This window comes from Gobius niger (assembly GCF_951799975.1).
Source record: "Gobius niger genome assembly, chromosome: 2".
NCBI lineage: Eukaryota > Metazoa > Chordata > Actinopteri > Gobiiformes > Gobiidae > Gobius > Gobius niger.
In genome coordinates this window covers 28,428,532-28,571,697 of record NC_136853.1, presented here as the reverse complement: position 1 = coordinate 28,571,697, position 143,166 = coordinate 28,428,532, and the positions used below count along the sequence as shown (strand labels likewise).

The following is a 143,166-nucleotide window of genomic DNA, read 5'->3' as shown; positions in this document are numbered from 1 at the left end:
AAAGTCAATTTCAGTATAAAAAATTTACAAAGTTTTCAAAAGTAAAAAGCTTGTGCTTTTGTATGATATCACAATGATGCCATCTCAAAGGTTCCAGACCTAAACAGGTTGAGATCATCGCCTGTGGCCACAGAAACAGAGAAACAGAAGAGAAATTGTATCGGTCTCATTGCTGCTCTCTCTATACGTAAGATCAAACGAAATCTTGTGGTAATAATGGGCTCAGTACTGTTTTTTGACAGCCACGTTACATCATTAAGATCATTGTCAAAAGTGTCTAAACCAAACTTATAGAAACTAATCCTAACTTTTTGAAGGTGTGGGACAGGACATAACTCTGACAATATTCAAATCCAGGTTGAAAACAATTCTGTTTAGCTCTGAATGTGACAACTAAAGGTAATTTATCTGCAATATTTGCTTTCCAATGTCCTGTGTTGTGTTGATTTTATTGGCCTTTAGTAAATTGTATGTACCTGAACACTTCCTTATTCTAAAGCACTTTCAATTCCTTTGTCCATGAAATGTGCTCTGCAAATAAGTTTGCCTTGCCTAAAGTCTTTGTCATCTTGAGATTAAAAGTTTTACTGAACTCATAGTATATATGTGTTTTAGTCTTATGGGACTGTGTAAAGCACTTTATGTCTTTGAGCTGATCCTATAGGATATAACTTGACACAGACATATTACCATTAATACACCATTTTGAGTTGAAATACTAAATTGTTACTCGTGGTGTTAAGGTCCCGATAACGTCCCGCTCCGCTCTTACCGTGACAATACCTGAAACGATAGGCGGTGAGATGAGTTCTCAGTTTTGGTACGTTTATTGAATAAGACGTGTCAGCAAGTAATGCACCATGGTCACGGCCGTGCTGCTCAAAAGTGTGTCTTACAAAGAAGACTTGTTGCTATCTTATACAGAGTAGGAAGAGCTGTACTTCATAGAGGGAATATTTATCATTAGCACGTTATATGCTTAAAAAGGAGTGAATGAGAAGTGATGGGAGCACCGGGCTGGAGCACTGTGACCCTGAGTGTGATCTACAGGCACCTGCTCCCGGGTACAGCCGAGATGATTGTCCGTTTGTGTTTTTTCTTGAAGCAGACACTTCGCTTAGATACATATTAAACTACGTGAAAGTGTCCCTTCAACAGTGGAAAACATGAGACAAGCTCCAAAAAGTGGGCATAAATGTATGAAAAGGAAACATGAGGCAAAAAGGATGACGCATCAGCAACAGTGGAAAAGTCAAGCCACTTGGCATGAGTCAACTTACTGCTGTACGAGGCAAACATTTATACCGAAACACGTCTTAACCCCTTAACGCCGCGTGTCGCTAATTTACAACATGCCTCTTCCTGCAAGAATTTAGCATCAGCTTGAAAGCAAAAACGCATCCAACCTCTGAGTGAGAGGCGGGACATGGCCACAGTGCAGATCCTCCAGAATATCCAGTTCCTCTCCTCTGCACCTTCATGACTCAGACCTCCTCCATTGGAGACCGGCTCAGGCACCGAAGACCATATGCAGCCAAGAAGAGCAACACACATTAATTAATTACATTAAAATGTACACATTTCAGGTTGAACATGTTGTTCTTTCCTGCTATGTCAATGTTTAATGAACCTAAACTTAAAAACACTTATAATTAATTTTTCATATAATTGGAAATAAATTCAGGCGTCAAGGGGTTAAACTTAAAAACAGAGCAACGTTTTTAGCTGATATCATACTCAGTGAGTATTGAATACTACGCTGTTTTGTTTTGAAAGTTTCAAATAAAATGTAAATAGTGGGGAGATAAAGCCTTTTTTTCCTTTTTCTTTTTGGCCAAATTGTCCACTTTGTGATGTAATTGTCAAATTTGGCCTTAAAGGAGCAATACCTGTTTTTTTTTCTAGTTATGGAATGAAATGTGTTTTGTCTTCCTTTAGTATATTGTAAACTCAGACATTTGTTGGGAAAACACTGTAGCAGCATTTGCATCAATTTCATGAACTTGCAGGATAGTCTTCTAGCATTTTTGTGTAAGTGACCCTGAAAAGTGACCAAGTGAATGGTGAAAAGTGCAGATAAACATGTCCCTGTGAAGAACTGGGATGCTACAAATATGTTTGGAAGATTATGGATGAGTTTGTACCACAACCAACATTTCAATTTAGTTGTTTCCTGTTACATTGTTTGAAATGGAAAAATCAGGTATAGGGCCTTTAATGTTGCAAACGAGATGTTAATTAGCTGCACAAATCGGTCTGATACCTGTTCAGTAAAGGTGTCAGAGGACCATGATATTTATATTTTCATTTCCTTTTCAGCTATTTATTTTTATAAAGAGGTCACCACCCATTGAGATTGTGATCCTTTTGGACCTGCTTCATTCAAAGGACTATAATGGGGCCATAACACACACACATACTTTGTGACAGGATTATGGAATTACATATTTCCATGTTTTCAGAGATGATGAGGATAACAATTAAATAACATTGCTGGTGTATAAATGTTCAAACTTTGTGTCTTTTGGCACTTAAAACTTGTCATAGATTCTTGGCCTGTGGGCTTTTCATAAAGGACACCCCAGGGTGAAAGGGGGCGAATACCTGGAGCTTGTGACCCGCGCGCCCGAGGTCGGAACAGTGCTCCATATACCAGCAGCCCCAAGCCCTTAACCACCAGGTTGTCTGTGTGGAACAGGTAGACCTACAGCTGCCAACTAACTTTTGTGGCTTCACTGGAACAGGGTCACCCTCCTCCACTCTTAACACTAGTCCTTTGATTCTTAGAAGTATAATGTGTTTCTCCCGGCTGCCAATAAATCAGGCACACCACATCCTTTTGTGGTTCAATTCACATTTCACACATGCATACAAGAGTAAAGCTGCTTTTGGTCAAAACCTTTAAGATCACACAGTTATACTGGATGTTCACAGGCCCAGTGGGGGATATGTGGGGGAGTCGGACTGCTGGGATTAACTTTAGTGGGTCATTGTCTCTAATAACGTTTTTTCTACCTGTGTTTAAAAGAAGTGAAGTTTGTCGATGTCAATTAAATAGTGTATGATGAAAGTTGAGTTTCTGCTGCCGTTGTAAACGTACAGCCACACTTTTCTGCTATTTATGATTACGTTTACATCTTGCTGCATTGCCTCATGGATAATCTTCACTTTAAATGTCTCCGCTTTAGTGCCTCGGAAAGTATTCAGTAAATTTCCACTCCTGAGGGATCTTACCAAAAATAAAACTGAATCAATATGAGACTGCACTTTCCAGTTGTGATCATCATGCAAATGTGGGGCTGGGGCAACAACGCACATGTGGTTTTCTATGTTTGCAAAGGAGGTTTACTCTTGACACTTGTGACATGTCACTCAGCAACAGCCACATGTGTGTCTTTCATTCATAGTGTCACGGTTGTTTTCATTGTCTTCCAAGGGTTTGTCAGTCAAATACATTATAATAAGTGTAAAGATAGTGCTAAGAGTGATAGACACCACTGAGAAGAGTGCAGCAATTAAACGCCTGGTGAAAACCACTATGATAAGTCATGACCAGGAGCAGAGTCTCTGTGGAGATTAATCGTTTGAAGAAGAAAAAATAAAATACAACAGCACATTACTGTCCCCTGCTGGCGGATCGGCCATTGCTTTAAGCTTGAGTTGATTTCGCACAGTAATGAAGAATATTTTCAAGCACGTGATGATTTGTGGTTGTACAATGTGTTTCATTGTAATTTCTGTGACAGTCATGAAGTCTGTTTCATGTTAGCAGCAGTGTTGTGTTTATCGTAACAGTAAATATTACAATGCCGTCATAACTTTTTTACATTCATGTTGTTTCTATTCAGTAGCCTCTTGCCTGGCTCTGCCATACTCTTCCCTGTCCATTCCATGCAGGGAGTTAGTCTGGTCACGGAGCAATTGGAGCAGTTTGAACGGGCGGGCCTAACGCGCACAGATTGTCAGTGAAATAAACCAATTAGCGATTAGCGGACGTGACGACAGCTGTGTCCAATTAAACAAATATGAAGTGAATATAAACTCACGCGGAGAACGCGAGGCAAAATCCTTGACTAGTTCATCCAATGATTAGTTTTGGCTGATGTTAACGTTAATTGAACTAAAAACATAGAGGTGCAGCGAGTGACGTAACCTTCTCATTTCTCTGGGACGGTCGTGATTGGTTCGGCTCGGCCTTAGCCGCCAATCAACAACTTGTCTACCGTGCGTGGCCAGACCCACCTTCTTTCGTGCAGAAAGAAGGTGGGTGTGGTTTATCAGGCTAAGTAGCCTCTACACTTCAATATTGCTATTTTGCCAACAGAGGTCGACAACAATCACTTTATGTGTGTATGAAAAACCAGACACCTGTAACAAAAATGTTATTTATTTCCTAGTTTATAAATAAAATTAAATATAATGATAGGAATAGGTTATATTGTGTTTTTGCTCAACATATTAATTATTAGTAAAAATTAAATAAATATATAAAATAAGTTACTCCTTAAATAGACCGCAAAATATCTCAGCAATGTTACAAATGAATGTGAATAAGATCAAGACTATTACATAGCAGTGGTTCTCAAACCGATCACACTGAGCACCAGTCGACCTTCCAAAAACCACCAGGATTAGATCAAGATTGAATCAGGACTGAACCTGGTCTAAAAAGGTTGGCTATGTATATATGGGTGTAAAAAAAAAAGAGAGAAGGAAACCTGTTTAAACTAATGAAATGAAAAGTCTAAAATTGTCGATGACCCAAAGTAAATCTGAACAAGCCCAAGTACCACAGTTTGAGAACCACTGTTGTATGGCATGATCTAATGTAGCATTAGCAACTTCACTTCAAAGTATGCCTGCTGCAATAATACTGACAATGGCGATGTTCAACGTGATAAAGGAGCTTCTAAAAGGCTCGCTGGTGTGAAAGCTCTCCAGTCCATCCCAGCAGGAACATAAACTCTCTCACCGCCTTTAGAGCGCCGCCATGTCGTCTCTGAAAACACAATTATACATTACTTAACGTTTGTCGATCCACACAATGACATCACTCTTAAGAACATGCATAAAGATGTTCCTCTCTCTCACAGGTGAAAAGTGCCTGTGTTGTCATGTGAGTTGCAAATTGAACTTGTATTTGGGGTTTGGGGGGATTTTAGTCAGTAAAGCACTTTGGGCTCGGCTAAATGCACACACGCACGGATACAAGCAGCTGATCTGAGCGGCTGCATTTGTGAAAAGGCTGTATTTACAACGTGTGTAGGTACCACTGTGCTGCGTTTACCTCCTGATGAATGAAGAGCATCAGGTCGTCGTAAAAAGCCTTGTGTTTCCTTTTGCCTTGCTGCTCCTCGTAAACAGCTCAGTCCAAAATCCAAAGAGCGCATTTCACAAACAGGGCGTACAGCAAACTTTCATCAATTCAGCCCCTCCAAGAATCCTGCACCTGTTCCAATAAGCTACAACTTCCTTGTAACTACTGCATAACTCTGCAACTTCTCCGCACCCAATGTGACAATTTCGGATCCATTAAATACTTTTCATTTGGTAAATTTGCGTATTTGAGCGGTGTCCAACGCAGAGGGCTGCTGCCTCTCTTTCCCCGCCCGCCTCACACTCATCCCGGACCTGACTTTGCAGCGAGTGGCTGCACACAGCTGAGCGGAGGGACAGCTTTACTTCAGCTTTATCAAACATTGTGCGCTGCCACAACATTGCCATGCAAGTCTGTCCAGCCCTGTCCTGCACCAGGTGTGACTCTGAAGATACAGAGGTGTCTACTCAACAGGTCGCTCTAAGAACCACAAGATCCAGCCCTTTGTGCTACATTTTCAATGAAAAGCACTTTATAAGTAGATTGATTGATTGATTGATTGATTGATTGATTGATTGATTGATTGATTGATTCATTGATTGATTGATTGATTGATTGATTGATTGATTGATTGATTCATTGATTCATTGATTCATTGATTCATTGATTGATTGACATAATGCATTGCCAATGGCTCTGTGAGAAAGTAAACATGACTGACCTTGATTTTCTTTTGCATTTTCTTGATGTCTCTGGACCACTTTGATGGTTGATCTGTGGGAACCTGCAAATATAAAAAAGAATAGTATTTAATTACCTTTGTCAGTGAAGGTAATTCACAAACTGGGACTCACTTTCAGTGAAATTATAATAGAATATATAATAAAACTATGAGGGCGGCAGGAGTTTTGGAAAAATATTAAATATTAAATAACTAAATATCAAACTTTGAAAACACACAAAAACTGTCCAGTATTCGACTGGAGTACGAGTCATACAGGGCACTGCACCTGCTCTGAAGAGAAGATATATCTTGATCTATCAAGTGACAAATAGAGCTACATGCTCCTCCTCCTCTAGAGGACAGTGTAGCATTCCAAACTGCAAATCAGCATTCGCACAGCTGGCTTTCTCATATAAAGGAATTAAAGAGATCCAAAATAATATCCAAAATTGCTGAGCAGTCAGACCTGTCAGCACTGACGTTGGGATGTTCTCCTGTTTCTGCAAATATATGATCTACTAAAAAAATGTTTTTGATGAACATTTATGGCCTTTAAGGGGCAGTAATTTTAAGAGAATGTAATGTGTTTAAATATGTTGTAGGGATTATGTAAGGACTGATGCAAAGTGAAATGCAGTAATTGGGTAAGTGTTTGGTAAATGTATTTTGTATCCAGGGACTACGGATGCAAATGAGCTATTTAGCCGTAATCTGGTGCATCTCTGCCTCTGTGAGCTTCATTTCTCTGTACATTGTCCCTCAAATAAATAAACAAGTTTTATTTGGTTGGGACAGTGCATAGTAATGAACATACATGGGACTCATGCATGTAAACACGCCACGCTGGATTAGCCTTGAGCTAATTTGCATCCGTAGTCCCACATTCGCACTCTCAAACACACTCTCATTCATCCTGGCCTATTGTACATGTACATTGTACATGTTTTTAGTGGTAGAGGAAACCCAGGGAGAACATGCAAACTCCACGCAGAAAGCACGATGGGAATCAAACCTGGGACTAACCACAGTGTAACCGTGCCGCCTTATAAATCACAGTAAAATTAGCCAATCTATGAATATACAAAATATACAACGGCGAGAATGGTACAATAAGCAGCAGATGTGAGATGAACATTCAGAAACATACAGAGATCCACACAATGTAACTTTACACATTAAAAACTAAAACTAAATATATAATTAATATAAAATATTACTCATCATCTCATAAAATCATTGAGCATGTTTCGACTGGGTAAGCATGATCATCCTAATACTCACACAGTTGTGTAGTGTGTATTGAAGCCTGTAGAGCAGATCGGGGAAGTGCAAAGGGAGCAATGTCTTGATTTTGTCTTGACTGAACACACTCCACTGATAAATGTCAATCATCTCCCGAATCTCCAGCCAGCCAATGGCCTTCTGTGAAAATACACATCAATCAGAATCAATTTAACATGATCTACAGTGGTTCTTCAGACCACACCTTCCACCTTCTTATTATATTGTTAAAAAGCAGTTTGTAAAGTATCTTGAATATCAAAATATACAATATCCTTACAAGTTTAAAGCATTGATTAAAAAACACTTTGGGGCACTGATCTACAGGGTTAAGAATAACGAAATGGAATTGCTCACAACACAAAGATACTCCAGGGGTTTGCAAAATGACAAGTGGACGAAGGGATCCATGAGGCCCTGGTTTAAGGGGCAAGAGGTGCTTTTCAGAATATAATGATCTGTTTTGCTTTGAAACAAAGTGAAAGATTCAATTATATATTTATGGCATACGGCCTAAACCAGATTTTAAATGTCTAGACCAGGAGTGCGCGCACGGGCCAAGTTTGGCCTGCTGCAACAAGTTGGCCCGCCAGAGAGTGGCCTACTTTTGCGCCGCATCTGGTTAATACCAACTCTCTCGCATTCATTTTCAATGGTAAATATGGATGCAGTACACTTTTTGGCCACCAGCGTCAAATTGGGGGCGCTGTTTCACTCCTTTCGCAAAGTTAAGGAAACTCTGTTGTGGTGTCTTGATGTTTATCACAGAGCGTTCTAGCATCAACTTTCCCAACTTTCCAACTTTTATTGCAAAGGTTGTTGACATCAACATTAGAAATTGACTGATTAAATAACTTTTGCTGAACTGACACTTTCACAATGATCTAATGTGGCATTTACTTTGAGTTAACAAATGAATGAGGTAAAGTTAGGCTACTGTAAAACTGTTGTTTACATTTTACACGATATCGTTGCAATGGTTGATTTTATTACTGAAACTGTGATTTTGCCATAGTTAACACTTGTTTTAATGTAGCATGTTATTTTCATCGATAGAATCAAATGCAAATACATACCGAAAAATAAAATAAAGTAACTAAGTATTATTTGCAGCTATATGTAAATCTCGCTTGACATCGCCGTGTTTGGCCCGTGACCCACATGCACTTTTTCATTTTAGCCCCGGAGACAAAAAGTTTGGGCCCCCTGGTCTAGACTAATTTAATCTCTGGTTAGCCATTCATAGTTAAATATTTATTAGCTCTATTTCACTTTCGCTTTAGGTACTGTTAAGTTTGAATAAAGAAATAACCAATCAAGCGCAGTTTGTTGTTGGCCCAGTGGGGGGCAATGTTCTGGAATCTGAGCTGGAATTCCCAGTGGAAATCCACAGCTGTAATGTGAATGTTACTGCACTGATGCTGTTTTCAGAAGTCATAATGCAGACAAACTGTTTACAGAAGTCATAATGCAGACAAACTGTTTACAGAAGTCATAATGCAGACAAACTGTTTACAGAAGTCATAATGCAGAGAAACTGTTTACAGAAGTCATAATGCAGACAAACTGTTTACAGAAGTCATAATGCAGACAAACTGTTTACAGAAGTCATAATGCAGACAAACTGTTTTCAGAAGTCATAATGCAGACAAACTGTTTACAGAAGTCATAATGCAGACAAACTGTTTACAGAAGTCATAATGCAGACAAACTGTTTACAGAAGTCATAATGCAGACAAACTGTTTACAGAAGTCATACTGAAACTGTGTCTCCACGTTCATGCTCAAGACAGTGTCTTTCACTGCTCACGTCCAAGTCCGATTGAAAACCAAATTAAAACATTTGTACAATAAACGAATCGAAGTCAGTTTACCTCAGAGCATTTCGTGCAGAACTTGGGAAGGAGTCTTGCTTTTATGGTCGGCTTTTCTTCTTTCTGAAAGTACATTACAATGAACACATTAGAGTAAATCATTTAAAGTATATGTGAAACTACCGGTAAATACAAATAAAGTACCGTATTGACCCAAGTTCAAAGTATGTTTCAGCTTTTTAGTATTAATGATAATAAAATGATAATAATTAATCTTATTTATCAGTGGCTTATAAATCATAAAATCCATAAAAATATAAATGAGCAGATGTATGGACAACGAAATCAGACAAGGCCATTCTGAACCAGTGGTTTATGAGTCGAATGTGAGAGTCAGTATTGCAGGAGGGAGGGAGTTTCAGAGCTGAGTAGCAGAGCTGAAGGTCCTTCTCCCCAAACCCACACGGCGGGCAGGAGGGACAAAGAGCTGGAGAGAGGAAGAACTGATGAGGGAGGGCAGAGCGAGGTTGTGAATGGACTTGAATGTGCACAGGATTTTGAATTTACTTCTGAGACTGATAGGGAGCATCAGGAAGTACAGGTGTGACAAGAAGATCAAACTCAATCAAAAAACCAATCAATTAACAGGTAAAATAAGGCTTAAATGTAAAATAGAAAAAATTAAACAAAGGAATAAATAATTACATAACACTAAAATAAATAAATACAATTAAAACAAATAAATATTAGTCAAAAGCTAAACTAAAAAGGTGAGTCTTGAGCTCTTCAAAACAGGTCGGTGCGGGTAAGTGGGATTCTGGAGCAATTGGAGTTGTGAAAGGATGAAGGAACCGATAACGTAATAACTCTGTTGAGCCAATAATGTAATAAGGATTTACCGGACGATTATGTAATAATTATTACGTTATTGGCTGGTTATTACATTATTGGCTAGACAAGATGAAAATCGCTCACAAATGTAATAAACTCAGCCAATAATGCAAAAATGTATAATTTTGACTCATTAAACATTGCTTTTGTGCTGTTTTCTTTAAATTGTTAAATGACCTGTTATTTTGTGGGTTTTTCATCAGCTTTTCTATTTTACGGTTTTATTTTTTCACTTTCATAACTTGTTGCATCTCTCAGGCCTTTTCCTACGACAGTAGACCAGAGTGTAAAGCGGGTTCTTAAGACAGAAAGGTCGCCAGTTCGAGCCCCTCCTCAGACAAGTACATGATGTTGCCGTGTCCTTGAGCAAGAGGTGCTTGGTAGTGGTCGGAGATGCCAATGGCACAATTTGGCAGCTTACCCAGGGCAGCCATGGCTACAGTCTGTAGCAGAAAGGGAAAGATTTTGTAAAGAGAACTATTATCCTATTGTTTTTTTAAATTATTATCCTATAATCTTTGTACCAAGCTGTGTTTTAGTCAGCGGTGGAAGAAGTCTCAGATACAGGAGCGAGGTCTTGCTATTCGTCCTGTCAGCCACTTGGGCCACCACCAGCCACTCAGTCTCACATGCTCCACATTCACACAGGTGGGTGAAGTGCCTTGCCCGAGAACACAGCAACAGTGTGCACTTGTGGGAGCATGGTGTCGAACTGGCAACCTTTCAGTCGAAAGATGACCCGCTTTCCTTTCTGGGCTACCGTCATGATCAGATGCATTTGAGCTGTGACAAGTTACTTCAAGTGAAAAAACAGATTGTGATTAAAAACAAACAAACAAAAAGCAGTAATGGTCCCAACTTATATAATGCCACTCACTGTGTCCACTCACCCATTCATACACCAGTGTACACAGACACTGGAGGCAAGGAGGGTGAAGTGTCTTGCCCAAGGACACAATGACAGTGTGCACTAGATTGATGTATTATCACATTATTGATTGAATTTTTCACATTCCTGAATAATTTTCATCTTGCCAGTTATTACATTAGCATTTTCAACAAAGTTACTCTATCGAAGTCCATATTGTTTCCAATTAAACCCTTGCTTGATGGTTAAAGTTACTCGTTTGTTAAGATTGGGGTCAGAGATGTAAAATGTTTGTGATGATGCTGATTAAGCAAATCAAAAACTGACTCGCGGTCTACACATTCATATCAGATGGTAAAGCTACTAATAGAGGGGAGCTAAAATATACAACCTACACAAGTATGAGTAAAAATTAAAATCACACAGTAAATGTAACTGAGTCCCATCTCCAATAATGATGAAAGTAGTCTTTGCATGGCCTTGACCTTGTGTTCTGAGTTCCATAGTGTGAGATGACCTACCGGCAGTATCTCCAGCAGTTGCCTTGTTCGGATCCACAGTTCCCGGATGAGCTCGGGGTGCACCTGCTGACGACAGCTGACCTCTCGCTCCAGGGCCTTCACCGTGGTCACCGGCCCGGCGAGGAGGCTGAGCAGTAGGATGAGAGAGGACGTCCTGGACAGGAGGATTGCCATGTCAGAGTGCAGAGGGACATCTTACGGCTGGCTCCTTTATACCTCCACGCTCTGTGCTCCTCTCCTCCCACCTGTTCTGTCTATACTTTTGTATTCGCTGCTTTGTGTCTGTTAAGGTTTCCTCATGTTGTCCCTGACTCAGCACAGCAAATTTCCAAAGGCCGTGCAGTGCACACTCCTGCACTTCCTTCTCACGCTGTAACATTGTGCACTGTTGGCTGTGGCTGCTCTTCAGTCAAAGTAAAATTGACAGATGTTTTTAGCCTCTTACAGGGTCAGTGTCTTCAGTGTCTGATGATTTATTGAAAGCTATTTTCATCAAACCAACAATAGGTTTTGTTGCATTGGCATTAATCCCAGGTTTTCCCATTTTCCAAGCCATACATATTGCTCAGTATAATAATTACTATGTAAACTATGATATTGAATAAATAGTATTTTTAAAGTAAGAGACAACAAAAGAGAAACACGGATAATCCATTTATGTTTACACTGGGTTAAAGTGCAATAACACATGCATTTGATCTTCTGTCTGTGCAATACTTGCAATAAAATGATCAAATACAATCTGAGATCAAAGGATATATACTAGTATCGTTTGGATCTCTTCCTATTCTCCTCACCCTTCCCAGGTTTTGCCTATTTGTCATCTTGGCCCGAGGTGATGTCATCTTTGGCAAGATCAAGAGTTTTGGTGTTTAGATGTGTGGTGAGATTAAACTAGGTTGTGGTCGGGGTGACGCCGATGGAGGAAATGGTGACTTGGCAGATAGGTTTCTCGGGTGCAGGTTCCAGAAAGAGTCAAGAAGTTTTGTTTGACCCAGATTAAATTGGATCGTCAGCAGACTGCCCTAGTGCCACCTGAAGTCATGTCATGTTCCTGGAAGACTCTGCAACAATCAGGTCAGAGAAACTGCTTCGATCGGCTGTGTGTGTATGAATATTGAGGATGTTCATTCACCGATTGACACACAATGAAACAAAGTGTGAGAAAATGTGGCTAACGATTGAATCCAAACAAAACCAATGACCCTCTTTCATCCCTTGTCAAGTCAAATTATCCTTGCATACAAGGATTCACAAATGATTTGGTATTGATAAGAAATGAGGTGCTAATAAGGGACTTTTGGGTCTCACAATGGAGAAATTCACTTGTTACATCAGCTCTCAAGAATTGCAAATTGTCATGAAATGTGCAAACAACGAAGAACAGGATAATCAACAAACAGGTAATACTTGTGAGCTCAAAGTACAAATTAAAATAGATTTTTTTTTTTTATGTTTACTGGCAGGATCACTTTGTATGTCCTTCTTGTGTTGCCTTTTGTTGTAGTTTTGTGTCTTTGTGGTGCCGCCCACAGTTTTAAAGTGTGACCCACATCAGGCTCAACCGCAAGTGGAAGAAAGATATAGGCTTTGGGTCATTGCAAAATTATGAGTGAATTCTTTAAGTCAAAATACCTTTCGAGTGGCCCAGAATTTTTGACAAGCCAAGTGCGTTTTAAAACAATAGGGTCTGTGCTGAACCCTCCACAATCCATTATGGAATCTTCAAGTGCAGTTTCTGAGAGATTTGTGACAAAGTGGCCACTATCAGGGCTAACATTTCTGTACCTCTTCACAACCTTGTAATAGACAGTTTTTTCAGCAGTTTGCACCTGTTTCTTTGGTATTTCTCACTGATATTCTTAATAAGCTCAAACCATCCTGAAGGAGCAGCGACTCTAGTCCGAGCTCCTCCCGGGGTGCGCCCAGCCACCCTGCGAAGGAAGCTCATTTCAGCCGCTTGTATCCACGATCTTGTCCTTTCAGTCCTTTCATTACTTTGATCTCATGACCATAGGTGAGGGTGGGAACGTAGATCGATGGGTAAATAAAACAGAGCTTTGCCCCGACTCAGCTCCCTCTTCACCACGACAGACCGATACAGCGACTGCATCACTGCTGACGCCGCACCGATCCGTCTGTCGATCTCACGCTCCATCGAAAACACGATCCCGAGATACTTGAACTCCTCCACTTGAGGCAAGGACTCTCCACCGACCTGAAAAGGGGAAGCACCTTTTTCCAGTGGAGAACCATGGCCTCCACTGATATTCTTAATAAGCTCAAACCATCCTGGAGGTGCTGATTCTCATCCCGGCTGCTTCACACTCAGTTGCAAACCTCCCCAGAGCAGCTGAAGGTCCTGATTTGATGAGGCCAACAGAACAATCATCTGCAAACAGCAGAGATGAGATCCTGTGGTTTCCAAACCGGGCACCCTCCGGCCCATATGGACTCCTCAGTCCTTTCTTATTATTGTCCAGCTTCCATTCTTGTTAAAGATTTTGGGGAAAAGGTGTTTTCCTGCTGAGCTCAGGGAGGAGGTTCCAGGTGCCTCTGAATAAACATAACCCGTATAAATATTGTTTAGTCCCTGTTTCAGTGAGCGGGGTATCCAGCTAGTCCTGAAATCTGCAGCACAGCTTTTAACAGTGACCAAAATGGGCTATATGAACATATTTCACCAATCCTTGTGCCTTTGCACTGGCTTCCAGTTATTTTTTTTAATTGATTTTAAGATTTATTGTTTGCTTTTAAAGCTTTCAATGGACTGGCCTCTCATCACAGATCCATCCAGGGGTCCAGTCCCAGCTCGTGGTGAGATGAACCGTGAGAGCTTTCCTTTTGTTAGTGCCAGAAACAAAAGACACTGATCTAAAAGATAGACATTTTTAGCTTTGATTTGAACAGTTTTAGAGCTAACATCGACACTCGGGTTAGTTGTCACATGGACTAAGGGGTTATTTGTCACATGGAGTATAAATGGAGGGATATTATTTTTTTTTGGTCTAATATGTTTTTATGATCACTTTTTTTTTTACATTACCCATGTATTTAGATAATTTGATATAGGCTAATATCACGTCGCCGCCTTTTTGATCACACATTGATGTGCTAACTATTTATGGAAAGGTGGTCTAATTTCGGACCGGTCCAAGAGGCTATAGGTACATCTCCCCTATTCAAAGTATTAATCCACAGTTAGTTGAAAGTGTCATGAACACATCTGCCACTGCGACTGTTTTTAACGTATTATGTCCTTTTATCTCATGAAGCATAAAAGTTGCAAAGCTTTATCAAATTTCATGTTAACACCAAAAGCTCCACTAAAAACAACAACCAGACCCACGCATCGCACTATCGCACTATGATCGAAAAAAAGAAAGCGTCTACTTCAAGTCAGGGGTTAAAGCTTTCATTTAATGCAGGTCTGACTCGTGTGGGAACTTCTGCTGAGCAGTGAACTGTAGAGAAAAGTGTGACAAATATCCCTGGTCTCCCGCGTAAACTACCGCACACAGTGCGGCTAAATATAAGCCTGTTGCAAGAACACAGGTTGGAAGTTCTTTATTTCCTGGTCGGTGAATGTTTTACCTCACGGTTGGAAAATCCCAAGTATGACGACAGAGGAAAGACTACAGGTAACGCAAGAGTGGGATTATCCTTTAGCCTAATTTTGTAGGCTACATTTTCAAAGGAAATGTGCAGCTGGAGATAGGCTACTTATGCAGCAGAACATATAAAGTATAGGCTCCACTTTGAATGCGGAGACATGGGCTCATCACTAACTTCAATCAGAGATTATATTATTAATATCTTTATACTGATATAGCTTCCTAAATCTAAATTTGGACCTGCAGGCTCGATTGGAGTTTGCCTGTTCTCCCCGTGTCTGCTTAGATTTCCTCCTCTAACACTAAAAACATGTGGGCAACAGCAGGTGATTCTGACCATTAGTCTGGCTCCACAGAGACGGGCCCCCGGGCGCCTGTGCTGCTGCCCTTATTGAAGGGGTCAAATGCAGAGAACCAATTTCCCCACGGGGATCAATAGCCTACAATATAGGCCTACCTTACTTTTAAACAACGTTGTGCCCCGTGTGTGTCTGTTGTGCAGGGGAGTGAATATAAACGCCGCTGGCCTGTCACGCGCACTTATGGGCTCTGCTGCATGAATTCAATTTTAAGACACCCACAAGTTTTCTGGAACACATTTTCCCTTGAATGCTACTTTTAGATTGTAACCAAGTGAATCAGGCCTATGAGCTAATACATGTTGGATATTGCTGGGCTGCAGGTTCTAGGATATGATGATGTCATCGGACCCAGCGGGGGCAGGGGCCAGTTTTTTTAGTATAGACCTTTAGAATGCTGTGGTGTCACCTGCAACCCAGCAATAAACTGTATTCCTATTCCTCTGTGTAGAATATTATGCAGAGTTGGGCTCATCGAACCAAGTGTGGAAACAAAACTTACTCTTGTCAGCAGGGGGAGTTGTAGAGCAGGGTCAGGTGTTTCTCCAGTCAAAATGTTTCATATTCAACATAAGCCTTCATGGAGTATGGGAAATATCATTTGATCATTAATGTGGAAATAGTAAATGCTGTCAGATGTATAAAAACAGACGTGAGTGAACTGGGGTCAAATACTGTGTTTTCATGTAGCCTTCAGTTGGGCATAGTGGTGTCAATATTCATAATGTGATCTTGGCCTGTTGGCCTTTCAAGGGCAGGTCTTCATTACATGAGAACAAGGATAAACATTTGTGGATTTTCTATCTTGCGATTTGTTTTGAAAACGGTTTCTTGCATAGAGTTCTATTGGCCCTGCACTCTGTCTGAGCTAATTATTGAGATATTTTGGGGCCCGGGGACCCATCCCCAGATGTGGAGCAGGCTAATGGTCAGAAACACCTGACTGGGGGATTGACCTGTTGTCTTTGGTTTGTTTGGGGGAACAAGAGTACCCGGGGGACACCCGTCCAGACACACGGAGAGAAACATGCAAACTCCATGTGGAAAGGCCCACGTGGTCTGGGCATTGAACCCGGGACCTTCTACCTATGAGGCAAGAGCGCTAAGCACTCGGCTAACCACAGTCTTTTGTTCATAAGTGATAACTTATTCAATTGCTTGGTTTATGTCAGCTATTAGATATGCAAAGGTTAATATGACATTTTTGGCATAAAATTAATGAATGATCAAGTAGTCACAGAGAGTGCTCTATAGGACGACTCTTGGCCCACTCAGTGAAAGTGGGTCAATAGGTCCCGTCTACTTGTGGTTTTTGTGCAATGCTGCACCAGTTTTAAAGATCACTCATTTGCATAACTTTTCAATATTAATTTAACAGTACAATATACAGTGTGCACATAGCAAACGTATGCAGCATCCAGTTATAGTTGAGGTTTGGTCTAGAGCCTCACTTTTGCCTCATACTTTGTACTTTGCCCCTTTTAAACAAATTCAATTTGTGCTAACTTTTTCTATCTTTGGGCAGAAACTATACCCTCAACCGTCACAGTAAACAGCAGCACTAAATAAGGACTAGATGCTCTTCAGAAATAATAATGAATCAGTCGTTTAACATTCGTTACTCGAAAGCATTTTTTCCTTAATGTTTGACTTACCTTCATTCATTAACACCTCGAGAAATGGACAAAGAACAAGGTAATAATAATAGGCCTATGACAATTAATTCAGTATTTATTTTCTTTATTTAGTAACAACCATTCAGTAACAACTTTTGTGCAAAGCTAACATTTAACTTTTAAATACTGTCTTCATAAGCCATACCATGGCTACATGGTCAACACCCGAATGTTCGAGCATTGTTTCACACTTATCAATAAATACATCTGTTAATACACAACATAAATATCTTAAATAGGCCAATAAATAACAGTATAAAAGTGGTTCATGTGAACGCAGATAAATATATTAAATAAAAATAAAAAGTTGTAGTTCGGTCAGTGTTTAGAGACATTATTGAGCAGCGGTCTGGTTTTTGGGCTGGACACAAAAATCTTGCAGATACGAGAAGAGGATGTTGATCTCTCCCACGGCTTTGTTAATGCCCTGCTCCTCTCCCATCTGCAACACACACACACCAGTCAGAATCACATAGTATATCTTACATTGATATCACAAGATCATTTGTTACATTTAGAATACAGACATAAATATATTCATTTATAAAATGTATATACTAGGGCTGGGATAGACAATTTCGTCACAATCCGATATGTATCGGCCGATCTGTTTTGCGATACAGTAAGTAATTATGATAGGTAATGTTTTTACCTTAAAATTTGTAAAAAGAAAACAGTCACGTGTCCGAAGTTTATAAACCAAATGCCAGTGAGTGCGTGATAAAAATGCCTCCAAACACACTGTCTACTTACTAATTACTTACTACTTATAAAGTACTACTTGGTATTGTGATCCGATTTTTTGTCCCAGCCCTAGTCTATATGCACGTACACACACGTACACACATACGCACCTCCACAAGCTTCTTCCGAAACTGCACAGCATGTTGATGGTCCTGATAGTGAGTCACATTCTGCAGATAAAAGAAACACATGAGTACAACATTAGATTGTTTTCCTTTTTGTCTTGTGCACTGCAGCTGCACTTTCTCCAACCTTCACCGCGACAACTTATCAAATTCAGATCTACCGCAGCTCAACCACACGAGTCTCTGAGTTTCTATTGGAGCTAAATGCAGTCTTAGGAAGATACTCACACAGCCGTGAGTCGCAAGGTCCTCGCTGACACGCTGCAGGTCGTTCCTCACACGAGTCATGTGTCGATGCTTGTTGTCATGGCGAGGGAGGATGTTGCGAAGGTAAAAGTCCAGGATGTTGGCATGGAGGCAACAGATCTTCAGGTGATCCTGGAATGACCAAAATGACCATTTCACTCACTGTGCTAAAGCGAATTTGGGGTTTTAATGGAAGTAATTTTGTAAAAATGATTCCTACCTCATCAGTTTTCACCTTAGGGATAAGTCTGGAGCTGGTGTCATCAATGCTTTCATCTTGAGCCTATACAGAACAAGAAAAAGAGCTTTTAGACCAAAGAATGAAGCCTTAGTGAGGATTGGCATGCAGTCTAAGAACGTCTGGTATTAGGTTAAAGAAAAACACACATGCAAAGTATCAACGTAAATGTGTCAGAATTGAAATGTCCCTTGTAGAAAATGACCACTTACATGCTGTGACACGGTGTTGACCGCGATGTACGTCTCCGGGTTCCTCAGGGGCTGGCTCAGTGACAGCTGCTGCACCGGAGTCGTCACGGCGTGTCCGATCCAGCCAATCAGAAGAAGTGGCAAGAGCACTGATGCGGCGGGACGGAGGAACGATTCGAGACACGAGGAGAGGCCTTGCATGTTGAAGTCTGAAAGGTGATAATCCTATAGTTTGGATAATGTCTTGTTCTGCCAAAGAAAAAGAGAAAAAGTGTTTGAGATTAAGTTGAATAAAGAGCGATGGTTAAGAGGCTTTGGTCAGGCTGTAATAGTGTGGCAGGCTCACCTGGTTGCAGGATGCTGTGTGTTGTCGGCTCCCTGTCCGTGTCTTTATATGCATCAGCCCTCCGCCCCCCCTCCGCTGAATGTAGGCCAGGTAACCAACTAAAAAAAAACCCCTTATTCTTTCATGAACACACACACACACTAACCCACACCCACTTGAACAGAGGTCAGTGCTGTCTGTGCAACTCTGTTTACTGACACTTACCCAAAGAGGAAATTAATTGTTGCGTATTGTGTGACGATCCACTTTAATAATAATTTCCACACTAAAAACCTAGAGTGGCGGGGGGGGTTTTTATCTCTTTTTATTGTGCAGTAACAATACAGCTTCCTTGTGCGCCACGGCTCCTTCGGGGATCACAAACTGGAAGTCGACTTTGTTTAGCAAACTTCCCTTAGATGAAAGCGGAAGAAGGAGTAGGTTTACACATTTATTCATGGGACAATTAACCCTAACCATGACAATTAACCCTTCCATAGAAGGTTGCAAGCAAAGTGAAGGCTTAACAATGATAAATAGTCATTGCACATACAGGTGCTCGTCACATAATTAGAATATCATGAAAAAGTGCATTTACTTCTGTTATTCATCTTAAACTGTGACACTAATATATGATATAGACTCAGTACATGCAGAGTGACATATGTCAAGCCTTTGTTATAATTTTGATGATTATGGGTTACAGTCCATTTTTAAAATATTCCAATTTTATGAGATTTTTAATTTGGGGTTTTTACAAGCTGAGCCATAATAATCAAAATGATGACAAGTAAAGGCTACGTATCTCACTTTGCATGTATTGAATCAATCATATATTAGTTTCACAGTTTAAGTTGAATAACAGACGTGAATGCACTTTTTCATGATATTCTAATTATATGACGAGCACCTGTAAACCCAATGAAGTCGTTTACTAAAAACACATTTTATTTCTACCACACTTTACATTTTAAGCTTTATCTCAAAGTACAGGTAGATTCAAAGATTTAAAGATTTTTACAAAACATAACATCAGCACTTAAATCTGCCTGCGAGATGTTAATGTCCTTTGCTCGACAGATATTAAAGTACTGTTATAGATTTTTGTTCTTTTTTTAAGAAAGAACTCAAAAAATGTCCACAAAAAACTGTTTGTGGTGATGTGTGGTTTGAATATTACTTTACACAACTCATTCACAACAGTGGTTAAAACTAAATCTTGAACTGGTGCCTACGAGTTAATGTTTATGCCAATGTGACAATTGTTTATTTCTATGAATATTAACAATGACTAGTTATGAAGTTATTTATTAAGTAACACTATGCTCAAAAAGCAAATATCTTAATAAAAATATCTATGACAGGAAGCTGCTAACGAGTGATATTATGGTGCAAAGGACATGAACCCTCGGGAACTCACAAATACCCTGAGCATTAGGTTTGCTAACAAATGTCAAATCATTTGGCCAAAAAAATGTTCCTAAATATTATATATATAAAAAGATAAGGCCATGAAAGTAACAGAGGTTCAGAGTTCACTTTAGATTATGTAACGTTCGATGACACCTCCGCTGGGTTGTCTGCAGGTGACATGCCCCCGGGGGACTAAGGGTAAATCCCTGAGAAATCTTGCCTACTTATCCTTTCACTGGTGGATACTTAATCTGCTACACCCACAAATTTGAAGCTTTTCCTATCAGGAACCTCCCACTCATTTTCCATCAGCTCCAGAGTGAAGATCAGATGGCAGGGACATTGTTGTGAGGTGGAGTGTGGAATATAAAGCCCTTTGAGGATATTATTTTACACAAAATAATCGCTGCTGCCATCACTCTATTTGCAGTTTCTTTCAGTGGAAGCGTGTCTGTGCACATCATGTAATGTTATGAGTAACATACTGAACAGTGTCATTATTTTGAATTATTACTAACATTACATGGGATTAATGGCGTTTAATATCTTTAATCCTTTACTAATGATTACTGTTTACGATGTTAGTGCGTTGCAGAAAAAGGAAATTATTCATGTAATAGTAAAAACGAATATGTCTGTAATATGCTAACTAAAGACGTTTCCATTGGTGCAAGCTGCTTCAAAAATGACTACTTTTAGTAACACTGTTGGCCCTGGCAACCGCGCAATACAGCTAATGACTTAAAACAGCTTTAAAGGAGATATACCCCCCCAAACTTAAGCGTTTGTGGGGAAAACGATGTGCATCAAAGTATAAAACATTTGCATACATTTTATGAACTTTCAGGCTATTTTTCTCTAATTGTTGTAAAAAATGACCCCGAAAAGTGACTCTGCAAGTTGTGAAATGTGCCTATAAACTTGTCCCTGTAAATAATTTGAATGCTACAAATATATTAGGAACGTTACGAATGAGTTTGGACCACAGCTAACATTTTAATTTAGTGGCTTCCCCTTTAATTGTTTGCAATAAAAAAAAAAATCAGGTATAGGGCCTTTAACAAAAACAACAATCAAACTACTGATTTTTTTTACTTTTTTATTTATTTTACGTAATACAATGCCTGTATATGTTCACCAAGTCATGCTGTCACATACAATAATCGTCTGAACATATGGTCTTGATAGTTTTGTGATAACGAGTCTAGCTCAGTGTGATTGTAATCGGAGCTTCACTATGCGCTGTGGAGATACCCAGGATATTCTCTCTGTTGTATGTGCAGCCCACACACCCAGGTTTACATTGTGCGCTCTACCCTATGTCATAAATTGGGAATTTTGCTGCTCTATTTATACAGTCTTTGTTTGCAGACTGTCGTTTATGTGATTGTGACTGGTGTGATGTCACTCAGCGAGAAAAAGAAAGAGCATTATGATGGTGTTAGAAATATTTCTGAAATTACCATTTCAAACACAGCTTTGTATATCAATGCCTCATTTAATTACACAAGTATAATGTACTGTGTAACAATTAACTGCTAGAGTTTACAGTGGTGACTTCGGTCTTTGCCTGTGGATTTTAAACATTCAATTATACTAAGTTTTGAAAGCTATTGGGGGAATTTGGTAACATCAAAATTCAAGTTACACAAAGCTCATAATTAAAGCTTGTGAAGTGAATAAGACTGTTTGAAGGGTTGTTTAATGTCTGGAGGTGGAAACATGCCAAATGACCATTTATGTCACAACTATTTATGAATATATATATGCATTCAGACAGATGACAGCATTTAGGCGTTAATGTACATCCGAGCATGACTAAATTCAATGCGCATTGTCCACGAAAAGTCAGAAACTTGCATATACGTCAATATGTTTGAGAAAACCTTGAAACATGCGTAAATGACGTCAAACATTTCCAAAATGGTTACAAACCTTAGTGTGTTCATTTGCTCGTCATGTTTTCTGTATGTGGTTACCTACAATTCGTGAGAGGTTTGTGGCAGGCAATAATGAGGTCAGGTGACAGATACAACCCTAATGAAGGATTTTAATGCTTCCACAAATTACATTATTACTTTACAACTTACTATAAATTACTATACTATAAATATCTACAAAACAGTTTACCCTGATCCCTGACAAATATGTCAATCACATAGAAAACATTTAAGCAATATCATCTATAAACATGATTGTTCTTAGTCATTACTGTAACCATGATAAACTACACAAAAACAAGTCTTCGGGCGCAGTGCTGAGTGGTCTCACATCAAAGATCAGCTCTTCCCCCAGAATTTGTCTCGTCTTTTCTGAGCGCGCTCTAGAACAGCGGACGCCAGAGAGCAAGAGGCTGCAGATCTCGACGACATCACCGATAAACGATCATCTGGAAAATCAAAAATTGATTTGTTGACATATGAAGGGTAAGTGGCGGTTGAAGTGTCTTGCCAAAGGATATAATGGCAGCATGAACAGGCTGGAGCTGGGATCGAACAACAGCCTTACGATTGGTGTATAAATGTTCTGCCTAGTAGCCACTGCCAGTACAATGGTGTAATGGAATATTGAGTGTCACAAACCTTCATCAGTACCACAGCAGCCTCTTGTGCACTTCTGTTCTTTGAATCGCAGTCCTAATTCCCCTGTTGACACAGAGAACACAAATTCTGAGAAGTTTTTAGGTTTGAAGTGTGGGCGAAAGCAAATAACGGCTAACAATAGCATGGTAGCTAGACCTTCACCGACAGGCCAGCACAGAAGAGGCCTCACCATTGTGTTGGAAGTCAGCGTGTCGTAACGTTCCCTGGATACAGTGCAGTGGAGCAGTGAAGGGCAAGGCAGGAGCAACAAGGGGGCTACTCTGGGATGGAGCAGGTTTGGAGACTGGACTTGGAGCCCATTTGTGTTGAGTGGAGTCTTGAGACCAAGCTTCTCTGGGCTTTACTGGGATCTGCACTGGTGTGTCTGCATTTGCCAATACTGAGTGAGCTGTGCCAGACCTCTGAATATCAGATCCTTTATCAGTGCCCTTCAGCTGTCCCACTAATATAGCCCCTCCTGTTGGACAGAAAGATCAACTGTTTGTTACCCTTATTGTACATTTTTATGCTACAAATATTATCATAAAGTTGTTAAAGATTATGTTTTCTTGACTATGCCAAGGCATTTGTCTCAGTGAAGCATGGTGATCTATGGAGTATTTTAAATACTATCAGCAATGATATGGGTGGATTTGTTGAAATAAAAAAAAGGAGTACAGCAAGGATGTGTATTCTCGCCAGACCTTTTCAACCTATAGCCTATAGTGAGTGGATATTTAAGGAGCTGGAGGATTGAGCCGGGGTGTTGTACAAAAAAAAACCTTATGGCAGTACTAAGTAACTCATGCCCCTAGAGGCCATAAGCGCCACTGCAGGTGTCGTAGCATGTTGCGTTTTTTTAAGCATTGATTGTCCGTGAGAGTAAATATTGCTGTCAGAAAAGACAAAGGGAGAGAGGGATGTTGTACATCCAATAACACAATGGAGATCTTTTTTAAACTCAAACTTGGCTTGTAAATACTATTTAAGTGGTAGTAGCCCGCAGTTAGCTTTGCCGGTTAGCCTGTTAGCTTCTTCTTCGTGATTCCATTTGTGTGTATTGGTGGCTCCTACCCGGAGGCAGCAAAGTTGCAATTGTGGTTTTCTGGCCAGAGACACCAGGGGGAGATGAAAGATCCCCCAATCATCCCATTAACACTTGTATTACCCCCAGAGAGACTACGAAAAGGATTTATTAAGGTAAACAAGTTACTTAGTACTGTTTTAAGGTATGCAGACGACACTGTCCTCACTGCCACTTCTGGATACAATCCAGTGAGAAAAAGGGACTCTTTATCAACTGTAAAAAATAAATAAAAAAAATAATAAAAAAAATAACACAAATTGTGCCTTCGAGTTACAAAAATAGAGATATTCCTGACTGCAATATAGATATTAATGGGGACAAACAAGAAAGTACACAGTTTTAGCTATAGGAAATGATGAAGAGAAATTCAGTGGCAAAGGAAGAGCAACCTACTTCTCAAAATAGGTTGCATTCACGTGACATCACAACATTCTGATCATTTAAAATTGAGGTGGAGCAACTGGGAATTGCATGGCGGTAACTACGGTAACTGCCAAAATGCAGATTTCTAGTCTTAGTTCATTGCTAATTTTTCTGTAATTCTTGGGCCAATTCACATTGAACAAAAAGTTCAAAGTCATCTCTTATGAACTATGGTCTAATCATTTCCTCATAAAAGCGTCCAAAAGTGGTAATATTCAAAAACACAAGCGTGATGTCAGCCAGTAGAATATATAAAGATATAAGTAAGTAAGTAAGTAAGTAAGTAAGTAAGTAAGTAAGTAAGTAAGTAAGTAAGTAAGTAAGTAAGTAATTAAGTAAGTAAGCAATTGCTTTATTTGTCATTGTACAACGAAATAGAGGACAGGTATTTATCTCACAGAGCTGTTCTGTCATGGGTAGTGTTAGCCATGTGGAATGAACAAACAAAAAAAAGTGAACCAAAGTTTGGTCAAATCATTTCTTTTGAAAACAAATATTTAGTTGGTGTATTTTGAGTACATATAATGTTTAATGCAAATGTGTGTCCGTACTGGATAAGAAAAATATCTATTATATATTTATATATAGTAATATAGTCATATATTTTATTTTGATATTTTGTCAAAAATGTATCTTCAACTTTAGTCTACTTTTAGTCAACTGAAATTGCATGTCATTTTAGTCGACTAAATTTAAGATGAATTTAGTCAACTTTGCATTTATAATATTTATTATAATCATAATTAATCAAGGTTCTTTGCTTCATGGAGCTTCCTCCACATGAACAAAGCTCAGAGCTTTTCCTTTAAATCCATTTAAATGATATGAGGCTCTTTCAGATTGTCAGTGGAAATGTGGATGATTTTAGTCTCTCTTTTCATTTTTATTTAGTCTTATTTTAGTCGACGAAAATATCTGGACATTTTAGTCATAGTTTTAGTCTCATGAAAAACGTTTAGTTTTAGTCCAATTTTAATGAGGAAAAAATATTACTTTGACTAAAATTATGACTAAATATTTTAGTAGACGAAATTAACACTGTTCTGATGCTTTTATGGGGAGATTTGGGTCATTTGCCCTTTGTTGAAGAATAGTCTTACAATGAAGACAAGTGCTGAAGTACGGATGTAAGAGTTGATCTATCTCAAATCAATGTAAAACCAACTACAAGCAGCAGAAATGTGGTTCCTACAGCACATGATGAGAAACTACAGGACAAGGAATGGACATTGTAACCCAGAGGTCCATAAGACTATTCAAAACGCAATAATGTAATATTACGCATGCGCCTTAAACGCAGAAGAAATGGTTCTTTAATATAAGCAATATAAACAAGTTTAATAAACTAAGGCCCAGCTTTGTGTGCTGGTTAATCGGTTCTGTTAATGATCAGTTCAGTTTTTAGCGACAATGCAAAAACACAAGGTGCTGCTGCAGGCTATAAATACAAAATATGTAAACTAAATATTTAATTGATTTGGCGCTTTGTTGATTAGCTTCGTTTTAAAAATTGGTTGTGATTGGCTACCATGAGGTGTGCTTTAACCATCCGTCAGTCCTCCCAAAGTTTTAAACAGCTGCCTTTCCAGACCGATATTACTGTGCTAATGTTGCAACATCAATTTGGCTTTCGCAAGGTTAGTTCATATAGGTTACATTCTACAATAAATATGGAGAACAAACTTCAAATGGGCATCCACGTTTACCTGTGGCGGGTGTGGTGAGGTCAAGGTGAGTTCTCTGGATTGGTAACATCTTAAGTTTTGGAGTTTGTAATCTTCCTTCCTCACTATGAATTTAGGTATGACATACAAAGAAAGTTAGTGCTTGTAAAACTATTAGCAATGAGTAAGTTATGGCTGCATTAGCCAGGGAAAACGTATGGGTAGGCTGTGCCTAAATAATACAATATATTATATATATATATATATATATATATATATATATATATACATTTAATTATGTGAGTACTGCAAACAAAGAGGGTCAAACTCACTCTTCATCAAATTTGTCATCTTCTTCGAAGGGTAAATATTCCCCAACCTGAGGACTTTGACTGCTTTGAGGTGGTGTTGCATTTGTTTGAGTGCTTTTGTTTGTTTGATTCCTTCCTTCATTTTTTGAATCTAGTGCAGAACTCCTCTTGCTCGATCTACCTGAGTTACTACAGAAAAACACAAACAATGATCACAATAATTGTGCCATTTTTTACTGTGATGCCTTAGGAGCCAATGACTGCCTCACCTGACCAGGTCCAGAGCCTCCAGACACGAAGTCCTGCCACTGTCCGGCCGCGCCGACCTGACCTGGCACAGATCCAGACTGTGAGACTGTGGGCGGTCACTTGTGGTTTCAATGGTTTCTGTGGGCTCCCATAGTGCATTGTGTTCGGACAGGAGTTGGCTCAGATGATTTCTGGAGAAATTTGTTCCCCAAGCTCGGTGCCGGTATAACTGGGCCTGTTCCCTCAGCTCCTTAATCTGAACAAGAACAAGAGCATTCATTATTGAATTATCCAAAATAATCTAGAGAGAGGACTGTCTGTAGCATATTTAAATTTTAAAATTACAGCTGCCATTTTTGGTAATGTTGTTGAAAATGATTCTGATAAACTTTTCAGAAACCTGGTGCTGACCTCAAACAGAGCACTGGATCATACCAGAAGTGCCTTCAAAGTAACCTCTATCTGTTTAAACCAAAACCTCAAAACTAATGTGAACCGTAAACCTGACCATTCTCTGCAGACCTCAAGCAGTGTCGAGGCTTTTTTGCATTTTTTCAAAGAATATGAAAGATAACACAAAAGGTTTATAGTGGTTGTGTGGCATCAGCAAACCACCTCCATATTTCACAGTAGGTATGGTGCACTTATTTGTTGCCCTAAAGGGGGAAATACACAGTATTAGGAACTGAGGTAAACTTTCTTTTTTCATTATGATCTAAAAATAGCAAACTCAGTTGTTTCACCATAAATGGCTTCACACAACCACTAACTATGAGTGAAAAAAAAAATATCTTTCATATTCTTTGAAAAATAGTACATGTAAATGAGCATGTATATGTACAACTGTACATATACATGCTCAAAATTGACCTTTTTGAACAAGTAAGGCATAAAACAATCTGTACGTATTATTCAAAAAACAATCCTTTAACCACTAAACTAACAGATTTATGCAGTTATACAGATTGGTAAATGCACACACTTATAGAAAATAGAATTCATTAAAATAGTAAATGTAAATACACAATATACACAGAGTGGGTACAATAAGATATAACTCATGATAAAACGTTTGAGGTAAGGTCATATCATACTACATGTATAATTCTTCTCTAAATAACAGAAATTACCGATTCCTCAGTTTACATTACTAGGAAAGAGTTGCTACACCTTGAAACACAAGTTATATGACTCAAGCACCATGGTTTCTTTGAAATGAAGCTTTGTGGTTTTTCCGTTCAGGTTTGGACTGTTTCCATTACTAATGCACAGCAGTGAGATGAGAGCAAAACCCACCAACACTCCTACAGCATTCAGTTAGTATGTGCTTAAAAATCAACATAATGTGCGCTAAAAGTTTACCATTTACACAACTAGGTACTGACCTGTGGTGTGGTGCTGGCCATAGCATCATCTTCTTCTGGGATTTTGCTGAGTGGGATACAAAACCTGGATTGATATTCTGATAGTATTCTGAAAATAAACTTTTTTTTAGTTAAAATAAACAGTATAGCTCTTTGTTTCCAATGACACACCTGTGTCTTCTTAGATTTGACGGGGCAAGTGTATGGGACCCTTGTTTCGGAGAAGACTGTGATCTGGTGTTAGCCTTGAGTTCCAGGCCTGGTTTAGGATTATTCTTGAGTTGACCTTTGTTGTTTCTCTTCTACAGTTATATAATAATCAGAAGTTTAATGGATGTAAAATTGGGATAGAGGTTTCCATGTTTATACTTACCAGGAGTGTATAGAATAATGGTGTTTGTTCATACTCATGGTTTTTCCGAAGGCGGGGACTTGTGGGTGGGACAAGGGCCTGAAAATTACGCTGGTACTCAGTAGCCATAACGACAGGATTCTTCTTAAAGGGTGGAACAGTGCTGTGACTGAAGTTGAGAACCTGCTGAGGCAACATAGTCAGATATGTACAAATAAAGCATGTGCTAGTAACTACTAATGTTTTTTATGGGTGCTACATCTACAGCATCTAAGTGCTAGCAACAGCTACAGACACATTTCAGTGTCTACTTACTTGATGTGCTGTCAGGATGGGTGATTGAGCAGCTGGTGCTTTCTTTGGGTTAAACTGTCTGTTATACTCAGTTTTATGCAAAGTTGATTGTTGTCCTTCATGTCCAAGACCAGCTTTTCTACGCAGTGAATACTTCATTACAAAAATAAATGAAGGTCAGATTTCATCTTACCTTTAAAAAACAAAATGTGTGGGTAAGATTTAAAGTTTCTCACAACATTGGTAGGGGACTGCTGTTGATTTGGGAGTGCTGACAAGTGTTTGCGTGGTTTCTGTGACTTCAGAACAAACTGGTCCCTTAATGCTAACCCATAAGAAGTTTTCAAATGAACATGAAGATTAGATAAGGAAAAACTACACATCAACTGATGCAAACAAACTCATGGTACCAGGATTCCCATAGGTATTCAGGTTTTTTTCTGAAGATCCACCAGTATGCCGTGGTCCAGGTGCAGCTTCAGATTCAGTCAGAGGACGTACTGTTTAGTTTCAAAGTTGAGAAAACACACAAATAACTTGATTAGAAGTTGTGTGGATTGAAGTGTTGTTTCCCAACCGGGAGTACTCAGTATTCTCAATTATTTCAGATTAAGAAAAGAAGGTGAAACTGTTAATTTCAATACTGCTTTCAAATGAAAGTTAGTTTGAATTTGAAAGTGGTTCAGCTCTATTTTGAACAGAACACACGACTAAAGAGTGAATAATCTTACTTTAGTTGGTCACTTGTAATATTAGATGAAGGACCCTCCGTGTATATGGACAATAAATGACTCAAGGCGTTCACAAGACAAAATAGGTTAGGAACCACCGTGTTGGAGTACTGTCATTAGAAATAACGATGTATGGAATTATTTAGGCATTCAGAATGGGCTTTTACCAGTTGGGCTTGTGGATGGGTTTGCATCCAAGAGTGGTTCATTAAAGGTTTGATGAGGTGGCCCACAAGAGTGGGCTACATTGAACTTCTTGCGTCTTTGGAGACATGGTTCACTACTGACACCTGAGGCACAAAGCGTTAAGAAAGTCAGAAAGATGGTTTTACATGTGACCAAATATTGTATATTTCTGGTTTTAGTCAAATGTATTAATTAATATTTATATATTATAATAACATATTATTAAATAATATATATATATATATTTGTTTTATTAAGCAAGGTTTATACCCATATGGTCTGAGCGAAGGCCTGCAAATATTGTACTGCGCTGAGGTGACACACTTCTGGACCTGTAACTTCTCTGGTATTCAGTCTGACACTAGACAAAAAACAGACATCAAATGAGAAAATGCAGTATTTGTGAAATAAGCACACAACACAAACAAATAAATACATAAAATGGCATTCATAAATATTTTGCTATTACAGGTACTGAAATAAATGTTTTGGAGCATCGCTACTAGCAGATTAACTGTGATTAAAGCTCACCCATAAGCATTATCAACCTGACTCTGCAGTCCTGAAACTGGGAAATGTAATTCTATATAAAAAGAAATAGAAGCCATCGCCGGTCAGAATGCTCGAGCGAAGATGTTACCGAAGTAAACATACTTTATTACTAAATTGTTCACCAACTTGTGGCTGGTGTTTGAATATGGCTATCAATGCTAATGCTAACAATCAATACCTTGAAGCGAACTGTCATGCCTTCATCTCTCTCTCTTACTGAGAAAATGTCTTCACGTAAGCATCAAGCCCCCGTTACTTCTCGTAGGTTGAAGAATGTCTTATTATTGTAAGAAAATACTAAAATGATAAATCATCCACTTATGTTTTGCTTGCCCGTCCCCGTTCTTTTCCATTTCCGCACAAGCGGAGACGTTACCATAGCAGCACCCATTGCGCATGCGTGTTTGGCTCATCAGCTGACAGTTTACGCAGGAAAAAACACAATCATTTTACAAAGTCTAACTTACTTTATTAATTTAAGGCCGTTTCAGTTTGACAGTTATAGATTCATACCCATGCATGGAAGCCCGTTCCCACCAGACAAATCGAGACAAAATTCACCACTATTTTCAAATTAACATTTGGCTGAACATAATCACAAACTATTTTGACGATCACTTTCACTTTTTTTGTCATTTATTCCCGAATCCCGGGAAAAAGTTGGTCCTTATTTGAAGACAGAGACAATAGTCTGAAATAACACTCACAAATTACTTAAAGGTGCATTATGTAACTTTTCATGCGATAAGCAACTTTACATTAGTGTATATTTGACTTCTGTGAACCAACGGCTGCATGTGTGGCTAGCATGGTGGTGCCTTTACGTGACATCATAACATTCTAAAGAGCCTATAGTATAAAATTGAGGAGGTGGACAAATTAAAATGCCATGGTGGCATCTATGTTTTTTTTTTTTTCCAACTGTCTTTCTCCCCTTGAGTAGTATAGGCTCCTGCCCTCCATCTGACATCATGACATCTGAGATTCATCGCATGTTTCTGGTGGGTTTTCTGGATGGAGATGGTTCCAGGGCGGCACGGTGGCGCAGCGGTTCTTAGGTTTGATTCCCACCTGGACTGGACCTTTCTGTGTGGAGTTTGCATGTTCTCCCCGTGTCTGCAGAGGTTCCCTCCAGGTACTCCAGTTTCCCTACCACTAAATACATGTAGGCCTATAACGGGTCAATCCTCCAGCGAGGTGATTCTGACCAGCAGCCCGGGCATGGCACTGCCATGGCCCACTGCTCCTTACGGGGAGCCCCAGTGGCAACGAAAAGCAGAGGACAAATGTCACTACAGGAACAAGTATACCTTAATCTCAATCAGCAGAGGAAACCTACCAGAAACATTGAGTACAATTGATGTTATAGAGGCCCCCATGACGAAAAGTAAAGGCACCATGCTATAGCCACTAAGAGGTCGAACGCACTATACTCTTTCCGTTTCTTTTTTGCATAAAATGTTACATAGTGCACCTTTTAATGTCTTAAGGAAATGTGAACAACTAGATACAAATCGCAACATAAATAAAGACCTTTATTGGTGGCCTACCATATAATCATGTGTCTGTGAAAATGAACCTGTACCATTAAGAAAAATTAAGTGAATCGCTTTAAGACAATCGCCAGTCTTTCATGACATACACCCCAAAAGGCATATTTTAATCATTCTGAAATAATGCATCTATAATCCCAATGCAGTTTATATCAACAGACACTATAGCTGTGCAATTTGATGTTAGGCTGTTTTGCAGATGTTTAGTACGGGCCTATTAAAAAAAAAAAAAAATTGAAATAACGTGAAGCAATGCAGCATCGGCCTACTGTAGTTTTTCCTTCTGATTATCAACTATATAGCCCCCCCTTGCGGCCAAACTGAGTATGGTGAACCATTAACACTTAAGACACTGACAGATTTTGACACTGCACAGCAGTTCTTACAGAGGTCACTGTTCCACCACAACCACTTCTACAAACACAAAAGGATTTTAGGAATCAAACATGTGCACATGTGTTCCAAAGTGTAAAATACTGAATACAAAAGAAAAAAATAACAAATAACTAACAATTTATCATTTTGTTTTGAGTGACTCTTGCACTCTGGCATCAAAGTAGAGGTTTTACCACAGGTTTTCAATTTTCAAGCAAATTCTTAAAAAAAAAAATAGAAGTTTGTGATTTTTCTTTTAGATGGATGACACTTAAACTGTAGTTTTTGTGTGAATTAACTTTACACAAGTGTAATTTTGACTTATGTTGTAGGAAAAGTGCAATTTCTCAAAGGTAATAAACATTGTGTATGACTTTAAATGTCCTAAATTGCATAGATAAAATAAATACTAATACCATTAGCACAAACTTAATATATGATCCATAATATAACTAAAAATGTAGTTTATTAAGAAATTTACAAAACAGTCACATCAAATTTATATGATATTATGCTAATAATGATAATGCTATTTTTTTTTTTAAACAAAATAAAACAGAATGAGGTGCCTGTGCAGCACTTTGTCACAAGCTTAAGAATCACTATATAAAAATGCATTAACAGCTTCATTCTTACATAACAAATAAAGTGGACCAGTGAGAGATCGCTGTCCAAAGGCAACATTTCACCCCTAAAGCAGATCTGGGGCAGCTCACTGTGCAATGAATTCTTTCTCTCACAGTACTGAAGGATGATCTTAATAAATACTACTTTTGTGTTTTTGTATATTCCCTGTTGGCTTTCAAAAGGTTTTGTTTACACATTCACAAATTGGCTTCCACGCACTGATTATAAAAATACACTGAAGAATGACATTAATATGTTTCTCCCCTAATACTGGCAAGTATGCTGCTGAATAAAAAAAACTTGTTATGTGCCAGCATTGCCAGGATGATACTATTCTTAAACAGTATCTAATGCCTGGTATTGAAACTCTGACATTATCTTGAAATGCAACTGGAAAATTCAGTCAACTCAAAAATCTGGTGCACAATACTTCAAACATTAACCATAAATGGAGAAGGAAGCTGCGAGCGCTCGCTAGATCACCACTGTCGGCAGAAGAAACAGGTGCTCATCAAGATCTAAGGGCCATATGTGCCATGAATGCTTGCTTCTCTTTTGACCTAAAAATGATTGACTACCCAACAAAACAGAAATCAATAGTTACCAGCACAGTGAGCTGAACCCTATGATCTGCAGCAATCATATACATCCACCCTATAAAAAAATAGAATAAAGAATAAACAACTTAAAAATATCAACACATTGAAATTATAGCCACTAAAATGATTGATCATCACTACACTATCCACAGGTTGTATCATAACCACATACAGAAATTAAGCCACAGGGCATGTGGCTGGGAGTGGACAATGTGATAACGGTTCAGCAATGACAAAACAAAGTAAAACAAAAATGAAATTAAAAATAGAAAGAAACATTCAAGATAGAAGCAATAGGCCGCTACAGACTTAATATGGCCTATCCAAAGAGCATTGTGGCAAACGGTGTTTCCACTTCAGGCAGTTGTTTTAAACTGCCCAATTCATGCAACAGGTGGATCCCTCATCGTCATCAAAGCAGCCAGTCTTTTGAAGTTTGGTTTTCACAATGTTTCCAAGGCAGAGGTCTCTGTTAGTTGTAAGGTGAGGGAACTGGAGAAGCCACTGTTCACACACAGTTACATACAGAGGTGGCTTCTTTTGATGATGATGCATGTGTGTGTATGTGTGTGTGTGTGTGTGTGTGTGTGTGTGTGTGTGTGTGTGTGTGTGTGTGTGTGTGTGTGTGTGTGTGTACGTGTGTGTGTGTGTGTGCCGTGCGTGCATGTGTGTGTGTGTGTGTGTGGAGAGGCATGGCCAGTTGGAAGATATCCCGTGACTTCTTGGTCAGGGAAGTCAAAACTGCAGGAAGATATTTGTTAATCTATATATAGATGAAATACAACCTCTTTATTGTGTGGGCTTTGTAGAAATGCTAAAATCCTACTTACCATTAGAGAAGTTGACAGGTGGACTTTTTGCGAGTTTTGCCAGGAGCTGGACTTTTTCTGTTTATTTGTCTCACAAGATCATAGAAGATCTAGAAAAGCACAGAACCATATGAACTTCATTTTAACTTAAGATGAACATGTGACAAAAAACAAACACATATGGATTAATTGAATAGGTCATTTTGGTGAGCTGTTACGAAGCCCTCCTTGCATTAGATACATGGGAAGACAGTCTGGGACCCAGTGGGCTGAATGGATCAAATCTCTGGCCAAATATGTCTGGACCGATAACAGCACGGGAGGCGGGAGTTAGCGATGTGTCACTCAAGTTGCAGTCACGTGAAGGCTGATGTCCTGGTCAATGAGCGAGGAAAGCACTTCTCATTGCCCCTTATGCCAAAAAAAAAACGCTTAAAAGCCTGGCTTCAAAGACTTTTATTGTTTCTAAAAAGCAATGAGCAATGACAGTCTATTAAAGTTAAGTCTATGGTCCTGGCGTTCATTGGTCTGCTGCCACAAGTGCAAATAGAGCGCTTATGTTTGTGCTTATATTTGTGCAGTGAGGTTTTGCAGCTCCTTTATTCTTCTTTAAATGGATATTAAACATTGCAACAGAGGTGAAAAAGTTGGATCCTCTTTTTGTGGAGTTGTGGAGTTTTGTGTTTAGTCTATGGAGTCTATAGTGCAGACACTACAGGAGAGTGGCTTCACAACTTTGACTGTGGAATACTCACGGGAACGCACTAAGTGCCTTATTTAATCAGTTATACAGCGATTTAACTTTTACGCTGACATGTAAGCCTTTTGCATGTGATATTTGATGCTTAGGTGTGTTTTGTTGAGAGTTGTGTCGGACTCTCCTTGTCCAAACAGCTGCACAAACAGCTGACTGTTGCTGTGAGAGCGCTTGGTTGTGTGCCTCTTATCAAACTAAATGTAAATCTAAATGCAGCCCAAACCGTGGGGCCGTCCCATGTATCATGGAGGAAGACAGGCTGGCAGGCCAGGCTATCTAACACACCCAATGGAGAAGTACTGCTGATTTAACATTTGACAAATGTCAAGATAATTTCACTTTGGGAATGTAGTCATAAAATGTGTACCTCATTGACATTGATCTTGCTCTTGGCTGAGGTCTCAAGAAAAGCACACGAGTTCCACTGGCGAGCAAGACCCAGGCCAGACTCTTTGGCGACCACTCGCTCCTCCTCCAGATCACATTTATTTCCAACTAAGATCATGGGAACCTAAAGTAAAAGGAAATAAAATCCCCTCAGAACTTTGCTTATTTTCTTTCTTCGGTCTCAATAAAAAGTTACATTAGTTAATTACAGTCAGAAATGCGGATTACCACTAAGTAGAATAAAATGAAAGAGACAAAATATAGGTTGTGTGTCAGTGCTTACATCCTCTGTATCCTTCACTCTGAGGATTTGTTCGCGTAGGTCCTGGAGGTCATTAAAGGTCGACTGAGCTGTGATAGAATACACCAGTGCAAAGCCTTGGCCATTTTTCATGTACAAGTCTCTCATCGCAGTGAACTGCTCCTAAAATGAGCACAGATGTACAGCATTTTAACAATTGAGTCAATAACCACAAATAACTACACCTCAAATGAAGGCTCAATATTCTTACTGTTCCTGCCGTGTCAAGAATTTCCAACATGCATTGTTGTCCATCGACCTCAACTTGCTGAAAGGAAGTGAAATTAAGTTGAAAAAATAACAGTTGCCATAGTTTGTGACTGCATTCCTAATGTACAACATGTTATTTAGAGCAGTGCTGGAAATGCACAGGCCAGTTTGTGTGACCTCCTGTACTTGGATTCAACGCGAATAATTGACCTCCCAACAACTGCCTTAGTTATAATATAGTATTATAAACCCTTATGAGGCATTTTATCAGAAACTTTCTATACCAAGTCTTTTGCATGATAAAGAGGAGCCACGTTTAATCAAGTCTTTCACACAGAGCAAACCTTACCTTCCTGTATGAATCCTCTATCGTTGGGTCATATTTCTCCACAAAGATTCCCTGAACAAACTGGACAGTCTGGATGGACAGACAAGCAGAAAGACAGACAGTCAGTGAGAGAGAGGGAAATGGGGCAGTTGTGGTAATAGTGCTCTGCTCTGTTCTCTATTGAAAGTCATTAGATTGGAATTAACGTGACACGCTGACATCTCTCCATTATTTGGTCTGGAGAGTACTGCTTTGTTGCCGCTAACAATGATGTGCATGTGCATAACCTCTATACCAGGGGTGTGGAACCTCAGGCCTCAGCGCCGTATAAGGCCGGCAAGACCATTTGACCAGGAATTTTTCATAGCATTTAATATAGTATAAATCAGGGTCATGTGATTTTGACATATCGCATGGCAGTGACTGACTTGATTGACAAGTGCTGCATCATGGCGACCGTTTAGGAAAGGAAGGTGGAACTTGAATGCAACGTATTCCAGGAAAAATTGACTAGAATTTGTTCTTTGTCGAAGTGAAAGGCCAGTGTGCCCAGTATGTGGCGAGGGACTGGCAGTGATGAAGGAGGCAAATCTCGAGCGCCATTACACCTCGAAACATTCTCCAAAAGTTGACAGGACAAATGTTCTTCATCAGAGTTTGGGTGCCAAGCAAGCAGCTTTCACAAGACTGACCCAAACCTGGAAAACCAGCTTTGAGTAGCATCATCATCCGCTGACATCAGACACCTCAACAAAGATAAACAGTTCCAGTCCTCGCATTAGGCGAGTCTGACATGCACAGAAATTAAGATCCTCTATACGATCAGTCCTACCTCAGTGTTGTATGAACTCTAGAATGTACTGTATGTCTCTAAATGTTAAGGCCCTTGGGGTTCTTTATAAAATCTGATCTGGCCCTTGATGTGAAAAAGGTTCCCCACCCCTGCTCTACACCAATGGAGGTATTCGGGCTTCTTTAGGTGGTACTCATGGTCATCTGTATTTTGGGAGTTGGGTGGAGTTGCCTTGGAGAAGCACTGTGGGTGCAGGGTCACGTTTTCCTGACTATTTGCACCCCCTGTGTGTTCTTGAGAGCTGATGTAAGTGAATTTCTCCATTGTGAGATCAATACAATTCTATTCAAAAATATGCAAAATATTGGCTTTATTTTTTTCCTGTGGTAAATGGTGGTACAGTGGGACATGGTAATTTTGGGCTTGCACTCTGAAGTTTGTGAACCTCTGCTCTAGATCCCATCCTCGGCCTGTGCGCTGGGGTCCTACACGGGTCAGTCTCCTCCTGCCCCAGACAGTGAGATTTCCTCGGTTTACCAAACTGAACCAGCAGCCAACAAACTGGACTTACCTAACCACTCTTTCATTAGCTTTGCCTAAAAATGTGAGTGTGTGCTAGTGTGTGCAGTACCCGTCTGTTCAGCGATCCTGTCATGATATAATCCTGTTTAAAACATGTTTGTAATCCAATTTTATTGTTATTATTAAGTATTGAATATCATTGCATATCATTTCCCCGATCATAACGCCTGTGCTCTGCATGGCATTTTATTAAGTACAACCTGCACTGCCCCGTCACCAACTATTTTTTTTTTTATCTCATCCTCGTTTCAGACCTGGTGTTTTGGGGTAATCCGTTGGACTTTATTTTTTAATGTAGGACAGTTGTGACTGCTCCAGGTTCACACAGACAGATGATTGATGAGCTGGATGGAGGATCAGCTCTTCTTTGTTCTCTCGCTCCTCATCCAGCAGGTTGGCGTGCGGTGATGGCACTTGGAAGGTCCATTATTTGATAAGATGGTACCCTTGGTGTGAAAAATTTGATAAACCACTGTTCAGACACCATGCAGAGTGCATTTGGAAGCCTCTTTGAATAAGAACAGAACTCAACACAGTTCCCACAGTGACACACAAAGTCAGTCACTTGAAACAATATGGGTTAAAACATTTAAATCCGACAGTGGTGCGGCATAGTTAGCTTTGGTCCCCACTAACATGGCCGTAGCCACTATTGAGGTCCCTGATAGTTTTCAGACTTTTTTCCCCCCTCCCTCTACAGCAGGCAGCAGAATAAGACACCCACTTAATGAAGGCAGCTCAAGCTATTCATTATTTTTGCACAGCTGTCTCATTGAAGTAAATATAAGCGGTCTAATGTGCACATAACGCATGCTGGGGAGGGAAGCAGCAGGTTCGCCTCAACAACAGCACCTTCCTTTTAGTCATTTATTTTTAGTTTGACAACGGTTGGTATTTACGGTTTAATATCCAGATGGAGTTAGTGATTGCTGTAATGATGTGATGTTGATGAAATTGCAGAGTGAAAAGTAACAAAAAAAGTAACGGCACAGGGCGTGAACTTGCCGCGATGGGTCTTTTCACACAGTATTTCCCCTGAATCAGTCCAAAAGAAAAGTAACAAAAACAGAAAGTCATGAGTCCTTACGAAGATTTTTGTTAAGTGCTGTCTAGAGCAGAGGCACTGGGATCCCACTGCAGAGGGACCATATCTATTTATTTATAGTAAATACATGTATAAATATAGTAAAATCATAAAAGTTATTTTTCAAACACTACAAAAAGTAAGTATTTTAAGTGCAAAAATACCTTTTCCACAGGCAGATTATTATAATGAGCTGCACAGGAGGAAGAGGAAGGAGAAGGAGCTGACCAGTGCAGGACACCATGCTCTGAAACAGGGACAAACCCAGGAGGCGCTGCACCGTTTAAGAGGATCAGAGGAGACTAAAGGCACCCAGCCAGGTTTCCTCCGGGTGCTCTGGTTTCCCCGACCTCCAAAAACATGCTGGTCAGGTTAGCAGTCTTATTGTACACTTGACAATGGAAAATAAAGCACTTACGTATGTAGCTGGTTTTCTGATTTTTAATACTGTGAAATAACACTGATTAAAATGAAATATGGTCATCCATATTACACCAGCGTGCACCAAATTGCATCTGTTCAGTTAAAAAATTCCTGGGGAACGACTCCCCCCACACATGACCCCAGCTAAAAGATGAATATGGACCTCACCATTTCTAAAATCCTGGTTACAGCCGTGCGCAGTGCATGTATCTGCTGAGGGATTAAGTTTGCTCAACAGAGCTTCTTTCCGTCTGTTTCAAAAACTGCTCAGACAACTCTCATGAATAATGATGTCATTGTGAACTTCAGATAGTCGAGGTGCTGCTAACTGACATCATGTGAACATAAGCTTCTATGAACTTTTGCCCACCTGTCTGCCAATGCTTGCGGATTGCAGTCGCGACATTTAACTTTATTGTCTGCAATGTTTCTGTTGCAAGGAGTCTCCAGTTCAATAATGGCTGCCATTGTACAGCCCTGCTTGTACTCTATTGCCGTCTACGCAGAGATTCATGGAGTTTGAAATACCTTAAATTTGCTTGCACTGTATATAAAATACTCCATGGACATGCACCACCGGCATTAAGGGAATTCATAAAAGTTAAATCTTCTTCTGACAGTGCCACTCGGTCTACGGTTAGAGGAGACTGAAAGAACAGTCTGACCAAAGGTCTGTAGGGCACTTCAGTCAGAGGCTGTAACATCTGGAACAGCATTGCTCTCACTATAACAGAATGTCCCACCTTAAAGGCTCAATTCAAATACTGCTTAAAATCAAATCAACAATGTGCTCATTAGAACATACATATATCTGGTGCAGGATTGAGCCAAGTGTCAGGATCCTCCGAACAGGTGTTGCTTTTTTATAATAACTGTACATGATATGTGTCCTCTGTTTGAACTGTGACCTGCCCTTTCCTCTTGTGCAAGTCACACAGCGAATATTCAGGTGTTATTAATGTTTGATTTATATCAATAAACGCTATGTTATGTGTGTGTATGTAGCCTCAACTTTAAGCATTTTCTTTATGTTTTATAATTGTTATATATACACTTTGCCCAGGGACAAGGAATGTTCTTTAGTGTGTACTGTCCCTGTCAAATTAACAAATAAATAAAATACATAAATGTCTATGTCAGAATAAAAATAAATAAATGAGGAGGAATTTATTCAGATGTATTTCTACACTTTTATTTGTTTTTTGCAGATGGAATGAGAGGGGATGATTATTGATGATTATTTTAAGTAAGGCGTTTTCTTACATCAAGTCAGTACATCCTTTAGTCCAATTTATGTCTATTGTTAACCCTTCTCCAACCAGGTTTAGCTGTTTTATATTTTATGTTATTTCCTTTTTGGCAATAATAACCATAAAAGAAAAATGCGCACCACAAACAAAAATGACAATGCATAACTTCGGGATATGTTGGCAAGATTGGCAGACTTCCCTGCAACATACTTCTATCTTATCTTTCTTTATTCTTCTTTTGGAAGGTGAAATATTTTATGAGGTGGGGCATGGTGTGAAACATTTGAGAACCACTGCTGTAGGGCAAAAAGAGTGATGCTTTATCACTTACCAGAGCTGACTTCCCAACTCCTCCTGATCCCAAGACAACCAGCTTGTATTCACGCATCCTGTCTGTCTGTCTGTCTCCTGTAAAGACAGGAAAAGGAGAGGCAGAGGTGGCAAACCTTAGTCCCGGATTTCATTCATGACCATCCAATGATGAGGCAGAAGTTATGTCAGTTCTCATGTGGAGGAATAATTACGCATGGAGCAGCAGCTGAAAGTTAATAAACACAGTAGTCATGTGACCCTCCAGCTGGTGGTGATGTCACAATTGTCTTCCTGGTTACTGTTGCTATGCCCCCTTCACAGGTCTGTCTGTATGCCTGTCATGCCTAACTATAGTGTCTTTGCAGAAATGAGAGGTAGCACGACACATGCGCTCACACCATGTTTTTTAATGAGGGTCCGTCGGAGTTAACCAGGAGATGAGATAAATGTGCATGTGTGGGCAGAGTGAGGTCTAAACATTAACATCCCCGGCAATTAGGTTGTCACGATAATTACTATATTGACTTATCGTTCAATAAATAATAGATAAACAATACATTTTGGGGCTCGATATTTACCGTCTGTACATTTATTAGCACCGTTATGTGTCGTTTATTGTAGCTTGTGTGGTATTTAAGGATATGATGCACTTTTAGAACAAAGGTTTACTGTTGTTTTCATGCCTGAGAGTTGAGAGTATCCAGTAATGTTGTTTATCGCCATACTTTCCTGCCTCAATTAGGGCTGAACGATATGGAAAAAATGTCATATCTCGATATTCATGCCAGATATCTCGATATCGATGCCATACCAAGCATTTTTCAGAGCAATAAAAACATAAATAGTGCAGCTTTATTGATGAAAATCTATATTGTTTATTAGGGCTTGGACAAAATATAGGATCGGATTTGGATCGCAATACTTTGTGCTGCAATACCAAGTATCGATACTTTTTCAATATTTTCAATGCTTGTGTCTGGAGTCACTTTTATCCTGCACTCCTTTGTTTTGCAGCAACAGCTCTTTGCTACAAATTGTGTTAATGCACTTTCGATCTTAACACTTCAATAAATGTCAAATAGCAACTTTAGACACATGACTGTTTTCTTTCTACAAATTTTAAACATATTGCAAATCATAATTACTTATTGTATCGCAATACGTATCAGATCGGCCTCTGAGTATGGTGATCGTGACAAAAGTGGATCGTCCCAGGCCAATCGTTTATATCCTGCTTTTTCCAATTTTAATGTTTTGAATGTTCACATCTCGATATCGATACGATAATGATATATCTTTCAGCCCTAGCCTCAATATATCAAACTTCAAGTTTGTCATCGTGACAGATTTACCGCCACTGTATCCAAAACCTTTTTCTTTTTTTCCGTACTGTAGTAGAGCATGTATAAAGAGGGAATGAGTGCAGATCTTTGGCAAGTCTCGACAAGTTGAACAACGTGCAGAAAAATACCACCTGGAGAAAAAAAAAGTGACGCTCACTGCATGAATCATCTGCGCTGATGTGATCTCCCAAAGCTGTAAGCACTTCTTAAAACTCCATGCACTACTTTGAGGTCTTAACTGATGTTGCAAGAACATGATCAATTTCACTGTAATTTATTTCGCACAAGTCTCTTCTTGGCGACATGCAGCTCATAGGCCTGTGTGAAAATGCAATAGTTCTGTTAAATGAGCTATGACTTAACTGTTTAAAGAAAAAAAAAAAGGTCATAGGAAAGTCAGAACTCGAGAGCTCAATCAACAAACGCAGGTCATCGACTCAAAGTGTTCAAATTTAGCAAATCAAACAGCACAAAGTATTCAGGGTGTAACATGATATTAACACACGGCATTATAACAAGATTATTACTACATTACTCTGTCAAGATTCAGCAGTGGGAATACGCACAGTCATGCCCCATTAGGTTGTACTATTGAAAAGTGCCAAATGTGGAAAGATGTCAAAAATGTTGCCAGTATAAGGGCACTTAAACTTCCCTCATCCCAGTCCCATGCAGCCCTATATGTCTTCTATCAATGGCCTACAAGTAAGCCCAGCGTTACTGTCATCTACTTCAGTAAAGTTGGAAGAGGTGGACAATTGCAACATCCCTCTTGGTCAAACCAGATCTAGGTGGGGCCTGTCACTAGCCTGCTCAGTAAACGCGCTTGTTGCTGACAGTGGTCTAGAACAGTGACATGAAGCCCTACCTCGAGTTCTTTGCAGAGGGAGGGCTGGCCTGAAGGTGCCAGCCACAATGAGATGCAAAAAAATAACTCCAAAAGTCGTCCCCTCCCTGATAAGTTACAGCTCTCATCACTGTGTTCTGTCGAGCAGCTGGAGTTGTATCGCCCGCCCAATAAGACATTTTTTTTTTTTTGTCAGTCAACTATGCAGACCGCGCTGACCTGGACACTGAGACAAAGTGCAGACAGATCGTGCACATGCAAAAACACTCAGCCCTTTGGCAGCGGTAACAATACCAGTCGTTTTGCGCTGATATGGCTTTTTTTTTTAAGTAACGCGCAGTCAAACGCGGCCGACGTCCTGTCTGTTTCTTCGTTTGTCCGCCGTCGCTTCCGCAAACCCACCCCGACTCGCACCGGCCTCCCTCAGACTCTGGACTCAGTCTGCCCCGGTATCGAAGCCTGTTTTAGGCCCAGGCGAGCCGACCTCACCCGCGAAAGTGAGATCAGCGAGGGGGAAAAGGCTCAATGGAGGTGAGAGGAAGGAAGCGATACTTACAGACATCCACCCGTCCACTCCGCTACGCTCGCTCTGACAGCCTGCGTGAATGTCGCTCTATCAGAGCCGCTCCCTCCTGCCGCTCCTGCCGCTGCCGCTGCTCCAGAGTCAAGTCACACCGCACACGCGCACTTCCGACACGCATTCAAAATAAAAACCACGGAGGAATAATAGATTTTACGATTATCATGTTGCTGTCAAATAAAACGCTTAGATGTTCTCCTGTGGAACTGCTTCTTCATGCATAAGCAATATTTTCATTACAAGTGAGGGGATCCACGCACTCTTCCTCAGAGCCGTGGGAAGATTTTTTAGTTAGGGGGTGCTGAGGGACAAAATTTACCCCCAAAATACTTTTTCTGTCCATAAATCCTATTAATTAATCTCTTAACTCCCACCTGAACCGAGAGCATTTTCTCCAGTTCAGCTTTACCCAAATCCTGTAGGCCAGTGTAACGCCTCATTTGAAAGACCTACAAAACTAAAATTGATCTTTTTCCTCACATCAGATTTTTTTTCATCACTTTTTTTGTTGGGCAGTCGTCTCTGTTAAAGTGTGGGTTTTCATATAAAACAGGAGTTCATATTCTTTGCCTGGCCCAACGGGGTCGGCATTTATTGAACTGCTCAACGTCAGGTCATTGCCTTGCTCTGTGGCTCACTACCTAGAGTAGCCCTTGTTCGCCCCCTAGTGGCGGGTGTAACTTGCATCAACATACAATATTACATATTGTTACATCCTTTCTCTTTTAGAAAGTTCCTTTTCCTTTCTGTCTTTCAGCAACACATTTCTCTTAAACATTACCAAAATAAAACAATGGCTTCAACTTCTCAAAACACTTTTCTTTCTTTTTTTTTTTTTTCTTTTTTTTTTTTTTTAACAACCCCGAAACGCCCATTTAATTAGTAAAGTCCTTGTAGCGCTGCGGCTGACGAACAACTCTACCACATCTGGTTGTCTTTGGCATCTCGCTCTGAGTTTGAGGGTTCAGCTGGACTATTACAGTGTCTGTTTGGGTATCTGGGGTGTGAACAGTCTCTATGTCAACAGCCTCTGTTTGAGGAACAACATGAGCGCGTCTGAGGTGTCTACGGTTCCTCCTGAGAACTGCACCCGAATCCATTTCAATCTCATAGGATCTAGCGTCAACCGGAATTTTCACCTTGCCCAGCTTCCATTTGGTGTGAGGCTCAAACGGCTGTACCCTTACAGTGTCACCTGGTCGTAAGGCGTCTAGATCCCTGGCTGATCGGTTGTAGTATGCACATTGACGCTGTTGGTTGTCCCATAGTGCCTGTTCAGCTTGAACCACTTTAGGCTGGAGAAGGCTGCTTCTCGCAGGTAGCAGAGTCCTCGTACGACGGCTCAGCAGTCTTTGAGCTGGGCTGCTCTCCAGTCCTTGTGACGGTGTGTTGCGATGGTCCAAGAGTGCGAGATAGGGGTCTTGTCCAGAATCTTTGGCTTTGTGTAACAGTTTCTTTACAGTTTTAACGGCAGACTCTGCCTTGCCGTTACTCTGTGGGTAACCTGGCGATGAGGTTTTGTGGTCAAACTCCCACAGTTGGCTGAATCTTTGGAACTCTTGAGATGAATATTGAGGTCCGTTGTCTGAGACTACTGTGTTGGGAATGCCGTATCTGGCAAAATGTGACTTTAGCTTCTTTATCACTGTAGTAGATTTTGTGTCTGGTAAAAAATCTATTTCCCAAAAATTGGAATAGTAGTCAACTGTTACATGGTAGTTCTTGTTGTCGAAGTGAAATAGGTCAACGCCTACTTTGGCCCATGGCCTGCTTGGCACATCATGTGGGTTAAGCGTTTCTCTGTGCTGTTTGTCGTCCACTGTCCTGCAGATATCACAGTGAGCTATGTGTGTCTTTATGTGGTCGTTCATGCCAATCCAGTAGACGCATTCTCTGGCTCGTCGAAGACATCCTTCTGCACCGATATGTGAGGAGTGCAGGCGACGGGTGATGTCCTTCTGCAGTGATGATGGAATAACCGCACGTTCACCTCGAAACACGATGCCATCCTGATGACTCAATTCTTCCTGGAATGAGAAGTAGGGTTTGATTTCCAGTGGTATGGCCCTTTTGTCTGATGGCCATCCCTGCTTCATCAGTCTGATTAACGTTTGTAAAGTTTTGTCATCTTTTGTAGCTGTCCTGATTTGGCTTAGACTGTCGCCTGAAATGGGTAGGTGTTGCACCATATTAACAGTCTCTATTTCAGCTTCTACAGAGCTTAAAGATGGGCATTCTGGGAGATATGCTCTGCTTAAAGTGTCAGCTAGTAACATGTCTTTGCCAGGAACATACACTACAGTCAGGTCGTATTTCTGAATGCGTAGCATCATTCTTTGAAGTCTCTTGGGTGCACTCAAAAGAGGTTTCCTAACTATGGTCTCTAATGGCTTATGGTCAGACTGGACAGTAACTTTGCGACCATACGTGTACTGATGAAACTTCTCAACACTGAACACCATAGCTAGAAACTCTTTCTCAATCTGGGCATAGCCCCGCTCAGTTTGTGTGAGTGCTCTGCTTGCATAAGCGATGGGCTTACCCTTTTGCATGAGTGCAGCTCCCAAACCTGTGTCCGATGCATCACATTGTACTACCAGGTCCTCCTCTGGGCAGTAGTACTTCAGAACAGGAGCATCTGCAATAGTCATTTTTAGTTTCACAAAAGCATTCTCATGCTGCTCCGTCCAATCCCAGTCTGTGTCCTTATGTGTCAACTGTCGCAAAACTTCACATTGGTCTGAAAGGTGCGGGCAAAACTTAGCCAAGTAGTTTACCATACCCAACAGTCTCTGTATCGCCTTCACATCTGTGGGTCTCGGCATGTGTTCAATAGCACGAACCTTGTCCGGATCCACTTTTAGTCCGTTTGCTGTTAGTCGGTGCCCGATGTATGTACACTCACTCTTCCGCAGTTTGAACTTGTCTGGGTTCAGTTTAATGTTCTTTTGTCTGCACCGCTCCAGGAACAGTTTCAACTTCACATCATGGTCTCGTTCTGCCGCTTCCTGAGTCTCACCCTGACCTGTAATGAGCACATCATCCGCAATAATGTACAGACCAGGTAACCCGTCCAGTGCTTGGGTCAGTTTCCGCTGGAAAACTTCCGGTGCCGGACTTATTCCCATGGGCATCCTTAGCCATCTGAAGCGACCAAATGGAGTGGAGAACGTAGTCAGATAGCTGGAATTCTCTTCTAGCTTGACATGCCAAAACCCGCTTTTGACGTCACACACTGTGAACACTTTAGCTTTAGACATATCTGGGAGTACGTCCTCAATGGTTTGTAGTGGAAAGTGACTGCGCTTGAGTGCCTTGTTGAGGGGCTTTGGATCAATGCACACTCTTGGTTTACCGTTTTGCTTTTGCACAACCACCATGCTACTGATCCAGTCAGTGCTACAATCCACTGGCGTGATAATACCTCTGTGCTCAAGGTCCTGAAGCTCCTCTTTCAGTGGCTTCATCATGGCGACCGGAACACGTCGCTTTGGGAGTTGCACAGGTTTCACACTCTCATCCACCTCCATTTTGTATTCTCCTTCCAGACAACCGTCTCCTGTGAACACATCTGTAAAGTCTGTCTTTATTTGTTCCAGTGTCCATTGTCCTTTTGTGTCTCTCTCCGTTGTCACAATACTGTCAATAGCCATAATGTTTTCATAGTGTACTTTTATGAGTTTCATAGCCTCACTGGCTCTCTTACCAATCAGTGGTACCGTACAACCTTTGTCAACAACCTGAAACTCTAGCTGGTACAGTTTTTGGTTTCTAGGGTTTCTTAATTTCACTTTACATTTACCCAGTGGCTTCACTTTGCTGCCATTGTACATCACTAACACAGACTTTGTATCTTCAAGCTTAGCATCTGTGTTGAGCATGTTGATAGGCAAAACATTACATGTTGCTCCACAATCGATCTGAAATTTTACAACATCTTTCCCTAGGAGCATACCTGCAAACAACTGGGTGTCGTTACCTTTGTTAGAGTCAACAGCGTTTACACTTTCACTGTCTGCTACATCTCTAATACACAGTATGTCCTCATATTCACTTTCACATTCAGTAACATTGTGCACAGATTTCTTCTTCCTTGGGTCAATGCGGGCTCTACACTTAGCCGCAAAGTGGTTTTCCTTACCACACTTTTTGCATTTCTTTCCAAATGCTGGACATTTCTGTTTGCTTCTCTCATGCGTCTTGCCACAAAACTTGCAATCCACGGTGCTTTCCTTCTGCTGGAAGCGCGAAGCCCCTTGCACTGCGTGAACTTCTTCCACTGCGTGCCCCGCTATGGCCCTGCAGTTTTCCCGCGACAACTCAGCAGCTCTGCAAAGTTGAATGCAAGTGTCCAAAGACATGGCCTTCTCCCGTAGCAGTCTCTCTCGCATGTTACTGCTGTTAATCCCACATACGACCCTGTCACGAATGAGCGAGTCTCTCAACGTCCCAAAGTTGCATGTTTTTGCGAGCAACTTCAGTTCAGTAGCATAGCCATCTATGGATTCACTGGCACCCTGATTTCTGGTGAAGAATTTGTACCGCTCCACTGTCTCGTTCACAGTCGGACTGCAGTAGTTATCGAACTTTTCAAAAATGTCTTTTATCTTCCAGTCCGATTTCGCTGTGTCTCCCATTAACGTATCCAGTAGCTCTCTGCCGCTCTCACCGACCAGATAACTGAAGAGCCTGACCTTTTTCTTCTCGTCATCCTCGGCAACAGTTAATCCAATGTACAGTTCAAACTCGTCTCTCCAAGACTTCCACGTTTTCGACAGGTTACTGGAGTCCAGACACAACGTCTGTGGAGGTCTAAGTCCGTCCATGCCGTTAGCGTTAGCTTGTTCACTTCGATGCTAATCCACGCTACACGTAGCACTTTACCGTCTTCGGACTCCGGCGCCTCCGCAACGACTCACAAAACTTGGGCAAAAATCCGTTGCCGCTGCCACCATGTTAAAGTGTGGGTTTTCATATAAAACAGGAGTTCATATTCTTTGCCTGGCCCAACGGGGTCGGCATTTATTGAACTGCTCAACGTCAGGTCATTGCCTTGCTCTGTGGCTCACTACCTAGAGTAGCCCTTGTTCGCCCCCTAGTGGCGGGTGTAACTTGCATCAACATACAATATTACATATTGTTACAGTCTCAGTTTTGTCAAATTTTCGTGACTTTTTTGTCACTTTTTCGTCAAATTATTCTCATTTTTTTTTTGTCAAATTCTCATCACTTTTTCGTCCATTTTTGTCATTTTTTTGTAAATTTTTTGTCACTTTTTCGTCAGTGTTTTCTCACTTTTTTCCACATTTTCATCATTGTTTTCGTCTCAGTTTTGTTGCTATTTTCACACCTTTTTTCCAGAAGCTTTTGGACTGAAAATGTGCTCGGTTCAGGTGGGAGTTAAGGGGTTGATATTGCCTGCAGTTCACAAACTATCCACCAGGGGGTGCTGCAGCGCCCTCAGCGCCCTGGGTTCCCACGGCCTTGCTCTTCCTACATACTTTTTTTTTTTTATCAAAGTAAAATTGTACACCGCCAGAATAAAACAAACATAGCACATTAGTGAGTTTTTTCTGCAGTTGTACCAGTTGGCAATATACAGGTGCTCGTCACATAATCATGAAAACGTGCATTCACCTCTGTTATTCAATTTAAACTGTGAAACTAATATGTGATTGACTCATTACATGCAAAGTGACATATGTAGAATGTTTTGAGAATGAACTGTCAGCCATAAAAATCAAAATTATAACAAATAAAGGCTTGGCATCTCTCACTGTGCATGTAATGAGTCTATATCATATATTAGTTTCACATTTTAAGCAGTGTTAATTTTGACAACATATTTTAGTTTAGTTTTAGTCTTAGTCTTTTGACTAAAATGTAATGTAATTTTAGTTGAGAGGAAGTAAAAAAAAAAACAATTTTAGTCTAGTTTTAGTCGACTTTGCATTTAAAATATTCATTATAATCATATTTAGTCTTGTTCCTCTGCATCATGGAGCTGCTCCCACATGAACAAAGCTCAGAGCTGCTCCTTTAACAGAGGATTTCCGTGATCTGAGGCTCTTTCAGACGGTCAATAGAAGTTTGGATGATTTTAGTCTCTCCTTTTCATTTTTATTTAGTCTTATTTTAGTCGACTAAAATATCTGGACATTTTAGTCATAGTTTTATTCTCATGAAAAACTTCTAATTTAGTTTTAGTCCAATTTTAGTCGTCAAAAATATCACTTTGACTAAAATGAAGACTAAATATTTTAGTCGACGAAATTAACACTGATTTTAAGTTGAATTACAGAAATAAATTAACTTTTTCATGATATTCTAATTATATGACGAGAACCTGTACAACACAGCTACTGATTCTTTGCATGACATTAAAATCAATTTAGTCAATGTAGATACTAGTGAGTAGTTTATGCTGAAGACTCGGTGTGGATGGATGTCGTCTCAGACAAAGGTCACAGGGCCCCAAGAGAAGAGGGGACCTTGGGGTCCTCCGGGCTTAGATCAAATATTGTGTGGATTCGACATCTAACCTAAAATGGTAAATGATTTCTATTAATGCAGCACCTTTCCACATACATTTGGCACTCAAGGCGCTTTATATCAAGAAACAGCTTACCCACTCTCACTCTCGTTCATTCATACATCAGTGTACGCAGACACTGAAAGCAAGTGGGTGAAGTGTCTTGCCTAAGGTCACAACAGCGTTCACCTGCGAGAGCCCAGATTTGAACCACCGACCTCTCAGTTATAGGGTAACTCTAACACCTGAGCTACAGTCACTTTTCTACCAAAGAGCAACTGTTAAAATGTGTTGACAAAAAACATTATTTGGCCCTTTTATAAGTACTTCTTGGGAAACGTTGGTGTAACTGCTGTTGTACAAACCCAGTGGCATTAGGCAGCCTCGTTGGGGCCTCAGGCTGGTTTGCAGCCCCATTGTGGCGGCGCGCCACTAAGGTGAAGTTTCTGCTTTGCTCCCCTGCAGTTTGACAGCTGTAACACATGTTGGAGCTTGTGAGTGGACCTAGGCCTGGAGGTGCAAGTTTCTCTGGAGCCACACCCAAACAGGAAGGAGAAAAACTGACCCCCACCCACCCAGCTTCTCCTTAGACGCGTTTGCTCTTCTTCTTACACACTCTGAAAACATTTGGTAACGTATTACAGCATTCTTACAGTTGGGTTAGCGGACATGAACAGACACTTTGGAAAATTTGCATAACATCTTTATAAATGAATGATAGAAAATGGCTGTCAACTTTCCCCAGTGGAAAACCTTTGTTTAAAATCAGTTTAAGTGTTGGTCTGTTTGAGCAGCACTGAAACAATATCTGGTCGCTGCCTCTTGGCCAGGTGCTGCTGTAAATGAGGATTGATTCTCAATCGACACTGGTTAAATAAAGGTAAGATAAAATAAACACACCAAAATTATAATCGCAATATCCACATCAGAAGATTGATCTGAGAGTGTTGAAACACAATCTTAAGGGGAGACACTGCAGGCAAAACCTTTATTTTTTTGTTCAGGTTTTGAACCATTTTGGTCTCTTAACATGGAAACTTTCATCTGTAAAAAAACAACAAAAACAAAACACTAATCTTCACAGTAACATTATCCATCGATTTATTCCTCTAAATGCATTTTTCCCCCTCTGTGTAACTAATATATCAACAAAATAAAACTAAGTTTAAACCTGGCTCATTACATTAGATTTTGTCACTAAAAATATTGGCAATTAAAGGCATAAAATTCCTTATTTTCTTATGAAACCATAAAATTACTTACAATAAATGTTTTCTCACATTTACACCAGTAATCTACAGCTTTCAAAGTGATATCTTTAAATTTAAAAGGTTTCCCTATTGACCTGCAGCGCCTCGCCTTAAACTTGTTCAGTTTGTTATTTTCCTAATTACTTCCATTTTAACCCGTTTTGGTTTTGATTTAGTCTTTATTCAGCTTGTGTTTAAATGACCTTGTAAGATATGATTATTGCAATATTCACGACCTGTTATAGAATATCAAATTTTGTCTAATTTTGTAAAGCCCTAGTATACTGTACATGCGGATTTTTAGTTTTCTATTGATTTTTCTTTTATGCTTTTTTGTCTGAATGCTTAAGGAGATTTAAATATAATCCGTTCCCTGTCCACCCATTTGAGCCTAATGGTTTGGCCCTAAGTTGCCTTGTTCATCAGATCAACAGAACTATGGAGGTCCCAAAACGTTCCATCAACGCCAGCAAGCACCTCTGAACAAAGTGATGTCTTCGAAGACAAAAATCAGCATGTCAGTGTTTAGCCAAACCCAAGCGCTCAGTGCTCCTCAAACTAATCAAGAGAGCTGTTCCTAAGAGACAGATGAATAAGCCAAGTTTGTCTATTTGTAATTTCCCACCTGATTTGGCATCCCAAAAAAAGATAATTTGGTTTAATTGAACAGTATTAAGGGGCCACCAAGCAAATACAAGCATGCTCGGTCCAAGTTCTTTTCGTAACTGGTTTAAGTTGATGTGATTGCACAAAACACCAACTATCTTTAAAGGTTTCTCAGCTTATGAACAGTGCTGTTACTGTATTACCAAATAGCACACACAAAAACAGTCATGTTCTGAAGGCAGGCAGAAATGGACTTTATTTTTCTTGGGCAATTAACAGTAATGTCCTGATCAGACCATACTAAACCAGATTTCAGCTGATTTTTTTCTAAAACAACTAGTTCCAAAAATATTACACCCAAATTTGATCAGTTTAGTCCTCCTCTAGGACAGAAACAAACACTGCCCATATTGTTGTAAGTTCATGTTCAATACAAAATTATGTGGCAAATACCTGTATTACTATGACAACAGCAACACAGTATAAAAGAATGGTCCGGACAAATATGGTCTTAGGAGATCTCTTCTTTCCTTCTTAAAAGGACAAAAGGTAATGATGGACAATAAATTGACTCAAGAGGAATAAACAAACTGATTGGTCCACAAACAGTAAAACCTTACCACCAATGCAACCCCATCTTTCTTGCAGCTTACATCAACCACAACAAACCGCGATCCCCCATATTGGTCACCACAACCTGTGGGCCACAATCCCTGCCTCATTGGTCTGTTCGGATGTTACAGCAACCGTTAGTCACTTAACAGTAGCCAATCAAGCAACAGTTCGGTACCTGTTAATATTTTGGAAAAATAAAACAGTAAAATGAAGTTGTAATAAATTTGGCCATTCAGATGGCTTTGTCAAGAGAAAAAAGTGGAAGTTTCTAAGCCTTAGAATGAATGTGTTTCTGTAATCTTTAATTTTATTCCATAAAATCAGTACACCAGCCGTCTCCTTTCATTCATACCAGTGCAGTTCACTGAATTCATCATGGGACGATCACTAGGACAGTGTCACTCTAAGTATCTAATGTATGTGTGTTTTTATGTGCGTGTCTGGATCCTGTTGTTATGGAAAGGCGCTGCAGGTTTCAAGCTCCAGCAGCTTGATGGTGCCATCCTTGCATCATGAAAATATGTCCATCTTTAGCTGGTGTCCATGGACTCCATGTTGGCTGAGCTGGAGTCCCTCTGAATTGAGTCAAAGATGGCAGCCAGCTCTTGATTGGATGAGATCTGCGACTGGAACTCTGACATCAGAGGGGACTTTTCAGCCTCGGGGATTGTTAGTAGAGCAACCACAGCTCGCATTGCTGATCGTTTCAACTCATCCTGCTTCTCAAATTCCTGCTTCACAGAGTTTGCTTTCACCTGAGTAAGCAAATGGCACATGAAAATCAAGACTAGCAAAACATAACTGATGTTTGATACAGTAAACACTATTTTGTCTTATTCACCTTTGTGGTGCAGGTAGCTCGCAATGGTTCGACTAGCCTGTCCAATCTTTGAAGAACAGCACTGGGACAAAGGGAGGATAATCTGGCCAGCATCAGGAATGTCAGCATCTAAATAACCACATAATAATTTACATATATAATTTAGAGCAGAAACAAGTTTAACAAATTAACAAATGGCTATGGAAATAAGTATTAGGAAGGGATGGAGGCATTTTCTTTAATATATTGCCTTAATTATGTGTGCAGTAGATACTATTCTATATGAATTACAATATTTTATTATTCCACATGAATGGACAAGAAGTTCACCATAGAATTAAACAAAGAATCCAGTGCATCATTAAATTAGCGACAAAGACGATTCTTCTTCGTCTTTAACACCAGTTTGCCTCATGGCACTCACCGAGTTCACTCAATTAAAGCAATCTTTGTCAGAACGGTGCCACAGACTTGTTTTGTGTTTCCTTTGCACCAAACACCACGGCACTTCACTCAGGTGTGGCCCCCGTCCCTGTACACCCAGCCCCCTACGCCCCTGTCCCCCTACGAACCATACAACTTTTTATAGGTTCAAATTGTAGTAATAACTTCTGTAAGTTAGCCTCGCGATGCTAAGGATGTATCTGACCTGATGCGCCTCGTGCTGATTCGCACTGACCTGTCCTGCTTTTGAAGGTGCTTTCTTCTGATCTTCTGACAGAGACAGCTGCCTCCGAAAGTTAAACAGGATCAGATGGAGTAAAAATTGACGAACCGATGCTAATGTGGCTAACAGTGTTAGCTGCTCTGTAAACGTCTGGTTTATAATAAGGCGCGGGTCAGAGCCTGGCGCAGTCTTTTGAAACAACGCTTGCGTTAATATATAAATTAGAATAAATAACTTGTTGTAGACGAGCAGGTTTTAAAAACAAATGCTTCAAATTTAAGACCTAAACCCACATTTTCATCAAATTAAGACTTTTGAAAGTCTTATCAAAATGAAGACTTTTTAATACCAAGCAGGAACCCGGTAATAAGGCTTTGCAGTTTATATTGTCATACACATTATACACTATGGTAGTATGGACAAGTTGCAGCTAAAGCAGTGCAAACCTTGATGTCATAGTGGTCCTTCAAGCCGTCCTCCACATGGTTGAGGAAAGTGAAGATGTCTAGTCGATCCAAGCAGGAGTCCAAGAGGGTGTACATGCACTCAAATGCAGCCTTTCTCAGATCTAAACCATCGTCCACTGTGTGTTTAAATGGACCCATCTCCACCTAGAGACATAGTGTGTTGTTCAAGTAGAAACCTTGAATACTGTGTTATATTAAACAAATGTTACTTACCTCTCGTATTAACTCCTTTCTGACTTTGGTCTCATTATACAGTTGTGGTAAAACAGAGTCCAGCAGCTCTCTGATTAGACTAGGCTTATTATGTGCGGCAGAGTTGAAGGTTACCAAAGCAACACGACGTACGTTCAAATCTGGGTCTTCCAAAGTCTTTAGGAAATCACCTGGAAAAAGCAATGAAACACTGAAACACCCGTATTATTCTCCCCAGAATTTGATGCAAAATCTGGAAAATAGTATTTTAAGATGGAAAATAAAAACGGTCTTATTCATTTATTTTCATGATTAAAGTTAAATTAAAATGAAACATGATGGGACATAGTTACAGGTCAAACCTCATGACCTGTAAGGTCAATATCATGAGTAAATTAGTTACCGATGCAGTTTTTCAGCAGTGGGTCGATAGGCTGTGGCTGATCAGAGATGGTGAATTTTACAGCAGTTACCACAGAGCTCCTGGCATATGACGATCCTACACAAATAAGATCATCAATAAAAAGAAGAACTTATTCAAATATCTACTGATAAAATCCATCTTTTATTTGTTGGGCCCATAAGTCTGATTGGATTGGACAACACTGTATGAACGGGAGAGACACACAGAGTCAAAACGCTTAGGACAGATCAGTGTTCTGCCATGTGTGTAGTCGTGTTAACTGCTGGACTCTCAGCTGCAAGACTAAATCAATATTAACAGTAAAAAGATGAATTTTATTTCAGCATCAATTGGCTGCTTGACATCACTTCTAAAATACGAGCTTGGTTAATGTTGAGACAAGTTGCACATGCACAAACACAGGAGAGAGATGCCAGTTAGGACATAAACATTAATTATTTTTCAGCCTTTAAACTCTTTAAAACACAGCAGCAGCTGCAATATTAAAACCCTCAGAGTGACAGACGTATATCCTTTAAGTCCTATTGGCATCTAAAGGCCTTCCACATTTTATTGTTTTCCTTTGAAGAGTTGCTCCCTGAGCACATGGCGATTTAATATGCATGAACAAAAGGTCGTACTTGTTTAGTGCTCCCAATTACAGCTGTTGGACTCGATTTTTAAACAAAAGCCTACATGGAAGCACTGCAAAGGTTAGTTTTCCCCTGCAATAGTTATGTTTTCAAAGTGCAGAGCCTCCGCTGTGAGTGAGCTTATAAACTGCTGTAGATGTTAGCACTAGCCGTGTTAGCATTAGCGATTAACCTATTTATTTACTGTATTATGGAACCGAGGTAATGACTGTACTACAGAGCTAGTGCAGCGTGACTCAGTAAGATAAATAGCAATTAACTTAGTGATCAGGTAAGTGACCCTGACTGCTAACCAACAATCTGGCCTGCCAGAGCTTTTCCTCTTTCTCTGTGGGAGTGTTCCTCAGGCTTGGGCTCAACATTTCTCTCTCTTTGTTTACAATACTTTTAGACTGTGATTCCCCTGTCCAACAAATATCAGTTACACCGATGTTTGACTGACGTTATGCCCAACTTCCAGAATCTCCCGTGTGCTTACACATGCGCAGTTTGCTTCAACATTGGCCTGGCACATATTTTCGAAGTGAGGAATTGACCACTGTTCTCTTTTACCTGACAACAAGTATCCTTTAAGGCGTGGAAGGAGAGTTTCTGGATCAATTAACGTCAATTTGCCCAAACATTCAGCAACCACGTTCCTCGTTCCTTCCTCTTGACACTCGCAATGTTTAAGCAATAGAGACCAAACAGACTCAACATATGGCTTTAGACCAGTCACTGATGCTGAACCTATGAAAAATATAAAAAGAGTTCAAAGTCACTGCCACAAAAGACCAAACATTTTTATCGTCCTTACTGATGATTTCTTTGAGTGAATGAAGCAATAAATATTGTCTTTTGGAGGAAGAGATCTCTTGAAGTACAAATGGCAAATACTCTGGAAGGTTGCCCACTGCAATGCTGCCCAACGCGTAGGAGGCTGCAGATTTCACCTAGGCGACAAAGTGCTACTTACTGCTTTGAAACTTATTATGAATGTAGTATTCATCAGCCGTCAATCTCTTAGTAGCACAAATGCACAGAAGATGTGGTTACCTCTTCACTTGAAGATGAGAAAGCATCCAGAATTACGGTCTTGAGTTCTGGTTGGCTGCTGAGGTCGACATGGTGCCCCACTTCACCCAAAGACAAGAGAGCAAGCAATCTGATGGAATCAGTGGAGCGGCTGTTTTTTACGTCCTACGACCACAGAAGACATGACTTTAAGAATAACATGCAGGTTAACAACCACTAAATTATCATCAATGCAACAAAGGCTATTACCTGAATAAACTGGCCAACCACAGCAGGTCCTTCAGTGGGACAGGCCCGTGTCAGTGCAGCTACACATTTGGCAATAGAACAATATGCCTGCTTATGAGGGAGAGCTGCACTCTGGGAGTACACTGGTCCAGTCAACATCCGTAACAAGTCCATATAGCCTAGTCCGGGTGTGTCAGTTGACACAAGCGCCTTAACATAAAAGTACACAATTAAATACATAAAATAACACAAGGAGGAGAGGGAACCTTTAACTTATGAAAAATATACCTGATAAAAGTCCAGCATGGCTGCAAGCGCACCACCTTGCAGAAGCGGAGATCTAACTAGAGTAATGAGTTGTTGCATGATATTGCCCCCACTCAACTGCCCCAAAGAAGATGGGTGCGTCACTGCTAGTGTGGACAGGAAGCTAAGAGCCATCTGAGACACATGCATGTCACTTTCCGAGATCAGAGGAGGAAGCTCCGCCAGCACGGCATCCACCATGACAGGAGTGACAGCCGAACTGCACCAAACACAGGTGGGATCATAAGCATGTGGTAGAGGCAGTGAGTGTACGAGAAGAATGACCGGTGTGAGTTTACCTGTAGTTTCGCAGCAGGATGTCAAGAGCTGCAAGCGTGCAAAGCTTCAGGGCCCGCTGGTTTTTACGTAGGAATGATGCAAGAATAGGAACAGCATCTGGTAGAACTGGTCTTAAATCAATCTTTAATGGTGATCCAGCAATCAATGTCAGTGCTGAAAAAGCCATAAAACAATATTAAAATTACACACACTGTTTTTTGTAATAGACAAACAAAACCTTACAAAAGAGTGGATGTACCTTTCACCGTTGTGAGTCGTGTGATTTCGTTCTTCAGACGTTCTAAAAAGATCAACAAAGTTCCTGGCAGCTCCGTGGGGAGACGATCACCTATGTCCCAAGACAGTTCATGTTAATGAACACATATGCCACGCAAGATTGTAGCTTTGGATTTATTTCCATCAGTGTCCCACACTCGCACTCAACACATTCTCAGTCAACCTGGCCACACTTCATCATAGGGCTGGGTGAGTTGAAATTAAATCTTGATTTGTGTACTCTGTATGGACAATTTTGTTTGAAAAATTAACTTAAACGTTTTGCTGATCTTATTTAGAATTAGACCACAGGAGCATATGTTCGAATTCATCACCCAGCCCTACTTCATCACATACTGAACTTTTTCTTACCCAGATTACAAATGATCTGCCCCATACAAGAGATCGCTCGCTCTTTAACCTCTTGGTCAATGTCAGCAGCTTTTAGGCGTTTAATTGTACAGGTGAACAAGTCAGTGATGTAAGGGGAAGGATCAAAGCGGTCAGGGCCTTCAGACAGGTTTTCTAAAGGTCGAATCACCTGTAAGAAATAGAAAAGTGCAAACTAAAACAAGGGAACCAACTAAAAATGTGTTGAAATACAAATGCAAAATCCCCACCTTCACAAGCTGCTGGGTGACAAGAAGAGCTTCTGATGTTATTTTATAAAAGGGGTCTCCAACACAAGCGACAACAGGTGGGACCAGGGCAGGAACATGAGCGTGGAAGGCGTGAGCAGGATGTGTGACCATGATGACGTGGAGACATGCCAAGGCATCGATTTTCAGATTTGAGCTGCTTGACTTATCATTCAGAGAAAATATGATGCCTGTAAAAACATTTAAACATTTAGTTGAGGCACTGATTTAAAAAAAAAAAAATACAAGCATATCAACCTCTTTAAAAAAAATATGAATGTAATTGATCTTTTGCAAAAGCCCTGGCCCCTTCGCAACTGTTGCTAGCTCTGTCAAGAAGTGGAGTTTAACATAACTGGGGAGAAGTGCGTGTTCGTGACTCTTTTTGGTGCAAGGGAAACTTTATCCTTTATGTCCTCATCCATTGACCCATTCATCGATGCCGGGAGTCACAGAGAATCGTGCCTCATAATGTGGAGGGTCAACAACTGGATGTTTGAATCGTGTAATGTGGGCAAAAGAAAGACATGACGAGCCAGCCAGTTTTGCCAGTTTTGAAAACACGGAAAAAGCGTGGCTGATTTTACTGATCCAAAAGTGACACACGGGAAAACGTCAGCCAATAACAAACCAGAATACACACATCTCCCTTTCATCTCTCTATCGTAACAGCGACATCAACAACTAATTAATGGCCACAGCAAGCTCACAAAGACAACGCCAAACAGGACAATTAAGCTACTTCTCCCACCGTCACGGCGCTGATTTCTGTCCACCTCCTTTTCATTGTTAATACGTCCCACTTCGAGTCACCTTTTAATTTACATTTGAGAGACCTATAAACAAGTTCAGGAAGACTGCGCTATTGAACCTATTGAGTTAGCGCTATTGTGACAGTGATCATGTGGTGATTGTGTGCTCAGCTTTAGCCAACTTAAATTCAATCATCAGTTGTGTGGTCAAGTACTCCTGCACTACCGGCACTACATAGTTCTCTTATGTTATGCAGTAGTGAAGAAATATGAGCGTTATTGTCCATTTAGCCAAACCTACAGGAGTCGAGTGCGCCAGCTGCTTGTGCCTTGGACACTTCTGACGTACCCAAGTTTGAAAGTTACGACTTCCTCATCCTTCACATCCAGCCACAATGTCCCGTATGCTATCAGTGCAGTGGCAAAACAAAACCATCAGATATTCCGGCAGCAGAAATGGCATTTTTGTGACAATGTCCCGCATCGACAGATCATGAAACCTTAGGCAAACGACGTGCCAGATGGTAAACAAGTCTTGCCTCGACTTTCAAGCTAGCAGTCACAACTCCTGTTTTTGGCCTTTGGGAGTGAAGGATGCCCTCCCCTGTTTTTCATGTGAGGAGATCCGCAGAATGACACATAGCAACGGTTGCTACGACACATGATTGGACAATAACCGTTTTGGGGCTGGGTTTTGCGAAAGGTCAATAGCACATTTTTAAATAGAAAACAACATAGACCAGTCTTTCTCTAACTGTAGTCCACAGCTCAACGCACAGGAATATTTTCTGGTTAAAAGAGATCATCTTTTGCCAAGTACATTAATGTTTGTAAAACATGGTGTGTGGGGTACTGGTTGTTTAAGAATACCTGGTATAAGGACTGGGATGTGTTGAGTCAGGGCGCCTGGCAGAACATTCACCAACTCTGTCAGCATGTTAAAACAACACTGACGGGTTTTGACGCTTTTCTCCTTCAGTTGTTTATGAAGTGCTTTTACAATCATAGGGACCTACGGAGGAAAATATGTTTTGAAAAAAAACTCTAGAAATGAAAAAGGTCTGCACAACAATGACAGCTCCCAGAGTTTCAATCACATCTCATATGACTTGTCAGGCCACGTGGCTTCTTTCAAAAACAAGGATGTTAGAAACACCTGCTTGTTTTTTATCTCAATAGTAGAATCTGTGAGAAACACTTGTGCATAATGTGATAGAATGTAACATTTGTATCTTATGCAAGTTTGTCAATTTTGGATGTGTTGATCATTTCTTAGGCTCAATCTCAATTCTCCCCCTTAACCCTTTCCCTCCGTTTTGTGCGTTCACGAGACAAAGGGGTCCCAATTTTGTTTTGCAGCAAGGCATTTGGGTGAGGAAAGGGGTACATACACCTCCAAGCGGCGCTTTTTCAGATGCAGACTCCAAACGGAGGGGTAGGTGGAGTTTGTCAAAACACGGAAACAAGCTGGCAAAATTAATTCATGATCATCATCAATAAACACTTTTCCTACATTTTTAAAGTTGTGGGAATCTCGTTTGTGACTTTGTTCACTTTGTGCAATAATTAAAATAGTCCATTGTTGTAGACGTGTGAATTCTACGTTTGCGCTTTGCTGCCCCGCTCATTTTCGCTGACATTGGAGTTTCTATCTAAACTTTTGATACGTCTATTGTCATGACTCTGGGGGTCCAGTGCCTTTCTGTTGTGTCCGCTGTCTCCCGTGTAGCTGTGCTCGGCCTGCCCCCACTACAAGTGCGCTATGTGCGGGTCGGGGCAGCTCCATCTCTTGCAACTCGTGTGCTAATGGGCTGCAGCCACATCGACCCAGCAGTAGAAGCAGCAACACTCGGAGAAGAGGAAACAGAGATGGATGAAAATCTGTAGGATTTGGTCTGACACCGAGCGGTCCTGTTGTTTAAGTGTTACAAAACACGGATGATTACAGAATCAGTCTGAAAAGTTACTGATGAACTGGTTCAGTAAAGACATGGTATAGAGATAAGTAGAGGTGTGCTTTATACATTTTCTTTGTGTTCTAATTGATCAATATATACAAATAGGCTTCCATTCCAGACCCATTTCTTAGGACGGTCTTTTCAGCACTCACCCTTAGCCCTCTGTTTTAAGGTGAAGGGGAAGGGCAAGGGCTAAAGAGTAGGGGTAGAAAAGATAATTGAGATTTGGCCTCTAGGAGATTTAGACTTTAGTTTCAGATTTCATGTTAGATGAGTGTTTTGTAGAACATGGACATTCAAACATTACCTGACTTTGTAGCATAGTCAGCGGTGTCTCCCCTTGCTCCATGGCATCAGGATCAGTCAACCAGCTTTGAGCGGGTCTTGTCTGCTTAAGCAATGACAGGTAAGCATGGAAAACATCTGCCTTCACGTTTTCCTCTCTTTCCTGAAAACAAAAAGTCACAAATATGCTACTTTTCCATGTTTAGCTTGAACCTCAGATCCTGTTGTACACAAATTGTATGAATATCCCAATCGTGTGTGATTGTGAATGACTAGCCAATTTGACAGACTAGCGTAATTGACCTTTCGCAAAAGCCCCACCCCCCTTAGCCAATGTTTAAGCCGATTTTAGGGCAGCAGAGGGTATCGTTAAGGATTTAATCGATACTACTACTACTCCTTATCGATACTCCTCATTGACCCAGTATTTTAACGGTTCTTTAAAAGAAAAGAAAAAAAAAAGATTCAGGCTACTGTACATTTTCTTTTCATTGCTCTACATGTGGACCTCATTTATATCTAATTTGCACATACACTTAATATATGGGAAGCAAAATACAAATCGAGCCTATATTTTTTACCAGGCTGTTGGGTAGATTTGGCTGTAGCTCTGGGAACTGAGTCCAAATGAAAACCTAGTGCAGTAAAATAATGAACTAGACTTGAGCCACAGCCTGTTTTCTGCCACTCTCAGCTTGTGTCCAGTGGGTCAACACTGGCTCGCGCTGATGTGCATGTGGGAGGGGGGCTAAGTGCTACTTCGTGTAGTAAACGTGCCAGATTTTCCAGCGGCAGAAACAGCTTTTTTGTGACAATGTCCAGCAACGACAGCACAAGAAACTCTTGGAAAACAACAAGGATTGTAAACGAGTAGTAGTTTGGTTAGAGTTAGCTGGCGGTGATTTTTAGCTTGTTCATTGGCTTTGAACGCAGAGAAAAGGCTCCTGCTCCTTTCGTTTCTGTGGGAGGATATCTGTGCAATGTCTGGTAGCAACAAAAAAAATAGCAGTTTTGGGGCGGGGTTTTGCGGAAAGTCAATTCTTGACATTGATGACGATCTTTGGTCTTACCTTAAAGCGACAAACAAGTGCTGGGGACACAGAGCGGTAAAACTCGGGCAGCATCTCATGACGAGTAGAAACAACAGAATCTAAACACTTTGCTGCAGCCCTTCGCACCTTCCAGCTCATATCATCATCATCACTGTACTCATCATCACTGCCTGGAACAAACAGGGGGAAAAAGGTAACACACATTTCATGGTATTACCTTGAATTTAAAATATTCTGGGGTGAAAAACTACTACACACCTTGGTAATCTTCATCGTTTTGCTCTGCATCCATAGCATTATCATCTTCATCCTCATCATCAAAGTTGTAATTGGGATCATAGGTTAGGTAACGTAAGCAGATTGAGATAATCGTAGGAACATGGGGGTAAACTTCCTTAGGACACCTTCGTACCAAAAACAAACATGGTAGTGGATAATTCAACACGTGACATTTGGTCAGAACTTACAAAATTCGTAAATATTGTAAATCACCTTCTTACAAAAGATTCAAACGCTTGTATACAGTACTCTCTAAGTTCATCATCGTCAACATTACAAAACTTTACAACAAGCGGAATTATCTTCTCCAGATACTCCCCTGCACAAAAACAAATTATGTGGTTAAGGTAAGTTAAAAAAAAAAAGTCATTTTTTTCCATGCTTTTTTTTTCTGTCTTACCAATTCTATGTCCAGCCTGTCTGCTGATCGCGGCCGTGCACTGAATGTACGTCCTGGTGGTCGACATGTTGTCGTTTCTCCCCAGTTCGGTGAGAAGGTGCTCAACAAGATCAATAAACACCAGATTTCCACAGGACATGACCAGGTGACCGAGGGCCATGATTGTCCTCTGTTGACGTAAACAGTGGGTTATTAGCAATAGAATGTTAAATGGTTCAGTACCATCAGTACCAACTACAAAAATAAAATAAAACACACCTTCCTGACAGCAAGTCTTGGAGAAGTAAGCTGAGGCAGCAGACAACTCAAGATGGATGGATGAAAATTCACTAATAACCCACCTTGTCTATTATGACAAAAGGAACGATAATTAGCAATTACCTAAACTAACCATTGATTTATTAGAGCAATTAACAGCAAGATATTCACAAATCACAGAATATTACCTGCACAGCATGTCAGCCATGATGTCGAGAGCTTCTAACTGAACAGAGACGTCTTCTTGTTTGGCAATAGCACTTGTCAGACGGCCAGTTATTTTCTTACATACACTTGCAGCCAAGGCAGACCCTATGACAAAAAAAGATACCAGTTCAGTTATAAATATAAAAAACATTTCAGAAACATTATAGAACGCAGTGTTTACCACTGGACGCAGGAGGCAACTCTCCAATCACAGTTTTGAGTCCAATAGATGAAATGTCTCTAAGTTGCTCTTTGTCTGACAGCATGTTTGTGCACAGAGTATCTACAATGGTCTCCACCTGGTACTCTTTCACCTTACTGACCAGAGGCCCAAGGCTGAAAAACAAACAACAGTGAACTTGACCTCAAGGATAGTTTGTGTGATGTTTTGTAACTTTACCATTTGACAGCAAGATTCTGAACCTCTCCATTCTTATCCTCTAGCAACTTCAGAATCATTCTGACTACCTAGAAGTAAAGAGTAACAATATAAATCACAATACATTGTAATTAGGGCAGCAAGATAATGAAAAACTTGCGATATAAGTGCAATATTGCGATATCGCCCTAAAACATTTCAAAGCAGTATGTTCCATTTAATTCAAGCAATTTGTTTTTCAGCAAATTGTGTCAAAACAAGACTTACAATAAATTGGGAAAATTATAACTAAGACAGAACTAATGCACATTTATGAGAGCCATGATTTTTTATTTTAGGGGAGAACTTGTCAACCTCAGTGAGATGGAAGACTTTAGTGATTTTTGGGATAATTATTATTATTATATGCAACCCTTGTCGTAATTATTTCCATGTGCACAACTCTATCCTTCAAATTGACACTTACCTTCCTTTCACTGTCATCATCCAGTTTGATCGAATCTTTTTGAAGCTCTGTCATCAGGTCATTTGTTGCCATAAACCTAAAATCATCAATGTGAAAGTTGTTAGTGTGGTAATTATAACAATTCTCCTCAGAAAGACCAGAACAATATGATGCAGTAATGTCAATGCACCGTTTACTCAACCAACCCGAAAATATTAAACTATAAGCATTGGTTTAAACAGTGTGCACAAATTTGACAAACTGCAGTTGACGTAAAATGCTGACAGTCAGAATTGTTTTACATTTCCTAAGAAGTTTGGATAAATAAATTAAATGTGTATTAAATACTACAGCTTAGAGACTAGTCAAGAACACACTGCACTAACAATTAATTTACTAATTTAATTTCACGACTAGTATTGATAAGTTGGTAAATATGGGAATATTAAGCATGCAATGCTATGCAATTGACGCCCAGCTGAGTGGTGACATCCCTTTAGTATCAACAATGACACTAGTCGTTAACCAAACAGCCAGGCGGTGACAAGTCTCACTGTGTTTACATGCTATTATTATGCTATTGTTACTCACCACACCCCCATTATTTCATTTAAATAACAGCAACAACATTGTAACAATCTGTCTGGGCTCAGAGTTTAAACTTAAGCTTAATTGCAGAAATATACAATATGTGCAAAGAGAACTGACACAACTACCTCAGCCAATAACATGTCACTCAAATACTAGCTTGCGGCATGACAAGTTAATTCTGTGCTCGCTAACGAGTTAGCAGAGCTAGCTGCTATTTGGAGACAAGCCAGTGATTCTCTACAGGGCTTGTTTGACAATGTGGTCGCGCAATGGGTATAATCGACGCAGGGGTCATTTTAAAGCCACTGCCACACACAATGCACAGTGACTGGAACCGTGAGCCATCAAGCTAAAGATGTTGCACGAGCAGACAGGTGGTGGCAGGCTGGAAGTTAGCATGCCAGCCCTAGGCCTGGCAACTGAGTCTTAGGGCCAACCGCAGCTTGCACAGAAATTGTTAGTCTTAAAGGTCCGAGGCACGCGTGCTCTTTGTTGTTCCCGTTGTAGATTCACCTGAAATCCTTGTCGCTGGAGGTCATTTTCTCCAGGAGGTTGGAGATGTGGTAAGAGGCGCTCGCCATGTCGGTTGCTTTTAGCCTTTAGCCTTCTGCTAGCACCACGGTGTACGAGTTTTTCCGCTGCTCACTGTTGGACGCTTGTTTCTTTGGCCGGGTTCGTTCACCTTCTCTTGGTGAACAGAGCGAAGAAACCATAGGATGAAAGTACAGTCTTTACTCCCTCTGTTGTCTCAGCCGCCTTGTGTTCTTTTACAGCGACTGTCGCATCCCAGGGCGCGGAGTTTGGTGTGTTTGGTTTGAATGGAGCTCCCGTCTCTCTGCAGAGGGGCGGGGTTAGAGACAGGACTGCGGTGGGGTGGAAGGTCAACCGGGATCTGCCCATCCGAAGGTACGCACATGCAAACAGAATATAGGACTTCATATTAATATATTTGTATAGTTTCCATTTACTTCATCACAAATTATTATTTTTTATTTCATTTTTATTTCAAGACGAAACGGAGCAACACTATTTCAAAACATTATCTTTAAAAGGTGTGCTAGAGAACAATCATACTTACCATTACATCCATAGACTGTTTTGTGTGTGGTTGCCAGGATATTAATACCGAAATATTATAAAAATGACTAATAGGCAGACAGTTTATATTTCTGTATGACAGAGCTTGTACACATGGGGATAATTGGTAAATATAAATGGTAAATGGTCTCAACTTATATAGCGCTTTTCTACCTTCATCAGCCCCAAAGCGCTTTACAGCAATGCCCCAGTCACCCATTCACACATTTATTCATACACCAATGTTCGCAGACACGGGGTATCGTAATGCTGAAGTGGCTTGCGATGTGCAATATGGCTGTGCAATATTGCGATAAAAAAGACAACTCTTCCTCACCCTCCGCGGGCGGTCTCTTTTTCCTCCAAGCTCGGGTCCTCTACCAGAGGCCTGGGAGCTTGAGGGTTCTGCGCAGTATCTTTGCTGTTCCTAGAACTGCACTTTTCTGGACCGAGATGTCTGATGTATTTCCTGGGATCTGCTGGAGCCACTCCTCCAGTTTGGGGGTCACTGCCCCGAGTGCCCCAATGACCACGGGCACCACTGATGCCTTCACCTTCCAGGTTCTCAGACACTGAAGCTGTCCCTTGACAGAGACTGAAAAGTGGATGTGCCCCGCCCACAGCGCTGACCGAGCCACGCGCGCTCCTGTTCATAAAAAATGTCCTAAAAGAGTCGTTCTCCAGAAGCAGCGCGCGTGGTTCTGTGTGTGGGGGAGTTTGCAGGCGCGAGAGCCCGGTGGTTGACTGGTGGAGGGGTTGCTGAAAGCAGACTGGGCTTTATTCATTAAAGTTTTCATTTTGGCTTCAGTCCCACAGCCTTATAGTCTAGCTACAGCCTTTGAATTTCTAGAACATTCCTATAGGTCTATTGCTTGTTATTTCAATAACATTTATATTCACAGTTTGGTTTATAATCTATTTAATTCTCTGATACATTTAATATTAGTAATAGAATGTGACGGGCTATTTTTTTCAGCGCATATAATTGGCTATCCTCCACGCCTGCTAAAAAATACAGTATACCCACTAGAAAATTGAAGACTACACCACTGATGTGCCTTTTGTATAAATCTTAAGTACTTAAGTGTGTTTATTTTGTACAACTTTAAACGATAAATCCTTACAGGACATTTTTGTACAATCATAAACGATTCATATGAATGCACAAGCAGACTCATGCATCTGTGGCTTGCATGAGTGTATGCTGAAAGCTTATGTGATGTTGGTATGGATGAGAGATAAGGGGCAGGTTTATATAAGTTATATAAGAACTTTTTCCTACTCCTTTTGAGCACCATTTTCTTTTCTTTCTCCTGTAAAAGATGTTTGAACTACTGAATGAGAAATGAAAATGTATTTATAAATTAGTTTTTGACAAATGGGCCTATCGGTTAAAACATGTTGGCATCATCATTATAAACACAGGCATTTGGACATTTGGATTTAACGCTTCCCACCTTTACACGCTGTTCTCTAGCCTTCAGGTACTTAAACTACAACAGAGCTGCAGATGGCAATTGTAATCATTGCTATAATTTATGTAATAAGATGATCCACCCTGTGTCGAATATGTCTATGGTTGAATGCCTTCTTCAGATCCAAAAACACAGCACACAGTCTCTTTAATAAACATGTGTCAAACACGAGGCCCACGGGCCAGATCCAGCCCATGAGGTGGTAACTAGCCTGCGACTTGTAGACCATACATGTTTGAGTATGTAAAAAAACTTAAGGCTGTGTCCGAATGTCCACCCTACTCCCTAACCCCTGATTCAGTGTATAGGCCCGCACTTAGTAGACTATATAATGTACTGATTCTGTTGGCAATTCGGACATGTTGCCCACAACTTTCTCCTCGCCACATGTCGTCACGGGCGCTCCTGTGTGCAGAAAGGAGTGAGCCGGAATGCCAGCAGAGTGAGTGCACTACAGCTACAGCTACTAAAAGTTCGCTACACTCCAGGAATTATCTATTTCTGTGATAGTCTGATGCGTTATATTTCACATGGATTGTATATGAATTAAGAAAATGGATTGAATTATTGCCTTCTTGCCTGAGAGAGGAAGCTATCGATCATTTTACAGGTCAAGATACAGGTAAGCAGCTAATGTTTGTAAGCAGTTTATTCATGAAAAACACGTGAATGAAACAGCTGTTTTCACTCATTCCTGTTGCATTGTGGGAAATGTTGAGTCACTACTTTTTCTCTCTCTGGACATTCAGACACCATTACAAAATGGCGGACACAGCCAGTTATACATTTTTAAAGAAATAACCAGAATGCTCACTCCAGCCACCAAGGTGCAGCTTAAATTTAAAAACAGGAAAGAATTCCACACGTGACCAACAGAGGGCAAACTCAAATACACAGTGGGCCAAAATGTAAAACTTGAACAAAGTCGCGGGCCACCATTGAACAAATGAACCTTTTAATATGGACCCAAACAAGATTTGCTTTAACATTGAATATGGAACAAGCAACACTTATTACTATACAATATATAACTTAATAGTCCAGATATGCAAAATCCAAAAAAAATTATAATACCGGTGGGCCAGCTCGAGTAGTCATTTGATATAGCCTCGCGGGCCAAATAAATTTGGCCCGCAGGCCAGAGTTTGACACCTATGTACTAAGAGATCCGGATATAAACAACACATTATGGCCTCGTGGTAAATTGGCAATTTGGTAAATTGGTAAATAAACAGCTTAAATGTTATTTGGTGGTGGTAAGCATGACCCGAACCCGGTGGTGGCGCCCGGAAGTAAGGGATGCCGTCAAGCTGAAGAAGGAGTCCTACCTGGCCTTGTTGGCTTGTGGGACTCCGGAGGCAGCTGAGAGGTACCGGCAGGCCAAGCGTGCTGCAGCTCGTGCGGTCACAGAGGCAAAAACTCGCGTCTGGGAGGAGTTCGGAGAAGCCATGGAGGTCGGCCTCGAGGAGATTCTGGCAAACCATCCGGCGCCTCAGGAGGGGGAAGCAGTGCTTCACCAGCACGGTTTACAGTGCGGGTGGGGGGCTGCTGACCTCGACTGGGGATGTTGTCGGGCGGTGGAAGGAGTACTTCGAGGACCTCCTCAATCCCGTCGTCACGTCTTCCAATGAGGAAGCAGAGGCTGGGGACTTGGAGGTGGGCTCGCCCATCACCGGGGCTGAAGTCACCGAGGTGGTGAGAAAGCTCCTTGGTGGCAAGGCTCCGGGGGTGGATGAGATTCATCCTGAGTACCTTAAGTCTCTGGATGTTGTAGGACTGTCTTGGCTGACACGTCTCTGCAACGTCGCGTGGCGGTCGGGGACAGTGCCCCTGGATTGGCAGACCGGGGTGGTGGTCCCTCTCTTTAAGAAGGAAGATCGGAGGGTGTGTTCCAATTACAGAAGGATCACCCTCCTTAGCCTCCCCGGTAAGGTCTACTCCAGGTTGCTGGAGAGGAGGATCCGGCCTATGGTCGAACCTTGGATCCAGGAGGAACAATGCGGTTTTCGTCCTGGTCGTGGCACACTGGACCAGCTCTATACCCTCCGTCGGGTGCTTGAGGGTTCATGGGAGTTCGCCCAACCAGTCCACACGTGTTTTGTGGACCTGGAGAAGGCGTTCGACCGCGTCCCTCGTGGTGCCCTGTGGGGGGTGCTCCGGGAGTATGGGGTCCGGGGCCCTCTGCTAAGGGCTGTCCGTTCCCTGTATGACCGCAGCAGGAGCTTGGTTCGCATTGCCGGCAGTAAGTCAGACCTGTTCCCAGTGCGTGTTGGTCTCCGCCAGGGCTGCCCTTTGTCACCGGTTCTGTTCATTACCTTTATGGACAGAATTTCTAGGCGCAGCCAGGGGCCGGAGGGTTTCCGGTTTGGGAGCCTCAGGATCTCATCTCTGTTGGCTTCAACAAACCGGGACCTTCAGCGCGCTCTGGGGCGGTTTGCAGCCGAGTGTGTAGCGGCCGGGATGAGGATCAGCACCTCCAAATCTGAGGCCATGGTTCTCCACCGGAAAAAGGTGGCTTCCCCTCTACAGGTCAGTGTGGAGTCCTTACCTCAAGTGGAGGAGTTCAAGTATCTCGGGGTCTTGTTCACGAGTGAGGGACGGATGGAGAGTGAGATCGACAGACGGATCGGTGCAGCGTCAGCAGTGATGCGGTCACTGTATCGGTCTGTCGTGGTGAAGAGGGAGCTGAGTTCGCGATTTACCGATCGATCTACGTTCCCACCCTCACCTATGGTCATGAGATTTGGGTAATGACTGAAAGGATGAGATCGCGAATACAAGCGTCCGAAATGAGTTTCCTTCGCAGGGTGGCTGGGCGCACCCTTCGAGATCGGGTGAGGAGCTCAGTTACCCGTGAGGAGCTCGGAGTAGAGTCGCTGCTCCTTCACGTCGAAAGGAGTCAGCTGAGGTGGCTAGTGCATCTGTTTCGGATGCCTCCTGGTCGCCTCCCGCGGGAGGTGTTCCAGGCATGTCCTAGTGGGACAAGGCCTCGTGGAAGGCCCAGGACACGCTGGTGGGACTATCTCTCCGAGCTGGCCTGGTGTCGCCTCGGGGTCCCCCCAGAACAGCTGGAGGAGGTGTGCGTGGATCGGGAAGTTTGGGCATCTCTGCTGAGACTGCTGCCCCCGCGACCCGGCACCGGATAAAGCGGAAGAAAATGGATGGATGGATGGTAAGCTTATTCATCCTGATTAAAAATTGGACATCGGCTACTTGAGTGTGCAATGCTGTTTTTTTGATTTATGAAGCTTCTACCACCACCATTGGTACTACCATTGTAGTCATAATTCATTGTAATCATAATAAATAATGACTATGTAGGACTTTGAGAAACTTGTGACACAGGCTGGAAAAATGTGCTGCAAGTGTAAACCGTCTTTCCTGTCGGACTTCTGACCAAATCAGCACTATTTTAAAATCACAGCTCATTATCATTAATTTGTTGAAAAATGTTTATTCAGTAGTATTTTACTAATAATATTTCCCTGTTGAAGTTATATGTGGTCTGCGACCTGCTGTGAGAGCGACCCAAAATGAGTTTGACACCCCTGCTTTAAAGCATTGCATTCCAGTTTTACATAAATGTTAACTTTTTACATTTAAATTGCTCTTTAGCACACCCCCACCTCTTTCTATCATCTATAACTTCAACTAATAATTATACCCCTACATTTTCTTCAAACACTATTAATCATTACAATGACTATGACACTTAAGCAACCGAACATGTGCCTTTAGACACAAATTCACTTATCCTTGATGGAAAACATTTCTGGAACATTATAGCATGTAAACCACCATTTCCAAACAGACTTGTCAGTTATAGCAACAGTTTTAGAGGGTGGTCTGCCCTGTCTTTTTTTGTTGAATACACACAGAAAGGCGACTGACATTTAGCAAGTGTGCTCATAATCCCAAAAATTAGGGCCCGTGTGCGTGTGCGTGCGTGTGCGTGTGTGCGTGTGTGCGTGTGCGTGTGTGCGTGTGTGCGTGTGCGTGCGTGCGTGCGTGCGTACGTGTGTGTGTGTGTGCGTGCGTGCGTGCGTGCGTGCGTGTGTGTGTGTGTGTTTTAATCTATTTATTAGCCTCTGGGCCAGATGTTGCCAATCTTCTTTTAAGTGACATGAATCTCAGGTTTTATTAATAGCCCTTTTCCACTGAATACTGCACACATGGAGGAAGTCTTTTAGTTTTGAAGATTATTATCAAAGGCTGTCAATGTATTCACACACTAACACATATTATTACTACGGCATATGTTAGTGGCTGCATTATGTGTCAAGAGAGAGTGCCCGAGGCTTTGTAAACATCCTACTCCACAGATTTGTGACTCATCGTCACACACACATTCAGCAGCCTCAACAAACAGCATTGGCTCAGGAAAGCACTGCATCTTCTTTCTGCATGTATGAAATTAGCTTTCTATGGGTGCAAAGCTTTATTTGACTGGGTGAAGGAATTATTATTAAGCAGTGGAACATGTGGCTCACTGAATACCGCAGCAATAAAAACCTAAGTTCTATTTATCTCAACTATCTCAATCAGAACATCCTAATTGATTTACTCAGGAAACACCTGGTTGGGTATTTTTGGAAAAAGAAGGAAATAGGAAATGTAAAAGGAATAGATTTACATAAATTAAGCTAGTTGAGAGGATTGTTTCTGAATCCAAATTGATATATGTAATATCTACAACTCCTGTTAGTAGTAATAGTAGTAGTAGTAGTAGTAGTAGTAGTAGTAGTAGTAGTTACACCAGCAGCCATGTTCTCCAGCCCTTCAGAGCGATGCAGAGGCCTTGTTTAAAGGAATAGGCCACCGTTTTTATATACTAAGATATGTTCTTACCTCACTTTAGTCGAGTTAATATATCCCCGTCTGGTCATTGTCCGCGCGCTCTGTCACGCAAACGGAGCACATACGCAGCCTCTCCCATATGTGACATAGCTCCGAAAAAGCTCACGATAGAAGCTACCAAGCTCTTCCACGTGTTCCCTATTTAAATAAAGTTACGTGAAGTGTTTTCATGCGAAGTATATTTACACAGAAATGTAACGTGTCGATTTTATAAGCAAATAAAAAGGGGGACTATATTGTGAGGCGTAATGATACGAGGAGTAAAACGTCCGCGTAGTAACTCCTAAAGGTTATTGACGGAAGTGAGCGGGGGAAGTCTTTAGGAGTTACTACGCGGACGCTGTGCTCCTCGTATCATTACGCCTCACAATATAGTCCCCCTTTTTATTTGCTTATAAAATCGACACGTTACATTTCTGTGTAAATATACTTCGCATGAAAACACTTCACGTAACTTTATTTAAATAGGGAACACGTGGAAGAGCTTGGTAGCTTCTATCGTGAGCTTTTTCGGAGCTATGTCACATATGGGAGAGGCTGCGTATGTGCTCCGTTTGCGTGACAGAGCGCGCGGACAATGACCAGACGGGGATATATTAACTCGACTAAAGTGAGGTAAGAACATATCTTAGTATATAAAAACGGTGGCCTATTCCTTTAACCAGCAGACTCATACTTAAGTCCTCTGCAGCCCTCCAGAGGCCTAGCTTCACCATCACTATCGTTGTATTTTTTAATTTTTTCATTTATTTATTTAATTCAAAAGTGATGTTATGCAATCACAATAAAACCGCCAAGCCAACACAGTAGTAGTAGTAGTAGTAGTAGTAGTAGTAGTAGTAGTAGTAGTAGTAGTAGAAGTAGTAAAAATGCACTTTCATATATAATGCAATTGCTTTATTCACAGTTCCAATGAATTTTAAACAGTTTAAAGGCCCAATAGTCGAAGTGAAATTGCGTTTTCCACCTTTTTCTTTATATCGTAGGCCTAACAGCAGTTCACACGAGCCTAAAGTTCATTGTCACATGAATAAATAAATAAATACATACATGTGATCATACTTAATACACAAATAATCTTGCACAACAGAGGATTCCGTCAGACTTTGGTCTCTCTGTTTGTCTCCATATTGAGGTCAGTCTGTGCTTTTTGTCTTGTAGCCTGCAGAGACTGATTCTTCCACTTGGCCGCATCCTTTCCTCTGCTTCCTTGCTTAGATCTATAGGGACCAAAAGTGTCTCCTCGTCACGTTGAAATATGCTGTAAATGGCTGCTATTAGACAATTATTGTGACGAACATTTTGATTTGGCCACGGGTTAGACTTTGTTTGTTTTATTCAGTTCTTCAAAATGCATTCATTGACTTGTTTTGTTGTTGTTTGATAAGGATGTGTAGGCCTATTAGTAATAAAAGCTACAGTTTGAGATGACTGTGGTGGTCACGGGTAGTAAAAAAGGCTACGATCAGCTTAAAAGAACTAATAAATAAACGCTAAACCTTCATATTCATATTATTGTAGCACACTTTGTAGAATGACACTTTGAGATTTACTTCAGCTTCAGTTCAATATAACTAAGACCACATGGATAGTCGGTGGATTCCAAAAAGACGAGTTGGGACAAGAACATACTGTGACTTCAAATAGCCTACCTCTGGCTGCAACTTTGTAATTTAAGTTGCAGCCAAAAAGCCAAACTAAATAAATAGCTAAATAAAAGTGAGTTTTTAAACCAGCGCATACACGTTTTGTCTGTGTGTTTTACATTGTTTAAGTTTAAAAGCGACCAACTTTATCAGTGCTTTTCAAACTTTTTGTGCAACCACCTCATAAAACATCTGACTATCGAGCTGAAATCAGGACGAACCATTGTAGGCTGTAAAAACGGTCTGAAACTAACAGTCAAAGAAATCTAATCTGGGTGTGAATCTCGTCTAAAGCAGAACGAGTCTACACAGGGGCGGACTGGGACTGAAAAACAGCCCTGGACTCTGACCAGCCTGGCCCAAATTAGCGTAATTGTGCACTTCCACAAATACATATTTTAACCTCTAACACCCTGCCTAAACATTAACCAGTGCATTTTCCCCAGTTCGACCTTTTATTTTTTTTATTGGCATCATCAGCAAAAAGAACGGGAAAGGTGGTCGTAGAAAGAGAAGCAAAATCATTAATATAAATAATAAATAATAGTGGTCCCAAAACTGAACCTTGTGGCACACCATACTCCACGGAATTCCTTTTAGATTCATTTTAATTTTAAATAATACTGGGCTTTACCCAAATCTAAAAGCTTCTCGACTGGAGAGCAAAGGAAAGCCAAGACCTACAAAAGTGATTTTCATTATTTTTTTCTATCATTAATTTGTGTTTTTCTCACGTTTTTGTAGTTTTTTTTGTCCATGTTTTTCTCATGTTTTTGTTGCCTTTTCATCACATTTTTTGTCACTTTTTATTGCTTTTCCAGCACATTTTTGTTTTGTTTTCATCCTCTTTTTTCTCGCTATTTTGATGCTTTTCTTTTTAGCTTTTAGATTTGGGTAAAGCTCGGTTGAGGCGGGACCGGTGGCCCCAGAGCCAGTGGCCCTTCTGTGCTCTTCCAGAATGGACACATGGCCAGTCCCTGAGTCTACATGTATTACTAAAGCAAATATCACTAAAGCATTAATTTAATTATTCTTAAAGTCAAAATATCAGAAGAGCCTCAGTACCAGTTGAAGAAGCTGGTATCATCAGTAGTAGCCAGTACTCGTACCACAGTTTGAGACAATACTGCAATAGCCTAATTAGAAAGCAGATACATTTGTTTGATTGATTAGACGATTAAATTATGTGTTAACTCTCATTAGGCTATTTGAATGAATGAATGAATGAATGAATGAATGAGTGAGTGAGTGAATGAATAGATGGATTTGTATGAATAGACATGAACAGCTTTGCAAATGTCCTTTGTTGGCTACTCTCATGGCTTTTGTGGAAAGGTAACCATTTCAGCACCACCTGTCGATCAACGATGAGATACGGTCACTGTGCGCTATCGGAAATTACAGAGCGGCTTCTGGCATCCCATTTACCTTGCAGCTTCTTCACGGTCATCACGTCACCTCCTCTCCCCCTAGAGCTCAGGCTAAAGTTACTGCGGGGGGAGGGGGTCGAGAGACACGCACACAGCACGGGAAAGCAGCGGGAGAGAGAGGGGACTGGAGGTTTGCGTGCCCGAGTGAGGCTGGAGAAGGAGAGAGTGGTGGAGAGAGGTAGGATTCCTCAATGTTCAGAGGGAGGTGGTGAAGCTAACGCTAAACTAGCCATGTTGCTGTCGCTTCTGCCGCTCCTCCCGTCGCTCCTGCTGGTGTGTGTCTGTTAGCGGGCCGCCCTGGACTCCCTATACGCTCTGAGGTGCATCATGCCCGGCTGGAAGAAAAACATCCCGGCCTGTCTCCAACCGGACCAAGAGGGGGGTAAGGCTGGACCGATTTATTCAGGTTTACATCGACCGGCGAGTGTCTGCAAGTGAGCGACATGTGGGTGCAGTTGTGTGTGAATGTGTGTGCGCTCGCGCTCGGACTAATTATCGCCTGTGCGATCTTTCTCAAAGCGTGCTTTGGTAGAGGTTCTGCAGACTGTGTTGGTGGAAACCAGTGAAAGTTGATACACCGAATCCGTGTTGCTTAATGTGCCGTGTGTGTCGTATTAATCTGACGCAAGGGGTGAGGTTACAGTGACGTTACGGTGATTTTTTACGAGACATGTTACATGTGCGTTACGGGCAATAACAGGTTACAACTGAGTTAGCTGCGCGGCTAAGAGGCTAACCAATCGCTCATCTCCATAAAAATCAACTATTCTGTAGGTTCACCATAGGCCTATTGCCTAAGTGATGACCGGGGTCAGATAAAATAGATTACTGCACAGCATTCATTAAATTGTGGTCGCATTGTTCCCACTGTCATCGGTCCACTGTGGTAGAGGCGGCACGTTACACCTACTCCCCCCTCAGGGCGCGAGGACAGAACATTAAAGGCGAGTTATAGTATGGCAGCATCTAGTGTGTCACATAATCTGTGAATGAACTTAACTGATAAAACTGAAGTAGTTTTGATTTCCATTTAAAGCTGAAACTGCACTGAAAGTCAGGAGTAGCTGCACTCAAGACTAGTTACAGATATACCAGTGTGAGGGCAGGTTATTTCACTGGGTAAACATTTATTCGTTTATTCAAGTATTCTCAACTGCAGTTTGTGTTACAAAAATTATAACCACATGAAAACAAAAAGCACATGATATCATTTGAATTGTAGAAATATTTACAATATGTAAAAGATACACAAGTATACACTTTTTCTACAGTGTGTGCTCAAAAATGTATTTCCATACATCAGACTAATGTGTTGGACTTGGTATTTTCTCTATAAGGTGTCAAATTCAGCAAACCATTTTTAGCTCATAGCATTCAAGCTTTGAACTGAACGTGATGTTGCTCAACACCACTGGAAACACAACATGAAATGTATTATTCATTTTTAAAGTAGGCTACCTACTAATACCTAACTAACTAATATATCATGTGTCATAACATAACTCTATTCAAATTGCACTCTGGCTTACCTGCCTGTTTTGTGTAAAGTGTTACAATGTGTTTAAACAAAACTATGAATCTATTTTGGCTGTCGGGCCTGTATGTATATACCATAGTGATTAAATGTTAAAATTGTGTACTGTACTTGGCAGCGCTCGTGCTTCACAGCTAGAGGACCTGGGCTTGATCCCCGGGCCGGACGGGCCTTTCTGCATGTTCCCCTTTGTAGGTTTCCTCTGGGTACTCCGGTTTCCCCTACCACTGAAAACATGTACAATAGGCCAGAATGAATGAGAGTGTGTTTCCCTGTGTGTGGGCGAGTGAGTGGGGTTTGGTGGCCGGATGGCGCTGATTGGCAGCCTCGCTTCTGTTAGTCTACCCCAGGGGCAGCTGTGTATGGCGTGAATGAATGATGACTACAATGTGGCACTTTGAGAAACGTGGTAACATCGGTTTGTAAAGCGCTTGTACTTGTATTGCGCTTTACAATACAAGAGAAAGCCATTACTACAAAGCAGTGTTGAGGGTAATACGTGCAGAAGTCCAGAGAAAATCAGTTACTACATGGACACAAAGCCAGATTCAGGCCGCCCAGAGACACAGTGCAGTGTTGATGTGTTGGTGCCAATTTGAACCATGGATATTCTACACAAATCAATCTACTGTACTTCATATTTTAGCAGCAAACATTTTCCCTCGTTCTCCACTTTGTGAACGGACTTCACACTCTACTGGAAGTGTCAAGACAATGGAAGGGCCAATCTGTGGCAAAAAGAGGCAAAAGTGGGCGGGGTGGAACAAGGTGAATAGGAGCATACTCTCTCAATTTGTTGACAAACTCTGTGAAGAGACCGTTTGTTTTTCTTAAGTCAACTATCGCCTGTTTCATTGCTTTTTAAGGATGCTACATGTTGCCTCTTATTGTAGAGTGTTACAGTAGTTTGTCAGTATAAATACATAAATGAAGCTCAGAGAAGCTTCACTCTAATATTCATGCATTTTCTGATATCAGGCTGTTTGGTGTGGTTGTTGGTTTAGCTTGGACTGTGGCTCGGTTTGTTATGGAGCTTTTTAAAACATGATTGGTATATAAAGGCTATGTAGATGTTTATTATTGGCAATGTACTGTATGTGTTCTCTAAAGCATTGGTATGATAATAAAGTTGCACAGTAACATAATGAGTTAGTTTCCCTGTGGCGCGTAACAAGGTAATCTAACTGGTTATGTTTTAAAGTAACGCTGCCTAACGCTAAAAAGTGTTAAATACCTGTTCTTTTATATGAGCTTTACTCTAGGGGAAACATACAAGAATCAGCTGAATTGTTGTACGGGCCGGGTTCTCGCCTGGATGTTTTCACAGCGTAGGGGCTGAAGTGCGGCGTAAAGCGCTGTTTTACGGCTTTACTGACGTAATTTAAATCAAGTGTCATTGCGACGGTATCGATTCAAAAAGTAAAATACAACCGAAAATCCCCCCTACGTTGGTTGAAACACAGCGTAGTGGGCGAAATCGCAGTGTAGGGGAAGACATTCACAGTGTATGGGCCCCTACGTTCAATTGCTCTGGCGAGAACACTGGAGGGTCTTATGCTAATGCCCAATTCATGGCTTAAAGTTCAAAGCAGTGTTTCTGATTTTATTTTCAAAAGTGGAAATTTTCTTGTTATATTTAAATGTTTATACATTTTTAATCATAAGGGTGCAATGTTTATGAAGAAATGTGAATGTACCGGAATTAGCAAAAAGTCTATTGTCCAGGGACAAGGGATGACACGAGTCATAGTCTTTGAGTTTGGTTCATTAGAACTTAAATTATTGTGTCAGGCGTTGTTAAAAATAACACACATAATAATAATAACACACCAATCAGAATATATGGCTATTTGGCAATTGTTAATATTGTTTATTTATTAATTCTCAAATAAAACAGTTAAATATAAAGGTGAAATATTTGATGAGCTGATACTTTGTGGAAATTAATTTTGAGAACCACTTGACTATGTTGAAATGGTGTAGTGTTGTTAAAAGGAACAACAAAATAAAATGAATGAAAAACAAAAGATGCTAGGGTAAAACAGGAAGGTGTGCAACAGGTAAACGATGAAGAAACTATTAAAAAAATAGTATTTATGGTATTTTGTCACAGTTTCATTTAAGTTTCTTACACTGTCTACAAAAAACAGATGATTAATGTGACTGAAATGTAAATATAAATTCAGTGTAATAAGTCACCACCAGAGTATTACAGATTGACATGACTCTTATCAGAGCACTTACAGTATCCAGAAATAAAGTAGGTAAAAGGAGGGGAATTTTGCTTTACTTATCACAGACATGGCTGATTCCCACTGGGTTTGAAACAAATGCAATGTCTGTTGTTTTTACAATTGACCTAAAGTGCGTTAGTAATCCTGTTCAAATAGGGCTAAAGAAGTAGTAGTATTTTTATACTGGATTGATCACCCACAATCATCATCACAGTCTTGATCCTAAGTCGCTGTGATGTCATGCTGACATCAGCATCTTCATGAGAAACCGTTCTCTGCGGTTTTCAGGGCCAGGTGTTTGTATGCAAATGACTTTGTAGTTTGTGGCTCTGAGAAAAAGATAATTCAGTACAGAATAAATCACTGCCATTACAATCTGCTTTATGTATGTTCATATTCAATGTAAACACAAACAACATAATATCCATTTTATAAAGATGCCACTTTAAAATTCACGTGACGTTCAATTGACGTTATGAGGAAGGTAGAAGATAATTGTTTTACTCATGCAGAATATTAGTGTTTAAAATGAAATTGAATTACTAAAGTAAAACTAAAAAGCATGGTGAAAACACTAATACTGAGTAACCTTTGGGGGAAAGAAGTAAATCTGTGTTCGAAAACTCTTTGATGCCACATAGTCACTCATTGCTGAAATACATTTGAGGTCCATTTTGAATACCGAAGTAGACTTATGCAGTACTACAACATGTAAGAATATCTCTACTCAGGATATAAATGAAAGACAACTGGCTGACAGTGACATTTTTATGTAGTCGTAATCATTGCTCAAGAAGATAACAGTACAAACACGGCCCCAGAGACGCACGTTTATGTGAAGAAATCAGTGAGTCAGTGTTTAAGCTGCTCAAGACGTTAGCATGCTACTGGTTAGCATTTAGCTTCAACAACTCAGCTCCGACTTCTCCAAGAGACAGCCCTGAACCACACTCCAAAAATCTAGCCTGTTATTGTAGTATTTCCTCAGTGTTCATAGATGTGAGCCACTCGTTTATCGTCTTGAAACCATTGGCAGTTGATTGATGACAATTGCTAACTGGTAGCATGCTAACGTCTTGAGCAGCTTAAACACTGAAACTGAGACTCTGTAACCAGGACAAACTGTAAAAATCATAGAGAAAGATTTTCTGTTTCCTCTTTGATGTGTTAATTTAGTCTTCAGAGTGAAGCAGATCTTTAGTAACTCAGACAGACAGAGCTGCTACGTCTGTTTCACATTTGCTGGTTATATCACATAATTATTATATAGTTATTTTCTTGAGCAATGGTTACTAGTACATAAAAATGCCACTGTCAATCAGTTGTCTTTCATTTATATCCTGAGTAGAGATATTGTTACCTGTTGTAGTACTGCATAATTGTACATCGGTACCAAAACTATCTTCACGTGATCCTCCCTGTGTTTCGTTGCAGTGGGTGGTTTCATACATAGAAGTTTTACTGTTTTCTGCAACGACTCACTGACATAAAGAGCGGCATTCTTCCTACTTGTTTCATCTCTGAAGTTATGGTTCATCTCTTTTGAACGTTCATGTCATCAAACTGATTCAAGACTATCAGAAAGTACCTCTACAAACAAGCTCTGAAAAGAATGAGATTGTTGTCTTAACAGTTCATGTTTCGAATATTCCTGCACATGTTTAAAATCTCCACTTGTGAACTTGCTTTCAAAACATAAAATGATGGCAATCTCAAGTCTTAAATCTTGAAAATGTATATAACTTGTATATTACCATGTATTTGGCTGACCAGTTCTATACTGACAGTTCTATGACTGCAATATTCATATGACCAATTAGCTGTATTTAATAGAATGAATCAATCACACCACATTCTGGCTTCTGGCACTTCCTTCCTATTCCTTTCAGATGATCCACAGTGCACGTAACATACAGCTTTTTACTGAGTTCTGGGCTCACAGCACTGATTTCTATCTTCTGCTGTAGAAGGGAACAGTACCTGCTGCCTCAGGGCCAGAATTCAGTTGCCTTTCACCAATGTCCTTCACATGAATCTAAGCACAAAGCTGCACTACTGTTTACGCAAACAAAACAAAATCATTGCCGTCACCAACTGCCACAAGACGGCTTGCAAAGTCTGAGTATACATTTACAAAATAGAAAATCACTGCTGTGTCATTTGTGGAAACCATCACAAAATGAATGCCTACTTAAATGTCATGCAGTAGTTTGATGCAAACGGTACTGTTTACATGACCAGTACCTCAACAATGCTTTTCCTGTAGTTATCATGCATTATTTTCTTTCATGCTGTCTCAGGATCTATCAGACATTAAAACCTGTTATCTGATGCTTTCTTGATGTTTTGGTAGTTTGTAGTCGTGGTGGGGGAGCACCAGTTTTCTTCTTGTCTTCTATTCAGGCGTCATACGATTACTTATTAACGGTACCCGCCTGATCTAAGAGGCAGAATTAGTCTATACTTGTCCATTAATTAAATGAAATCTATCTCATGTGAGGCGGGGGTGTTGGACTCTTTACATACACTTAAATGGATGAAGGTCATAAATGTATTATGTTTAGGGGAATGGTAGATACTAAGTGCAGTTATGCATCGTGACTATATGTGCCTTTTTAGATTATGACATCATCCACCAATCTGGGCTTTTTTGCTCTGAAGCAGAGAAAATGACTTGCATCATGAGCCACACACCAGTTCTCACAGTGTCCTTTAGGAGAATCTGATGTCAGAACTCAGCTCATCAGTGTGCCCGGGATTACTGAGGCAGACCTGCAGTGGTGACTGTATATGAGCTTCCATTTTCTCCAGCTTAAATGTATTATCCCTTTACCCACATGACACATTCACCAACACACTTAAACATGCTCTGATCCTGCTCTCTCCCTCTCTCATACTTCATGCCTCTCTCACTCATAACGTGTCTTGAACAAACTGCTGACAGTGTGTGTGTCACCCCTCTGACGAGATCCATTTAGATGTGTGTTAGCACTGGCAGCAGTAATTATTGCTTTACAAGTACCACCACCAGCCTGCTGCATGCCCGTATTGGAATGACAGAATAGGAATTAACCGACCGCAGAGCTGATCATCTTCACTGTATCATTACTCAGCAGCTCACATGTTGGGAGTAGGGAACCTCTGGGTACCTCACGATTCGGTACGCGATACATGGCTCTCTATAACGATAACATTATGATACGGCGATACTGTGATTACTGATATATTGCACAAAAATAACCTACGATAATCTCGATTGATTGTGATGTGATTTTTAACATACTTCGTATTATTCATCATTTACATGTGTTTTCATTTTCAAGTGAATGAATGATCCCAGACTTACTCACTGAAAATGGGTCTATTGATCTGTTGGTGACGTCACTTCATTAACATTTAAATAAACAAGAAACCACAGTCCTATTTCAAAAGAAATAAATCAACCCCGAATGAATCTTTTTTAATCATTTAAAAGTATAATTAAAAGTAATATATTTGTGTGACAGTGTTTCTGAATCCAAACCACTTAAAATTATAGTGTCTACAGTTCTGACTAAATTCTTGATCATTATTAGCCTCGATTCACTGTGAAAAGAGCAGAGCACCGCTACCACATCAATATGCATGACACCATCAAAAGTATTGATATCGGAACAAAAAATATCATAAAAAATATCATAAAGTGTGATGTAGAGTCGTAGAGCCATGGTTCGACTCCCTGTTTGGGCAGTTTAACTTTGTTTCACTCTTTATTTCCTGTTTTTCTTAAGGTTCTTTTGCGGAGCATTACGCATTAAAAGTCAGAAGGTTAGAGATAAGATAGTCTTCTGTTGATCTCACAATGGAGAAATTCACTTGTTACATTCAGCACCTAATAAGATCACTCAGGGTGTGCAAAATAGACAGGAAATGTGCAGTTTAATAGTAAAAAAGAGGTATGGTATGTACAATGAGTAAAAGCAAAGATCTTAAGGGGCAGAAATATAAACAATAAGGAAATAAAGAATTAAATAAAAATAGAATAAATATAATCAAATATTAAATCAATAGTGCCAAAAACAAGGCCTTAAATGTAATTAAAAATCATTAACTTGAATTCAAACCAACGTTAAATCTACATTTCTTGGAAAGTTTTGACATTGCTCAACAATCTTTACTCTATTAGTTCATTCCAAATATACCAAAGTTATGATCTAAAACAAAGCAGCAGTTTTGGCTGAATTTGACCGACTGCTTTCGCCCAAAAAATCCCTGTTTGATGAAATGTTATGATGCAAATCTTAAGAAATAAAATATGTGCCGTTTTTATTTTTTTTTATTTTTTTGCGCTTGTGGCATTAAAATATAGTATTTTGTGCATTAAAATGGCATTAAAAGTATTATATTTGACTTGCTTCTAAACCCAGTCTTAAGTTTTGGGTGTAGTAAAATACAAATGGGTTGCATTAGTGACTGAACTGGTTGAGTGCATCCCACCTGCTAATGCAACTTGGATTTAATTCCAAGACAAAGTGGCTCAATAATTAAGTAAGTAATACATATAAGTCATACATATTTTATAGAAATAATTGAAGACCATAGTACCCTTCAGTTGTGGTTTTGGATCATGGCAGGGATGGAATAGTTCATGACCATCATCATACAGTGAGCGTATCCATTGGCGCCCATTCCTTGGGAGCTGCGGGGCTCAAGCACCCATCCAAATCTTTGGGCACCCAGGCGAATATGCCCTAATTACAAAATCATTCAATAGATATGACATGTAAATCATGAGAGCCGTTGCTTCCCTTTGTTCTAACATGCGAGCGCGGTTGGTCTATTACATCAATATAAGAGGCATGATGCCCGGCCGTTTTGTCTGATCAATTCTGACCCTCGTCTCTTTTTTTCTTTTGACTGGGAAAAACATAAATCGGCGCCCATGAGTGTATCCTTCATCTGTTACATCCTACATTCAAGCCCTGGGCATCGTCCAGGTGGGCAGCTGATCTCCTGGCATCGTACACACACTCATTTTCTACTTGGATAGGCCCAGCACGGACTTGCCAATATGAAACACTTGCACATATTAATACGCACGGCTTTGCTCCCAGGCATCCATGCCTTTACTGTGTGTCAACAGTGCTGTATTAAGATTGATGCAAAAAACTGTCATCTTTTGTGAAGTTTATGAAAGGAGATGCAGAATCGATAATATTTGGGTCACTGATTAGACCAATGTTTTGGGGGGTTTGTATCAATTGTTGTTGTTTCCATTCAAGAACCTTTGAAACTCACAGCGCACCTAGAGCAAGATGAATTGCATTGTCAGAAGGAAGGATGTCTCTTGGAGCATGAGACATCTACATGTAGTCCAATAGTCCATCACTAATGGTAACTCCTGGACCTGGCTCAAATATCTTTGACTGTAATGCAAACAAGTAAAAGGCTGCAGCATTTAAGTCCACTGACATGAGGCCGGAGGATTTGGATTAGGCAGTTTGTTTTAGCATGAGTTTGGGTGATCGGCCTCTTTAGCCTGTTCCTCCTGCAGCATTTTGTGCTTTCCAGTGTCACATTTGTGTTCTCGTCTGAGTATGGATGTAATACAGAGGTTCATTTGTATGCATTTTGGTCCACGTGAATGCAGTATATAGTATAGTATAAATAAATAGTATAGTTCCTTAAATGTTAAATACTAACACTAACACTATCAATAAAAAGACAGACAGACCTTGGTCCCGATCCGGGCTAATGAATGGAGTTGCTCAAGCGAAATCGTTAGCATTTTTTTTTTTCACCTACAATGCATTGTGTAACTAGCCTGGCAAGTGATATTCTCTCACTCTCTTCAGAGAAAGTGTTCTGGTGGTACTAGTTCTTCATTTAAATGTAATTTCAAGGAGAATTAATATACGCAGTGGACGTAATTGTACAGAATATACAGAAAATGCTTTGACTATGGCTTATTGTTGCTGTAACTCGAGCTGTTATCCATCTGTCTTCATGGTGTTTTCACATTTTTATCATTATCATCTCCATCACTGCTCACACAAGCAAACGCTAGCACTTCAGGATTCAGCAATGCTCTCATAATGACAATTATCTTAAAGGTATAAATAACATGTGAAAGACCACAAGACTAAACGAGTTATCCTTTTAACAAACAAAGCTTATCAGCCTGTCAGTGTTCCTCCTCAATGATACATTATCATACAAATTAAAATGAATGGTTTGCATTTGTGGCTGACCCAGTGACTTTCGACATCATTAGGATTTTAATATGGCCCTCCACTTGACTTCTGTCCAGCTTTGTGTCTTGTCTCTCTCTTTAGCTTTAGGCCTGGCTGAGTCATCAGCTGGAAAATGGATGTCAATGCAGTGTTTGTGTGCATCCCTGTCCATTAGGAATCAAGGTCAGTGGCTCAGCAGTCCATTATGAAAGAGGTCTTCTGCCTCCTCATGCCTTCTCATATGTATATTTATGTGTACAGGACTTTTAATGTGTTTCCTTGATGTAAGGCGACCTTGAGTGCCTCAAATGGAACCGAACAAATTAAGGCCTTCGTCTCTATTTCTCACCAATTTTCAACCTTGATCCTGTGAAGGGCCACAAAGGAACCGACCATTTGTGAGATCCAGAGGTGGTAGTTTATTCTGATTAAATATAATGTGATCATTATATTTAATCAGAATAAACTATACTCCCACACTGGTTTTAAATCTAATACAGATTTAAAACCATTAAATCTGTATTAGATTTAATGGTTTTACTAATCAACAAGATTGACTGCCCTGACTGGAACAGCATTTGATATATTTAGTAACTAATATTTTTTCGACTTTATTATTATTTTTTGTATGTTTGTATGTGGGGCCCTGCCCACTGAGCCCCCTCCTCTGATTCGCCCCTGGCCTGTGCACTCAGTGCCTGCAGCTTGGTCCTGACTGGACTGTGCAAAGAAAGTACGCAAGGCTGCACAAAGTTCACAAACTTTAATCAGGAGCTTCTGTTGGACTGAGATCCTGTTTTATGTTGTGTGTGTTACAGTTACAACCCCGTGAAAGAAAAGCCAATGACTTATGATGTCGTACTTCACATCATATGCTTTGTTTTAATTTCCTAACTTTTAATCTTTTTCTGTGATTATGAGGCCAAATTTCATCAAATAAAGAGTGACCAGACACTTGAGAAGCACAGAAGCTGTTCCCAGTTCCACGATCTGCCTGACTGTGAGGCTGCTGCACGAGCTGGCACCTTTTACACGCCGCCTCAAAAAGGAGAGAGAGCGAGGAAAGGGATACGGACTGTGTGTAGAGCTGGGAAACAGGGTCTGTAGGACTACGGTTGGATTTGTGTTCAAGATTTTTACACTGTTACAGTTTATGGTAAATTTGTACAAATTCTTATGCAGAGTCGCACTATATTAAACATACCCAATGATGCAAAGAGCCGCATGCGGCTCACGAGCTGCAGGTTCGCCACCCCTGCTATACGTGCAGTATATATGTGCAGTTAAGTGTTTGGCCAGCAGAGGGAGGTAGAAGGCTTGTTTGTGGAGTAGCATGGAGAATGTGATTACACACTCGGTCGCGCTCAGAGTGAAATGGCCAATCCTGTTAGAGAGCACTGCTGGCCTCAGAGATATGCAAATGAGGTTTTTTCATTTTTAGCAGCATTGACTTGCTTCTCTTTTATTCCTATGTAGCTCCTTCTGTTTGTGCCAGTGTGAGTTGACCCATCTGGTGAGTATGACAGGGCTCCAGATTAACACTTTGGTTTGGTTGCACCCAACCTATTTTTAGGCGCACACACACTGGAATTGATCTCATCTAGAGCCAATTATGTGATGGAAGAATATAGGGATTATGTGTCTGTACCTTTACAAACAACGACGTAAATTAGGTACTGTCTGCACATTGGTCTTTGCATATCATAGACTAAACACAACATGTAACAAAGCTGTATGGGCAACTGGCACTTACTGTAAGCCTTTGGGCCTCATGTGAAGTGTATTCTAATTATTCAAGGCAAAGCCATTATGAGCAATTGTAAACATGGACAAAGCACTGATGCTACACACAGGCTAATAATGGGAACATTAGAGGCACAGCTGTGAAACCTGCTTCTCAACGGATCCCCATTAAGAACCAGGATGTTTAGAAGCATTTGCATTAACCCAACTAACAATATAACGTTTACAACCTCGGCACAGGGTCTTTAAGGTTTTCTGATAAATTACACTCTTCAGGTTAATCTGTCTGTGACTCAGAGTCAGAGCACAGTAGAAGTTGGAGAGGATGTGTTTGAGCAGAGAGCTGTTAAACAGTAAAGTACTGAATCACTTTACTTTTGTCATATTAAAAAAAAGGTGGGGAAAAATATATGTTTTTCTGTGATACATGTGATTGAACCAACTTAAAAACTTTGTCACATGTTCACTGATTTCCTGAAAGTGTATTAAAGTATTCTAGTGCTTTTAAAAGGCTGTGGATAATCTTGTTCAGGCTGAAATGTTGTGTATAATTGGTCCACCTGTTCAAACAAACAGCTGATTGGAATTGTTTGACTGCCCACAGCTGCTATTGTGTGGCACTAGAGAGAGGTCCCGTCTCGTCCAGACACGTCTCATGTTTATATGTCTTGGACTAGGCGCATGTCACACACTGTAAATTTCTCTGGTTGCTGAAGTGAGCCCTTTGACCTCTGTGACTGAGGGGTGCTGAGGCTGGCAGCTGCTCTGCAGACTGACAGTGAGTCCTCTGTGTATGTGTGAGTGTGCTGACCTATGTCCACTGTCAGAGCCTGGCAACTCAGCTCTGCCTCAGTACCTTCAATTCTGCAACTGGACAAAAGCAGATGGAAAACTGACAGATAAAATCATGGTCACATAATGTAACAAATATAGTTGCACTGGTGCACTTTAGAAGATAATATAGGAACCCTGCAGAAGAAATGCACCTGAAATCAGGGTTCTGTGCCAGTACTTTTTATCTGTGCTGAATGAATGAACTCACAGCATACTTTTTTTTTTTTTTTTTAATTAATCCTCTATAAATGTGCATTTTGCATAATAATATAATTTCAAATGATAATACAAACTTGCATTGTCTGCGTAGGCTCTCAGTCATTCAGGAGTTCATCTTCAATGAAGGTTCTTGAGTCGTCTTTTATACTCTGTCATTGAAGTGTAGAACGATCCAAAAGGCTTGAAAAAGTATTGAACCCTTGGAATATCTTGCTGTACATTTCTGCCTATATTGGTCATAAAATGTGGCCTGATCTTTATTAAAATCATAAGAATGAGGAAACAGTGTCTGCTCAACCTAATTCCACCCAAACAATTACGTGTTATCATATTTTTATTGGTCATAGCATGTAAACATTCACAGGAGAAATTCCAAAGGGTTAATCACTTTTTGTTATTGTAAATTGGTATTGCATGTATCGGAAAATAATTGCTCAGTACAGAATGTTATCTAATCTTTTATTAGTATCGGGGAGGGAAGGGGGGCTTAGAATATGAAGCAGAAAAAATAATAAGCCCTTATTCACAGAGAAAATCCTTTTGATTGTTTGTCTAGTTTGTTTATTGTTTGTTTGTTTGTATACTTTATTGTCCCCGTAGGGAAATTTGTCCTCTGCATTTAACCCATCCTTCGATGCCGCTGGGGCAACCCGTAAGGAGCAGTGGTCGACAGCCGTGCCGCGCCCGGGGACCCATCTCCATGATGTGGAGCCAGGCTGATGGTCAGAATCACCTGGCTGGAGGATTCACCTATTGCACATGTTTTTAGTGGTAGGGGAAACCGGAGTACCCGGAGGAAACCTACGCAGACACGGGGAGAACATGCAAACTCCACACAGAAAGGCCCCGTCCTGGTGGGAGTCGAACCCGGGACCTTCTAGCTGTGAAGCGGAGGTGCTAACCGCTGCGCTACCGTGCCGTATTTGTTTTGCCTCTCCAGTTGTGAGGCTTTGGTTGGTTGTCTTGTTGTGTTTCAGCTGTGACTGTAAATTATAAATAGTTGTTTATGGTGTGGATCCACCATTCAATGCTATGGCGAGATGGAGATGGATAGATGTGTATTGTGCGGTTATGCCATTTTAGCAGAAAGGACATTTCTTGTTGCAGAAAGAGCCATTCAAGTTATCTCATCACATTTGCATACAAATAGGCAAACCAGTTGAAAACTAAATTTGTCACTACTTTGCATAACTCAGATGTATTTTCAACTGAGCATATGATGTGTACAGGAAAAGGCCCAAGAATCATATTTCAGCACCGTGGAATCCCATAGCATTGGAAATGGCAAATAGCAGTAGCATTGGCAGCAAAGTGGTTTGTGTGGCCCTTCCTCGCTGTCTTTATCTTTGAGTAAGCCTCTTGAAATTCAGTGTTGTTTGCGCCAACAGCTTTAGACTGGCTTGAGTTCATACTGTGGCCTGTGCATGTGTGTCAAACTACTAATGTGAAATCTACCTTGCAACTCTACAACTCTGTTTTTATTCATTTTTGTTTTAGCTTCCTCCTTATATTTCTCTCTGTCCATATCCTGCTTTCATTTTTCTGCCATCTCCTCTTCCCGAACGTTCAATTATGGACCCCTCTGAGGAATTTACGCACACATCTACTCACTGAGAAGCCAGCCCCTCCCCCTACACTGTACCCAAGTGTATGATACAGGAGAGAGATGTTCAAAACAAAGAAAAAATTAGTTCAAGCTTGGAGACAAAGGAAAGGAATCAAGGATGCAACAAAGGAGCTAATGATGAGGGCTTATCTGTCTGCTGATGCTTCACATGCACACTTTTAGTACACACACACACACACACACACACACACACACACACACACACACACACACACACACACACACACACACACACACACACACACACACACACACACTCGTTCTGACACAAAGGAGGAGTGGTGTGTGAGGGTGAAAGAGAGAGAGAGGCGAAGCACCAAGCTCTGTGATAGGCTAAAACTGGCTAGATGCACCAGCACTGGAAAGAAGGAGAGGGAGGCTGCAGATAGATGATAATACAAACGCGCTCATGAGTGGAGAGCGTGCATGTGACAGAGTTTAGCTACAAATGTTGGTGTGTTAGGATCATAGTATGAGGCCGAGTGTGTGTTTTGCAGCAATATCAGTAGAATGCACAAGGAAACCTGAGCTTGCCCAGTGGATGGAGGTTTTGTGTTAGCTCTCAGCATTGTTAGCAGCAGTCAGCCTATCTCAAGTTCGGACCCGGCGCAGTGGTGATGATGGAGCGCTTTCTGGCTCTGCTGCGTATTCTGGGCAGGAAGAGACGAGGGAGGAGGTACCGGGCTGATGACGACTACCAGGAAGGCTACGAAGACGTTTACTACTACACCAGCAAGTACAACACACACCTACTGAGTGAGTGAGTCCCACTGGAGACAATTGAGGAGCTGCAGGAAGGGAAGTGGGCTGGTGGTAGTGATAGAGGGACTTTTATTGTCTGGCTGTAAAAGAAAAACAGTGTAGCAGCTATTGATTGCAGATTATCAACAGATTGTGAAGAGGGCCCGGCAAATGTGCGCGTTGTATTATAGATGAAGGTGCTTTGATAGGGAGCAGCTCTGTTACAGTAGTAGACACGCTCAGGTATCCAGGTGAAGGGGGCAGGTGCTTCTGGGTAATAATAACAGGAGAGGAAGTGAAGATTGAGGAAAGGAATGTGCACTATGCTTCCCCCTCTCTTCACACACACGCACACACACACACGCACGCGCACACACACATGCCTGTTTGGGCTTGTTTGTTGGTGTGTTGACTTATACATATCTATATAAACAAGACATATCTGTCATCTTAGGGAGTCATAAAAGTTGTGATTGTCAAATAAAGGTTAAAGGGGGTATTTAGAACTGGGTAACAGTTTTTGGTAATAGTCCTTTAATAGTCATTGCTTTACGGTGCAGCAGGACAAGCTAATAAACTTTTGTCCCTCACATTGATCAAACCCAGTAAGTTTTTATATATACAGTGGATAGGGAAAGTCCACACACACCTACACCTTTCTCCGGTTCTGTTATGTTACAGCGTCATTCCAAAATGGACTAAATTTGTTCTGTTTTTTTCTCATCAATCTACACACAATGCCCCATAGTGACAGTTCTTTAGAATGTTTTACAAATGTTTTAAAAATAAAACTCTGAAATATTGCACATGCGTATGTAAGTATCCACACCCTTTTCTCTGACACTCAAAACTGAGCTCAGGAGCCTCCTTTCCCCCCTGATTGTCCTTGAGATGCTTCTGCAGCTCTCCTGGAGTCCACCTGTTCTAAATGAAATTCATTGGACTTGATTTGGAAAGACACACACCTCTCTATGAGGTCCCACAGCTGACAGATGCATGTCAGAGCTGGAACTGTCTGTAGACTCCTAGACAGGTTTGTACTGAGTCACAGATCTGGGGAAGGTACAGAAAATTGTTGCAGCATTGAAGGTCCCGAATAGCACAGTGGCCTCCATCATTTGTCAAGTGAAGAAGTTCTGAACCGGCAGGATTCTTCCTACAGCTGGACACCCGTCCAAACTGAGCAATCAAAAGTTGTGTTATGTTACAGCGTCATTCTTGTTGTGATGTGATTTCTGCTGAGACTGTGGCGGCTGGTTAGCGATCCAACGAGGAATAATTACATTTCATACATTTTTTGGAGTAAAATGTCTCTCATCATTGCCTCTATTAAATCTCTCAACATTTGTTTTTGATTCGTTCACATTTGCTTGATGTCTCAAGTCAAAGAATGCTATTCAGTGTAGTACTGACAAAAACATTTCATCAGTTAAACTTTTTCTGCTGAGTTCTAGTTTTTCATCACATACTCCCGGTGCCCGTCTATTCATCTTTTGTGCCTTTGGAGAGCTCTCTAAAGGAAATCATTGTTTACCTACTCAACAGCCATCACTGGAGAGCTTTCTACTTCTCAGTCTGCGCAATTTTGTCACTTTCTGAACCACATTTTTTTAGTACTTAAACCCTCATTCACTTAATTTGCATATGCTATCGTGTTAGAATACATGAAGTCACTGTTAAAAGATGTACTGATACTGTAACGTCTCGCAGTACCAGTGTGTGCGCTGCTGAACGTGTGATTTTATAAAGGATAATAAACACATACACACTTGCTCCTCGTTTTAGTGATAGCGTGAGCCCAGAATGGGTGTTTTCACTCTGGAACAGTAGGCAGGCATCAAACTAACATTTTGGGTTGGTTGCACTGTTGCACTTAAAGGCACAACGCGCAACACTTTGGATCATACTGTGCCATGAATACAAAACAAATGACCAGCAAGACACAGAAAATGCTATTTTTGCTGTGGGTTGTCAAAGAATGGATCTGGATGACCTAACCTATTTAAATCTTATAATTGGCTGCCTCTTGGTAAAGGAGCTATACCTGATTATACAAAGAAACAGGGTCACTCAAATTTCAAATAGCTATTTTCTGGTCCAAACTCATCAAACTTTTCTAATGCATTTACAACATCAACATTAGTCACAGGGACCGAGTTTAAACCAGGTTTTCAACAACTTTCAGAGAGGAAAACTGTCACTTCACTCACTGACATTTTAGGACTGTTTAAAAGGCTTTAAAACCAGTATTTTTTGGATAAATGTCTGCTTTTACCATATACTAAAGGACAAAACTAATTTTATTCCAATAACAGAACATTTAAAAATCAAGGATAGCTTGATTAAACATCCCCATATACCCTTTAATTGTTTGTAAACATTCTGGGCTCAGCTGGAGGCAGAAAGCTAAATTCCTATCTATTTTCATTGTTGCTGTTGTCATAGTAACGATAAACAAATGTCTAACTGTTTTGGGAAATATCAGATAAAGCTTATTTTATCGTCTCAAATGTCATTCCTCTTGTTCTTACAAGACCACCGTTGCAGTCTGCACCACTGATTGCCTCGCTTCGTCAGTCTGCCCCAGGGCAGCTGTGGCTACAATAGTAGCTTACTAGGTCAAGAAAAAAAAACACTATATATAACCAATGCATTATTGTTTTTTCATAAGTCCCCATGTAGATGAGCTGGAGACGTCATGCTCCCAGTAAGTTGCAGACAGGTCTGAGGAGAGGGGAGTCGGTCACAGCAAACAGGGGTTCAATGCCAAAAATGTCAACAATACATTCACCATGTGTGCGGGTTGTTATTGCAAGTAATCTGTTAAATGTATTATAATGTCACACCCAATAAATTTATAGGTACATGTGCACACAAATTAGTCTTACTCTGGAGCCCAAGGCAAAAAACAAACTCTCCAATAACTATTGTAACACTGGAAATCTTGCCAGCAGTTTCCCATTTCAAAGATGCACATGTTTTGTTGTTTCGTGAGGGTGTTTAGGGGGTTTTAGTTTTAGTGAGGGGGTTTTTGGTGGTGTCAATCTGTACCATTTGGAGTGGGCTGAGATGGTGGATTTCAGTGTAGTGCTGCGTTCAGACCAAACGTGTCAAATCACATCGTGTGCTTCTAGTTGGTCGCTTGAAACGATTGCTTCAGTCTCAGTCGCATGTGACGCTTGTGTTCGCTTCAGGGGGAGCTGCTGCGCGATCAAGAGAAAACCTCTGGGTTTTTGCCTTGCGTTCCTGAGCACAAAGTTGTGAATGAAACAAAATCAAACTGCTGCCTCTCCCGGAAACTTGCGGATGCCTTCCTTGACACTGTCTCCCCTGACTTTGCAGGTTTGTAGTGTCCTTCCCCGGTTTAGTCAAGCACACAGCCTAAACATCATTTCTTTTTGTAGCTATTCAAATATTGTAAATAATATGTAGATAATTATATTTCGCATGGACTTTAGTAAGAATGCTCATTGCGCACTGTAAAAACCTGCTGTCACTCTGCCTTTGCCCTGGGACTACAGACTACATTTGTTGTGCAATGACCCTGTCAAATAAATAGATAAATAGATGATCTTCTCTGTCCTTTTTCCTGATTGAGTGGATGGGTCTGCACTTCCTCCTCTCCATGAAACGGCGCATTGGTATTGATATGACGCGCGAGACGCTCTGACGCACTGATCGCATTGCTCTGTGGTGTCAATCGCTCGCGTGGGTAATTATTCGCGTGTGTCATGTGCGCGCCTTCACACTGACAATACACAGAAATTAACCGCTCCTGATACATACCTTAAACACCAAATCTGCTCAGAATGTGAAAGCATCTTAATAGAGGCAAATGAGTTATCAGGAGGTGATCGGAGCAGTGTAAATCAATCAGTCTCAAGCAGACCTGAGACTGAATCCATTATACAGTTGTCTTTAGCTGATTTCCCCCCCCCCATAATTATTATAATTTTTTTTTATTGCAATGAAAAGTATATGAATATACAGAGTACAAAGTGTGCCAGAATTGTACAATACAATTATTCAGTTACAAATATATTGTATTTTGAGCAAATACTGATTTTTAGAGCCTTTTTGTTATCCAAATCTGTATATGAGAGAGTATCACTAATTTTTTTTTTGTAAAGTTGGGTTTCTGCTTAGAATATTTACATTTGTGAATATAAAATTTAAACAAAAGGATAAGTAAATTAATAACAAAATAGACATCTTCATTCTTTTGCTTTCTGAAGAAACAAAAAATAACGTTTTCCCATTTCAATGTAAAGTCCTTGTGTAGATGTCCATTTATAAAACTACAAAAGTCCTTCCAGAATTTCTTGGGGTAAGAACATGTCCAAAAAAAATGTTGTATTGTCTCTGGATGATCTCCACAAAAAGAGCAGTTCACGCCAATGTCCCTTTTGAATTTAGTCATAAAAGAATTAACTGGATAATATTTATGGATGATTTTGTACGAGACCTCTTTTACTTTGTTTGTTTTCAGAAATTTGTTTTGGGAAGTGTCCATGTATTTTTCCACGAAATATTACCTACAAATTGGGTCCAATATGATACAACATGGGGAGTAGATACAAACTCTTTCTGGAATAAAGCACGAATATTCTTATTAAATTTTTTGTGATGTGTAAAACATATTTTTCCTATTTGATAATTTAGTTTCCCCCCATAATTTTAACCACCCTTTTTGGTTGGGCTTGATATCATTTTACATGTTGTTGTTGCTGTTTTTTTTTTTTTTTACCTTGTTATTGCTTTTTGTAAAACTGTCCATACCTTCATGAGTGACTCGACTCGTGTTATAGTTTTGACATTTGAAACGGTCATAGAGTCATTTTCAGCCTATCTGCCTGCTGTCCTCGTCAGCTACGTGCTGGCTGATCATATTACACGGCGAATCATTGTGATGCATACATTTGCACACTAATGGGTTGAATGTTAAGATTCATAGATTGCACAATTCGCAGGAGGTATCTTGTTATGTGGCGTTGTTGACATGTAAAATATGCTAATTACAGCTTTGAATAGACACATCTTGTTAAATGGATGTACAGACGAGAACAAAGCCATTTCTCTCAACAAATATGTTTAAATGAGGGACGTTTTTATTGGTGAAAAATACCTCCAGCTCGTCTCCATGAAGTTCTTGTTGCTTTAGTTTGATCACCCACTGTAAAAAACATTGTCCTTTAAGGGTGATCGTCAGATTTTTTTTTTTAAACTAGATGCTAAAAAAAGAGTCTTTCTTTTCATCCATTTCCAGCTGGTGGCGTTGACTTGTAGGGAAACAGAAGACGGCGCTCTGTCTTTCTTTTTACACATGTGTAAATGGCCCACAGTCCTGTTTTTTCCATTCGCTGGGATTCAGACCAGTGAACAAGTGAGCCCATAAGACAAACCTTAATTAATCCGCAGGTTTCCCAGGGCACTTTAGATTAGTTAATTTGCAGAACATATTTTTTCCCTTGCTCCAATTCTCCAGCATACCAAAGATGTGTATGGAGTATGGACTCTATTTCTGTATTTTCATCAAACACTGCAGAAGTCACAGAAAAGTCCCGAAAAGAGTAGATGGAAGATAACCAATAAATGCTTACCCCTCTTGCATTGTCAAAACCATAGCTGTTCACGTATATGTCAATATCACTGCAGTCAAAGTAGGTCAAGTTGGTTCTGGGATTAGTCTTAAATTGAGCAAAAGTGGTATGTGAATAATCATACTTAATGACAGGAATAATTACTTATAAGTTTTGAAAGACACACACATGGTGGCACAGGGGTTAGTGCTCGTGCTTCACAGCACAGGGACTCCGGTTTCCTATACCACTAAGAACATGTAATAAGCCAGGGTGAGTGAGTGAGTGAGTGAGTGAGTGAGTGAGTGAGTGAGTGAGTGAGTGAGTGAGTGAGTGAGTGAGTGAGTGAGTGAGTGAGTGAGTGAGTGAGTGAGTGAGTGAGTGAGTGAGTGAGTGAGTGAGTGAGTGAGTGAGTGAGTGAGTGAGTGAGTGAGTGAGTGAGTGAGTGAGTGAGTGAGTGAGTGAGTGAGTGAGTGAGTGAGTGAGTGAGTGAGTAGAAAAATGTGAAGTTTCTCTAATTGTTCAAAAACTACTTTAACAAATGCTGAATTATGAATAAAGTTTTCTACTAAACAAAAATACACAGACATGGGGAGGGGTAAAGTGGTTCAACAGCCCATAGATACATAAATAACGGAGAATGTGATGCTACATGTTAGCATCGAGCTAATGCTAACGGCTAGCTATCTGCCTTTTTTTCAATTCTAATAAATAAGTTTATATTCCACCAGAAATGGGCTAAAAAAGAGTGAAAAATTGTGTTTCCCAAAATATTCTGTTTTCCCCCTTGGCGAAGCCACGCCCCCTTCTGTTTGTAAACATTGCAGGCTGCAAAAATATTTTTCCTGGGATAGTTGGGATAGTACTTATTAAGATTAGGCACCAGCCCCACTATCCTTAAGGTTAGAAACAGTGCTTAATTTGATCCCCTGTTTGGGGGAACGCATTCCCTCAATTCAGTTTTTTTCAGGGTAAAGGATCCGGGAAATATTTAGGAGGATCTGGCAAAAAAAAAATCTGATATAATGGTGTCTAATGAGAGTGTTCCAGCAAATGTTTTGGCCTGTTCCCCCAATCCATCACATCAGATCAAAAGTGTTCCTGAAAATACTAATTTACAAATTAAGCACTGGTTAGAGACTAGGGCACGGTCAAAGTTAAGCTCTCATGACTTCTGACTGGTTGATCTACCAACTATAGGGAAAATATAGTCGCTTCCAGGCTTAGCGGGAGGTGAGATGCTAGAGTCTTATCTGTTTCCATTGTAGCTGTTGTCATAGTAACAATAAACAAATGTCTAACTGTTGTTGGAAATATCAGATAAACCTTATTTTATCGTCTCAAATGTCAATCCTCTTGTTCTTGCTCCTTAAGCCACATCAGGATCACATTTTTTAGTTGGAGTTTTACACTTATAATCGCTAGTTTTGATTTGATCTTATTTCTCTGGATCACTTCCTGCCTCCGGCTGATGTCACTGATGATGTAAGCAGTGAAAGGGTCAATACCAGGGGTGCCCAAACTTTTGGTCTCCGAGGGCCAAAATGAAAATGTGCCAGTGGGTCGCCGGCCAAACACGGCATTGTCAAGAGTGAAACACATATAACTGCAAACAATAATAGCTACTTTATTTTATTTTTTGGTATACATTTGCATTTGATTCTATCTATGCAAATATCATGCTACATTAAAACAAATGTTAACTATGGCAAAAGCCTAGTTTTAGTCAAACAAAATCAACTATTGTAGCAATATAGTGCAACATGTAAGCAACAACACCACCTGCATCTGCAGCACCTACAGTGACTTTACCTCATTCATTTAACTCAAATAAAATGCCACATTAGATCATTTTGAAAGTGTCAGTCAGGCCAACATAATTGTTTCGGCGGGCCAAATTTGTCCCGCGGGCCCCACTTTGGGCACCCCTTGCGCAGAGGTTAGTGCTTGAGGTTCGATTCCCACCTGGACAGGGTCTTACTGTGTGGAGTATGTATGCTCTCCCCGTGTCTGCGTAGGTTTCCTCCAGGTACTGACCATCAGCCTGGCCCTGGGTCAGTAACAGTGGGTCCACTGCCGTCACCCACTACTACTTACAGGTTGCCCAGGAGCATCGAAGGATGGGTTAAATACAGAGGACAAATTTGCCTATGGGGACAATAGTGTACCTTAACCTTAACCTTAATAACATCTACAAAATTACCTCTAAATAATATAACATTTCAGGTTTATTTAGTCAGACACTAGGATTAGCGATTATTAATTCTTTTAACGGTGCAACGTGAAAGAATTCAACATCTGTAATCCTAGTGTCTGACTAAATTAACCATAAAAGTTTTGTATTAGGGTTAGCGTTACCTTTATGGTGTTTGTTGCTTATATTTGCTGACACCAAATATTGACTTCTATCCTTCCACCAAATGACCCGACAGCAAATATTTACCATTTAAAAAATCAACTGTTTTCCAAGAAATGTAGGTTTGTTAATTGTTGAACTAGTTGGCGGTCTGTTTTATTAATCTTAAGGAATAAGCTACAGTACTTAGATCTTTAACTCTTTAGTCCCATTTTGACCTTCTAACTCCACTTGGGCTCTGCTTCTGTATTCTGGGCTGTTGATTATAGTGTGGGCCTATCAGCCCCTCACACAAATGTAAACTTGTCGGTCTGACTGTGACTGTTCGCACTAATTAAAGGTTAGCACATCCTTCCTCTGAGCCGGCAAGTGGAGTGTCATTAGCACGGTTTGTGTGGGAGCGCTCCGATGCCATGTAGGATAAGGAACTCTCACTGGCAGACAAAAAACTGTATATGGAGACAACTGCAGAGTGCGTATAACAAGTCATTTCTATAAACTCGAGTGTTGAATTGCTCTGGAGCGCTAGTGGGTAAAAGCGACACGAAAGCCTTTCCTCTTTCATCTCTAAAACCGCTCTTTGTACGACGCAGGTCACACTCACTCCTCAATTATTCATCAGCCTGTTTCTATGGCAACAGCTTCAGCCGTCTGCGTGTGTTACAGAGGTGGGTGACTGATCGTAGTAGAGAGAGGTCTGGATAAATTAATCCGGATCACATGACGTAGAGTAAAAGTTATATTCTTGATTCTCATCATATGGGCACTTACAGTGAGAACCAGATGTTTACATGTATACTACTGCACATAAAAAGACACATAATGCATTTTTTTTTCTCACAGACTGACATGAAACCAGAAAGCGCAACAAAAAGTAACAAAAAATGTGGCTTTTTGATGTTGTTTCTTTTGGAGTAAGGGCTTCTTCCTGGCAGAGTTCCCTCTCAGCCCATGTCGGTGCAGGACTTGTTTCACTCTGGATAATGACAAACTCTTACCAGGTTCAGCATCTTCACCAGGTCTTTTGCATTTGTTCTTGGGTTGATATTAGAGCTGGGCGAATTTTTTCCCGAAAAAAAATCTGCGATTCGAAATAAAAAACAAAAACACGATTTTCAATTTGATTCCCCCCCCCATTTAAAACAAAATAAGTGAGAACTATAAATATATTTTAAAAATATATATTTATTGTATTTCATTGCAAGTGCATGCAAGTGCATCAACATAAACAAAATTGCAAAGGCAAACCCTTTCTCTAACGGAAAAGTCACTGTGCAATGTGCAAATTATTTACACTGTATTTGGATTAAGCTAATAAAACAACAAAAAATCCCGAGGTAACTGAGGCACATTTGTACAGCAGGACCTTCTTCCTGCTGTACAAATGTGGGCAGAGAGCTAAAAAACAACAACAACAAATTATCTAATCTAATTTTTCTGACATTTAGCCGATTCTAAAATTCTAATTGACCTAAAAAGGAAAATTTCATTCTGTTTTTTTTTCAGACACAAATGCAAAAGGTTTATTTTTATATAGTGCGTGTAAACATCTGGTTCCCACTGTCTTGTAACATTCTGAAGAATTGAAGGAATTGATTAAAGACAAAATGAAGGTGGATCTTTTTGAATATATTTAATGAGGCATAGATGCCAAAAAGTAGTTCTCACAATGGGGTGACACTGGTGGCACTTAATTTGGGGGGGAAGTTATTTTTAATTTTTATTTTATCTTTATTTATACAGGGAAGGCCCAGTGAGAGTACAAGACTCTCTTTTTCATGAGCGCCCTGTTTTAGTTAAATTCTTACTTTGTTCCTGTTTCTGCATCGTGTCTCATCCAGGTTCAGAATAATCAGACTGAAAACATATGACAGGCTCGACTAATATTTCACCAGTTACATCTCTTGCTTTAATTTTTTCCCTAATGTTTATGATTTCACTTCTTTATGGGCACATGATTGCATATTTGGTGTGTGTTGCATCCGAAGACTGGATCATTACAAAATATTAATCTTAGTACTTTTGTGGAGAGATTTGTAGTTCTTTCAAATTATTATTTTATTTGTATGTCTTATGTGTTGTTCAGAAGTGGTTCCTACTGTGCTGCCAGGCTGTGACCAGTAGAGGGCAGGAGAACTCAAAAGAGAGCAGCCAAGTCTCACGCAGGATGTAAGCAGACAATAAGCCTAAATTATTTCCCCAAAGGCAGTGTTCTTGTGTTGACTCTTTGCGTCGTGTGGTGGATGTGCGCAGATGTTATGGTAACATTTACACTAATACCTTTTACTCTCGCTAACTCTAATCCATGTTAATCTGCCGCTGGAATACTGACCTACATGTCCGACCAGCTCTCTACCTCCTCCTCCACAGCCAATCACATCACACACACAGCCCTCTCACCCATGACTATTGGTTCAGCACGGTGAAACAACAACTAATCTACTTTCATTGTTCGCCTGTTTAATACCAACATTAATGCACAGCAGCAGGGTCTCTTCTTTTGAGGAATTTCATAAGCCCCTCTCCCAGAGACCCGAGTTGCCAGGCTAAGCTAATATTTACTCAAAGGTTGCTTGCACTTTCAACTTTACAGGCTCAAGGACAGACAACAGTTTTTTTTCCCCCGTCAAGAGTAATGTTAGCAAACCAGGTTTTTTTTTGAGTGGGGGCACACAAAACACAAACATAATATCAGGGTTCTTTCATGACCTTTTTAGTTTTGTGTGGTCGTATCAGGATTCAGAATATACTATGTTGTGTGCTGTCTCAGTGTATGAGAAGCATTTAAAGGTGGTGTAGCATTTCATCAGTACAAAGATATCAGGTGTCCCATGTGAAGACTGAAGCATCCCTTTGATCCAAGCTTGTAGTTGTTATAATGAATAACAACTTCACTATTTGTGATTTTTTTTTTCCCCATTCATATTATTAACAATCATTGTAATTTGCAATGTTATTGTCGGTGATAATTTTTGCAATTTTGTCACGACAAGTTCAGTTAAATCCATTGCGTTGGATTCATAGATCTCTGAACAAAACTTAAAGCAGAACTAAGTAACTAAGCCGTAAACGCCACTGCAGGTGTCGTAGCATGTTGCGTTTTTTTACTCATTAATTGTCCGTGAGAGTAAATACTACGCTGACAGAAAAGACAAAGGGAGAGAGGGATATTGTACATCCAATTACACAATGGAGATTATTTTTTTCACTTAAACTTGGCTGTAAATACTGTTTAAGTGGCGCTAGCCCGCAGTTAGCTTTGCCCGTTAGCCTGCTTCTTCTTCGTGATTCCATTAGTGTGTATTGGGGCCTCCACCTCGGTGGCAGGGACTGTTGCAATTGTGGTTTTCTGACCAGAGACACCAGGGGGAGATGAAAGACCCCACCATCATCCCAAATATACCACAATTTCTGTAAAAAAAAAAAAAAAGAATACATGCACATTTATCTCACATTTAGGAGCGTTTGAGAGAACACTGAACTCTTACGAGAATCAAATGCACTTCAGAACATGAAGGTCTCAAGTACAAAGTGAGCAGAAATTATTCATGGATGTTTTGTTGCTTTCAAAGAATAGTGTAAGGTCTAATAATTTCATTTTTCTTGTATGGCCTCAGCCCTTGCTTTGTTGTGATTTCTGATCTCCTCTCGCTCGCATTGAATTCCCTCTCTCCAGACTGTTGTTGTGCTGCTGCTCACTTCATTTTATCCTTCTACGCTTTCCCCTCTTAACTGTACATTAGTCCATTTGCGCCCAACCATTTCCTCTGGTGTATATCCAATCCTCCAGCTGCACCAGCCCATTATAGCATCAGTGGGATACAGCATTCTTTCCCCCACCACCCCTTCTCCTCTCTCTCCCATCTGCGCAGACTCGGACCCCCACCCTGCCTTCCCCCTGCCTCCTTTTCCTCTCTGCCTCGGCTTCATGGAGGACTGGAGCGTCACATCTGCAGCGGACGGACGGCGCGCACTCATTCACACACTCTCGACTAGGGCTCGCAACCTCGCATCTGTTAGCATCTTTGCAATGGTTTAATTCAATGGTGATTTGAGGGGCTTGTCCACTGATCTGTTGTTGTGGGAGAGGAGAGAAAGGAGCCGGAAGGTGTAGTTTGTGTCGGTGGCATCTGCATGGAGCTGCGGGGGGAGGCGACGCTCGGCTCGGCTTCATCATGATCGCCGTGTCGTTTAAATGTCGCTGCCAGATTCTGCGCAAGGTGAACAAAGGTAGAAACCCTATATATAATAACCGAGGACTGCCAGGAGTAGAAGTACTGACATTGAAGCATGCTGTGTTTATTACTAATGTTACAGAGATACCTGTGCGCGTGTGTATTTGGGTGACTGTGAGCGTGCACGTGTGGAGCTGGTGGTGGTAAAGGATCTCCTCAAGGAGGTATTGGGTCGATGGATGCAGGTCGCCTTAGACTCAGGAACGGAGAGGGAGAGAGGTTGCGATGTTCAGGGCTTTGCATCTGATTTTCATGAATGTAATATTCATGGTGTGTAACAAGGGAGAGCCAGGCTGACGGAGTAAAGAGGCCACTATCGCTGATGCTCGCAGCTCAGCCACTCTTTGCTTGAAGGTGATTTGGGCTTTTCAGTTTTGAAAAAAGTTTTTATCCAACTATACATGTTGTTGCTGTTTATGGGTTTCTCACCTGAAGATTTGTTTAATCTCTGTGTTTGTTGAGTTTACTTTATCTATTAAAGCTGACATACTCATTTAACTTTGTATAGTGCTATTTACTTGTGCAAATAGATTGACTGAGTTGGTTACTGTCAAATTATGGCCTTATCCAGTTCCATTAACATGGGAGATACATAACCTGTTAATCTTCTCAACACTTGGATGATGTTCTATGGAACAACAAATCCTAAATGTCATGAAATGTCTTTTTCAAAGGTTTACTTAATTGATCCCCGTTCTCTGCATTTGACCCATCCTTCAATGGGGCTACCCATAGGAGCAGTAGGAGCAGTATGCATCTCCAGATGTGGAGCCAGGCTAATGGTCAGAATCCCCTGGCTGGAGGATTGACCATTTGTACATGTTTATAGTGGTAGAGGAAACCAGAATACCCCTGTTCAACCAGAGTCCTTGATATTTTAATATTTGATTTGTTTGTCAGTTTGTATTGACAAACTGAATTGTACCGCATCTGCAATATCTAACATTTTGTACAACACACAAATTTAAGAATGCCTCTATATTCCTTTGCTTTATCCGGGGTCGGGTCACAGAGTTCAGGCTGAGCAGAGATACCCAGACTTCCCGAACCACGCACACTTCCTTCAGCTCTTCTGGGGGCTGCCGAGGCCAGTCGATGCCTCCTCCCAATTTGACACACCCGTAACACCTCTCAACGTGAAGGAGCAGCAGCTCTACTCTTAGCTCCTCCCGAGTGGCTGAGCTCCTCGCCCTATCTCTGAGGGTGCGCCCAGCCATCCTCATTCTGCGACTTTGTCGATTTTGTCACGAGCTTTGCTGCAACAGTCTGATATAGCCACTGCTTCACTGCCGACGCTGCACCCATTCGTTGTGTTCCATCCGTCCTTCACTCGTGAACAAGACTCCAAGAAGCTTTAACTATTTAAATTACATTTCTCAAAAGTAATTGTCTCAAATCCTAACGTGCAGAACTGCGGATGTGATTTGAATCTTTATAACTTAAGATCAAAGGACAGACCCGTGTTCCTTTCCCCATAAGGAGAGTACTGTATGTGTGTCATATAGAGCAGAGAAGTGTGGCTGAGACAGAACGAGAGAGATGCCCCTGTCCTACATCTGGAGGAGGAGGAGGCGGCTTAGCTTTCATCTTCTGTTTGCTACAGTCTGTGCATGTGTGTATATTTCCATTGTGTCTGTGAGCTCTGCTGCTGCATGAAAACATAAGCACTGAAGATATTGAGCAGATTATCGCTGACTGGAACTAAATCATATGGAGGAAAATAGGACACTAGAATAAAAATGAGCAATGATCAAAGAGAGATGTCAAAAGACTGGGTTGGGCGCCATGCAATGGTCACACACAGCCTGTGATATGGCAAACAACAATTAAAAATCATTGAGCAAATACAGGTTCCGCCTCTACAACAATGACTGGTACCAACTCATTAAAAAAAATGCTGTCTTCCAAAAATTCTATGGAAAATAATACTATATTGGTATTTTTTTGTAATCTTGAATTACTCATTATATAAATTTCATAAAGAAGTACTTTTGCAAGTTTTCACTCAACACTGTCTCTTGTTTTTGTTGTAGATGAAGGGCCGTACACCAAACACTCAGGGTCTCGGCCTCCAGATGGAGCGCTGGCAATCAGGAGGCAGAGTATACCAGGTACTGCATGCAATCTATGCTTTTTACGTTTAAGACTTTGATTGAAGCATCATGATGAATCCATTTAGAAATGAAGCTAGCTGTTCCCAGAATAGAACACACACAAAATACTTGCTCCACGTTGTTTCATCTTACTGTTAAACACCTGGAGCTAGTGTCCTACTTTCATCTAGAAGCTTGAGTAAGAGTGCTTCTGTAAACATAGGTGAAACTCTCCTCTGTGTTTTAGGGCCAAGGCCTGACATTCGCTTGTTTGGTCAAGGGAAACGGTGGCTAGTGGTTTTCTAAAGTTACTAAACACCAACTTATTTCACTAAAATGTGTGTTCAGACAGGACATGTTCAAAAGTGATAATTTGATGTTTGCCCTTTTTAACTTTTAAAATGTCTAACACTGCTTGGGCCTATATTTGGATGAAATGTATGGTTGACATTGGACGAAGCCAGTAGGGCAATAGCAAGTTTATTGATGACTGCCACCTATGATGTCGCCTATTTACACGAGTAATGCAGTGTCTATGTGCAGCATGCTGAAGAAATATGGCTTACACTTGTATTGCGCTTAACAAGCCAAGTGTGTCAATGCGCCACAATGTAGTCATTATTCATCAATGCCATACTCAGTGGTGGTAAGCTATTACTGTAGCCACAGCCGCCCCTAGACTGACAGAAGGGAGGCGACCAGTCTGTGCCATCAGTCCCTCCGACCACCAACCACTCACTCACACTGGCAAACACACTCTCCTTCATTCTGGAATAATGTACATGTTTTTAGTGGTCGGGAAATCGGAGTACCGGAGGAAACACGCGGAGAACATGCAGGAACGCCCTGTCCAGCCTGGGAACAAACCCGGGACCTTCTTACTTTGAAGCATGAGCGCTAACCGCTGAAATACAGTTAAAGACTTAGATTAACTGTATTTCTTTGTTTTTACAACATGTGAGAAGGATTCTGTAGTCAATCAATAACACAAGAACAGTAATAAACTTTTAGAAGGGCAATGTTTAAATTATCTAAATAATGTAATGCAAATGGTGTAAATTATAAATCGTTCTGTTGTGACCAAATGGCTGTCCTTGTGGTTCAGATGAGTTTCGAGGCTGCTCAGTCGTGGAGCTGATGAAAAAGGAAGGGACAACGCTCGGTTTGACTGTTTCAGGAGGCATTGACAAAGACGGGAAACCGCGAGTGTCAAACCTGCGGCAGGGAGGCATTGCAGCCAGGTAACATGCCTTGTTTTTATTTCTATTCATGAATGTACTTCCGTTTCTAACATTGGGAATGTTTATAACTTGTTTTTTACTATGAATGCCCTGCTACGTTTTTGAATAATGTCATTTGCGCAGGAGTGACCAGCTCAATGTGGGTGACTATATCCGCTCTGTAAACGGCATCAACCTGTCTAAGTTCAGACACGATGAGATCATTAGTCTGCTCAAAAATGTTGGGGAGCGAGTGGTGCTGGAGATTGAGTACGAATTGCCACCTGTGTGTAAGTAGATCTCTGTTAAATTAGTTTAGTTTAGTTTAGTTTATTTGAGCAGTTTACATTCTTATCACGGATAAAGGATTGTGTTCTAATGTACCCAGTGTCACATGTGGCGTGTAACAGTGTGGTGCTGTTTGTTGCAGCTGTGCAAGGCTCAGGTGTTATGTTTAAAACTGTGGAGGTCACACTTCACAAGGAGGGAAACAGCTTTGGGTTTGTCATCAGAGGTGAGCAGGACACTGCGAGTCTGCCATATTAGACTGTGCAATTAAAAACACTCAAGATACAACTTTGTTTTCTCAGGAGGGACTCATGAAGACAGGAACAAGTCTCGCCCTATTGTCATCACTACACTTAGACCAAGCGGTCCCACCGACAGGTGCGCGCCTTCAGACTGTCCCTGTCAGGACTGGTAATCTTGCAAACTGAAAACACTCTCTCTCTTTCTAGAGAGGGGACTATTAAGCCAGGTGATCGATTGCTCAGCATCGATGGTATTCGTCTCCATGGCAGCACGCTGTCAGAGGCCATGAGCATCTTGAAGCAGTGTGGACAGGAGGCCACTCTCCTGATTGAGTACGATGTGTCAGTGATGGGTCAGTAATGAACATTCTGCCTACTCTGCTATGACAGTTTCCATGCACTTGAACTTCATGATGTGAGAAGTGGTGGTCCAATCATGTCTGTGGTTTAAAAAATGAAAACATTATTTCTTTACTATCCCACAGACTCAGTTGCTACGGCGTCTGGTCCACTGTTGGTAGAAGTTGCCAAAGCCACAGGCTCCAGTCTAGGAGTAGCTTTGTCTACCTCTATGTTCTGCAACAAGCAAGTCATCATCATTGACAAGGTCAAACCAGCCAGTATAGCGGACAGGTAACAGGCTCTAGCCTTCATGACACTTCATTAGTTATGCTATTGTTTTATTGTTGGTATCTGTCTGTAGATGTGGGGCTCTTCATGCTGGAGATCACATTTTGTCTGTCGATGGAAAGTCAATGGAATTTTGTTCTTTGGCTGAAGCAACTCAGCTGCTCTCTGCCTCTGGCCATACAGTTCGCCTGGAAATACTTCCACAACATCAGGCTAGACCCGCTTTGAGTGCTCCTCAACAAGGTAAAGCAGTGTACACTACACACTACACAGCCATAAAGCAGCATGTCAGCACCCCAACATGTCGGCCTGCTATTGGACCAAAAGATTGTTCCTTTTATTATTATTATTAAAATAGATCATATAATGTAATATGAAGCTTTATTAAAATACAAATGTCGTGCAAATCCAGATTTTAAACTACATTCACAAGTTCAAATTATTCTGTATCAGGCAGCTGTAATGATCTCACATTCTCCTGAATAGTTCTGAAATTCTATAAAAGATTACATCAGCTTGAAGTAATCTTTTATAAACCCGTGTCCTCTTGTTTTAACCAACCACCCCCTCTATGCGTCTGTCTGTGTGTGTGTGTGTGTGTGTGTGTGTGTTGTATGGATGCAGTCAAGGTGCAGCGTAGTCCCCGCCCCCTACCCTGGGAGACTGGAGGCTCCACCCCTTTACTCCCCCCCTACCACTACAACACGTACCACCCTGACCAATCAAGTGCCAGGTCACACAACCGCCATACAAACAATCCCTGTATGTCCACCTCTACTTCATTCTTCTACTCTGATGACACAGCCACACTTTATAATTCATAATTTTCCTGTTTTTAGCTCTCAGCCACTCATTTTCACCAGGATCCATGTCAGCCTATAGTCTCTCTTCCCTCAACATGAGCACTCTGCCAAGAAACGCGTATCCCACAAGTCCACGGGGCACACTTATGAGGAAAAAGGGCAAGAAAAAAGATTTTAAGAGTTCATGTAAGTGTTTTGAAAATAGATGTTACGATCAACACTTTCAGCTAACTCTGAGTCCCCTGTCAGTGTCTCTTGCATCCAGCACGGTGGGCCTGGCTGGTCAGGTTGTTCACACGGAAACCACTGAGGTGACATTGTTGGGTGATGGAATAATGGGCTTTGGTCTGCAGTTGCAAGGAGGAGTCTTTGCAACCGAAACACTCTCTTCCCCCCCCCTGATTGCCTACATAGACCCTGACAGTCCAGCGGAAAGGTAAATGCACATATACCACTTTGTTTCATGCCCTCTGTCTGATATACGATTGTGCGTTTTGGCAGGTGTGGAATCCTGCAGATAGGTGACAGGATTTTGTCCATTAATGGCATTCCAACAGAGGACTCAACTTTGGAAGAAACTAATCAGCTGCTTAGAGACTCGTCCATCACGGCTCAGCTCACCCTGGAGATTGAGTTCGATGTAGCAGGTATGTGTTTTAAACTACACCACGGTCTGTGTTTTCTCACAACATGTCTTACACATAAGCATGTTGGAAATTACTCACAGAAGAGGACAGACAGAATCACTGCCTCTATGGACTGGATAACAGCTGATCAGTAGTCCCAATAAACTGTCTGCCATATGACGTGTAGGCTAGAGTCCATGAGTCTGCCGTGCATCTGTTTCAATACAAAACACAGTCTGTTATTTAAACCAGTGATGACTGACTACAACACAAGGCACAGTAATTGATTTATTCATCTCCTGACTTTCAGAGTCTGTAATCCCTAGTTCTGGCACATTCCATGTGAAACTTCCCAAAAAACCAGGAGTGGAGCTGGGAATCACTATCAGCTGTAAGTGTTAATGAGAAGGGTGCATTGATTTTACATGTGATAGTGTTATAGTAATAAGCATGTCTTAAGTATATTTGAGTCAGTATATTTAATCATCGTTTTGTTTTGTTGTGCAGCTCCGTCCAACAGAAAACCGAGTGATCCTCTGATCATCTCTGACATCAAAAAGGGCAGCGTGGCTCACAGGTACCACCCCTCACACACATGGAGTCTCAGCTGTCAGCAGTGCAGTTTGAAGCAGAAAATCTGAAACAAAGAGCCTCGCTTGTCTATTTTTACCTCTGTGTGGGATTTAATTCAATTGGTTTCAGTCATGGTTTGTTGGTTTATCAATGTTCAGAAGAGCACAAGCGTGTTCTTAGCTATTCTTAGCAGTCTTTGAGCCATCGGGTCATTCAGATTTCTTTATACAGTTGATATGCTAATACTAACATAATTGGTAATTACTGATGGAGTATTAGTTTGGTAGATTGCTGACATCTCTGACATCACTGATCACATTTACCAGGTGTCTGTATTGTCCACTTTGTAATGCCTCTCTGATAGTAATAATGTGATGGACTTTCAGGACTGGGACATTGGAGTTAGGGGACAAGCTGCTGGCCATCGATAACATTCGAGTTGAGAACTGCTCTATGGAGGAGGCTGTCCAGATCTTACAGCAGTGTGAGGAGCTGGTCAAATTAAAGATCCGCAAAGATGAGGACAATTCAGGTACTAATTTCAACATATGCGGTTTCCTACCAAAGCCAAACAAACATACTGGGTGTGGGGTAGGTTCTGTCTGAAATTACAACTGAATATTGTTCTTCAGATGAGCAGGAAGTGTCTGGCAGCATCATCTATACTGTGGAGCTGCAGAGATATGGAGGCCCACTGGGTATTACCATCTCAGGCACAGAGGAACCGTTTGACCCCATCATAATCTCGTCCCTGACCAAAGGGGGGCTGGCTGAAAGGTGCGCAAAAATAATTTATATTTTTAAATGCATCCTATGAATGTTATAAATCACTTCAATGCCCCCTGCTGGTGACAAAACATATGACTGTATATTAGTTATTGATTTTTATTATATAGCTTAATAATATCATCTTATAATCATGTGATCTCTGCAGGACTGGGGCGATCCATGTTGGAGACCGGATTCTCGCCATTAACAGCAGCAGCCTCAAAGGCAAACCTCTCAGTGAAGCCATTAGTCTGTTGCAGCAGGCTGGAGAGACCGTGACACTGAAGATCAAGAAACAGGGAGACTGTATGTTCAATTAAAACTGCTTTCACTCTCAATAATTGTATATATTGTTATATTGTGTCTAAATCCCTTTCATCATTCCTTTTTGCCATTACATAATGCTTGATGTTGTGGCAAAGAGTTACACGCATCTCTCTCTCTGTGTGCCTTTCTTTTCAGTGTCAAGTCCAAAGACCTTTGTGATTGGGCCAGGAATGGGGTTGGGACTTGAGAACCACGATGGAGAAGAGGAGCCGATTATCACAGTGGTCCCTCCGTCTGGTCAAAGATCGTTCTGTAATCTGCCGTCAGTGGACAGCGCAGTGGAATCGTGGGACGGATCTAACTTGGACAGCACATTCACCAGTCCAGGTAATGGCAGCACTAGGAATACAATGACTAAATAAGAAATAATTGACAAACAATTTAGGGGTTGATAATCGATATCTGTTGTAAACAAAGATTCAAAAACAAAGCACCACAGATACAAATGATGTCATAATCAGCGAATTTTGATAAAAGACTGAAAAACAGTTAAATGATGGTCAGTTGGAACAGGCCATCATTTTAGTAATCAGCCCTTTACTACAGTACACACATATTAATAGAAATCCTCAATGTTGGTTCCTCTTGATATTGACTTATTAAGTAACTTGTTTACCTTAATAAATACTTTTCGTAGTCCCTCTGGGGGTAAAATATGGGGGTAATATGGTTGGGGGGTCTTTCCTCTCCCCGTGGTGTCTCTGGCTAGAAAACCACGCTTGCAACTTTCCCTGCTCTGACCCGCAGACCCTATACACACTCATAGAATCACGATCAGAAAAAGCTAATGGGCTAACAGGCTACCGGGTAAAGCAAACTGTGGGCTGTGACCAAAAATATCTCCATTGTCTCATTGGGCTTTTGGCACAATGTACAATATCCCTCTCTCCCTTTGTCTTTTCTGTGTCATTATAGTATTTACTCTCACGGACAATTAATGAGTAAAAAAAACGCAACATGCTACGACACCTGCAGTGGTGCTTACGGGCTAGAGGCATTCATGCTGAACAGCAACTGAATGGCTGTTTTGATACTGTGACTGCCCCATAATTAGGTGGAGTACAGTTTGGAATCCTATTGTAGAATAAAGGGTCAAAATGCAGATGTTTTGATGTGGTTTACTGTTAATTTGGCTGTAACTACTGTGTCTCTGAATTACTCTGGCCCCTGCCCTCAATCTTCTTGGTCAAAACCGGCTCTCCATCGTAGATCCTCTGGCCCTCAAGATAATATTGAGGAATATTATTACACAAATCAGAGATGAAATGCCTGTTAAAGTACTCTAGAAATGTGAAAAATACTGCCAATTCCTGTAAAATGTATTTGCAGAACACCCATTTAGACCATATATAAGTCATGCTTTACCCACAATTGAACGGTCTGACCCTCTGTCTTTTGAAGATGAAGAAAATGTGCCCTCCACCAAGCTTTCCTACCTCTGTTCTAGGACATGACACACAACCTATTTTGAAGCAGCACCATTTCTACTACAATGAATTGATTGTCAAATGTTTTGTTTTTATATATTTTTTAGCCCCAACCTTTCAGTCAGCTCCCTTTGGTTTCCACGAGTGGCGCAATGCAAAGACGACGAACAGCCAGTCCTCGTCCTCCACTCGCCAGCGAGCCAACCCTCTCTCAGATCTGGGCCTCAGCGATGACGACTGGGACCATGCGCCGCTAGGAGGGTGAGACTCAATAACTACAATATGCTTATTAATTCAATACTGAACTGCTGATTTATATGAGTTGTGTTTCTCCAATTACGGCGTGGAACTAGATTACTACATAGATACAGAAATAGCTTCGTTGAGTGACACATTTCTGACCCTACTGTGCATGAATACAGTTTTACTTCTTATTAGATCCTTTTGAGCATAGAATCAGTCCACAACAATCTGTAGTTTCTTTACCATTGTAAGTGAAAAATAGTCACAAACAAGGACATTGTGTTTGATGGAGCGATAATGATAAACTAGGAATAGTAGAATCAACTCTAGTAAGACACATTAGTGCGAATACAGCAGTGCAAGTAACAGACCACACACAATGAGTAATAGCCTTCAACAAAACAAGCGATCTCAGAGTAACAGTATGCCTCTGTCTGCAGAGCATGCAACCGCCCCAGTGGTCTAATCACTGACAGCAGGTATCCCGCTGATTTTGACTTTCAACCCCCCACTGCTTCCTGCACCTCACAACGATTCCCCTCACTGAAACCTATGCACCGTCCCCTCATCACCAGCATGATGTGTCCCACACCACTGGCCTCTGACTGTGAGCTACTGTATTTTCCGGACAATAAGTCGCACTTTTTTTTGTTTGGCTGGGGGCGGGGTTACTCTTATTGCAATAAAGAAAACAATAAAAGCTCAATGGCCACAGCTAGAGGAACAAGTTCACAAATGGGTGCTTGAACAACGTGATGCCGGGAGAGGCTTGTCAGCGATGCAGTTACGCCCCCATGCCCAGGTAGTTGTCAAGACTAGTGCGACTTCTTCTCCGGAGCGACTTAAAGGGGCTAGATGCAAGTTAGCCATTTTATACTCACTACTGCCACCTCAGGTCATACATGTAACTACACCTTCTATATTAAAGGAATAGGCCACCGTTTTTTTGTTTTTTTTTGTTATTTTATTTTTTAATGCTTTTATAGTATGATCCCCCGGAGTGGGGGTGGACGGGGGAAGTGGGTTATGTTACATCATTTAAAAAAATAAAATAATAATAATTAAAAAAAAATATATATATATTAATAATAATAATAATAATCCATCCATCCATCCATCCATTTTCTTCCGCTTTATCCGGGGCCGGGTCGCGGGGGCAGCAGTCTCAGCAGAGATGCCCAAACTTCCCGATCCACACACACTTCCTCCAGCTGTTCTGGGGGGACCCCGAGGCGACACCAGGCCAGCTCGGAGACATAGTCCCACCACCGTGTCCTGGGTCTTCCACGAGGCCTTGTCCCACTAGGACATGCCTGGAACACCTCCCGCGGGAGGCGACCAGGAGGCATCCGAAACAGATGCCCGAGCCACCTCAGCTGGCTCCTTTCGACGTGGAGGAGCAGCGACTCTACTCCGAGCTCCTCCCGGGTAACTGAGCTCCTCACCCGATCTCGGAGGGTGCGCCCAGCCACCCTGCGAAGGAAACTCATTTCGGCCGCTTGTATTCGCGATCTTGTCCTTTCGGTCATTACCCAAATCTCATGACCATAGGTGAGGGTGGGAACGTAGATCGATCGGTAAATCGAGAGCTTTGCCTCCCGACTCAGCTCCCTCTTCACCACGACAGACCGATACAGCGACCGCATCACTGCTGACGCTGCACCGATCCGTCTGTCGATCTCACGCTCCATCTGTCCCTCACTCGTGAACAAGACCCCGAGATACTTGAACTCCTCCACTTGAGGTAAGGACCCCCCACCGACCTGGAGAGGGGAAACCACCTTTTTCCGGTGGAGAACCATGGCCTCGGATTTGGAGGTGCTGATCCTCATCCCGGCCGCTACACACTCGGCTGCAAACCGCCCCAGTGCGCGCTGAAGGTCCTGGCTTGTTGAAGCCAACAGAACAACATCATCTGCAAACAGCAGAGATGAGACTCTGAGGCTCCCAAACCGGACACCCTCCGGCCCCTGGCTGCGCCGAGAAATTCTGTCCATAAAAGTAATGAACAGAACCGGTGACAAAGGGCAGCCCTGGCGGAGACCAACACGCACCGGGAACAGGTCTGACTTACTGCCGGCAATGCGAACCAAGCTCCTGCTGCGGTCATACAGGGAACGGACAGCCCTTAGCAGAGGGCCCCGGACCCCATACTCCCGGAGCACCCCCCACAGGGCACCACGAGGGACGCGGTCGAACGCTTTCTCCAAGTCCACAAAACACATGTGGACTGGTTGGGCGAACTCCCACGAACCCTCGAGCACCCGACGGAGGGTATAGAGCTGGTCCAGTGTGCCACGACCAGGACGAAAACCGCATTGTTCCTCCTGAATCCGAGGTTCAACTAATAATAATAATAATAATAATAATAATAATAATAATAATAATAATAATAGAAAAAAAACAACAACAAAACAACAACAACAACAAAAAAAACACACAAAAAAAAATATATATATATACATACATACACACACATATACATACATATACACATATACATATTTATATATATATATATATACATATACATATACATACACACATACATATACACATATATACACATATATACACACACACATATAATAATAGTAATAATAAAAATAATAATAGTAATAATATCCTCCGACAGCAAGTAAAAATAAAAGTAATTACATTTAGGCACCGGACTAGCAGACTGTAATAATGATATAAGTTATCCAAAAAGCAAACATCAAAACAGCAGAAAAAAATAAAAAGATAAAATAGACCCAAAAATTAATTTAGTAAATAATAGTAAAAATAATAGTAATAGTAATAATAACAATAACAGTAATAATAAAGAGACATAAATGTGGTAAAAAAATAAAAATAAAAAATCACTAAATAAAAAATACAATGAATAAGTGATAGAAGGCCACCGTTTTTAAATACTAAGATATGTTCTTACCTAACCTTATACGCAGCCTCTCCCACATGTCATATAGCTCCAAAAAAGCTCACGATAGAAGCTACCAAGCTCTTCCACGTGTTCCCTATTTAAATAAAGTCACGCAGTCACGCAGCTTCTATTGACGGAAGTGAGCGGGGGAAGTCTTTAGGAGTTACTGCGCGGACGTTTTGCTCCTCGTATCATTACGCCTCACAATATAGTCCCCCTTTTTATCTGCTTATAAAATCGACATGTTACATTTCTGTGTAAATATACTTCGCATGAAAACACTTCCATAACTTTATTTAAATAGGGAACATGTGGAAGAGCTTGGTAGCTTCTATCGTGAGCTTTTTTGGAGCTATATGACATGTGGGAGCGGCTGCGTATGTGCTCCGTTTGCGTGACAGAGCGCACGGACAAAGACCAGACGGGTATATATTAACTCGACTAAGGTTAGGTAAGAACATATCTTAGTATATAAAAACGGTGGCCTATTCCTTTAAGCTTCTACACCTTAGGCCATTGTTGGAACATGAAGGGGGAGGAAAATACATAATTTTAACATTTTTAAACTCTGTATAGTCCCTTTAAAGTCTGGAAAATACAGTACTCTGCAATGTTAGGTTGGACAGTAAGAGTTTAGTTTTTTTTCTTTCTTTCTTTTTAGGTTCAACGTTGGACATGATGGGACAGAACCGGACCAGGAAGAAAACTTCTGGTCCCAGGCGCTGGAAGACCTGGAGACCTGTGGCCAGAGCGGCATTCTACGAGAACTGGAGGTAAGCAAAGAACCGGCATATTTTCAAGAAGACTGTAGACTTAGGTGCTGAGTTTGATACGGTGATGTTGTTGAACTGAGATCGGTGGTTATTGATCAATTTTGAGCTGTAGATCATAAATGGAACAATACAATGTACACGCTTTGAAATAGCCATACAGTGTTGAAACATTTCACTCTTTGTTTAATTGTTTTTATTTTGTCTGAAAAGATATAAAATGCACAATAAAAAAACACAATCTTAAATCAGGCTGAAAGAAAGAAATGGCTCCCTCTCTTCTAGGAGTCTGGAAAAGAAACGGACCTCCTCAGTCTGGTATCCTCTTTTCTCCCCACTTACTAATACTCTCCTCTCTTCAATGTACATGGAGTTTTAGCCTTGTAAAACATAGGACATCTTAGTTGTTTCTGAATGTGACTCTAACCGCACCCCGGCAGCAAGCAAAGCCCATGGTGACGCCATTGTGACATTTGAGTGACCTCACCCAGCTTTTCAACAGTCACGTTGCAGAGTCATGGTGCACCACAAACCGGGCATGGCAGTTTGAGCAAGGCATGTTGGGAAAGCTTGTGCAAGGCCTGATCGGTAGTTTGTTTTGCCAGTCATATAGCTTATCTGTTAGTCATGCATGCATCTTGTGAATTTTAAGCATTTTTTGAGTGAAAGCATAACAAAAATAGTAATAATTTGGATCATGATTTTATATCTGTAAAGTACTGGTTTGTGATGCATAGAATGATCCACATAAGAAAGCACATTATTTGTATACTTCCTATATGTTTTTAATTAACGTTATTATAGGTAATAGTGAAATTGTCTAGATATGAGGAAAGACATGGCGTGTCTAAATAAGGTAGCGCAATATATGTAGGAAAAAATTAGTACACCGTTTGGAATTTCTGCCTAAATTGGTCATAAAATGTGGTCTGATCTTTATTAAAATCACAAGAATGAGTAAACAGTGTCTGCTTAAACTAATACCACCCTAACATTTATATTTTATCAATTTTGTTTTGGGCCATAACATGTTAACATTTACAGGACAGCGTGGAATAATTGAGTACACCCTCGGCTACACACACTAGTTAAGAATAGTGTTGAGAAGCATTGTGTGATGTGCACCATGCCTCGCTCAAAAAAGAGGTCTCGGAAGACCTACAATCAAGAATTTTGATTTGTATAAAGCTGGAAAAGCATCTCTAAAAGTCCTCCACGGTGAGACAATTTGACTATAAATGGAGACAGTTTGGCTGTGGCTTCACTTCCAAGGAGTGGCCGTCCTGTAAAGATGACTCCAAGGGCACAGCGCAGCTATTTACAGACTTACAGAAATCACTGGCACAGGCCAACATCTCTGTTGACACATCTATGATACATAAAACATTGAATAAGAATGGGGTTCATGGGAGAACGCCACAGAGGAACATTGCTGCATGTTTGAAGTTTGCAAAAGAGCACTTGGATGCTCCACAGCAGTACTGGCAAAATATTCTGTGGTTTGATTAACCCAAAGTTGAACTGTTTGGGAGGAGCACACAACGTCATGTGTGGAGCAAAAATGCATCAGCACACCAATATCAAAACCCTATCCTCACTGTGAAGTCTGGTGCAGGAGCATCATGGTGTGGGGCTGTTGTGTTGCCTCAGGGCCTGGACAACGTGCTCTTATCAATGGAATAATGAATTCACAAGTTTATCAAGATATTTGGCAGAAAAGCTTGAGGCCATCTGTCCAACAGTTGAAGCTCAACAGAGGATGGAGCTGCAACAAGACAATGATCCAAAGCACAAAATCAAATCAACTTTAGAATAGTTTCAGAAGAATAAAATACACGTTCTGGAATGGCCCAGTCAAAGTCCTGATCTAAACATTATTGAGATGCTGTGGCATGACCTTAAGAAAGCCATTCACACCAGACATCCCAGGAATCTCACTGAAGAGTTTTATAAAGAGGAGTGGTCCAAGATTCATCCTGATCGTTGGATCGGGAAACGTGAAGTTATCACTGCCAAAGGAGGGTCAACCAGCTATTGAATCCAAGGGTGTATTTGGGTTGTATTAGTTCAAGCAGACACTGTTTACTCACTCTTGTGATTTTAATAAAGATCAGGCTACATTTTATGACCAATTTTGGCAGAAATGTAAGAAATTCCAAACGGTGTACTTTCTTTTTCCTCTCATTGTATATGGATGTGCAATAAAGGCTTTTTTATACATTTGTAAGAATGATAATAAAACGTTGATCAGAAGTGAACTCATACCAGACCAAATACAGATCAAGCCCCAATTAATATATATTCATGACTGCAGCTTGTAAACCTTTTGCGCTCAGAGTGGTTCATGTTATTCAGTGTTTAGCTGATATTGATTTTGCCTTACTGTTTTAGGCAACAATCATGTCAGGTTCAAGTCTCAGTCTGAACCACGACCCTACCCCTCTGCGCAGCACTCTGGGTCGGCAGGCCAGTTTTCAGGAGGGCAAAAACTCCCGTCCGCAGGTAATTAGTTAATTGCTCATCAGAGTTTGCCTAATGAATATACAAATGAAAACAGGATTTTTTTTCCGGTATTTCAGGTGAGTGCTCGATCCAACACTTTGCCTTCGGATCCTCAGCGCAGAGCTTTTGCCATGAAGAAGATGAGGCAAGAGGTGAATGAAATCCTCAACCAGAACCCCGTGGAACTCCATAAGGTACACTGTTTCATACCTCTGTGTAGCGAGTATGCAGGTGATGTCACAGCATGTCAACAGCATGAGCCAAAGACTCAATGCTGAACTTAGGAAATGTTTTGAATAGTTGAAACGCATATAGAAGTATGTTTTTTACGTGTATTCTTGTTTGTGCAGCTTACTCTGGAGAAGGTTTCGGATCTGGATGACTTTGGGTTCAGTGTTTCGGACGGTTTGCTTGATAGAGGGGTCTACGTGAACAACATACGGCCCGGAGGCCCAGCAGAGCAAGCTGGACTTCAAGCCTTTGACAGAATACTACAGGTAAAGCTCTTTTACTCATCATAGCCAAAGAACAAATCAGTCTTAAGAATGTTTTTTGTGCATTGACTTAAATTTGTTTTGTTTGGTTTCTTTAGATTAACCATGTTCGGACCAGAGACTTTGACTGCTGCCTTGTGGTCCCTTTGATCGCAGAGTCCCCAAATCGCCTGGAGCTTGTCATCAGCAGAAATCCCACTCACTCTCTAGTGACGAATCACACTGACAGCACAACTTTGTCTCAGCCCGTGACCACCAACATAGAGCCCACAGAGCTGTCAGTCAGTGGAGAAGATGGTCCAATCAAATGGAACCAACCAGGGGACAGTGTTGGGGCGGGGCTTGTGGGGCAAGTTAACAATAATTCCTTATAGCATTAGAACATATATATATTTATTATTGGATAAAACCAGTTTAACTACATAGACTGTAGAGGTGAACATGGGGACGATGGCTTAGGAAATATATCGATGTTACGGTCTGTCCACACTGGTTCAGAGTGGACCGTTCATGGTGCTACACACCCATTGGAACTATTCCCATGACACTGCAGAGGCAGCCTGAAAGCACACCGAAGGACTCTTGCAACTATTTGCCTTCTCATCGTCCAGTTCAGTCGTCACTGGAACCAGAGATATTAATACTACTGAAGCCACAACTGGGCCAAGATGAACATTATTGGCCAACACGTACAGATTTATTGTTCTACTAAAGCCAGAACCACACAGCCAAATGTGAAAAAGTGTTTCTGGTCTGAGAGGTAACAGAGGCATGGCTTGTGTCTGACCGCAAAGTGCCACAGCAGCACAAACACTGGTGGGAATGCTCAACTGTACTGAAATATACGTTGCCATGGAAATAATGGATGCTCCGATCCGACTCTTTGATGCCGTGTTGATAACAGGCTTCTTGATACCCCACACCATTTTTATTTCTATTTCATATCAGGAATAAGAAAAACCGCAAGACACAAGTGATATTTTTAAACAAATATTAATCGTTGCCTGTTATTTACATTTTTCTGCTTTTATCATTGGTGCAAGCGTAGGGTTAGGCTTAAGTACGTGGGGTAAGGGAGGGGTAGAAATGGGATGGCGTCTTGGTTTTTCTGAATTGGATCAGTCAAGTTTTTGTTTTGGGTCAAATAGAGGTAAATATAGACTCATCATTCTAAGCACCTTCTTAGCACATTCAAGACTTCAACACTGCAATGTCCAGGCTATATACTGTACCTACATAAAAAACGATTCAGAGGATTTTGATCGGAGCGTCAGGGATTATTTATTTAAAAAAAAGGGTTTGAAAATTGTTTAAGTTGCGTGCCATGAAAAATCTGCAGACTGGACAGTAATAAGTATCATGCTAACGGTGACGGTGAAACTGAGCTGATTAATAAGATTTTTTCTACTGTTTACACCTGTTGGACTGGCCACACTGTGTGTATGTATGTTGTGTGTGCGTGTGTGTGTGTGTAGCTGTGTGTATGTGATAAACACAAGGCCAGTTAAGCCCCTCCCACATGACTATGTAATCATGCCGTTGCTCTACCCTTCCTTCTCCTCTCTAGACCAAAAGACAGCCAGGAAGAGCTGAGAGGAATGAGAGATTCAGTGATTGGCTGGAACCAATCGGGAAAAACATCCTACCTGTCTTGTCTGTTTGTAATGGGCTACACTATTTTAAACTGAAATGAGCAGTCAGTTCCAGGAAGAAGAAAGCATGCCCCCTCCACAACCTCAGACCTTGACCCTCCGTAACCGTAATTTAATATGCTAATCAATCTGTGTGTTTTTAAATGTTTGTTTTCCATTGAAACTGAATCCAAAAATATGTAAAATAGACAAAACAAAGTTATGTCTTGTTGCTGTTCACATTATACCATCAAAGTCTAATTATCACAATGCTTTCACATAAAAGCTACAATGTTCATGACAAAAAAGAGAAACCCTGTTAAAACAGGCAGCCCGTGACAAGTGTGCGTGTGCACGTGTGGGTGTGTCATTTTGAGTGATGTCAGCATATTCATCCTCTCCACAGTCTGAACTCACTATTTAAACTGGCCTTCTCTGCCCTCTCCTGGAAAGAACACCTACATATCTTAAAGTGCTCTGCTCGAGGGCTGATACTGCGTACAGCATCACTGTTATATTACAACACTCATGTAAACTTTCAACTTCTTAAAACCTCAATCTAGAAGCACACTTTTGAAAATGATCATGCAACTCTGCAAACACAGACAGGCCGTGAGCCATAGATAAAGTAATATCTGAAAACTGCTCACTGGTACAAAACGGTTACCAGGCTACTTGTGGACCTGACTATGCAAAAAAAGGATTTCAAGCATTAAGTAGGACAGCAACAATTGAATTAATCATTTTGTACATTTTGTAACATCCACAAGATATTTAGCTCTAGCCAAGCCGTATGAAAACCTCAAATTAAACTGTCTAATAAATGTGCGATTAATATTCTGTATCGCAGGCTAAAACCTATTTGACTCTTATAAGTATTTGTTATCGTTTTATTTGAGTTAAATGATACTTAAATCATTAGATTAGTGCTGTTTATAATTTGTGGTTTAACAAGCAACAAAAATATTAGGAATATGAAGTATTGCAGCGCAAAACGTCTATTGGGAAAAATATCTAGAGGAGCAGTTCAAGTTTTACACAGGGCTAAAACATTCATGTATTCAGCACAAGTTAATAGTTTGTCATTATCATGGTTCAACACCGGGTCCCTCTGGTTTGTGTGTGATGATCTGATGTTTAGTGGTATCACAAAAGTGTCTGCAGTTTACAAAGACTGAATAAAATAACTCAAGTTCAGAGTATGGTAGTTAGCAAAATACTAAAGGAAACTCAATGGGCTTTTTCTGTATGATGAATTGCTGTTTTCTTTTTTTGTGTTCAGAAGATGTCGGGAAACTCCATCGGTATTTTCTACAAGTATAAGTGATCAAAGCCATACACACTACTGTCTGAGATGCACTGGTTGTGTATTATCATATATAGTTGTGTTTGTGTGTGTATGTGTGTGTGTATGTGTAACATTGCGGATATTTGCACTCAGTGATTCACCTCATCAAAACACCCACCACATGCGCACACACAGACACTCTACATTGCACTGCCATTTATAATAGTGGGTCAGATTGTGGGTTCATGTAGCTTCACCAACCAAACTGTATTTTTATTTAAAGGAACAGGGATGTTGTAAAGTATTTTTGTACAAATTTAATACTTTGGTAGCATGATGTTCCTGGTGTTGTGTCCTGTTGGGCTCCACTTTCACTCCCCTTTATATGGACGACTACTGAGCAACAATAAAGCTGAAATGTGAAAATGATAAGGTGTCATCCTAAATGTGTGCTGACCAATGACCCCCAGACGAACAGTGAACTCCACTGAGCATAAACCTGAACATAGCTTTAGCCCACCTAAAGTCTAAGTTAGTCCTGGATGTCTACAGTGCCTTTACTTACCATTCCAGTGGCCTGTAAGAATGGTAAGTAGGACACTCCAGAATAGATAAATAGATGTTTTAGATTTCTGGTAGGTTTTCTTAATGGAATGTATTATGTAACCATAGAGACGGTTCAATCAGCAGGGAATCAGATACAGACGGCATCTCGTCATAGAAGGGGGCGTGGCTCCGCCGAGGGGGAAAATAGAATCTTTAGAGAAACACAATTTTCCACTCTTTTTTGCCATTTTCTGGTGGAATATCAACTTATTTATCACATACAAATAAAGTCAAGTCCAAATCAGGCCCATATGGATATTTTATCAAAGCAGATTGTGCAGTAGAAGTGAAAAAACGGCAGTTGTAGCAAGCACTAGCTAACCGTTAGCATTAGCCCGATGCTAACATGTAGCATCAAGTTAGCATTCTCCGTTATTCATGTATTTATGGGCTGTTGAACCACTTTGCTCCTCCCCACGTCTTTGTATCATTATTTAGTATAAACTATGTTCATATTTCAGCATTTGTTAAAGTCGTTTTTGAATAATAGAGAAAATTTACATTTTTTCAAAATTGTTTTCCCCCTTAACTGTTTTCAAAAATGACCATATATGGGCGATTCCAGAGATGCCGTCTGTATAGATACAGACGGCAGCTAGCTAGCTAGCGCTTGCTACAACTGCCTTTTTTTCACTTCTACTGAACGATCTGTTGCGACAAAATATCCATATGGGCCCGATTTACACTTGACTTTATTTATGTGTGATAAATAAGTTGATATTCCACCAGAAAATGGCTAAAAAGAGTGGAAAATTGTGTTTCTCTAAAGATTCTATTTTCCCCCTCGGTGAAGCCCCCTTCTCGTCATAGAAGGGGGCGTGGCTCCTCAGAGGGGGAAAATAGAATCTTTAGAGAAACACAATTCTTCACTCTTTTAAGCCATTTTCTGGTGGAATATGAACTTGTTTATCACAAATAAATAGTCAGGTGTAAATCGGGCCCATAGAGATATTATCTCACAGCACATTGTTCAGTAGAGGTGAAAAAACGGCAGTTGTAGCTCGCGCTAGCTAACCGGTGCTAACATGTAGCATCAAGTTAGCACCAAGCTTTTTTATGTATTTATGGGCTGTTGAACCACTTTTTTCCCTCTCCATGTCTTTGTTTCTTTATTTAGTAGAAAAATCTATTCATAATTCAGCATTTGTTAAAGTAGTTTTTTAATAATTAGGGAAAGTTTAGATTTTTCTCCAAATTGTTTTCCCCCTTAACTGTTTTCAAACATGACCATATATGGGCGCTTCCAGAGCTGCCGTCTGTACCTATGGAAATTAAAGGCACAGAGCTAAAAACCCATACAGCCACTGGGTCACTGAAAGGTCAAATATGCACTAATGTTATTAATATTTGGGGCGACAGTGACGCAGATGGAAGAGCGAATTGTCTCATGATTGGAAGGTCGGGGGTTCGAATCCTGCCTCCTGAAGGTGCAAACTGTTGTGTCCTTGAAGACGACACTTCACCCATCTTGTCTCCAGTGTCTGTGTACGCTGGTGTGTGAATGAGTGAGTGGTTCCTTGCCACGCATCGGAAAAGCGCTCTATGCATGCGTTTCCAATGACATCACCAGCCATTTTGAACACCGAAGTAGCATTATGCAGTAAATACAACATGTAATAATATCTCTACTCAGGATGAAAATGAAAAGCGACTGATTGATGGTGGCATTTTTATGTGCTCGTAATCATTGCTCATGATGTAAACAGGTAAAACATGGCCCCAGAGACACACGTTTATGTGATATAACCAGTAAATGTGGCACAGACGTAGCAGCTCTGTCTGTCGAGCTACAACGGGATTTACTAAAGATCTGCTTCACTTCTCAGACTAATACATCAAAGAGGAAACCGAAAACCTTTCTCTGTGATTTTTACAGTTTGTCTTAGTCTTAGTCAGTGTTTAAGCTGCTTTAAGCTGTGGTTCAGGGCTTTCTCTTGGAGAGGTCGGAGCTGAGTTGTTGAAGCAAAAATGCTAACCGGTAGCATGCCAGCATCTTAAACACTGACTCACTGGTTTCTTCATAAATGTGCGTCTCTGGGGCCGTGTTTTTACTGTTATCTTCTTGAGAGTAGAGATATTGTTACATGTTGTAGTACTGCATAATTCTACTTCGGTATTCAAAATGGCCCCCATAACAACAAAAGTCAGATGACTGAAAAGCATGTATATGTTAAGACCATTACAGTATTATCTTTTTTTTAAATTATTATTATTATTTTTACATAAAAAGTTGCATAGTGTATCTTTAAAGTGTGACATTTTATTCTAATAACTTTTCTTTCTTCTTGTCTTAAAGGTGCATTATTCAACTTTTTATGTGGAATAAAAGTTTAGATTTGTGCATATTTGACCTTGTAGTGACCCAGCGGTTGTATGAGTCGTCTGCATGGCGCCTTTCCTTTCCATCACAGTGACCTCCAGGACGCTCCAGGATCAATCGTTTGGAAGGTTTTCACTGCTTCACCAGAAAACCGACAAAACCATAGATCCTGGAGCGTCCTGGAGACCACCGTGATAGAAAGTAAAGGCGCCATGCAGACGACTCCTTCAGCCGCTGGGTCAAATACGGACAAATATCAACTTTTTTTTCCCCACATAAAAAGTTGCATTAAGCACCTTTAAGACAAGATGAAAGAAAAGCCATTAAAATTAAAATAATGACATCACACTTTATGCCACTTTTCATGTAAAGTAAATAAATAATAATAATAATGGTCTCAACTTGTAGAGCGCTTTTCCACCTTCATTAGGCCCTCAATACGCTTTACAGCAAGGAACCACTCACCCATTCATACACCAGTGTACGCAGACACCGGAGACAAGATGGGTGAATTGTCTTGCCCAAGGACACAACGACAATTTGCACCTTCAGGACGCGGGACTCGAACGCGGGACTCGAACTTCCCCTGAACTTCCGATCATGAGACGATCCACTCTTCCATCTGCGCCACTGCAAGGTCAAATACACACAAATATGAACTCCACATAAAGTTGCCTAATGTACCTTTAAGGACTAAATAATCATTCGAATGTACATGTCATTGTTGAGTCACTGACATAGGCCTAGTTATTCAGTACATAGAGTAGTATATACCCCACATGTCCTTGGTTGTTTTTACCTCTACTTGAATAAAAAAAAAAAACATTTTAAGTAAACGTTTAGGCTTCTCTCAGTTGTGGATGTAAACCATGGATCTATTGTAATATCAATGTAAACCCAAGGCCGTGGGAACCCAGGGTGCTGAGGGCGTGGCGTTGCAGCACCCCCTGGTGGATAGTTTGTGAACTGCAGGCAATATTAACCCCTTAACTCCCACCTGAACCGAGCACATTCTCTCCAGCTTTAACCCCGGTCCAAAAGCTTCTGGAAAAAAGGTGTGAAAATAGCAACAAAACTGAGACGAAAACAAGGATGGAAATGTGAAAAAAGTGAGAAAACATTGATGAAAAAGTGACAAAAAATTTACAAAAAAGTGAGAAAAATTTGACGAAAAATTGAGGAAAAAAAGGACGAAAAAGTGACAAAAAAAAGTCACGAAAATTTGACAAAAATGAGACGACTGCCCAACAAAAAAAGTGATGAAAAAAAAAATCTGATTTGAGGAAAAAGATCAATTTAGTTTTTTGTAGGTCTTTCAAATGAGGCGTTACACTGGCCTACAGGATTTGGGTAAAGCTGAACTAGAGAAAATGCTCTCGGTTCAGGCGGGAGTTAAGAGGTTCATAAATAGGATTTATGCACAGAAAAAGTATTTTGGGGGTAAATTTTGTCCCTCAGCACCCCCAAACTAAAAAATCTCTGTGTAAACCCACATGTGTAAACCTATCAAAGTTTTAGCTCTGGCTCTGCTACGCTGCCTGCCTGTGTTTTCTGCTCGATTAGTCTGGTCTTGTTGTCTTCTGTGGCGTCGTGTGTTTGTATCGTTCAGCAGCCTTGTTTTTCCTTCATCACTATCTCTGAATATACCGTCTTCGTTTTGAGTACTGTTTGTTATTTGCGACATAAGCGATCACGGAGGACGAATTACGAAGATGTCCACTGCACTGGAGAACTACATAAACCGTATCCTTCATTGCGAGACTGAAAATGAATGGACGCTAGTTAGCAATCCCGTTAGCCACACAGAGCAGAGACCAAACAAAACCAATCTGCGTTTGCGTTTCATGTTTGTATTAATTGTATTGTATGTAAGTGTATTTTTGCTTTGGTAAGTTTCTTTCTTAACCTGGTTTCTTAGGCACTGTGGCTATTGTCACTTCAGACGGACGAATGATTGTGGTAAGTCAATTTCACTGTACTAGACCGGGGCTATTTGTCACACTTTTTTTTTCTAGAGTACACTGCTCATCAACAGAAAATCCCACAAGAGTCAGATATGCATTAAATGAAAGCTTGAACCCTTGACTTGACGTAGACCCCACTCTCTTTTTTTCTATCAGAGTTCGGGAGGGTGACGTCATATCGCTAAGCATCATGGGATTCGCACCAATAATAAACTCATTGAGATTTTAGAAGTTAAAATACTGGAGTTATTGTTCATATTAAAGCACTTGGACACCACAGTGTGTTAGATGTATTTACCAGCAAGAACTCAGCAGCTGACGGAGTTGTTCCACGGCTTTTTTCTCCACTTTTTATACTGTTTTTAGCTAATGTTAGTCTATGGAAAATGTATACTAACAGCTGCAAAGATGGCGGATCTCTATGGTAACTGTGGATTTAACTGCAATCAGGTTTGCCAGATTCTCAAAACCAATATATCGTACCAAGCTTCTAAAACTATCGGATTTCATCACAAACTATCGTACACTATAGATATGTCAATAGCGCTGTCGCACCTGCGCAAAATATGGTCCATATCATCACCTCCCCGAACACAGGCTCGTGCACTGTCCCATTATTTACATTATGCACATGCATGACATGACAACATAGGCACTCACCAAAGAGATGACTGCAGCCAAGGCAGGAGGATGATGCGATTGTGGAACTGTAAAACTGAGCCCTGAGTAAAACTCAGGGACAGTCTCTCCTTCTGGCAGCAGATATTACACCTACGTGAATTCGGAGGCTAAGTCTGACTCCAGATCAGAGCGAAAGCAAAGCTCTGCTGAGAGGGGACAGTGCATTTAACCAGACTTTATCTGGCTCTCTGAAATCGTACATTAGGGATTTTTATAATTATTGATCGTACAGGGGTCAAAATTATCGTACAAAAACGATAGTTATCGTACGTCTGGCAGTCCTGATTGCAATAAACAGTTATTAACCGTCAAACACAACAAAATGGACTGTGACAATGTGCCCCATATGTGGGGCCAGTTGACACACACTTTTGGGGTTGGTTGTCGCTATTATTTTTAATGGAGTTTTTGATGTTAACTTGGAATTTGATAAACTTTTGTAACTTGTTTTCTTCTGCTCTTAGGCTATTACAAAAATAGCCCAGACATTAAAGTTTGGGAAAAGGCATAAAATCAATTCAAATGTGTCCTCTCCTCATGTCTTCAGTTCAAATGAGAAAATAAAATTATTATTGGAAGAGATGAAGATGATACCAGTACAGAATCAGTACCAGCACACACTGCCTTCGAATGTGACTATAAAAGTGTGACAAATAGCCCCGGTGTCCCCTACTATTTGTGCTTCTTTGTGATAGGCTACATCTTATAATATGATGAGGGACTCTTTGCTCTATCTGCCCAATTATATTTCTAATTGATGTTTCTCTCCAGAAGGCTACTGTTCCTAAAGAAACTCCTTTCTACACTGTTTACTGGAATAACACGGTGCAGTTTCACATTAGCCAGGGCTTGACATTAACACTAGCCACAGCCAACAAGCCAAATGCTGGTAACTTTCACTTGCCACTCCCATTGCAGCTGTCTGGAGAATCAGTCCTGAATTTCGTCTGTTTTATTAACCTCGTAAGCCCCACCTCAACCGAGCATATTTGCTCCAGTTTGGCTGTACCCAAATCTAAAAGCTTCTTGAAGAAACAAAAACAAAAAAGTTACAAAAATTTGACAAAAAAAGTGTCAAAAACGCCACAAAAGAGCAACAGAAAAAGCAACAAAGCGACAAAAACGCAAGGAAAAAGCTCAAGTTTTGTAGAATTTAGCTATCAAATGAGGAGTTACACTCGCCTATAGGCTGTAAGCTTTTAGATTTGGGTAAAGCTGAACTGGAGCAAATGTTCTTGGTTAAGACATTAAAGGAAGGGTTTGTAAGATCTCTTGTATACATTTCCATAAACATATGTATCTGTGTATCCAGTCCCAGATATGAGGCAAACATGTGCAAATCAAAGAGTGGTTATAATGTTTATTTATTCACAATTCCAAACATTAAAATAATGTAATGTAAAGTGTAATCAGGAGCATTTCAAATGAGGAAGGCATCACTTGGAACACATCTTGAAGCCATTACGTGAACACCCTTATTTAGATTACTGCAAGAAATATGTAGGTACACCTCTTCCTTTTGGTAATGCCGTAGCATAGATTCCTCTTCATTTTGATAGGCTGTTTAATATTTAAGGTTAAGCAAAAAGAAACAACTATTGGGTCATGCTTTGTGTCTTTAGGGGACCCTGAAAGGCTTTGATCAGACCATTAACCTGATCCTGGATGAGAGCCACGAGAGAGTTTTCAGTTCAAGTCAAGGTGTGGAGCAGGTGGTTCTGGGACTCTACATAGTTCGAGGCGATAACGTGTAAGTCACTCTCAACTGTACACCCCTGGCAAGAATCTAATATTGTGGGCAATGAATTCCAATAACAGGTTTAATCTTGGACGTTGCAGGGCAGTAATTGGTGAGATCGATGAGGAAACGGACTCCACGCTGGATTTAGGAAATATTAGAGCTGAACCTTTGAACTCCGTCGTGCATTGACCCCTCTTAAGGACTGATGGCTCAACATCTTGTAATCGTTTTTGTGTTTTGTTTTTTATAAATAAAGAAGTGGCTTCTTTAAAGGGTTTGCTGATTTTTATGTCCTTTGCCTCAATATTCTTGTTAAATAAAGTCTACACTGAAAAGTTTTATTTGAACTATGTGTCATCAATAACAATAACAGTTACAGTCATGTGAAATGCCATTAACAAATGTCAAAATATGGAAACGTATATGGACATATCAAGCATTAGTGGTTAGAACAAGGCTGACTTATTTTCAAAAGCCTGTAAGTAAGCAGTAATTGTCTGGCTTTTTAAAAACAATTGTTTTTACATTAGTTAGTTTTGCATTGCCTGTAAGTGGGAACTGAAGCTCGCTCTTCCCCCGAGGTCTTGCACTTTACTGTGATTGGTTAAACCCGCCTGTGAATCATGACCAATGTGTGTGGTCTCTCCAAATTAGCAGATCTTGATTTTATATTTATATTTTCATATTGCCCACTCCTAGTCTGGCAGCAGGGTTACTTTTACTAATTTTTTTTTCTGATATTTAGATTTTTCGCCTGATACGATCGTCAAACTTTTCCGCAGCTGTGTGATCTGTTCTGGAGTAGGAGCTGGATCCTCATAGTGGAGCTTCAACCAGGGAAAACCTAGTGTATAAATTAGCAATATCATTAAAACATGCTTTTCCTTCATGGTAATGCTATGCTTCCTACCTTTCTTCACCTTGTCACCAAGTGACACGAGAAGCTCAGCCCCCACACTGTGATTGATGGGAGCCCCAGCACTTGACCGTCCTGCTCCAAGTTTGTGAAGAACTTGGGCCAGACACATGCCATCTACATCCTCAACCACGCCTGGGACACATGAGTCGGTTAGAGACCGTCAGCGGACACACACCCAATGACCGACTGAGCTCAAACCTTTAGCAATAACAACGGCATGTTTAACATAGCTATAGTATTAGCTGGATCAATATTTGCTAAAGCTATACCAGTTCCTTTGAATATTTAAATTTTAACCATTCCACCTGTAAGAAAATCACTGGTGTTTGTTTTAACTTCAATTGATCCACATCATTTCATTACCATTTTCCTGTGTTTCCAGTTCAGTGCAATGGCTAGATTTTCTCAAAACTTGATAATAATCTGTGTTTTTAGCGCAAAGGAGCCGAGCCGTCTCTTTGGTCACGCCCTGAGCCTCCATCATCGCCTGAAACTTGGAGAGGGCTTGTCCACCTGCCACAGCTTGAGCGATCTTAGTTTTGCCCGTTGTTAAGTCAGGCACCATGCCTGTCATCATAAGCAACAAACCACCTGGGCAAACAAAACAGTTTTCAGCAAAAAAAACTGTGTAAAATCGTAAAATCGATTTTACAATTGATAGTGTTTTACCATGTGTTGTCACAAGCTCCATCAGGTCATCTGGACCATTCCCCTTCAGTGTCTCTAGAGATTCGATCACCTCTAAACTGTTTCCCACATATCGACCAATCGTTGAATCCATAGAGCTGAGGACAGCTGCTGTACGGATCCCCAAACCATTTCCTGTGTTTGCCTGAACACTTTTTATATTATTTTGACAGAGCAGAACAATATTCAAAGTTTTAACATGAATATACAAACCATTAACTGTGCAAGTTCTTTAGCACTGTCTAGATCTTTGTACAGTGCAGCTCTTCCAAACTTTACGTCAAGAACCAGAGCTGACAAAGACTCTGCCCCCTTCTTTGAGATAATAGATCCTACAGAAACAATGAACAAACTGCATTTTTGAAACAGTAATCATTCATTAGAAATAAAAACAGTTTGTTGATCACCAGTGATGAGTGGTAAACTGTCCACAGTACTCGTAGCATCCCTAAGAGCATACAGTACTCTGTCTGCAGGAACCAGCTTCTCAGTCTGACCAACTATACAACAACCCACTGAGGCCAGAATCTCCTGGACCTGCAATTATCAAGACAGTACATATACAAATACACAAATATTTTGAATGGAAAAAAAACCTAAGGTGACCTTTGACCTGTGCCTGTGTTTGACTGACGGTAAATCCAGGAATTGACTCAAGTTTATCCAGAGTCCCTCCTGTATGTGCCAACCCTCTCCCACTGATCATGGGCACCTGAAAGATACATTTCCATACATATACAATTGATACACTCAAGCAATATCACCATCATCATGTGATGGGCATCTTGTGGCATTTCCAATTACCTTGCAGTCACAAGCAGCTAAGGCAGGTGCTAACACCAGACTGACTTTATCACCCACACCTCCTGTTGAATGCTTATCCACCATTCGCCCTGCCCACTCTTGAGGCCATGACATCATTTGCCCTGATGACATCATCCCCTGGGTGAGTGCCACGGTCTCTGTGACTGTCATGTTCTTCATCCAAATAGCCATGAGCATGGCCCCTAAACATTGAGGACACATGCTCTTAAAATAGGGATGTTCACACTTGGTGGTGTTGTCATACCTATCTGACAGTCTTGTATGGTTTTGTCCGTGACAGCATCGACGAACATTTGAATCTCTTCTTTGCTCAACTCCTGGCCATCTCTTTTCTTTTTGATCAGATCTGGGATGGACTGCATTTTGATCCGCAAGTTTCTGAAAACAACTAAATCAATATCAGAATAAATATTTCAGTCTCAGCCTCATGCAGTTTCTGGGGTCAGTGGACACTAACGGGACATTTCTATAAGAGCGGATCTGAACGGACCGGAGCGTTTTGCAGGTGTTTCCACTGCCGACAGTGAACCGCTCCACTCCCAAAGGGGGGTCCAAACCACCCCAGCCCTGGACCACTTCAGCCTTGAGGTCTGGAGTGGTTTGCCGGCTGTTGTTTTGATGTAGCACAGTGATATCAGGCTGTGATTGATGCCAGTCATATGCATATACAGTAAATGTCCTTGGCCACTCCCATATCGACCCAGACCACGTTACCCTAAAGGCAGGGGTAAGGGCTGCCCCTCCCTAAACGAACCGGTCTCAAATGAACTGAGCTGGTCCGCTCTTATGGAAAGGTGGTTCAAGGAGTAACAAAAAGTCTCAATAACATTTATTAAAGCAGTTCAAGCATTAAAGGGACAGTGCATGTTAATGAACACGCCACACCGGATTGTAGCCTTTAGCTAATTTCCATCCGTCGTCCCTCATGTGCACTCTCAAACACCCTGGCCTATTGTACATGTTTTAGTGGTAGAGGAAACTGGAGGAAACCTACTCAGACACGGGGAGAACATGAAAACTCCACACAGAAAGATGCTGTTCATATGGGAATCGAACCTGGACCTTCCAGCTGTGAAGCACCAGCGCTAACCGCTGTGCCACTGTGCTGCCCATATATATATATAAATTGTATAAGTACGCATTTTAGAATGTTCAAATATAATGCTTAATTTAGATTTATAGAAAATTCACATTTACATTGATCCGTCATTTTGGCTCTCTGAGTTTTCATTAGTCTCATTAGGGATTCTGAGGCACTTATTTCACATTATTCATACTATTCAAAAATGTAAAACAATAAAGGCTCAAAGTTTTTGAATATTTATGTGTGTATTTCATAGATGTAAAATTATGGATGAGCTTTTCCTGGTCACCTAGCATAAAACACATATTCAGCTTTGCTTCTGTGATTAATGTTGAGACATTTTTTACGCATTCAAAGATTCCAGAGATTAATGATGCAGGAACGCAGTGACATTAATGGCTTTTGTACCAGTAGTAGTACTACTAACTGCTACTACTAGGCTACTCAGTAACAGTAGTTATTTAAACGTTATTGTACCACGACTACTGCTACTGAGTAGTAGTAGTAGTTGTAGTATTACATGGCTTTAATTAATCAATTAATCGGTTTGAATCAATTTTCCTCTTAATAGCCAATTGCCTAAAACCCATAGTAATGCCATGTGACTTCTTGCATTTTTGTTTTGGTCACGTCATGTTAAATAAAAAGTACATGGTTAGTGGAACTGCTTTAAGTTCAATTCTTTATGTAAATATTAATATATTTTACTAATGCACTAACTTAGAGTTAGAGATTCTTCTGAGAATATCTTCCATATATAGTATAGCAAAGTATACAAACAAACAAACAAACAAACAAACAATATCCAAGTAAAATTGGTACATGATCCTTAACTGAATTGAAAATCAGTGTTGAATCGAATCGGGTCCTTGTGAAATGAATCCAATCGAATCGATTTGGGAAATCCGAATCTACCCAGCCATTGAACTAGCTACTACTGTCACTGCTGATACCACTAGGCTACTACTACTACTACTACTACTACTACTACTACTACTACTACTACTACTACTACTACTACTACTACTACTACTACTACTACTACTCAGTAGCAGGAGAAGTGGTGCAAAAGTATAACTCATTCAGCCGGGAATTGAACCCCGATTTCTCGTTTAACAGCCTGTCTCCTTAAAACAAAAATCTCTGAATCTAATCATCATCTAATGCAATCAGAGTAAACTGCCTCTAGCGGCCAGGATTGCCATTGCGCTGCTGCATCATTAAACTCCTGGATTCTTTGAAAGCTGAATAGACGTTTTATGCCAGATAAAGTTAGGTCCCCTGGAAAAGTAGTTTCACCGTTTGGATCTAATTCCCTGAGGATAATGCGCACGTCTTGCTTTTTCTCGGCACTTGTTGGCCCGTACATTCACCGGGATCCATGAATCTGTCCAGAACCTTTTGGTTTCGTTTCTTGTGAACTCGGCCTGAACCGCTGCCAGTCCCGTGCTCGCCTTGAGACCCTTCGCTGCAAAATTATCTTCAGATGTGTTTCCTTTTCATACAGTGTCTGTTGGCCTCATGGACCTGTTGGCCTGATGATTAAACCCAAATCGAAATAACGGGAAATCAAATTCCCCTCATGCTCCAGTGTGTGTGGATGATGGAGCGTCTCGTTCTCTACCCAGATATGATTGCGTAACTTATTTCGCAATAATGATTGCGTTTTATGGCTAAACTATCGCGTTTTTTGCAAAGCATTGCGAAATAACTCAATAATACATTTTCTCGGGCTGTCCGCTGGTGGGCTCCGTAGTTTTAAGCATGGATCTGGGATATTACATTCATTTTAGGCGACCAGGAACAGCAAGTCCGAATTGTACGTACACATTTTTATGCCTATGAAAGTTTGTGGAGGTTGAAAAGTGATGGCGTGATTTAACTATCTTTAAGTTGAGAGCGCTTAAAGACCACACCAGCAACGCGCAAACACTGGGCATATGAAGAGCTCTGTCATAGCTTTTGCGCTCACAACATTTTCACCCCTCACTCGATGCACGCGCCCCCGATCCCTGTGGACCGCGCGCGGTGATGTGCTATAAGCGCTCTAACTCTCGGAGAGGAGCCTCGGCTCGTGTGCTCCAGAGCCAGATTTATGGACAACAGCAACAACCAGAAGTTCACAAATTCAGAGAGGCAACATTCTGCTTTCAGAGCCATTTACCTTATCTCTCTTGTTTGCTCAGAGTTTACAGGTGTTAGATAGTTGTTACAGCCCTGTAGTCAAAACCGGTCAGTCCTTCACTCAAATAACTGTACAGTTTACAGTGTCTGGGTCAGATTAACCTCAGCATTCTTTGAGTCTTTCTTATTTCTCATTTTAAAATTGTTATTACATTTTATTTTTTTGCTTCAATAAATGTTATTGAGACAATTTCTTCCTTTCTTTCTTTTTTTTTTTATTTTGTTTAAAAATCTATATGTTTGCAAGAGTTACATACCTGGTCCGGCAGTGACCGTTTGTCAAGTACAGACACCTGTATCTGGACAGTTCTTATTCTCAGCAGCCAATGAGAAAGAAGGGGGTGGTTTACAACAAACAAAGCAGATGAACCCGTGCACTTCACATCTGTGTAACTTCTGTAATATCTCAATGAAATGGTGTAAAGATAATTATAATGCAATAATATTTTCTGTTGAACATCATTTTAATAAGTGTACAATTGGGTATTTTAACCTCCTGAGAACGTGTGTGTGGTTGAAAGCCAGATTGGTGTATTCCTCACTGTGAAACAACTGAATCATAATGAAAAAGGAAGGTACCAAAATGACCCTGATCCAATGTTTACATACCCCAGTTCTGTGTATTTCCCCCTTTAGCATCAATAACAGCTTGGAGTGTTTTGTGGTAGTTGTGGAGCAATGTTAATTTTGACAACATATTTTAATTTAGTTTTAGTCTTAGTCTTTTGACGAAAATGTAATTCAATTTTAGTCTAGTTTTAGTCAAAAAAAATCTTAAATTTTAGTCTAGTTTTAGTCGACTAAATTTAAGACTAATTTAGTGGACTTTGCATTGATAATATTCATTATAATCATATTTAATCTTGTTCCTCTGCTTCATGGAGCTGCTCCACATGAACAAAGCTCAGAGCTGATCCTTTGGCAGTGAATTTACATGATCTGAGGCTCTTTCAGACGGTCAATAGAAGTTTGGATGATTTTAGTCTCTCCCTTTCATTTGTATTTAGTCTTATTTTAGTCGACTAAAATATCTGGACATTTTAGTCATAGTTTTAGTCTCATGAAATTTTTTTTATTTAGTTTTAGTCCAATTTTAGTCGTCAAAAATATCACTTTGACTAAAATTAAGACTAAATATTTTAGTCGACGAAATTAACACTGTTGTGGAGAAGGTTCTGTTTATAATCTAATGGTAAAACGGCCCATTCCTCTTGATCATAAACTTTTGATCAGGGTCATTTTTGGTTCTTTCTTTTTTCATCATGATTTAAAAAGAACAAACTCCGTCGTTTTGCCACAAAAGGCTTCACACAACTAACACACCTTCATAATCTTTCTGTCAGGGTATGTAAACTTTTGAGCACAACTTTGTCATTTATTGTCTCATATGTTTGCCAGTGTGACAAAGCCGTAATAAAAGTTGTCAGTTATTAACCCAAAATGGATGCCAGTTTGTAACAACAAGGTCAAAGTTAAGACAACAGTGGAGCTGCGGAGGTGAGAGAAATAACAAAAAGGCCGTTATAATAAATGACAATTTATTATAAAGATTACAATCTGTTGTGTTGCAGAGCGTCGCAGTGGCCATGCTGACCCGTGTGCTCTTTAGATTTAGAAAAAAGGAAGAGAAAAAACTACAAAGTACACGCACACCACTCAATCTGGAAAGTACAGACATACCAAAAAGAGAAAGCTTGGAATGAGAACATTACATTTGTGAACCCAGGTCCAGAATCTTCCACACTGGTCAGAGTCTAGTCTCACTCAAACACAGGAAAGCAGCTGTTTAATCAATTTCACCTTTTGAACAATGTACACAACAGCCACTTCTGTCTTTGATGTTTAAATACAAACCAATGGACTTAAGTTACTGAGTTTTCTTTACCACGGTGTGTCGGAAGGCTATGTTGAGATAAATGTACAATAAATAGATTCATACTAGACAATTCCCAATACATGTGTAAAAATGTTTATGCTCTGCTCATTCAAAACTAAAATAGCAAATGTCCAGGAGTTTTTTCAAGTAGTGCTTTGTACACATCCAAATCAATCGGTTCAGAGTTTTATAGGTTTCTAGTAACAGTTAAAATATGGGGTTTCTTTCCAAATACACAAACACATTTTCCAAACAAAGGTAACGTCGTTTATAAAGATCTGACATTGGTCTGATGTCCTATTGTTACAAGCATGAGAAATAACAAACCAAAAAATTCTAGCAGCAGGGTTAGCGTTTTGGCAAAAGAAAAAAAAAAAAAGTTGAATTTGTAATGGAAGAAATAGGTTCTGCGACATTTAAGTGCATATGACAGGTGCTTACTTCTGATGGGGAAGGGTTAGTCTACACCACTTTAAAGGTGCACTATGTAACTTTGTATGTGAAAAAAACAAACTCTTGATATTTGTGCATTCCGTATTTTCCGGAGTGTAAGACGCACTAGCCAAAAAATGCCTAATGAAGAAAAAAACAACAGGCTGAATAGGCGTACGGTATGCTAACGTAACACATTGATACATGAAGGAGGCGTAACTGCACCGTTGACAAACTCTTCCAAGTTTTTCAAGCTCTCATTTGCGATCTCGTTGCTCTAGCTGGGGCCATCTAGCTTTTAGCCCATGATTAGCTTTGTTTTGTTTTCTTCATTGTGGGTAAGAATGATCTCCGCTTTCTCGCTCTCACTTTCTTTCTGCTGCTCAACTAGCCTGCAGTGCCCTCTAGCGATATGTGAAATTATATATTTGAATAAAAATTAAAAATTAAAAATCACATATTGGTGTATAAGACCCCTCCCAAACTATGAAAAAAGTGCGACTCATAGATACAGACGGCGTCCCTGGGATTACCCATATATGGCCATGTTTTGAAACAGTTAACTTGGAGAAAAATCTATTCATAACAAATGTTGAATTAGGAATATAGTTTTCTACTAAACAAAGATTAAAAAGACATGAAGTGGTTCAACAGCCCATAAATACATGAAAAAAACGGAGAATGTTAACATGATGCAACATATTAGCATCGTGCTAATGCTAACGCTAGCTAGCGCTTGCTATGACTGCCATTTTTTCGCTTCTACTGAACAATCTGCTGTGAAAAAACATCCATATGGACCTTATTTTAGGTCGACTTTATTTGTATGTGATAAATAAGTTTATATTTTGCCAGAAAATGGTTAAAAAGAGTGTTGTGTTGTGTTTCCCAAAATATTCTGTTTTCCCCCTCGGCAAGGCCACGCCCCCTTCTATGACGCCATGCCGTCTGTATCTATAGTCCGGAGAATACGGTGTGTGACCTTTTAGTGACCTGAGTCCTAGGTTTCGTTTTCCACAAAGAACACATTCCATCAGAAAAAATAACTAATATGATTTGAAGTTCACTGTTATTTTGGCTTTGTCTATTTTCCTCTTGGTTTGCCTTTCACACTGGTCCACACTAGGACTCCTTTTAAAGTGACTGCTAATATATCATCGTATAAACTTTGTCTACCACATTTTATGTTACATGATAGCTACATTTTGCTAAACTATTTATCATAGACTAATGGGCTATACATCCTCTAGTTCTTTGAATTCCTGTCATAGGTTTTCTTTCCCCAGTAAAAAGGCATCTTGATGAAGTTGTAAAACTGTGATTGTGGGACGCCGTTGTAATAAAGTCTGATAAGTGTAGGTTTCTGGCCAATGCAGGCGCAGAACCATTGATTGTGCTTTTAGGATCACTGTAAACTGTGTCGTAAAATTAAAATTGGTTGAATGGTGTAGGAATATCTTTCAAATTTATCTTTACTACAGAGGGACAATGTTTAGTAAGGCAACCCTCTGTTGTTGGAGACAATGTAGAAAAAATATATATTGCACGGTTTTATAAGCATTTATCCATAACAACAATTTAAACTTAAATGTTATATATTTTTTTTATACTACACCTGACGTTCTCTGTTTCATCCAAGTCCCCGGCCCCTGGGACCAATACCGTATCGGGAAGTTGGAATACATAACCATATGAAACATTTTCATAATAGCATCTTTATTTTATTCTCTGTGGCCTAAGGACTGTTGTAACTCAGGAGTTTTCTTATGGCCTTTGTAAAGTGGTTTAAGGAAGCTCAATTTATGGCGGTGGGTCCGTATATGGCACAAAGTTGTTTAGTCATCTTTTACTGCTAAGTTTGAAGAAACGGAAATACGACTGACATTCAACCTAAAAATCACTGAGGGGAAGGAAAACACTATTTTCTGTACAAATGGCTTCAAACAAATAGCACCTTGTACAGTGAGCCCTCAATAAGCAGGTTATAAACCAGAGAGGTTTATAGTTGGAGCTCAACTTTAGCTCTCCCTGAAACACAGCACAAAGTCACACTCATTGACAAATCATTGTGAATTTCAATCCTCATAAAGATGAGCTTGAAATTCAACTCATTGCCAAATCATTAGAAATTAAAACTTATCGCCATATATAAATTGTTACTCATCACCACTACATATTATTACTTCTTATTTATTAACTAAATCATTTGCATTGATATATAAACTAATAATAAAATGTTTTGTGATATTACAAACAATCAAGCCACAAAAACAAGTAGTTCCCTCTTCTAACTGGGATTGTTTCCCCAATCCATAACCAAATAGTGTGAGCCATTTAGAGATTCAGTTTAGTTAAACGCATCTAAATCCATCCATCTTTTACCACATACCCAGTACATAACTAAATGTTCTCAATTATGTAATACAATGTGTGAAAGTAATATGAATAGTTTGTAATTTTTTTTGTTAATTTTTGCCAGTTTGAGATTCTGTAATAGCCACAGAAAACGGCTAAATGAATACAAGAGAACAATTTAAGTAATGTTTATGTGTATATACTATTAAAAGAGATTTCCTAATGTCTGACCAAAAAAGTAAGGATTTGATATCACAGTTAGGGTGTCTAAAGGTCATTTTGGTCAGAGGTTGAGGGTCAAGTTGGTCCATCCAATAGCTGTCGTAGAGCTCTCTCGATGTTGATCCTGTGTCCCAGTCTGGTGACCCCCAGCTCCACATAGTCCTCTTTGGTGAGGGCGGGCAGGTGGGAGCCTTCAATCTCGTGCTCTTGGAAGCGCTGGCGGTGTTCAGCAAGCCCAACACTCTCCAGCCAATCACCCACATCATATTTATTCCACAAGTTGAGGGGCCGCTGCCTCCATGGCCGAAGAGCCAGCAGGGGCCCACTGAGAACTGGGGAGGGACAAGGAGAGGCATGTGGCGAGGGTGAAGGGGAGCGGGAGCGGGTCCTTGCACTGGCACTCCTCATAACAAAACGAACTTCTTTTGGTTCTGAAGGCAGACTCAGGCTGGATGACTTCAGGATGGTGAGACCTCGACCTGAACTGAGGTCTGGCCTTTCTGGACAAGTAGTGGGAGATGTGGCAAGTCCAATGGCTCTTTCAGCAGGGGAAGGAGATGGTGACGGGCTACGGCGGGTGACAGGATAGCGGCTGCCTGGTCGTACTGTATAACTGGCTCCGAATCCTCGCTGAGAAATAGTGTGAAGTTCACCTAAACTGGAAAACAACCTGTAACAAATCGAAGGTCAAACAATATTAATATGAATATAAGCTTTAGACCTGAACAAGATAAAACATGCAAAAACATTGTTTCACGACAGGAACACAACAACCCTGAGCTGAAGTCACACATCACAGACAGTGTTTTTTTTAACAAACATATTTTTAAAAAGCAAATTCTTCCAAGTGGAAATTACTGGTGTTTAGGGCCAAGTAGTGGACACGATTCTGTCTGTGAACAGATCATTAAGTTCCTGTTGCTTAAAACAAGTGAGTAGGGATATTGGTTTTTAGAAGTTAGTACAGTGCAGTGGAGATGTTAGCTCATAACTGTTAGCTATATTAATCATTTTGTACGAACGATTACTAAGATAAAACCTACTTTTATGACTGTCCACAAATCTGGAACAAAACAACATAACACTGTGAATATGGTTTTCTTCTAAAAACATATTTGTATAGCACAAAACAAATGTGTACGTGTGACTTGTGTAACTGTGGTGGTTAGTCTATTAATTTGATATTCTAGTAACTATTACATGCTGAATGTATTCGTGCCATACCTGGCACCTCCCACAGGTGACCTCCTGCCAGGGTCGAGGGGACTGGGCTCCTCTCCCAGAGAGTGACTGTCCTTGTTCAAAAGCTGCAAACGATTGGCCAGATCCAGGCCAGATCCCGCTCGACCACTTAATTCTAGAGCTGATGCCGAGCGGCTTGTAAGATCTACAGCTGATCCAGATCCCTGGCCTCCCAGCGCCGCTGGCCGTACACCGTCATCTGGACTGAATCCTCTTCGTTCATCTGCCCTATCATCGAACCCTCCCCACAGCTTGGACCTCCTCTGGAAAAGATACCGCCCAGATCCACCAGTGGGAGAGGAGCACAGGGGGGACAATGGTGAGGATGCTGCTGAGGGCAACAATTCACTGTCAGATGACTGTTTCAATAGAGGATCGCGCAGAGAAGACCGCCCCCTACCAATAGGGGAGCGGAGGCGAGGCTTGAGTGCTGAAGGGGACGTGGCAGCGGAGGAGGTGTGAGTAGCTGGAGGGGATGAGGGGGAAGTAGGGGCAGTGGGTGAGGCTAAAGTGATGGAGGGTGGCAGTGAGCTGGGTGATGATGAACCATCTTGTAGACGCTCTTCACCATTCTCCTCATCTCCACGCCTTCCCAAAGAGTCAGGACCAGCTTCTCCAGCACCTCCCTCTGCACACCGCCGGGGCACCAAGGACAGGGAGGATGGGGGTGGAGGAGCATTGGCATTGCTGAAGCCAGGGGGTGGAGTTACAAGTCCAATTCGCCGCAGCTCCTCCCTTGTCTCTTCATCACTGGATGATAAAAGAGCAGGAGGCAGAGTCACTGTGTAGGCCCCGCCTTCCTCCTCGGAGCTACCCACTGTCAGGCTCCTACGCCTTTCAATCAAAGCACTGTGACTCTCATTGGCTAGATTTGGCAAGGGGGAGGGTCTCCAGCGCTCAAGAGAGGGGGCAGCTGGAGATGTAACCCCTCCCTCAGTTTCTGGGCGCTCCACCTGTCCATCAGGGAAAAGGGGCGGGGTTATGCGTTTATGCCTTAGTTCAGGACTGGTTTGAGGGGTTGCACGCTTAGTTCTCTGTTCAGGACTTGTCTGGGGAGTGGTGCGTTTAGAACGGGGTTCAGGGCTGCTCTGTGGCGTGCTGATTGGGGTGCGTTTGTGTCGACCTTCTGGACTGGCCGCTGGGGTGGGGATAGGGGTTGTGGAGGCAGAGGCATGTTTGCTTCTTGGTTCAGGACTAGGTGTGCGAGCAGTTAGGGCGCGTTCTCTTGCAGCAAGAGCTAGGGCTAATGGAGAAGAGGGATCTAAAGATAAAAGATTCACAATTATTTACGCACTTAAAAATATTTTCCACTCACAGTATGAAAAACAGATTAAACAAAGTTTTATTTGATCCCACTGACCCAAAGGTTTCCCCGTGAGGGGGTGGAGGAAAGTGTGGGGTGTTGGTGAGGGAGACAGGACAGGCGCCGGAGGAGGAAGCTCGCCGAGGTCATCCATTGAGTGACTCTGAGTCAGGAGAAGGGGTGGCTGGTTATCTGAGCCTGCCCCTTCCACGGACAGGAAAAGGGATGACCTTCGGCCTTGGACTCGGGCACGCTCAGATAGGACCTGCTGCTGATACAACTCAGCCCTGCTGGGACTGCTACTCCCTTCCTGTTTGCCATCATGATCTTTGACCCCAAGGCCTAAGTGAGAACAACAAAGTTAGTGTAGGCTAACATAAATTGTTTCACGACAAATCAAACATTTCTAACCTTGTTCCTCAACAGGAAGTTGTTTTAACAAAGGTGACTTCCTTCTTTGGGGTTTTGAAGGGGGAGCTTGCTGTCCTACATTTGCATAAGGGTTTTCTATAGCTCGTCCTCGCCGGCGTTGCAATGGTGAGTGTCCAAGAACAGGACTCGTGCTGTGCAAGGAAAGAGTGGAGGTATGTGTGGCGGTATGAAGAGCATGTGGAGCAGCAGGGTGTGCATCAGACTGCAGCGGTGGCGGAGTGTCCTGCAAAATGATCATGGACCTGGCTTTCCTCTGCCGCTCTGCATGGGCGTGGCTTCTTGCTGGAGAATCGCAAAGCTCTGGAAGTCTTGGTTCAGTCCCTGGTTTAAAGCTGGATCGAGCTAGCCCTTCCCCTCGGGCTGGAGGAGGCGGTGGAAGGAAAGATGGAGGTGGTCCAGACTCGAGGATATACAGTGAGGACATAGAGGAGGCAGAGGGTGGGGGAGGAGGGGCGGTCTGAGGAGGAGGAGGGATAAAGCTGTCCGTTAAAGATGAGCTTCGAGGAAAACGGCTCTCGTTGATTAAAGCAGAGATCCGGTCATCCTCAGGAGTACCTGTGGTCATATCAACGTCATCTGTCTTTTCAATACACGCAAAATGATGTGCCATCGGGTTAAAGTGATAATCTGTAAGTTTACATGTTTTACAAACTTTCATAGATTGAATTCCTGGTGCCATCACTTTGAACTATGAGACTAGCTTTCCTGTCAGGAGAGAAGGGGGATTGAGCTTGATTGTTTACTTTTGAAAGTTTATTCTCGCTCTCCTCATTTTGCAAACTGGGAGTGGCT

At 40.9% G+C, this 143,166-nt stretch overlaps 8 protein-coding genes across 17 annotated transcripts in view; 2 read left to right on the top strand and 6 right to left on the bottom strand.

The window, feature by feature from the left end:
* Positions 1-17,321: 17,321 nt before the first annotated feature.
* il22 (interleukin 22) lies at positions 17,322-18,855 on the bottom strand. The gene is made up of 5 exons (XM_079551688.1): positions 18,631-18,855; positions 18,401-18,463; positions 18,163-18,312; positions 17,920-17,979; positions 17,322-17,507 (listed from the first exon to the last, which is right to left on the bottom strand). The coding sequence occupies exons 1-5, from the start codon at positions 18,808-18,810 to the stop codon at positions 17,400-17,402; spliced, it is 561 nt and encodes a 186-aa protein (XP_079407814.1). The 5' UTR covers positions 18,811-18,855; the 3' UTR covers positions 17,322-17,399.
* A 3,576-nt stretch (positions 18,856-22,431) lies between these two features.
* On the bottom strand, positions 22,432-30,535 carry mdm1 (Mdm1 nuclear protein). The gene is made up of 15 exons (XM_079552182.1): positions 30,321-30,535; positions 29,861-29,951; positions 29,572-29,694; positions 29,084-29,173; positions 28,910-28,998; positions 28,695-28,826; positions 28,401-28,565; positions 28,199-28,329; positions 28,049-28,136; positions 26,684-26,919; positions 26,436-26,603; positions 26,146-26,228; positions 23,120-23,407; positions 22,930-22,992; positions 22,432-22,736 (listed from the first exon to the last, which is right to left on the bottom strand). Exons 1-15 carry the CDS (start codon positions 30,336-30,338, stop codon positions 22,627-22,629), a joined length of 1,875 nt encoding a protein of 624 aa, XP_079408308.1. The 5' UTR covers positions 30,339-30,535; the 3' UTR covers positions 22,432-22,626.
* A 3,397-nt stretch (positions 30,536-33,932) lies between these two features.
* On the bottom strand, positions 33,933-43,376 carry LOC306959428 (ras-related protein Rap-1b). The gene is made up of 8 exons (XM_079551539.1): positions 43,279-43,376; positions 40,552-40,628; positions 36,110-36,178; positions 35,762-35,818; positions 35,533-35,673; positions 35,230-35,373; positions 34,127-34,215; positions 33,933-34,037 (listed from the first exon to the last, which is right to left on the bottom strand). Exons 2-7 carry the CDS (start codon positions 40,606-40,608, stop codon positions 34,129-34,131), a joined length of 555 nt encoding a protein of 184 aa, XP_079407665.1. The 5' UTR covers positions 40,609-40,628; positions 43,279-43,376; the 3' UTR covers positions 33,933-34,037; positions 34,127-34,128.
* Positions 43,377-51,920: 8,544 nt separating this feature from the next.
* On the bottom strand, positions 51,921-65,703 carry cand1 (cullin-associated and neddylation-dissociated 1). The gene is made up of 26 exons (XM_079582707.1): positions 65,368-65,703; positions 64,285-64,360; positions 63,840-63,907; positions 63,621-63,775; positions 63,421-63,544; positions 63,233-63,320; positions 62,975-63,143; positions 62,788-62,893; positions 62,554-62,699; positions 62,314-62,465; positions 61,266-61,406; positions 59,871-60,012; positions 58,231-58,439; positions 57,983-58,151; positions 57,594-57,683; positions 57,355-57,508; positions 57,038-57,275; positions 56,771-56,959; positions 56,543-56,686; positions 56,304-56,439; positions 56,060-56,236; positions 54,855-54,950; positions 54,473-54,642; positions 54,239-54,403; positions 53,147-53,254; positions 51,921-53,060 (listed from the first exon to the last, which is right to left on the bottom strand). Exons 1-26 carry the CDS (start codon positions 65,433-65,435, stop codon positions 52,836-52,838), a joined length of 3,705 nt encoding a protein of 1,234 aa, XP_079438833.1. The 5' UTR covers positions 65,436-65,703; the 3' UTR covers positions 51,921-52,835.
* A 9,576-nt stretch (positions 65,704-75,279) lies between these two features.
* grip1 (glutamate receptor interacting protein 1) lies at positions 75,280-121,933 on the top strand. 4 transcript variants are annotated; one of them, XM_079551515.1, is made up of 26 exons: positions 90,120-90,498; positions 104,687-104,764; positions 105,852-105,987; positions 106,111-106,256; positions 106,397-106,480; positions 106,557-106,632; positions 106,704-106,849; positions 106,982-107,129; positions 107,200-107,369; positions 107,751-107,888; positions 107,966-108,115; positions 108,179-108,365; positions 108,431-108,576; positions 108,866-108,946; positions 109,063-109,132; positions 109,515-109,660; positions 109,761-109,905; positions 110,063-110,202; positions 110,359-110,550; positions 111,758-111,911; positions 115,478-115,589; positions 115,872-115,904; positions 117,978-118,088; positions 118,166-118,282; positions 118,439-118,585; positions 118,681-121,933. In XM_079551515.1, the coding sequence occupies exons 1-26, from the start codon at positions 90,360-90,362 to the stop codon at positions 118,954-118,956; spliced, it is 3,468 nt and encodes a 1,155-aa protein (XP_079407641.1). In that variant the 5' UTR covers positions 90,120-90,359; the 3' UTR covers positions 118,957-121,933. The 4 variants fall into 4 exon arrangements, with proteins under 4 accessions (XP_079407643.1, XP_079407641.1, XP_079407642.1 ...); XM_079551517.1 differs by lacking the exons at positions 90,120-90,498; positions 115,872-115,904 and adding an exon at positions 75,280-75,721; XM_079551516.1 differs by lacking the exon at positions 115,872-115,904 and having other exon boundaries at positions 90,121-90,498.
* Positions 121,934-125,986: 4,053 nt separating this feature from the next.
* On the top strand, positions 125,987-129,151 carry lsm8 (LSM8 homolog, U6 small nuclear RNA associated). The gene is made up of 4 exons (XM_079552345.1): positions 125,987-126,170; positions 126,346-126,386; positions 128,695-128,822; positions 128,912-129,151. Exons 1-4 carry the CDS (start codon positions 126,140-126,142, stop codon positions 129,000-129,002), a joined length of 291 nt encoding a protein of 96 aa, XP_079408471.1. The 5' UTR covers positions 125,987-126,139; the 3' UTR covers positions 129,003-129,151.
* Positions 129,152-129,387: 236 nt separating this feature from the next.
* On the bottom strand, positions 129,388-131,619 carry tymp (thymidine phosphorylase). Its single transcript, XM_079551616.1, has 9 exons — positions 131,489-131,619; positions 131,224-131,426; positions 131,033-131,131; positions 130,827-130,956; positions 130,633-130,751; positions 130,402-130,564; positions 130,096-130,323; positions 129,724-129,864; positions 129,388-129,657 (listed from the first exon to the last, which is right to left on the bottom strand). Exons 1-9 carry the CDS (start codon positions 131,604-131,606, stop codon positions 129,509-129,511), a joined length of 1,350 nt encoding a protein of 449 aa, XP_079407742.1. The 5' UTR covers positions 131,607-131,619; the 3' UTR covers positions 129,388-129,508.
* Positions 131,620-137,825: 6,206 nt separating this feature from the next.
* shank3b (SH3 and multiple ankyrin repeat domains 3b) overlaps positions 137,826-143,166 on the bottom strand; it is a 23,029-nt gene continuing 17,688 nt past the window's right edge. For 6 of the 7 annotated variants that reach the window (XM_079551508.1, XM_079551510.1, XM_079551511.1 and 3 more), the window contains 4 exons: positions 142,354-142,929; positions 142,000-142,284; positions 140,622-141,900; positions 137,826-140,067 (listed from right to left, as the gene is read on the bottom strand). In XM_079551508.1, coding sequence (XP_079407634.1) covers positions 139,473-140,067; positions 140,622-141,900; positions 142,000-142,284; positions 142,354-142,929 — 2,735 coding nt within the window. In that variant the 3' untranslated portion in view covers positions 137,826-139,472. Of the gene's footprint in view, positions 140,068-140,440; positions 140,461-140,621; positions 141,901-141,999; positions 142,285-142,353; positions 142,930-143,166 lie in introns of all 7 variants that reach the window. The other variant, XM_079551514.1, reaches the window with a different exon arrangement.

What these genes read in the sequence shown, in the direction of transcription:
- il22 (XM_079551688.1), bottom strand. Translation starts at nt 18,810, where the DNA reads ATGCAAGGCCTCTCCTCGTGTCTCGAATCGTTCCTCCGTCCCGCCGCA. An exon ending in CTAAGGTGAAAACTGATGAG is followed by an intron (nt 18,313 to 18,400) that starts GTAGGAATCATT and finishes TGGTCATTCCAG; the next exon opens with GATCACCTGAAGATCTGTTG. An exon ending in ACCTTGCGACTCACGGCTGT is followed by an intron (nt 17,980 to 18,162) that starts GTGAGTATCTTC and finishes TTTTATCTGCAG; the next exon opens with AATGTGACTCACTATCAGGA.
- mdm1 (XM_079552182.1), bottom strand. An exon ending in TCAAATCTAAGAAGACACAG is followed by an intron (nt 28,137 to 28,198) that starts GTGTGTCATTGG and finishes GTTTATTTTCAG; the next exon opens with AATACTATCAGAATATCAAT. An exon ending in CCTCACCACACCCGCCACAG is followed by an intron (nt 23,408 to 26,145) that starts GTAAACGTGGAT and finishes TCTGTCCAACAG; the next exon opens with GAGGGGCTATATTAGTGGGA.
- LOC306959428 (XM_079551539.1), bottom strand. Translation starts at nt 40,608, where the DNA reads ATGCGTGAATACAAGCTGGTTGTCTTGGGATCAGGAGGAGTTGGGAAG. An exon ending in GAGTTGGGAAGTCAGCTCTG is followed by an intron (nt 36,179 to 40,551) that starts GTAAGTGATAAA and finishes CTGTCCATCCAG; the next exon opens with ACTGTCCAGTTTGTTCAGGG. An exon ending in GCAAGATCAATGTCAATGAG is followed by an intron (nt 34,216 to 35,229) that starts GTACACATTTTA and finishes GTGCTTTTCTAG; the next exon opens with ATCTTCTATGATCTTGTGAG.
- cand1 (XM_079582707.1), bottom strand. Translation starts at nt 65,435, where the DNA reads ATGGCGAGCGCCTCTTACCACATCTCCAACCTCCTGGAGAAAATGACC. An exon ending in TCCAGCGACAAGGATTTCAG is followed by an intron (nt 64,361 to 65,367) that starts GTGAATCTACAA and finishes TGATGATTTTAG; the next exon opens with GTTTATGGCAACAAATGACC. An exon ending in ATGATGACAGTGAAAGGAAG is followed by an intron (nt 63,908 to 64,284) that starts GTAAGTGTCAAT and finishes CTTTACTTCTAG; the next exon opens with GTAGTCAGAATGATTCTGAA.
- grip1 (XM_079551515.1), top strand. Translation starts at nt 90,360, where the DNA reads ATGATGGAGCGCTTTCTGGCTCTGCTGCGTATTCTGGGCAGGAAGAGA. An exon ending in GACCATGCGCCGCTAGGAGG is followed by an intron (nt 111,912 to 115,477) that starts GTGAGACTCAAT and finishes CTTTCTTTTTAG; the next exon opens with GTTCAACGTTGGACATGATG. An exon ending in AAACGGACCTCCTCAGTCTG is followed by an intron (nt 115,905 to 117,977) that starts GTATCCTCTTTT and finishes TTACTGTTTTAG; the next exon opens with GCAACAATCATGTCAGGTTC.
- lsm8 (XM_079552345.1), top strand. Translation starts at nt 126,140, where the DNA reads ATGTCCACTGCACTGGAGAACTACATAAACC. An exon ending in ACTGGAGAACTACATAAACC is followed by an intron (nt 126,171 to 126,345) that starts GTATCCTTCATT and finishes CTGGTTTCTTAG; the next exon opens with GCACTGTGGCTATTGTCACT. An exon ending in CAGACGGACGAATGATTGTG is followed by an intron (nt 126,387 to 128,694) that starts GTAAGTCAATTT and finishes TTGTGTCTTTAG; the next exon opens with GGGACCCTGAAAGGCTTTGA.
- tymp (XM_079551616.1), bottom strand. Translation starts at nt 131,606, where the DNA reads ATGCAGTCCATCCCAGATCTGATCAAAAAGAAAAGAGATGGCCAGGAG. An exon ending in TCAGTCAAACACAGGCACAG is followed by an intron (nt 130,957 to 131,032) that starts GTCAAAGGTCAC and finishes TGATAATTGCAG; the next exon opens with GTCCAGGAGATTCTGGCCTC. An exon ending in GGAGCTTGTGACAACACATG is followed by an intron (nt 130,324 to 130,401) that starts GTAAAACACTAT and finishes TTGTTTGCCCAG; the next exon opens with GTGGTTTGTTGCTTATGATG.